Here is a 135,397-nt window from a genome sequence, read left to right on the forward strand (position 1 = left end):
AGTGAGCTGTGGTGAACTCCCAGCTGAGACACCCATGGGAATCTCTGGACCAGGATGGTGTAGTTCTGTGCCTCACTTGCTGGTTTCCCTCAGCAGTTTAGGCCTGGACCTAACTAGTGTGGACACACACAACTCTCCCTAGTCTTGAATCACCCAGATGATGTGCCGTTCAAGAATCAGGCATGTTTCTGCTCCACAGCTACACACTGGAGGTGAAAGGAGGGGACTACTAGCACTGAGCTTCACACTGCTGTTTTTTTCATGGACATTGAATGAAAAAAAACAAAGCAAGTTGTTGCCTGTTAGACCTTGCAACAGACACAATTTATCCCAAAGGCAGACTGACACCTCCCCTTGCCCAGATCTTTCTATTTTCTGATGCATGATGCTTCTACAGGGAGAGGTCTTTCCTGCTGAAATTTTCTTTCCACATGGATTCTATTGAGGTATAAGGTGCAACACAAAGGCACTTCTGAACATCCCATGAGAGTCACTTTATTGTGAAATTAATATCATAAGGTAATTTACATTTCACATAGTTCAGCTCTTGAAAGAAATGTACAAACCATGTTTCATTAGTATAAGGGACCACATGAGCTACAAACTGAGGGCAAGACTGGCCAACTGGTTGAGGGGTGCTCAGCTTGTAAAATGTGAGTGAAGAGTCTTTCAGTATTCATGTTATCCTGAGTACTGTTTCAGTTCAAGAACCACAACACATAAAACACTTCATTACTTTTATCTAGTGTATTGTACACCTGTAGGGGTTTTTTGTTTACCTGAGGTTTCTGTTATTTAGGTTGTAAAAGGATCAGCATCTTGTAAACAACAAGGTTGGATTATGGGATTGATAGATGACAGTAGTCTGACCTTCCTCCCAAACAGGCTGTTAAAATCTATATATAAGGGGGCTAGGTTCTGATAGGCAGAGATCTCATAGCTTCAAAGTTTTGGGAAATTAATAATCTTTTCAACTTAGAATTGTTTCAAAGCAACTGGAATACAGAGAGGAAACTCCATGGAGGCATCTTTTGCTTTGAGCTTTTTATACCATTTGCTTATGTACTTTGGATGTGTTCACTTCAAAATCACAGAGTACTTACTCCCAGTTATTGCATTTAACATATGATGGGCAAAAATCTTTTCTTATGCTCCAAGTGCTGTGTAAGTGCAGGGTTTATTTCACCTATTTCCACATGTCGTCTTGTCTGATCATCCCTGTGAATCTTCTACATAGCACATTTAAAAGGTAACTCACTCAGGTGTCAACAAAGGGCTGGGAAAATTCCTGTTATCAAATGGCAAGGCTGCAGATGACCATAAAAAGTCAGAATCTTTCCACTAAAAGCAGCAGCATCAATCTTCCTTATACTTTTGGGTGTTAACTTTTGGGGCAAAGAAGCTTTGCATTTAGAAACACGTAACATCAGCTCTGAGAAAGTTCACTGTAATTTGCTAAAATGAAGTATAAAAGAAAAACTTAATTCCATTGTTTCATTTAATTTTAACATTAATTTCTGTGTTTCAGCAAATGGGACTAATTACTTTAATCAGCATTAAACTATGATTTCCAAAACCCTGAGAAGGTGGAAGGAAGGAAGTAATATTGAGGGATGTTTTCATGGATCTTTGTTCCAAAATACAAATATTACATACTAAGCATGGTCACAGTACAAACTGCATCTCTGCCATTGCCTCACTAAATGAGGCAATCTCTCTCTCTCTCTCAACACCCTCATCTGCAAAATTGTAATAATGTTTCCTTACTTCAGAGCAGTGCTGTAAAGATTACTTAGTAAAACATTTGCTCAAGGTTCAGAAAATACTAAGCATTAGGTATTATAAATTATGTGCTAACTTCCCTTAAGCTGCAGTAACACCTGAGTGAAGTGCTTTGTAGGAAATCCTCATTGTGCACTTCTGTAATTAATTTTGAATAAGGTTATCTTCATAGAGCATTGTATAGTAAAAGAATCACTCATAGCTTAGCATTTGCTTTTTAAACTATCATTTATTAGCTGTGCTAAACATGACACTGATTATAAAGAAATCAAACTGCATGTCAAGTAGTAGTCTCTATAGTTAGAAAAAAAATTAGAAGATCTATAAAAATTATTTATTGCTACTTCTTGCTTTCCAAGCTTTGGTTGAGAAAACTCGTGCAGAACATTCCCTGCAGTTAAGGACCATGATAGAAACTGGTGGCAGAAACTGATTGAGGAAATTATTCTTTCCTACAGCTCCAGCTCAGCAAATATTGAGCAGGGGACCATGTCCCTCCTCATTAAGACAGCATTTAAGCATGTGATTAACTTGCAGAATTGTTGCCATAAGCCCATGGATAAATGCTGTCTTGGAAAAGGACCATAAATAGGCCTAATTTGTCAGTGTCTGTTAGACACGTATGTTTAGATTCATGTAACACCTCAACCAAACTACACAGAGTTCTGTGTCTGTTAGGTAGCAATGACTGACCTAATGGCACTGACTGCTCTAGTGGTCCACTCCTTTGCATTATGTGATTATTTTACAGTATATGCAGAAGTATCTAAAAAGCACACTCTTCCTTCTCAAGCCCTCATGAGATGTGGTTGATTAGGCATCACCCCCCCAGTTTTCATTCAGTGATCTTGTGTAAATGCTTTTCTGCATGCTGTCCACAAAGCACACATGCTCTCTTGTGAGACATTTCCAATTTCGTAATGTTAAATATCCCATCGCTTCTGGCTTGCAACATGAAGCTCTTCCTCAGCCAAAGCAGCTACTCCTTAGGTGCTTTGTGAAGAAGTCTGGGCATCATATTTCCTAAAACTGTGGCTTCGAAAAGATTCCCTGCAATGAAATGGATCCATAAATAAAGTTGGCAAATAAAAAAGAATCCAAGAAATACCTGCCTTTTGAAAAGGAGCAGCAGCTGACAAACCATCAGCTGGAGCATGTTATGTGTTGGCAGGTCAGAAGCATATTCTTTCTTCCACTCCTACACCACACTGGACACAGTGGCTTTGTGAAGAAGCATATACTCATTAACAAAGTACCTAAGTTAAGACTTTTCTGTCTCAGTCATGGGACTAAACTTTATTATGTTATCTGGGAGTGAAAGGACCACTCTTACTTAACGCTGGCTAACACCACATGGTGCCATGTGTTCAAAACAAACACATACCTGTTCCGTCTCCTTCCTGGCTTCACTTGTGAAGAAATTGCAAGATATTTCTTGTACCTTTTTTTAAGGCAAGGGGGAAGTCTTCTCTAATGATGTATTTAATTAACATAAATCCTCTACCCCAGGAATGAGCAGCTTGAGAAACACAGTCAATACCATATTCAGCTCCAGTGGAAGTCAGCAGACCTCTTTAATCAAGTATGAAGTTGGCAGTGTATATATTATGGCCTTGTTTTAGCTGCCAGTAAAACTGCCTTTTTTCCTTGCAAAAATGGCATCCTTTTTAATAGCTACAACAGACTACCCTGCCCTAATTGTACCTTGTGCTGTGGACTTTGATTACAGGTTTGTACAGCTGTGGGATCTTCCTCTCAATCATGGGCCTAAGGTTCTCCTTCAGCTTCCCGTAGTTCTTTCTGAGCTCTAGCTGATATTCCCGCTGGTCAGGAGTAATAAGGCGCTTGTTTTTCTCCACTGCTTCACCACACCTAGGCAAAAGGAAAGAAAAAAGGTGTGACGTATCACCTACTTCTGTTAAATGCATTAATTTTGTGTTAGGTAGCCTGAATGGCCAAGGATCCAGCTCCTCTGAGCTGGGCATTCCTCTGATAACTTGTCAAGTCCAAAATGATAATGAACTAATAATAAGGATCCTCTGTCATTTCCAAGTAGGCAAACTGAGATGATATTTGAAAGACATTAGAAATGCATGAAGGAGCTAATAAAAAACAAATTTAATCACTGCAGAATACTGAGCTACCTGCCTACTTACTGTAAACAGATGCAGAGACAATGGCAGGGAGTAGAGGCTGTATCTTCTGCATAAGGCTCATTTTTATTTAACTCAAACTTATTCTTCAGCAATTATGCTTTGTTGGGACTAAGGAAATAAATATCTTGCTATGTGAATATGCTAGTTAAGATTTACAAGCATGTCTAAAAAACCACCCAAATGTGTCTATCATTGCCAATGTGTCTGCTTGACAGATAGGGTCAAGTGTTTTCTTGCTTCCTACATAAAAATGTCATTTTATTAAAACAAGCTGAGAGAGTTGGGCTTGTTCATCCTGGAGAAGAGAAGGCTCTGGGGAGACCTTGTAACAGTCCTCCAACAGCTAAAGGGGTCTACAAGAAATCTGGGGAGGGACTTTTTGGTAAGGGTATGTAGGGATTGGACAAGGGGCAATGGCTTTAAACTAAATAAGGATAGATTTAGATTTGATATTGGAAAAAAATCTTCATTATGAGGGTGGTGAGGCCCTGGCACAGGTTGCCCAGCGAAGTTGTGGATGCCCCATCCCTGGAAGTGTTCAAGGCCAGGTTGGGCTTTGAGCAACCTGGTCTAGAGGGAGGTGTCCCTGCCCATGGCAGGGGGGTTGGAACTAGATGACCTTTTAAGTTCCCTTCCAACTCAAACCATTCTATGATTCTATGATTATAAAAGTAAGGCAATAATCTGAAATGTTTGGTTTCTGTAAAATGTCAAAAGATATAACAAACGTAAGATTGTAATTCCTACATAATTACTTAGAAGTATTAAAATTTTCTTCCTTTTGGGATGCTAAGCCTACTGAAGCATTACCATGCAGCAGAGATAACACGTCTGGACCAAGTGTCTAAACTGTGAAATGCCAGGATTCATGATGCTAACTTGCATAATTAATCACACAGTCATATTATCATTACATTATTGTGATTATTTGCTTTATTGATGCAACTCAGCATTTCAATTTAGTTTTACTAACCTCATTATAAACTCTTTGAAGCACAACCTCAGCTTGTTGTGATGTCGATAAAGTTTGGGGTCTGCTGGAATTTCAGCCAGGAACACTTGTGCTACCTCTAGTGGTCCCTTATAGGAATAACAAAGGAAAATGTCAAAACCACCTGCTTGGAGTGAAAATAGACCACATGTTTGGTTAAGCTGTTTGTTACTTCACGTGCAGAATTATGAAAGAAAACTATGCATAGTCACCATAACAGGATATCCCGTCCACACACCACACCCCCCCCCGACTTTTTCTTTGGCAAGCAGAGGTTTTGCCAATCGTATTTTATTCTCTATTGATTTCTCCTCCAGCCCCACAGAAAAGGGGGCAGATTCTGCACAGCAAAGAAGAGCTGGGATAGCTGTACTGCTAAAGCTGGTTACATGAGAGAAATACAGCTCCTTTGTGTGGCATTACAAGACCCCAAGGGAGTTAAGTAGACCCAGCCCAGAAAAGGACCGTTCTTTCCGAAGTTTGTAACACTCAGGTCTTGACTTCATGTATTTTCTGAGAAACTATGAGTTTGTGGTGGTCCTACAGCTGAATCGTTGTCATTATTCCATTCCTGAAGGATACACCTGGAGTGAACAAAATGGCTGAGATGGCTAGTTTGCTAGAACTGGAAAATCGTTGGATGCATTCCCAAGGCTTCTGTGAGTTTCTGCACCTACAACCAAGACAGCAGTTCCACAAGCATTTTCACCAGAAGCATCCCTAATGAGCAGTATACAGTGACTAAATATCAAGGGATTATGTTTAAATGTGCATTGTGATTAAATGTGTCTTACTGGATTTATTTCATCCAGTGCAAGAGATGAGAGTGAAAAAGCAAGCACAATGAAAAAAGTATGCAGAAACACTCCATCTGGCTTATGTGGATCCCTTACCTGATTTACAGTGGCTCCAACTGAGCCCTGTAAAACCATCTGGAGCATTTTGGCATCTGGTGGCTCTTGGTTGGTGGCTGCAGTTAGTTCCTGTGTTTTTTTCCGCATATCTTCAATAGCAACTTCAATGGGGGTTAAAATAAACTAATGGAAATGGGAAAAAAAATGCTCCATTACCTGAATCATGCATGCAGTTGACCTGTTCCAAATATCCCTATCATTTTCCTCTGCCAAAAATAGTAGTTGTGAAACCCAGGAAGACTATTCAATCTAAATGTCATCTTGGTAGATGCTGCACCTGAGAAAAAGCTCTTTGACATCTTATAATTTGGAAGAATAGAATGTGGATCTGACTCCCTTTTTGCATAAATTTGTTACCATTCTAAGTTATTGACTTCATATCTGAAATGGTTTTGCACTTTCTACCTTTATAAAGCTTCTCTGTCTCTAAACCAGCTCTGAGCCCAACTTAGTTCTGTGACTATCTGTTAGAAGTACAGCCATAAATATTTCTTCACACATCCTCCTACACAGCATTACAACCTGGAGGTCAAAAAGAATAATATAGACTTGCTATCCTCTCTTCTCCATAGTAAATACCCACCCTGCATTTGTCTACTCATTGTATTCCATTCCTACTTATGTATGCCATTCCTACTTCTCAGAGTAACACGTCTGAGAAATTCAGCCTTCTTCTGCTAAGAATGTAATTTAAAAATCTTCCCACCCAGAGACTCCTTCAGCCCCTGAGAAATTAGATCTGTCCTCAAAACACGATTACCTCTTCTTTTTGGATGACATTGATTCTAGTTTTGATGTAGGGGAAAGCATGCATTGTGGTTAGGATGGTGTTCCTCTTGTACTGCTCACTAAGCTCTCCTCTGGGGCGCCCATCCATGGTGAAAGGCGTAGTGTACATGAACCGACAGAGGTTGAAATTCTTCTCAAAATAGGTTACCCTGTCTTTCATCTCGTACTCATCAAAATATGGCTCCACAAAAGTAATTTGTATATATGCCTGAGTAAAGAGGGAAGAACCATTATAGCACTTTATAACCCAAGAAATGTAAAAAGAACAGCATATGTGAAATATCCTGTAGCTCTCATTGGCTAAGCATTGTCTGGAAACGCACAGAGCTACAAATTCTTCAGGGCTCCTTTTCTTCTTCAGAGCTGACAAAACTTACCTCTGGGAAGGGAACAGCTTAACCCTGAGGATCAGAGCCAGAGCAGGGACCAGAGATCAGAACTTCTAATTTCCACACTCTGTGACAAACTACCAAACTAAGCCTTTCACAGAGGCTTTAAGGATATCCCTGGGCATAGAGATACAGCCAAGTTGGGATATTTTTTTTGCTACCTTAATGTTTGAGCATAAAAGCTTCAAGGGGATCCCGCTCTCTTCCTTTCTCATCTGTGACAGGGCACTCAGCACTCTCAGTAGTACTTTCCCTACCTTATTGGGATCCAGCTTTCTTTTGTCTACAGGAGCAGAGTCCTTAATCACTTCCACAGCACCCTCCCCAAAACACTGGCCATAAAATCCCTGGAAAAGAAACAGAATTATCGTGGAGTGGTTTAAGGTTTAAGTCCTTAATACAATGCTAACGATGTGTATGCCTGTAAGAGAAAGGAGTAACCATGATAATTTCTGGGCTCTGTACAGTTGGCTTCATGAACCACAGCTGGCCAGGCTAAGGCATCTTCTGACAAAGATCAGTGTGAGTTGCTCACAAAAAAGCAGAACTAGAGGTAAAGTGATCAGAAGACAACATGCAGTTCCATGAAAAAACTGAAAAAATACCCAAGCAAATATGTAGCATGGTTAAATCAAATAATTCAATGTATTTACAGGCCTGCCCACAAGAGACATGGCCTCAAGAAAATGGATCACTTTCATCATTATGCTGTAAAAGGGTTGCACTGGAAAGGATGCATACAAAGGAAATAATCTTTGGTCCTAATCAGTTTGTTACTGATTTTTACATAGCAATAATACTATTAAAACTGTGTGGGTTCCTTAGAAATTATAAAAGAACGTTGGAGATCATATTAACACAATGTTTTTTTCTCTACCTCTAATCTGTGAGAAATCTCAGGAAGCTTGGTGATTGCAGGCTCCTTGTAAACAAATTCCTGTTCATCCAAGTCTCCGAATTTGGATCCGTAGAAACCAACACGAAAGTAAGTTCCAAACATTCGCTTTTGACCCTAATTGATAAACAGAAAGAGGAAATTTACAATTTATTTTTTTTATATTGACATTGTAGTATTTTGATGCCTTTTTTCCCCAATTTTGTATAACAAAACCCACTAATCCTACATTTTCCCTATTTCAGAGCCAGTTCTATGCATCACCAGTGCTGATGAATTAGAAGTACATATTAATGACGGAAAGCATATAAATTAAGGGGATATTTGACTGAAATCTCGTTTAAAATGTAGGCTAATCATGAAACAGCTTTTGCAAAACAAATAAAGTTATTATTTTTTAATTCCATTGGATACATATGAACAAAATTAAAATTTTGCAGTGAAAGTTGGTAAGAATTTGAAACTGACTAGACTCTTCTGGAGAAAGAGAAGGAAAGGGGCAGTATGAGTGCTGAGAATTTAGCCAGGCTTTTGTATTTCTTCAGTTTTATAACTGAAAACACCAGTTAATTGACAATAAAGGTATTTTTATTAAATAGATGTGGCCAGGTGGCATCCTCCATGCTCTTATTCTAAGTTGGACCTGTTCAGCTATTTTTCTATGACTCTAAACCAGTTTTATACTAACCTATGCTTTTTCCTACACAGAGGATAGAGCCTCTTTTCACTGTAACTACCCTTTGTAGGTAGATCAAAGTAGATGGAAGCTTTTGTTAGAAAAAGGAAATGGATATATTTGATATGAACAGTTTTATTATCACCAGTGTTAAACAAACAGTGCAACCCAGTAATGTGTCTTGCTAGCAGCACCTTGCCTCACGAGTACCTTATTAATAATGCTGTCAAAGGCCTTCTGTAGCTTGCTGTGTGTCAAAGTAAGCTTCCTGAAGTCTCGATGTGCTTCCAGTATGGGGATGACAATTTTGTACACCTCATTCACAGTTTCATACAATCCACCCTTGGAAGAAAAAAAATTAAGGAAAAAATAAAAGAAAAGAAATGAGTCCTCATGCACTCTGAAAAGAAACTAGATTTACATTAACGGCCTGGCTGAAAAAGGGATTTATGCGACTTATCTTTTAATCTGCTATGTTGCTTGATCTAAAAACTAGTAATAGTAAATGGGTAGTTCTGATTGGCAAACCACAAGCCAGATCTAATTTGGAAGTCTGAATTGTTGGGCTCTCAAGCCCAAATTCCTGTGTAAAGCACATGGTAGAAACCATGCATAGGGCTAGAAGAGAAATGCAGGTGAGCAGAAGGAAATGGATTTGTTCAGCATGTGTGGTTCAGGGCAACCAGAGCTGCATCTGGACAGAAAGAACCCAAATGATATCTTTGGAGATGCTAAATCATATATCCTCTTCAGCACTACAGGACTATGATGAGCTACTTGAGTATTAATATCATGACTCTTTATATGGTAAGTGCAGATTATGGTGGTTGGTTGTATGCTGTGTAAAAGCACAGGAGTAACTCTCACACGCTTTCTAAAATCTATAGTTTAAGAAAGATATTTTCCCAAAAATGTACTGTCTCATGAAAATACCATCCAAAAGGCTCGATTCATGCCTGGGACAATCACTTTCTGCTGATGCTGCCTACAGTCTGAACAGTAGAGGTGGTTATATGGCTGAGCTGGGCTGGGTCAGACCTAAAATGTGTCTCTGACTCTTGACTAGTTGTTTTCAGAGGGGTAGATGTGTGGAGCCTGATTTAGCTCCACACATCTGCCAAAAAGTGAGACTTTGTTTCCTCATGTGCCGGCAAATAAGCTGTGGGTCTGGCGCAGATATCTCCATTCCATCTCCCACTGACTCTGGCCCTCACTCACCGTGCTGAAGAGCTCTGCTGCTTGTTCCAGCAGCCCTACCAGGCCACTTTCTGAGAAATACCTCCCAGAACATATACCATCTTCATCTGGAGACAAAACATCATCTGAAACAGCAGATTCCTCCAGCACATTGGATGAAATGTTCTAAAATACATCAGAACAGAGGAATCAGAAACCTAGATCAATAGTCTATCATAAAGATCAGGCAGTTTCAACATATTTACATCAGAGGAAGAAGAATGAGATTACACAAGTGCAACCAGGGGTTACACAGTTAAATTCCATTTAGAAGCAAATGAAACATCATAAATCTCCGCACATGGCAGATCAGGAGTTTCTCTACAAGAATCCTAAACTAACTTTCTTACCTCAGGTTTAACAGGCAGACTCCTGTAGGTTGCAAACTGGCCCCCCTCCGGTGTCTGGGATTTCCATGGAGCTGCAATGAGCTCAATCTCCCACACCGCAGGGGTCACAACCAGTGTGCACTTCCTGCTGTTGGAGTCTGGGTGTGGGAAATTCTGCACCCCAGACCTTCTGCCACCTCCTTGAAGAAGTTGAACTTCCAAATTGTTGATTTGACTTTGAAGCAGAGAAGTAGGACACAGACAATATTGCTGTAAAACCTGCAATAATTGAATGCTGCTTCTTGGCCAGCCTCTGTGATATTACACCTTGATCCTGCAGAGTTTACTTGGTTTCTTGTTAAATTTACTGGCCTTATCATGTGTTTAAATAAATCGAGTTAAAGTACACAGTGTCAGTCACTCTTTGAAATTCTAGACCATGAAATAACATGTATGGAGTTCTTCAGGATCCCTTTGAATAAATGACACTGGGTAAAATCAACATTGAAAATTTTATAATGCATAGAAATACATGTAAATGAACAGTAAAATATGTGTACCTACAGCATGGAACTAGCATATGTAACTTTTAACAGCAGCAGAAATACTAAGCTTCGATTGGCTAATAATTAAAAGGAGTTAAATTAGTGTCATAGTGTTTCACTTCAGCAGAAACTGAATGACAACTGGCAATGACAATCTGTCTGAATGCAGGATAGATGCCAGCTGGCTAGCTAGCCAAGTCCTTAAAGACATCTTTATAAAATGGCAAAGACACTGAGGGCTGTTACTATTGATCAGATTTCAGAGAAAGAATTGGCACCCCACATCACTAGCAACACGGAACTTCCCTCCTTGGGTTTTGTGGATGTACTTATTTCTCCATGGGTGAAATTTACTCCAACCCAGCTACTATCCCAGTGCCTAGTCTGCACATCACATCAGCTCCACTGGAAGGGTGAGCACAAAGCTCAGGACAGCATTCACAGGAGTTAAGGATATGTCTGAATTTCAGCCAGAGGGAAAACTGTAGTGCATTTTAGCACACACATAGCACTTTTTACCTACCAGTCTCACTGAAGATAGTGACTTCAACCAGACCCAACCTCCCTGGCGCTTGCCTAGGGCAACTCATACAACCTATGCTGCAGCTCAGTTTCTGGTTTTCCCTTTCTGTGACAGTAGCCATTAAGAATGGTTTTTGCAGAATCAGAATGGCATGTGGCCTTTTTTTTTTTTTCGGTAACAAAGAGACGAGTGTCCAGAAGAGTGATTTATTTACGAAAGTAATCAAGAAAGTCATGGACACCAATTTCCTCTTCTTTGCCTTTAAATTGTAATAACTAATGTCAGGCATGTATTTCCATGTTTTACAGTCCAAGCACTCTAGCAGGAGAAAGCCTTCATGACACACCTCTGGTATTTCCATGATCTTTTGCAAAGTGGACATACCTCACCCACCTTTTACCTCAATCTGCCTTTCAAAGTGAAGAATTTTGTATGTACCTTGTATACTATAGGCAATACATAAGTTACCATGTATATCATCAGCAAGTACTTTGGACCTCACAAGCCTAGTTTTCTTTAAGGAAAAGAAACACTTGTGTAAATTCAAGGGAATTTACCGTGATCCCCAGCCCTTATTACCGTGTTAGATATCGGTAGGGTAGCCTGCCACCTAGCTCCCCAAAACAGCACAGCTGATTTAGGCTATTGCTAAGCCCAGGCTAATTAACCCTGTGCCTCAGTAAGGCAGTCACACACACTAAGTCCTTGTCTCTGGTAATATAAAGTGACATTAAGGTCAGTCTATACACAATTAATACTCTAAGTCTGCCTTATCACTTGCTAAAGTGATTTAGTGTAAACACAAGTTAAGCTCAAAGGGAATTTCATTGAAAGTGATCCTGTTCTGATTTTGAGGGCTAGTTTTGATTGCACAGGGAGATGCATATACAGTTTAGTCTGGAACAGTAAAACGAAAAGTGTTACTCTACTGACCATCATAGAGAGTAAGCTGCAGAAGACCTAGGTCAAGTGATTTAATCTTTTGCTGCCTCATTTTGCTGATCTGTGAAAAGCAGATAATACTTCTCATCCAAATTAATATTTTAAAATACACATTATTATAACCCTCAATTCCACAATTAAATGTGTATCACCAGTATTAGTTAATTTAATGTCTGACCTGAATGAAGAAATGGACACAGAAAGAGTCAGTGGAGTGGAACTCCAGCTAAAGCTGAGAGTCTGACTAATGTTTCTGTTTTTTAACGAGGTCATCTGAACAAGATTTTCACAGGTGCTACAAAACACAGACCTGTTTCTAAAGAATGGCAGCTTTCCTCTGGGAAAGCTTTGTAACAAATGCAAGGTGTTATTATAGTTAATTATTGTTATTGAGCAAACTGAAATTCAAAATTGTGCTGTCAGATAAAGAGTTGTGTAATTGCATTTCTGGTCATGAAGCTATTTATTACCTTTCTCCTGTGGAGCAACTTTTTCTTTGGCAAACATGCGTTTACGCAAGCATTTTGATGAGAGAAAAATACTTGCTGCTTTTAAACTTATAAGTTTTTGCTTGCTTCATGCCTTGTAGGATAGTTCTTTAAAATAACTGAAAACATACCCGTTCAATCTAGAGCAATGTAAAGAGGAATTGCATTAGGGTCAAATGTGCAAGATTACAACCATTCAAGGCAACCTGGGAGCAGGATGACACTGGAAAGGGAGTGCAGATTTCACCCATAATGATGATAGTATTTAAGAAGTAAGGAGAAAAGAAAATAGAAGTAATGAACAGAAGTTAGACGTTAGGAACGATACAAAACTGATAAGGAATGCAAAATGGCAGAAGTATAAATCCATGGCCAGAAATTTAGCTGTAAAAAGAGTATATATAGCTATTTAAGAGTAAAGGAATTTAATAATAGCACTAGTTCATCGTTTGATTGCTAAGGTGGAACTGCAAATACTAAAGCCCAACATAATAAATTTAATGCAAAATGCCAAGTGGTTCAATCACATTCACACTTACTATTCTGAAGGGGAAAAAAAAACCTCCAGGTGGTATGGTTATTTACAATTTTGAAAGAAAAAAACCCCCAGGTGGTACGGTTATATCAAGGGATGATGAATGTACCAACTATTAGTGTTAGCCCTTTCAAAATCACCTGAACCATAAAATGTGTTCCTCAAGAGTTCAAAAGAGCTAAGCAAAAGGGTATCCAGGGCAGCAAACACTGAGTTGCCATATATTTTATAAAACTGCGGAAGTCCCAGAGGAGGAAATATACTTTGGGGACCAATTTTTTTAAAAAATAATCAAGATGAGCAGATAGTGGTATATTTATCAGCCTGCATCCAGGACAATGGATGCATCCAGAAATACTGATACAAAATTTTGCTAAAGAAAAAGATTAAAAGTATTGTAATTAATCTGAATTAACACCAGATTATAGAAACTTGATACCTTTTAAAAGATTAAAATCTCATAAAGACAATGTGCCCAAACATTATCTACACAACATCTGAGTTGATTCTGCAAAACATTTCCACTAATTATTTGGAATGATTCATAATCATTGCAGCAAACACTCTGTATGGTCTTCACTGGTCTTAGAGAATAATGAGGGATCATCAACACACAGGAATATTTTAAGGGTTCAGACATTTCTGTTTTTAATAATGTGTGGAAAAAAGCAGTAAAATCACTGAATTTGCAGTTGAGGTCAGTTCAGGTAGGGGTAACCAAAACTGCATAATCTGATAAACTACATAAAAATATCTGCAATTTGAAATGTCTAGCAACACTTAGAAAGAGTTAAGCTTTCATCTACGTGATGTAGAAAAGAAGGGTGAAAAAAAACCCATAAGAAAACTCTGGAAAATGATCATTGTGTTACTGAGTGAAGAGCTCAACGACGCCAAAAGAACCAGTGAAGTCTTTGGAGTGATAAACTGAAAGATACTTGCCAGATTGAAAGAATTTAGGGGACGTTTTTACTTGACTTTGATGTAACTGCATATAGATCATTGTGTCATTTATCAATCAAAAGGGTGTTGGTTAGTAATTGAATGACAGTCAAAAGATTGGAGAACATGCCTAAAAGAAGTGAGTAGCTCCAATTACCTAGATTATGAGAAAGAAGCTTGGAAGATGTATCAGCTGTCGCAGCTGATAAGTAACAGACCTAGGAAAAAACATGGATTCTACTTAGCAAACAAGAGATTACAGTAGCCAACTGCTGGAAATAGAAACTATAGACACAGCCAGATACTAAAGTACCAGTTTTCATCAGTACGCATAAATCACTGGGAAAACGTACCAAATGGTGATGGATACTTTGCCTTTGTAACTTTTCCTCTCCAAACATGCACTTCTACTCTGCTTAACACAAGAAGCAATACACACACCAGAAGAGGCCACCTCAGCCTTATGCTGTCAGAGCTTGGGAGCCTTTTCTTACTTGAAAGTTGACACTGCCCACTGGGAGATAGCTTCTATCTTCAAGCATGCTGAGGTACTCTGCTACCAGGGCTGCAGCATGGACCAGACACATGGCTGCTTCTGTGTAGCACTTCCTCTTGGTGTGCTTCTCTGCCATGTTCTGCAGCCAAGTCAGCCTCAAGTCAGGTGATGTCTGGTATCCTTTGGCAATCCTAATAACATAGGGCAGAAAGGAGGTATGAACAGTCGCTTCTTCTCAAATAACACAAAGAACCTTTATAATTCTTGACCTGGCTTGAATAGAAGAAGACATCTCTGTCTTTATTCTGTATGATTCACTAAACAAAGGGCAAAAGAAATGGTTATGCAGCTGTAGGCAGGCCACACAGGGGCCTATAAGGAGAGTAAAACTGCTGAAACCAAGACTCTTCAGTGTTCATCAGTCCCTGACTCCCATTCTTGCCCAAGTCTATGCCCACCTCCCAGTAGCTCCACTGCAATTGTCTCATTACTCCAGCCTGGGCACCCTGTGACGGATCAGCTGCCCTAAAGTGGAATATACACAAACAGAACAGCTAGAGGGTTTGTCCACAGCTTGTTCCTAAAATGCACAGTTCTTGTGCTCACCTCACTGCAGCAGCATTTCTAAATGGATTCACCTGTACATGAGATCCATGAGCATCTCCGGATCTTCCTGAAATTCCCTCATTTTCACTGTATCTGACAGGATGCTGTTCAAATTACACAGCAGCTCCTCTACCTGCAGTAATACAAAGAACAACATGCATTTCTCAGGTGTTTCTTTTTTCCCTTCTAGAAAAATAACAGCATCTGACCAGATGATGTAACTCTTTTTTAGTTCCTCTTACCCAAGAAAATGTCAGGATGCTGAACTGCTACAAGATAAGTTTTTCCAACTCTATTCAATGCAGTGAAGACTGCTGATCTTATACACACATTTTACTTAATCAAAATGAGCTGTAATTCTTTGATCTGTTTATTTTTGAATGAAAAATCAAACCTATGTGCTAATAGAGTGCAGCTTTAGTTGATCTGTGATCTGATAACAAAGCAGATGTTTTTACAAATCTTCAGCATAAGCTGAGTTACCACAAGAATTTTAGCAAAGCATCTGACAGTTGCCTGAAATATTTTTCATTACTGCTGCTGAAACCTTATGAATGGACAAAGGGAGAGAAGTTTCCATGACGCTATTTGTCTTCAAACACAATGAATCAAGTTCCCCCTTGGGAAACTCTTAGAGGCTATAGTTCCTGCTGGGGTCTGTAAGACAGTTGTACACAAAACTAAGAGATGATTCTCCTGTAAAGTGATTTCAGTAGAACTCCTTAGGAGTTTATTTTATGGAATTATGTCCTCCACTTCTTCCCTGCTTATTGTTGTGTTAGAAATAAACTCATGCAATAACCCCTGCATCCTTATTTTCATTGCTTTGGAAAACCAAGAACTAGGACTTGCTCCAAGCACATTCTTATGTGAAAGCTCCTGATAAAAGCCACAGATGTCATAAAAGATTTGACCTGAATGGGAAATGGAGTTGCCTGCATATCTGCATCTTCCTCTGCATAGGCTAGGATGGTTCGTAAGGACCGTCGAAGGAATTCCTCATTAAACTCTGGTGATTTTCCAACCAGAGAGGCTAGTGACATGGTCATCTGCATCTTCACTCTTGCAAAATTCTTTTAGAAGAAAAGACAAAAACACGAAAGAATGATGGCTGCACCATCACATCAGTTCACATATCTCTGTCTACTGCATAAATCATATCTACTTTCTCTTGCCCACACCAAGCATGTTAAAAGTCACCGTTCACACAAGCAGTCTTTGGTGCATCAAAGCCTGTCCTGTTTTACCTGATTAAGCCAAAGTTCCCTAATTCTGACACGTCTGTACTTTGGGGCAAGAATGTTCCTTGGAATACGTATTCTCACTTGAGACAAGGGGAAATCAGAAGCTTTTCTTTCCCCCTCTGCACTGGCCAGTGGGTGTGCAGATCAGGCCACCCACAGAGGAGAAGGAGAGGAACATTCTGGAAACAATTCTGGGAACCAAAAGGCCTCTGAAGGCTTCACCTGGTGATGCACTACGTCTTGCTGATCATGGTGTCTCAAAGGCACATTTTCCTTCTGCAAAGCCAGCACTTTTTACATATTCAAAGCTTTTAAAGTAACAACTAGGGAAGGAAATGCTGTGCAAGATCCGATGCTATCCACAATGCTAATGCATGTCCTTTCATGTTAGGACATTGTGAACCTACATGCCTAACATATGTATTTTGCTCCATATGTATGGTAAGAATCAGAGCCTACTCCAAGGCCACCAAAGAATTCCCATTAACACAGCATACAGTAGTTCTACTGAGGTTGTAATTGCACTGGAATAAAACTAGTCTAAGTTTAAGTGACACAGGAGTAGGAAAAAAAAGTGATAAAATGAAGAGTATTGCTTATGCATCTTATAGCTCTTTTACCAGAGGCCTAATGCTGTTCCATTTGAAGATGCATTTACAGATGTTGCAGAACACATTGTCCTAAACAAAATAATAAACACCAATTAAAACTACTTTCCTCTTACAACTCTAGCACTTCTTCTGGCTCAAATGTGCGAAACAGCATAACGTATGACTATTCATCTGCAGATATGTTCCATTTGCTATCACAACTTCAGGTTCTGTTTCAGTTGATGACAAAAAAAGGTGGCACAAAACATACTGCTGTTCTCAAGATCTTACACTGGTAGAGCTAAAGCTGTATCTCATGAGGAGATAAAGAGTGGCACAGGCTTGAGTCCGTGTGATATCTATGCTGCTACTGCAGTGATGGAGAACTCTTTGACACAGGTCAGCACACTGTTCAACCTCCTCTTCAAATAGGAAATCTCCGAACTAAGTGAGACAGAAAAGAAAACATTCATTACTCTCATTTCTGGCCATTAAAGCTTCATTAGCTTAGTGCACAAAAATCACAGGATTCAGAGAAAGACTAAATTTTACAAAAACTACATTTTACTTTTTTTGTTTTTTTTTACTTCTGATTCCTGTGATGCTATAGGTTCCATTTACAAGCTTTTCTACAGAGAAGAAGAGTTTGAAAATAGTGTTTGTGTTTTGAAACAGAGCGGCAGAAAGAGAGAATAAAAAAATTTCTCAGAGTCCCATGCTCCAGGAGCTTTTGAAAACATAAAATGTTGCAAAATTCTTAGAAGCATGGAGACTTGCTATTTTCAGAATACATAATGATTGATGAAACATGCAAATACTTCTTTAAGCATAAGAAGCAATTACTAGCTTTTTGCATCAATGCCCTACCCTTCCCCAGCCCTCCAGAGTCTTCTTCCTCCTACTGTGTGCCAGAAAACTTCCACTGCCCAGCTTTCATGCCAGACCCTCCTTTGCAGTGTCTCCACAATGCACCTAGCAGACAATAAACCCAGGGAGCAGGATGTCTGTCCTAAGAAACTCTCACTGTAGGCAGCACAGATGCACCAGTAGCATATCATACGTACATACATAGGACTGCTGGAAGTGTGTTAACAGAACACAGGATTTATTTCTGATTTGAGGGCCCACTTCCCTGTTCTCAACCTTTCTTCACTCCATTATCTCACTGTTTTATGTCTAATTTATATTACAAGCCTGCTGGCCCAGGGTTCTCTCATTTTTGTTTGTAAAATAACATCTATATACTTTCAGTGTAATAGAAATAATTGGAATGATTGCTTCATAAAATACAGAAATGACTCAGCTTAACTAGAAGATCTATTTCAATAACAATTGCTTCACAAAATTCATTATTGTAACTGGAAGTTAGCTTTCAAAGATAAAGTACAACGAAAACATAATTATGAGTTTCATAACTACTATCTACCCTGTAATTACACTTTGTCAGCCAACGTGCATTTAACAGCAGACAGGCATTAACTGGACAGGAGTGTCCTGTTTATTATTTGCATTTTATAATATTTAGGGGTAAAAAACATTTCATGGATTTTTCCTTTGTGGAACTGCTTTTCTTTGTAAGAGAGTGAATCTTAAACAGATTTTAGAGAGTCCTCATGAAGCACGTAACCCAATATGATCCATATTACAAAATTTTGGGTCAAATTCTGTCCTAATTTTTATTTTATTTTATTTTATTTTATTTTATTTTATTTTATTTTATTTTATTTTATTTTATTTTATTTTATGATAAAGGAATGAGAGAGAAATTAGGATTTGGTTTAGTTTCCAAGCAGAACGAAGATGAAATCTGCCAACATCTTAGAATATACTTAGAATTTCGGAACTTATCTTAGAAGTAGAAACCTAATGATCTACTTATCATTAGATCATGATATCTGATGAATTAGCCTTAATTTATCTGCTGCCCAACTGGTTGGAAACTAGTCCTATGATACAATTTAGATTTGAAATTATGGAATCTGTGCAATCCCTGGCATTAAGATGCCTAATTAGAATAAGAATGTATTTGAAATATAATGGGTGGATTTTTTTTTTTTACCTTTTCATTAGTAAATCTTCTGTATTTAAGAGTAAACTGCTAAACCCACAAGATTATTCAGATTCAGTTATTCCATCTTGTGTGATCAACAAAATAATCTTACAACAGCTGTAGAAGTCCCTTAACATCCCTACAGACAGGAAGTGTATTTACATATGCAAAACATGCCAAAGGAAAAGTGGTAAGTGAATGCACACAGCTCTGTTCTAGAAATGCTGTTCTAGTAACTTGATTGGAAGCATGAAAACAGAAGTATGTCAACAGCATACCTTAGCAATGAGTGCTCTGAGTGTAGCAAAGCAATGAGTCAGGTAAGTGGTGCTCTGATCACAGCCAAGAGAATTTACCAGGACCTTCAAAACTCCTCCTAAAAGATTGTCTCTGCATTCTGCTGCAAAGCTTGCCTACACATGAGAAAAACAAAAACTGCATGAGGCAATTCAACAATGAACTGGCATATAGGAACTGAAGTTCTGCTGTCTTGTCCATGAGATACATCCAGGAGTTTAGAGATTGCATATTTTTTATTTGTTAACAACTGCTTCAGAGGAATTTGAAAACACTTTTGTAGTGATCAGGAAGATAGAGGGGAAAATGTCCAAAACATTTCCCAATATCCACAGACCCTCCAATGCATTTTTAAGCTCAGCCAGCTTCTGCAGTAACTCTTGCAGCTCTGTCCACCTTCTGGCTAATCTTTCATGTACCCTGGATGAGGAAGTGATCCCGTGGTGGGCAAGCACCATCCTTTCCCTTGCCTCCTCATGCTCTGATTTCCTGGGCATATAGACTAAATCGGCATACTGGTAATACTCTGATCAAACCCACAACCCAAATAGTGGGGAGACTAGGTGCTATGAGTGGTGTCATGCAGAAATCATGCCCAGTACTACAAAAGTCTAGTAGCTAAATGGTTTTCTACTAACAGGTTTTCAGGAACAAACTTTTCTCCTCTCCATCTGTGAGAATATACACAGTGGAAATTTGGAATCTCTCCCCTAAACCAGAAGACCATGTCTAAGCAGAGTCAACTGTCATAGTTCCACTGCTGTCAAAGACCTGTGAAATTTTACTGCATCTGACTCCTGGAAGTCAGTTCTGCATCTTACATTGCTCTATGCGGGTGGAAGATACCTTACTGCACTGTGTGGGAGTCTCTGTGGGAGTCAAGGTTAAATCCTTGTCTCACAGATCCATACATGCAAGTATGACCACAGACCACTCAGTTGTCCAGTTCCAAATTACTAATATCTTCAGATACATTCCTAGCATAAATGAAGGTTTTCTTAGCTCATCCTCTCCAAACTCCAGGATCACATTAATACAGTGGAAATGGCTTTCAACATCTACTGAAGACAAGATGGCAGATTTTCATTCATCATAGCACAACGCCCTGCAGTAGAAGGGGCTTGTGGCAACAGTGTAAGGCAGACAGCAATTTCATTTTTGTATTCATTCTTCTTAATATACTTTTTCCTCTTCAAGATTATAAAAGTTTACAAAAGAGCTTTAATTAAAACATTTTGCACTGCGTAAGAAACAAAAGGAGAAATGAATCCTGCTTCCACTGGCTTCTGAGGCAGCAGGTATTGGTTATAAGCCAGCTCTGCTGTTTCCCACCTGGATGATGTTCTCTTGCATATCGAGAATGATCAGGTTAGCTTCAGTTGCCAGGTTTCCACTGATCAGAGCTTCTTGATCTAGCTCAGCTTTTGTCCTGCAAAAAGGAGTTCTAATTAAAGCATGCAGAGAGATAGATGGCCTGCTGTTTAAACAAAACCAAAATACAAATGATACCATTCTGAACGATTGCGTAAGAGCAAACAATGAAAACAATGTCCAGAGGTGTTTCTTAAGAACTATGGAGTCTATGAGGAGAGCTGATACCATAGAACAGGAGTCCCAAAGGGAACACTTGAAACTTAGGCCTCTGAATAGTTCAAATAAATGCTTCTGCTTCCTTAATAGCAATCTGTGTAATGGCTACTCTGCCCTCACTATCATTCAATTGTTCAATTGTTCAATAAGCTATACAGTAATTTCTGAATGCATTGCCTATGTCAGGACACCAAAACCCCAAATGGAATAGAAAGCAACTGATCTAACACTTCCAGGAAAAAAAGTAAAAATAACAGGCTTGAGAAAAGGGGAAATTTCTTCAACGCCATAGTAGCAGTGTTTGATGTAGGCAATCAAAATGTCGGTTCTTGAGACTGTTGACAACATAAGACAACAGGTCCAACAGCTGCAAGGTCAATACAGCAGTGCCCCAGGCTCATTGAAGAGATGACTGAAACATTTATAAAACACAAAATGTGGCGGTAAAGGCAATGCATGATACCCTCTTAGTTTAGACTTAAGGACGAGGACTGGAACACAGCTCCTCTACAAGTTGAATGATCTAAGCAAAGGTACAACTCCTAACAAAAGTGTATTTTCAGAGATCCCTTCTATGGTAGAAACACAAAGAGGAATCTTTGTTCTTCTTCCCAAACTGGTCGGAAAAGGGCTGTGGCATGGTCAGAAGCTGCTCTCTAGAACTTGAGATTAGAGCTGCTCTGATTTGGGCCAAAGTTCCTAAGATACATTTCTGTGGCTGGAACAACACCCTTACAATCAGATTTCTTAGTGACTCCAAAATCTGTGGCTTTTCTGCTATGTTCACTTACCTTGTCTGCCCAGTGGAGTCTTACCCAAAAAGAAAACCAGAAAAGTAAAAGACATCTTTTGGGCAGAAACAGATAATTCTGAGGAGAGCTAGGAAAGGAAGCTGGGGCAGTCAAATGGTTATTAATTACAGTCAAATGGTTATTAATTACACTGACTCAAAGTAATGAAGAACAGAAGGGCTTGCCAAAATGCTTGTGCTATAATCAAGCCAGGGATCACTAAACATGAGTAAGAACTGAACAAATTAAGCAAACAGTGCAGCCGCTTGAACCATTTCCAGCAGCCACACATTAAACATGGGTTGACTGGGTCCTCTCTGACACCACATGTAGCTTATAACTGCAACTACAATCCCAAAGCATGCTGGACCCAAGGAGAAGCAGGCTGAGTGAGGCTGAGTAGCAACCTGTGCAAACCTGCTGTGCCACGTACTATGTGCAAACGTCTTACTTATGGGACATACACATTAAAGGCATACAAAAAGGAGGGAAGCAAAGATCTCGCATACCACAGTGATGAATGCTGGGTAAAACAGAAAGGCCTGGACAGCATGCTGAGTCTTACTTATGTAACCAGAAGTTTCATTTTAAGTGGTTTAACTGATCTACTGTAAAGCAATATTTGAGCTGCTACTTGAAGACCGTTTTATTCTGATTTTAATGAAACTGGTTGGGTGAAAGCAAGCTGCTTTCAGGGAAAAATAAGGATAACCACACAGAATATGCACCTCTTCCAATACAGTGCAGAAAATGAAAGGATTCTTTCTTTCAAGTTTGGATAAATTCCAAATTAACAATCTTGTGTTCAAAAATGTATGTGATAACTATGGACGAGTGCTAGACTACAACAATGTAGTTGCTGCATAGCACAAGCCAGAGAACTCAGTTCAAATTCACACAAGTTGAATGATATCATGTGAGCTCACAGCAGCTGGACTGGGGAGAGGCTAAGTGTCTCTACATCTGACACACAGTGGCGTGTTTAGATAGTCAAAATTCAAGCAAGTGTCCATGGACAAATGACACATCTCCTTTAGGGGAAAGCAATAAGTTCCATGCTTCTAGAAACTTAGCACATACCATATGAAAATGCTGTTAGTAACACAAACCATTCCCCAAAATACAGTTTTTCATAAACCTAGTCACTGACTTGTCTACTGTCATATAGTGCGGTTAAGGTGAAATGTACTTCACAGTCATAGAATCACAGAATCACAGAATGGTTTGGGTTGGAAAGGACCTTAAGATCATGTAGATCCAACCCCCCTGCCATAAGCAGGGACACCTCACACTAGACCATGTTGCCAAGGCTCTGTCCAGCCTGGCCTTGAACACTGACAGGGATGGAGCATTTACTACTTCTTCGGGCAACCTGTTCCAGTGCCTCACCACCCTCACAGTAAAGAATTTCTTCCTTATACCTAACCTGAACTTCCCCTGTTTAAGTTTAAACCCATTACCCCTTGTTCTATCACTACAGTTCCTGATGAAGAGTCCCACTCCAGTATCCTTGTAGGCCCCTTTCGGATACTGACAGGCTGCTATGAGGTCTCCATCATAACTTATAACTTGCAACACGAAAAATATTCACTACAGAACCATCTTCCCCTACTCCTCTTGATAACTTTTCTCAATCTTAACATAGCATGTCAAACCCAGCTCAACCAATTTAATGTGGTAAACCCATACCACAGTACTCTATACAGTGAGGAGCCATAGCAACACCAAAATAAATGTCATAGCAAGCCTCTGTGGAGTATTTGATACAACTTGTATCAATAACTAGTGTTCACTACACTGATAATAAGAAGGAAAAAATGTGCAGATAACTATTTAAACTTCTCATTCAAGTATTTGTGATCTCTTTGTTGTGTCATAGCAACAGTTGGACACTCCTGCTACATAAACATTTTATATTTCTTTCTCTTTGGCAGAAGAGGGAAAGGATTGAAGCTGCTGATTTTGTAATAAACATTCCTAGAAGAAAGAACAAAACATGAAAAACCCAAACAGCTTTGGATCTAATAAAAGTAATATATATTAATTAAATGGCTTACTTATCTTGTCTCTCATTTGCCTGCCGCCAGTGAGTCTGCTCCTTTCTCCAGCGCAGGTTTTCACTTAGCCCCACTGATCTGTCATTCCCTAACAGTGCAACATATATCAGTGAGATTAAAGCAAAAGGGGACACCTGAAGCCTGATAGCTCACCGAAAGGAGGAGATACATGTCTGTAGCAGTCTGTCAGAACTAAACCATTCACCTTTACAGCCTTAGGGCTTTAGTAAAGGACAGGACCCCATCATTTTTTTAATCTAGATTTTTAGCATATTACCTTGTTTAATGTCTTCAAGGACAAGAACACAAATTATTCCATTTATTAAATGAAACAACCTTTTTTGCTACAAACAATTTGTTCTTACTGATAGTTTAGACACCATTTCTTGGCTTTTGATTAGACAGTAACACAGTTTCTCAGAATGTCTTAATACTTAGTTGGCCTCATATTCTTCAATGGAGAAGATCTCAGCCCTAGCTACACCTTGGATAGTTGAAAGCTAATGATATTTTTCTCCACAGCAAAACCAAGAAAGATCTGCAAGGGAAAGGTCTGTGGGTGAAAAACACAAGGATGAAAATGGGGGCTATGAATAAAACCCAACAAACTCATTTATGTCTACAACCTCTTGAGATCCTCTCAAAAGACAAGGAGGGACATGGGTGTGAAGTACCAGCTGGTATTCTGCAGCGCTTCATCATTTCTCCTCTGGCTCCTTCACCTCTCAGTAAAGCCTCTTCTAATCGGGCCTTAACATCTTGTGACTTCTGGAGTGCTTGGGTGCTAACTTTATCTGAGCTTTGTTTGCCCTGAAAGTAAAGTCAAAGCAATCAACACCAATGCCTCCATCATTGGGCAGGAGTCAAAATTACATCTCCAAAAGAAGACACAATAGGAGAGACACGTAGAGGGAGCAGAAATCAATGAATATGACTGACTACTATATAAAGGCTAAATAAATGTTGCAGATGAGGAAAGAGGCAGTGTATGTACTGCTAATAAACACAAATATGTAGCTTAGTGCTACAGAGAGAGAAATTGAAGTTCAGAGAGAAGGTCATTTGATGCATTTCAGACAGACCCTGTAGAGATGGAAGTCCTGATGTCCAGTACTAGATCTTAATTAAGGGGTCATCCTTAGTGTCCTTTCTGGTACTTATAGGAACTGTAATATATTGTCCACCAAAAATAGCCCTCAAATCCCCAAGGAAAGGAAAATAATAAAACAATTTAAGCCAACTTCATGGGACTTTCTCTAAGGTTTTGGCTGCATTTTGCTTGAAGGCTAGTGTAGGTTATTAATCTGGATTAATTTGTCCATTTGTAGAGTAGATTAAGCAAGAGCTAGTATAACAATCGTCAATAATTAATTTCTCCTGGACAGCCAGAAGTTAAGGAAAAAAACCCAACCCAAAACATCAAAACATAGCAGGACAACAAAATCAGGCCATGTATCACTTACCTTGTACTCAAAGCATGACACACAAATGAAAAGCAAATCTAAAATCCTGTTCAACTGCATGGACGGAAGATCTGCAATCCATTTCTGTATTAGATTCTGATCAGCATTTTTCATGATCCAGAGGAAACATATCAAAAGGTTGCGAGTAGTATCAGGACTTAATGTGGCACTCTGTCTGTAGGGCTAGGGCAGATAAAGTAAATGTCAGTTGAAAGAAGAAAAAGAAAAGGGAGGTAATTCAGGTGAAATAATGTTATTTAAACTTAAGTGAAATAAAATCTCAGAACTGGACTTCAGTAAATATAACCTCTATCAGGTTACACTGATTGTATTTTTTGAATGTGTGTGACTAGTAGCAGGACCAGTTGTACGCATGTGAAACACACAAAGAAGCATAAGAGCATTGTTTGCCAGATGCATGTATTTTAATTTCCTTAGAATAATGTGGAAAAAGATTCTATAACTGTTTGGTCGCTTCTTGCAAGGCAGTTGTGTCAGCCAAATTGTATAGGAGATAAAAAAAAAAACATGAAGAAAAAGATATACAGAGAAAAACAAGGATCTGAGTCCTAGATCCATGGATTCAGGTGAGACTGGGACTGGAAAACATTGGGGGAGTCACAGTGGCATTAGCTGATCTGGAAATAAGACTAGGTTGGGTGCGGAAACGGAAAGAGATGTGGGAGAAAAAGAGGAACTACTTATGGTAAAGGAGTAATTAAATGTCTAGGAGAGAAGAGTGGGATAAGACAGGAAGAATATGAGGCATTCTTTGGGGCTGGACAAAACAAGAACACAGTTTCTCATGACTGTAGTTATTAGTGGCAAGAAAGGATAAAAGGAGAAAACAAAGAGGAACATAGATACAAGAAAGGAGTCTGGCAGAGCACTGGCCATACCAAGGACACTAGAGGTATTCCAAAGCTCCTGAGGTTGAGTTGATTCCCTGCAATGGCAAGGGCCACGTTCTGATTGATTGCACCTGCAGACTCTTGCTCTTCTTCTGTGTTTCCTGTGCGTCCTTTTCCGCTGCGAGGATCTGAAACTAGATTTGAAATATCCTATTGGAAATTCAAGAACAATCCAGTTGTTGCTGCTCACATATCACAGTCTTCCATTGGACTGTAACCTAACAAAACAGTTGGAACCTCCATCCCTAAGACTGTTGGTCTGGCTGATGCATAAAGCAGTGAAAGAGGTCCAGCATTAGCAATACAGATTGCACCCATCTGCAAAGGCTGCCAAACTGTTCAAATAAACACAGGGAAAGGAGATGTGTCCAACAAGCTCCAGGTATTCAGAGAAGCTAGATTAAAAGCAAAGGCAGTAGCAAACATGAGGTTGTCTCTGAGGTTCAAAGCTGAGCCAGCACTTCATAAGACTGGGAACCATCCAGTTCCTGTCCATTTCAGGCAAGAGGATCAGCTCAAAAGCCATACATGGGTTTGGTGATATTCAGCAAAGTACATTAGTCTGCTAACAGCTGACAGAGCCGGTATTGCCTGCTGGCTACAAAACAAGTTTAATTTCAGGCACTTAACTGCTTCTATTCCTGGCTAGTTCTTGACATCACTTTCAATAAACAAGGTTATTTATACTTAAGTTTTGTAAAAATCTCCATTTCTTCTGAGTGTCCATTTTGTGTTTTGCAAGTCCTGTTTTCCAGAGAAGCAGAGTGACCAGCCAGACCCAGTGTGTTTGGAATGAGGTCAACAGCATCTTGTGACAGATATTAAAAAAGACAGACACTTGGAAACCTAGCCATACTGGTACATCTGGGTTTCCTTATAACATCTTCTTTTCATCTCTGGTATAAGAATAATACTTAGATTAGAGGAATGGGGTGAAAGCTGATTAGCCAAAGTATCTATCTTTAGACCAAAAGTGCTAAACAATACTTTCATAGTATTAAGTTTTTTTGTCCAGATATCTTCATGCAAAATATTTTCAGAAACAGTGACAAAAGTATGTTCTTCAAAGATTATACCTTTTTTCTTTACAGCCTTTATTTTATTTATGGAAGTGAAATGTAGTTTTCCAGGCAGCAGAGATCTACAGTATTACAAAAAAAAGTGAAATAGCTACTTTCAGCAGTATCATATAAACACACGTAGCAAAATGCAAGGAAATAGCTTAGTTATCTAAGCTATTGTTGTTTTAAAAGGCTTGATAATGCTGATTTAAAAGGTCCATAATGTAGAGCAAAGTTTATAGTTGTAACAGATGACAAAAATATATTTTCTGTGTGACAATTACATTAGCCAGAGATAAATTCTGGTATCATGTTAACAGCACTAAAGAGCAATAGAAAAAGATAGAAATAATACAATCCAATCTCTTTAATTGTGATGTAAGTCAGTATCATTCTTGTTTTCTGTTAAACCTATCTGTATCTTAATATTTCTTGCACATCTTGCAGGCTTTATTTACAGGATCATAATATTTACACTAAGAGATAGGCAGGAGTACTTACAGATACATCCCTGGTCTATCATTTGCTTGTGAAGTGAGGACACTGAAGATTTTCCTGTCTATAAAAACCCAGCTTACTTCTGAGTAAAGGAATAGTCAACTTTACTAGACTAGAATTTCTGCACTTAATATGGTCTCTTTTATGTTTGATAGACTGTTTAATAAAGTCACTCTAAGAAGCTGAAAAATACAAAGGGAAAAAGGTCTTACTTGTGAAATCATAGAGTTGTGGCAGAGAATCCAAAATTATACCAACCAAAGGGAGGTAGAGAGCTGCAATTTTAATCTTCACCTCTTTTTTGGAGCAACGTGGGTCTAGGTCATGGGAACTCAGCAGGCTAAGGATAGCACTGACAGCTTTTCTTTGCACCTTGCTAATCCTGATAATACAAAAACCACCCATGAGCTCCATTAGTGAGTCATGCAAAAATTATTTATAATTCAAAGATTTAAGAAACACACTGGAGGTGAAACAAATTAATAAACCCATACTCATTAGATAATCTCTTCCATTCTGAGCAGAGACTCATGTTCCTTGCAAAAGATAGCAGTATTACATCTCCAAGCCACTTCACCACAGCCAAAAGCACCCAAGCCTTTCAAAGTACCCGTAAAAATTCAATATTGTGAAGAGAGGTGCTTAAAGAAAAGCATCAGACTCTGGCCAAAGTTTAGCTAAACTCTTAAGTTCAAATGCAGAGGTGTTTTAAGAGACAAGAGCAGCTAGAATTTTGTTCTCAATTTAGGTGTTTCGCCAACACTCCTACAACAAATAGTATATTTTTATTCACTGGGACCAACATATTGCAGATAAAACAATGACTGGGTTATTTCTATGGTACAAAGTGACTTACTGAAAAGAGTGGGGAAACAGGACTGCCCTGGAATCAAACTATGACCTTGCCAAGAGTAATACTGTAACTTGGTTCCATTCTAAAATCTGCAAATTCGGATACCCACCCCTCAATGTCTGCATCCAGCGCTGCTGCCAATTCAGTGAAAAGCAAGCCGGTTAGAAAGTGCTGCTGACGGTATTCAGCTGAGAGGTCAAACACAGTGATTTTCTGGTCCTGGAAACTAGAGCAGGAGCTAGAGTTCTGCAGAAGTATATTAGAAGTGTTAAAGAACGATCACTGAAATCAAAGCTTCTTTAAGGGGTTGTAGTCACAGTACATGTAGCTAATGGAAAATCTCTACCAGACAAAAAGCACAGACTTTGAAAGAGGGTTGGACATTCTGGAGGAAAACATCTGAGTGTGATGTAAAATACACCTAGTTTCAAATAAGTCGCTTTCTAGGATGCAATCTCATCCTTTCTGTGCAAGAAACTCCTTCGACATTTTTCCTACCCTCTATTCATTAGTTTGGACAGCCCACAGTCAGAATTTCCTGCGAGTTTACAACTCCTTACATTGCTGTTACTGTTGCAGAGCAGCCATTGGGCATTGTACAACAAGAGGCTGCCTCTACATTAAGAGTGACCTTGGTGTCAGAAGCTCTGCACTGTGCCTTCTTCAGCATCCATGATGTCTAGCATAGAAGTAAGGTCAGGAAAGACATGCAAACAGTGTTTCCTTTCACCCTGGAAATCCTTAGCTGAGCTTGCTGTCAGCTGGCACAATTTAGAGCAGCCTTCAAACTGCTGTAATTTATGGCTTTGACTGATATACAGCCAGCCCAGGAATGGAAAGTTGCTGCTATATGTGTGTTGTGAACTTCTGAGCTTCTCCAATCACAGCTGTGTGCCACAGGTCACCTGGAATGTTTTTGTCCCCTGATGGGGTGAGCATAAGTCTGAGACTCTACTTCCCAGTGCAGTTACTGGGGTTTATGAGTCCAAATGTTGCTTTTAATTTATGTTCTTCAATATTCTCTCCTAATATTTCTGCCAGTCACCTGGAAATAATCCCAGAAAACAAACACAAGAAGTAGCAGTATACCACACTGTGGCAGCTGTCTTTCAGCATATTGGCTCAAATGAAACTCATGTCTCTGAGCATCCCCATACTTTGGATCCACCTATGTAAGTCCACTCCAATTTCAACCTCAAGCAGACAGGCATTGGCTGTACTATGTTTGTGTGGAATAATGTTAAAGCGTAGAGCACCAAGTTAAGTGAATTTGGCTTCTCTCCAAGAATTCCAAAAGATTTATTCACAAGGCCATATTTCTTACTGAAAATCTAACTCTAGCTGGGCAGCACTCCTGCAGACAGATCAAAATTAGTGCAACGGTGGTCAGCTAATGTAGTAAATCATCCAAAGAACACAAAAGCTGTATTGATTTGCACAGGTTGCACTTCACAGGTTACTCCTGAAGGAGAAAAAGAGTTGTTGATGTTTCTTGAAGGAAAGAAGGATTAAACTGGTGCGTGCCCAGCTCTGACTTGCTAGAACTAGTTGCAGGAGCTATGCTCAGTTCTTTTTCCCCATAAGCGGGAGAGTCCCATTTCTTGTTCTTTGCCATACAGGATTAGCATTAAGCAAAACTATTGGGAAATCCTGACTCTAAGACCTTACTGCTTTTCTTCTGAGACCAAGAAAAAAATTCAAGAAAATATTATTTACTCTTACTGACCTGTCAAAACCCTTAAGGTATCATCTTAGCATCCAACTAATTCTTTGGCAATGACACTTGAAAAAGAAACCACGAATCTGAACTCTGTCGTTACTAGGAGTGTTTTTGAGTCTCCCACCATTCTTAGCTTCAGTTCCATTCCCCTGCATCCAAGGGCTGTGGCAATTATGGGGCAATGCACTGAAATGCTTCATCCCAGTCCTGACCTCTGCAAGATCACTAAGGTGGAAAACAGGGAGGCTAGCACCCTTTGTTAGGGGGTCTGCCCCATGGTAAAAGTAGAATGTAGAGGAGAAGGGCACAAGACTGGCAAAATAGTGTGTGGCATGCCAGACAACAACTTCTTCATTCAATATGTTTGTGAATTCCATGCCCAGGATGATGGATGGGAGGTCCTAACATTCAGAGCTGTGTCAGTATCAGTCTGGAAAAATGTGCATGTAGTGGAAATGACATTCTGGGAGAAGTGAGAAGTGATGAGGAGAGGCATTCACAAAAATTGTGTGAAGAGGTCTACTCAGGATAGCTGAGTGTTTCCACACAGAAAAAAATCATAAAGCTCAAATAAAAGTGAAAACACTGTCCAGAAAGCACAGAGAAATTGTTGGCAAAGTCATAGCATCATCTGTATCACTGGGGCAGGAAGAAACCCAGAATAAAGTACGTGGCTGTTTGAAAAGGAAAGCACGATAATCCTGCTCTGAACAACACTAATGCTCAACAGAAATCCATGATTGCAGGATATTGAAAACTGCAATGATTTAGTTGCTAATTTGCATAGTGGTAGCATCTACATCCACTTAGGGAACAAGAAGTTCAGCTAGCAGGAAAATGCACAGAAAGTTTGCTTGCCATAATTCTCCAAAACAGATATTGAAATACGTATCTGTGGTTGGGTATGGATGGGATATAGGTGCACCTGTAAATTAGCATTCAGAGCCGCATTCCTTTTAGACCCAGTATGTCTACCTTAACCATCATTTTCTGTTTACATGTTTCTAGAGGGGCACACACCTAGATATGTCATGTTAAGCTTTAATTTCTGTAGATGCAGTCTTGCAATAGTACTCTCTTAATCTTTGTTCTTCTGCCCCTCTTCTTTCAAGAGGGAAGTTGTTCTCCCTGATCAGGGAGTTGTTCTCCCTGATACTTTAACCTAAGTATCTGACTATAGAGCAACATAAGTCTTTCTGTACATGTGTGTTTTATGTGATGTTGATGCAATACCATCTAATGGATGCCTACCTGGGAAGATAACGAGGGAGAGGGGGATACTGGAGCATATGCAGAAGTCATGAAGAAGAGGTTCAGATTGAGGTAATGCTCATGGCTGCAGAGAATTCTCAAGAACTCCAGTCTCATTGAAATCAGGGTGGAGAGTGAATTCAGCTTGTTTGAGAGCTAGAAAAGCAAAACAAAAAAGTGTCTGTGATGGGCATGCACTATTTAAATTACCATGCAGTGAAATATCCTGTTTCCTGAAACAGAAATAGACAAATAGCCCAGCATGCATTAAAATGCTAACTGGTTCCCTGTACCTAACTAGTTTCCATCCATTAGCTGCTCTTTGCTTGGCAGCGGTGGTGTCTCTCTTCCCCTGCCCCTGCTTGACTTACCAGCTTCCTAAGATACAATGAATTGTGGGTTGGTTTTTTCCTCCCAAAAGAAAATAATACGGTAATTTTTCACTTCTGCATAACACATAGATTAAAATCAAACAAAACTTTGCTGGGTCTGTGGCAAACTCATAAAAAGTCATAAAAAGTCATAACAAGTTTCTAGGCAACACAAAGTGAGAGTGGTCTTGTCATTTTCCGTCATATGAACAATGACATCAGTGGAGTATTGCACATACATTAGGAAACAGGGGTGGTAGCCACCTTGAGTTCTCCTACCTACCATCAGCTGTCAGAGGTTCTTCCTTTGGCAAAAAAGCCACAGCAGGTATATCAGGTCACAAAACAGATGGAAAACTTTTCCCTTAAAATACAACAAATCATTTCATAACAACATGCTGCATCTTTTTTTTTTTTTTTGGGAGCGGGAGATGCTTGTATAGAGAAAAGTCAGAGATAGATCATTTTGACTGAATCTCCCAAATTTAAATAACGTCCAAAAGCTGCTCTGTATGGTCTGCGGACCCTGCTGCTAGGGGGTGTAAAAAAGTAAGAGAAGAAATGTGGTTCCATGGATGCTCTGCAGTAGTGCAAGGTATGACACTTCTAAAAGGATCTTAACCTCCACCCAACTTTTTTCTGAGACCACAAATCAAGAGAGTGTTAAAGTCTCTGCGTATGCATTAAGAAATAGGAAACTTACCTAGCTCTTTAACACAACTCGAAGGATCTTGATGGATAAATGAATCGAACAGAACACTGGACTGTCCATAAACCACATGCAATCCCAATCATGCATGGTGCCTACCTGATTACAGTAATGTTTGATGAGATTAAACACAAATCCTCGGTCCATTAAAGAAAGAAGATCATACAAAAAAAACGCCAGGCTGATATTAATTTTTTCTGCTTGCTCACTTTCCTTTAAAAAAAAGGCGAAAAAATGCAGTTATAGTGTATAAAACATATATAAAGGAAGAAGACCTTTTAGAATCATTAAAAAGCAGTATAGGAGACAGCTCCCAGAACCATCACATGGAACATACTGGTCAAGATTGTTTCAGTACTCCAGTTTACATAATCTTGTTAAAATTATACAGAATCATTCCTGTAAATTATTTCAACTGTTGTAACTTTCACAGGGAATATCAAAGGATGAATGAACAAGTTTATCAACACAAACCTTTGGGCTGACAACAATGAAACACAATTTGAGACCTGTTCTGAATTACCTATGGGCTGCAATCCTGCACATGCTTTTTACTTATTTTTTTTTCAATAGAATCTTTAACATTAGAGGATGCTGGTTTACATACTTAAAACATAAGATGCTGTTTTAAATTATTAATAAAAATCTGTCTTTGCTGATGGAATGCCAAGTATTTTGTTTAGAAATTTTAACTATAAAACTGACAGTAAAAAAATACTAGTAGGTTAAATCTGTGGGTTTTACCATCCAGCAGCTAAGCTCTTGCATTGGCCTGATTACCAGAGATACGCGGACCCAAGCAAAAACCACAAAGAACTTCATGTGCCCCCTAAACTAAGGCTACAGTTACTTCAAACATACCAATTTAAATAATAAAATCTCTGTAGCATATATAGCTCACCAAGAAAAATTGGTGGAGGTGCCTGAGGGATCTGTACACATTTAATGCTCAGAGCCCTCAGGTGTGTTCAGTCAAGACTGACAGAGATGACTGAGAAAAATGTTGCCCGTACTCGTGTCTCTGACTGCTGAGAACAGGTGTGCAGCACCTCAGGGTGGTTACAATTTAACTTTTAATTTCTTAACCTTTTTGTGGCTGTTCAGGAATAATACACATCTATCTCCCATGATCTGTAATTTACACAGCAAGACATTTTTCTGCTGTGAAGAAAAAATTAGTTTTCTACTACCTTGCTTGGCAGGTTAAAATATACCAGACATATCACTGCAGAATCCCAGGGCAATCTGACATGCTCAATCATGTATTGAAACAGAGACTGTTACTGTTTGGATTCATAATCAGACACATATTGCCTACCGCTGCTCTGTACAACTAACCAACGGCCCTCATTCTGCAAATGCTGCAGACGGATTTTCAAACATAATCAGGTTCTATACACTCAGTCTATCAAAACTGAATTGAATTAACAGCCCATAACAACTTGTGTATTTTTTGTGAGGAAGTCATAAAATACTAATCCCTTGGCAAAACCTACAGTTCTATTAAAATATTTTTCATGTAACAAATTTTTATTACATAACATACTTAAAAGAAAAGTGTCACTGACTCCTTAAGTAAAGATTTCTGTGAAAACACTTTCTCTGCTTGTGGCTATCACAGAAGTACACCAAAGGATCGAGCAAAGAGTAAAGCTTCAGTAACAACTTTTTGGTGGACAGTGACAATAACTTCCACCATTCTCTGCCCTCAGTTGTCTGGCCTTGGCCTTTTCCCTGTTTCTGCTCCTCAACAGTGGGGCACACATGGAGAAGTGTATCAGTAAACAGAGCTGGTTGAAAAGGGACGTGGCAGGCGAGCTCTCCAGTCTGGTCTGCCCTGTGGCAGAGCTCACCGCTGGGCTGGCATAGTGCATTTGGCAGCTCTGAAGCATGAAAAAAGTCAGTTGCAACAAATGAGCAAACAGCAGACACCCAGTGCCTATCTGTGGCCTTAACTTTTGTCTGTTGGCTAATGTGAAGTGACATCAGTGATATAAGCTGACAATATTACTGTTAAAATACAAATTACATTTTGTGATCCTTTCAACTTTACAATCTATCAGTGCAGCCTGTTAAAACATATCAGGAAAAAGAATTTAATGGGATTTAGGGCTTACTTCTTGTCTTTAATTTTCATGTGGCCAGTGCCTCTTTAAAGAGACCTGGGGTTAGATCACTCATGTTTGGATTTTGCAGCCCTCAGGAGGAATACAGCCTTCATATTGCACAGCCCACTGCCACCAAAAAAGTCAAATGTGAAGTAACTACTGTGCCTTATAAATGAGGGTAGCAGGCATAAACCCTGCTTGGGCTGCAGTTTGATGTCCTGGCTAACCTGGCATAAAGCATCACTACCACTAAAAATACATGTCCAACCTTTCCTGTTGATGGGAAAGAGGATTCCCTCCCTGCATCCTGAAGTCATACTGAGAAGCAGACTGGAGAGCTGAGCTGAATAAAAACAAACTGTCTACCAGGAAAGCACAAGGTTCCCTCTTGCACAGCCACAACTCTAAGTTAAGGTTTACGTGAGAATACTGCCTCAGTTTTGGCCTAAGTCAAGTGACACTGATAAAGGTGAAATGAGATTAAATATAGCTCTGTGTAACACCATGTGAGTAGCAAGGATCCACAATGGTTATTTTGTGCATTTACCTTTTGTGGCTTGACTAAAAGTGCAGCAATCTCTGAAGTAACCACACTAACTATAGTAGTAATATCATCTTTGAAGCGATCGGAGAACCGGCTTCTTCGTGGGTTGTCTTGTTTCTCTATGCTGTGAACATACTGAGCCATACTCTTTATCTGCAAAGCAGAAAAAAAAAATATACAAAAATGCCCAAACTGGAGGTAAAACTACTGTTTTAAGTTTGTGCCTGGGAGTAAGATTCCCTACTTCTTTTTCCCTGAATGTAATCAGTCTCATCTTCTCAGAGCTGCTGTGATAAATGCTGTGATAAATCCTACATGTACTGGCAATGACAGTAGAGAGCCTAAACCTCACACAGACAGACATTGACTTCTGTTCAGGTTCATGCAGTTGGCTACTCTCAGCACCTGAATTCAGAATGACCCTCCCAAGACCCTTCCATCTGCAGCTCTGAAATGCTGCTGTTTGCAACGTTTGCCCTTCATGATGACAGAGAGTGACACTTCTGGAATTAATTCTTATTTCCTCATCTGATGTTGGGTTGTTTATATGCTGCCAGTGAAAATCAGTATGTTTTTTCCACTGACATCCATCACTTCAGGGTTCTGTGACACTGTGAGCTTGGGGAGCCTTGTCACTGCTCTCATGCTGTTAAATAAGCAGAAAAGATAGGAACAGGTATTTACAGAAAAGGAAGGGCTCGGTTTGATGTCTGTCTGTCAGCCTTCTGCAAGCTGTGTACCACTGTGCATGTAGTTTGCACAGGACTTTGCCATCACGAGCTGTCAGTGGGGAATCAAGTGAATATGGAGGATTCTTTACTTGTACTTTCTCCTTTTCACACTGGGGCTGAATAACTGATGAGGTTACCACCCAACTAAACCTGTGCCTGGAGTACCCACTACATTTCTCCATCAACCTACTGTAAAATACCACTGTCAAAGCTTACCAGGAGCTCAAAGAAGAACCAGGCATACTTGAAGACAGATTCTCTCACCATACCCGTGCTGACCACCATCTGCAGTGCCAGCTCCTCATGGAAATGCTAGATAATAAACACACAGTGTTGGGAAATGTTTTTTCAATCAACTCATCTTTCAGTTTCAACACTCCCCTCTTCTCTGTGGGAAACTTCCCCAAAGGGGAAAGTCAGCAGCTGGATGGGGATGTGTTGACATCCCTGCAGGATCAGAAGGCAGATTTGACCAAAATGACATACAAGTAGCATTGGTGGCAAACAGACTTTTTGGGACCTAATTTCCTGTGGATCCAGAGTCCTGGATAACTAAAATGGAAAATGCCTTTGGTCTATCGTCAGGCCACTGGCTGTGTGCATGACAGGGAGCAGTCACATTCCCTACTCTCCACTAAGCACTTCCACTTAGCACATTCATGTTTTTTGAGAGAAGGTATAAGTAACATTGTTTTTGTGGTGGGAAAGAAGCACACAGTGATAACCACAACAGAGCTTGTACAGAGATTTGTAGTTGGAGACAATACTCTTTGCAGTGAGATCTGACCATAAGATACCCAATCCCAATGATCTAAACTTTTAGGAAATGCAAATATGGAGTAAAATTTTATTACAATGACTGTTTTCTATTCTGACTCAGACAATAAAGTTAATGGGATTCTTAAGCATATTTAAATTGAATAGGACATACTAATTCATCCAAAAGTTAGATTGGGTATAAATCTCTATGCTTTTTGGCAGAAATCAAACCAATAAACAGGAGTAAGGAAGGAGAGTTTCTGAACTGTAATTCAGATTCTGAACTGCTCATTTCAGGGTTTTTCCCCTCCTTCTTCATCCAAAGCCACTGCTGCTGACCAATGCCAAACACAGGGCACAGCTCTGGAAAAATTATCTATGTGACATGGTATCTTCTATGTTGTTAAAAAGCTATTTGGGAATGCACAGTCAAGATAGGAAGGAATTTAGTGGTTATAAAAGCTACAAAAAGGAGAAAAGAAAACATTCGTTACAGAAGAAAGAAATGGCAAACATTTCTGAATGGGGTTTACTGTAACATGTAAAGGCAGGTATACATGGGTAAACAGCAGTGGAGAAAGACAGAAGCCCTAACATCTTGAGAAAGAGAGCAAAGGGAGGATCCAGGCAGGCTGCTACTTGCCTAAATGAGTCCCGGTAAAAGCAGAAAAGAAGAAAAAAGTCTAAAGACTCAGGAGCAGAAGGAGAAAAGTTTGGGCAATATTTACCCACTGATTCAATATTCCATCACAAACTCTTTGTTCAATAAAACTGGTTGTTATTTTGTTCTCTCTTTCTCCTTTCCTCATTTTGAACCTCTAATTATCAGCACAGCCTCAGGAGGTTCCAGGCTGTGTTAGTGTGCTCCCTCACGCTTAGTGGTAGGCTACCTTTTTATTGGGTGGTCTTGGGCTTGCACAAATGCTTGGCATGTCATTTGTTCCTTCAACGCAGAAAGACATCCGACTGGAGCTGTGATCCATAGGCTGGAGGGCATAGCCAGAAGAAATACATAATAGGAAGTTCATACATACATTAATTAAGAAAAAAGAAATCAACAGCGGGTTTTTTTGTTTGTTTGTTTTGTTTTGTTTTGTTTTTGTGGTTTTTTTGGGTTTTTTTGACGATGTTTATAGACGTTCACCTAAACAGCTCATCTCTTTCCTTCTCCACATCCCACTCTCCTCTGGAGGCCAAAGACCACCCGAATGCCGCAGCCGCAGGAGAGTGCAAATGCCAACACTGCCATCGCGTGTCCAATTTCAGCACTGCAAATGTATTTTGGAAGCGCTATAAGTCACCTTTTCCAAGGGTGAATTTCAAAGGGTCCTTTAAGTTTCTCCGGTGGCTCTACATCCCAAATTAAATAGCATCCGTGAGTCTTTTCTTCATTAAAAGTAATGCCAAATCAAAATGAGATGAAATGGCAGTAGCCAATTGTGAATTGCTACATTTATCAATGTGATGAAGCTGTAATATCAAACATTTTACTTCTGGATTAATATATAAAAAAATTGCCTGCCTTGAGCTCTCTTTTTTAGTGCACTGTACATTACAGAAAAATTCATAAAGCCATTAAGTTCAAATCTACATTATTAAAAATTGCTATGGATGAATATGTATGTCCATATAAACAAATCAAGTAGACTGGCAAAGCCTGTGTGTCTTACTAGCTGTGGTTTAATTTGCTGAAGACAAGCAGCCATTCACTTTAACTGGAGAGGCATGTGATCATTCAGTGGAGAAAAGACTTCAAAATGTTTCTGAAAATAACTTGCTTGAGAAGCAGTATTTTACATAGGTAACACTCCAAGAGACGGGAGGGGGGATATGGTTCAGAGCTCAGCAGACATGCTGCTGTGGAGCCTTGCCAGGGCTGCAGCTAGGAGCGGGCTCCTTAAACAGGCAAAAAGTCCTGCTTTTGTCAGCAGCACAGCTTCCCAGCTCCTGCTGAATGAGGAACTCTAGATTCTGGTTTCCTCAGACAGCTAAGCACAACCACCCTCATCAAGCTCTGAGATGAGTCTGTGACGCTGTAGACTGGCAAGCATCAGGTGCCAATGAGGGAAGAAAAATTCAGCTTCTTGGCTATCATCACCCTTTCTATCCTGCAAGCTGTTGGTAGTGTATGTAGTTGTGGATAAGAAAGACAGAGGAAGTTTGTGTTTCACTCCGTGGTTAAGTACTTGGAAAGACCCAGTTACAAAATCTGCAAAATATCATCTGTACTATAGGTGATATAAAATCATGGGGCTGCTGTCATACAAATTGCTCTGTGATTTGAAAAAAAAAAAAACCCGAAAAAAAAACCCACCCAGAAAACCAAAAAAACACCAAACCAAACCAACAAACAAACTTAAGACTTAAAAAGAGCAAGAATAAATTATCAGTGCATTTCAGGAAAACCATTTCTCTTCTGAGGAGTCTTTCACTCCTTTTAGAAAGTGAATTTGTTCCCAGTGTAATCGGTAGTAGTCTTTTATCATACTGACTCTGTGCACCTGGACAAGACCATGTCACCAGATGTGAACAGAACCTAAATGTCAAGAAGAACAGGAGATTGAGGCATGACAAAAAAGAAAATACCTCTGAGGAGTGTCTGTGCGTCAAGTAAGAGACAGGGTTCTTACCTGTTGCTCTCTTCACTGACGAGAGATCAGAATTTTGCAATAGGATTTACCATGTGCCTATGTCAAATCAGCTAAACAGCAAATGCTTCTGGTGATATATACAGTGCATTTATACAAAGCAAACCCTACCCTCACAGAACAAATCTAGACTATTAGGTTTGGGTCCATACAATTCCCCAGATATTTGACTTTTTTCTCTTACCTTGGATGCCATGATATTTTTGACTTCCTCATCAGCAGCAGTTTGTGTGACAGCAATGTCAGGATTACTGCAGCTTATCACTCGGCTCTGCAGGAGTTTACTCCCAACAGACATTGCGGAAGTGCGTCCAAATGTGTAATAACGAGACTCTGTCAAAATGCCACTGCTGCCTGCACCTGCCCATACGAAGATGTTTAAACTAAGACTAAAGGACATACACATGAGACAGATATGAGATTCAAGCCAGCTTTGCTCAGTGCTGATACAGTATCAACATTTCAAAAAGCATAAAGCTCCTGAAAGTCTCGCTACCAACTGCTTCATTAACAAATTACATAGGCATAGAATGACAAAGTGCATGGGTGATTGTAACAAAAGCAGTAACAAAATCTTAACAGGGCTACCTGAGCAGCAGCTTTATTACAATAGCTCTTTCTTCCTCCCATCAACTCTTCTTAATTTCCTGTAGATTAAGACAGGCCTAAACACAAAATGCCACCTTCAACACATTAAGATTTAACATATTCAAAGTATCCTGGAAAGCAGGGATCAATGCCAGCAGGAATTTCACTAAATGATTACCTAGTTCTCAGCCTCTCCATGGACCTTATTTTTCCAGGATAAATAATTTCCATGTGTAGGTAAACTCAGAGATTTTAGCTCATGCTAACATCAGTCTAAATGTCCCTCATGAGGGATTTAAATGAACATCTGAAAGAGAAAAGAGCCTACATTTCTTTAGGTCCTACAGCACAGCTACTTGGTGGTAAGTCAGTTAATATATAGCAATCCCTCAAGTGAATCCTTTAGGACTTTAGGCTTTAGGACAGTGGACTGCGGCAGAATAACATAATAGTTGAGGTTGGAAGGGACCTCTGGAGGTCATCTGATCCAACTTCATGCTCAAGCAGGGTCACCTAGAGCCAGTTGCCCAGGATTATGTCCAGATGCCTTTCTAATAACGCCAAGGTGAAAAATTTCACCACCTCTCTGGGCAACCTGTGCCAGCACCAGTCACCCTCACAGAAATAAAGTGTTTCCAGACAAAGGGTACCTCGCACATTTCAGTCTCTGCTCATTGTCTCTGGTCCTGTCACTGGGCACCACTGGAACCAGCCTGGCTCTGTCTTCTTTGCACTCTCCATTCAGGTCTTTGTATACATTGAAGATCCTCCCTGAGCCTTCTCTTCTCCAGGCTGAAGAGTCCCAGGTCTCTCAGCCTTTCCTTATTGGAGAGATGCCCCAGTGCCCTCATCACCTTTGTCACCCTTGGCTGGTCTCTTTCCAGCATGTTCGCATCTCTTTTGTACTGAGGAGCCCAGAACTGGACACAGTACTGCAGGTGTGGCTTCCCCAGTGCTGAGTAGAGGACAAAGGTCACCTCCCTCAACCTGCTAGCCAATATACAGGGTTTTATCCTCTGATGACATCCCTAATGCAATGGACAAATTGGCAAAGCTTGACCCTATGCCAATTGGCAGTAAATAAGTTTGCATGGAAAGCAGTTTACTGATGTATAGGCCAGTAAGAAATCAGCATCTTAACGCCATTTCAGTTTCTGGAGAAAATTCCTCTAAAGAAAGCCTCAGTATAGGAGATGCCTCTCACTTTTACCTTCATGAAACTACAGCATTGCACATAGCTGTGAAGTCCTTTCACCTCAACCTTGCATCTTAAATGAATGACTGAGAGATAGAGATTATGGAGGGCAACTCCATAGTAGTGCTGAGATCCCTGACCTTCCTCTGAGAAAAATTATATACCTGAACAGAGATGTGCTTAAACAGTAGGCAGTCTGGGTCTGAGAAGTTCTGTTTGCTATTTTATAGGCCAATTCCCTAAGTTCTCATCAGAAGCACCATGCTGAATAGCATGTATCAAGAGAAAAGAATATTTTTGCAACCCTTGCACCAACATTACCTGACTTGACTACTTCTTTTTGAGGGTCTGGCAGACGAAATACATAGTAGATGTAAGAAGCCAGGAGGCAGTTTCTCCCATGCTGGTCTTTGCTCAGGTCTTTGCTGTTGTGGAGACTGTTCACTATTGCAACCACAGATTCAAAGGCAAACTGTGAGAAGTTGGCTGTGAAACAAAGGCAAGAATTAGTCTCAGCACTATATTATACAATATAATTAGGTGAGGGCATTCTTTGTACCAACAACAACTAATCCTACACGCTTTACTTCAATCCTTAACAAATACAGATCTCTAGACAGCAACCTGACCAGATTCAAGGTCTACATAGGCAAATAACCACTCTTCAGTAGACAAGCGGACCTTCAGCTCAATCATTGCTACTCCACTTTGTGCCACATAAAAGTAGACCCTAACTGATAATTACCATTTCTAGTCTTCATGCATTTTGCATTTTGCATAAAATACCTACTCAAAGAACACCAAGACTCACTAGTCTCCAGCTGACAGCTAAATACAAGCTAGCAGGCTTTTTCACAAATCATAGGATTGCAGAATGGTTTGGGTTGCAAGGAATGTTAAAGATCATCTAGTTCCAGCCCCCCTGCCAGGGGGCAGATGGCAGGGACATCTTTCACTTGACCAGGTTGGTCAAAGCCCCTGTTATAGCAGATGACAAGTGTTGTTTACCAATATGAGATAGGAAATAAACTACATCACTCCAAGTGTGCCTTCCCTCCCAAGTTAATACTTGTGATGGGCAACTGGCAGCCTCAGTAACAGAAAAATCCATGTGCATTAATATGCCCTCTCCATTCTTGTGTTCGCCCAATTCTGTCTAAAGATATTTGTACAGAGGATACAGCGCAGTCAGCAATCTCAGTTGCAGGATAAGAGATTTGCTGGTGTTTTCATTGCTAAACAACTAAATTCCAAACAAAGTTAAACCACAGCCCGCTTTTTGACCTGTATTTCCGTACAAGTAAACTACTACAATTTAACATACCTCCCAACCAGAGTCTGAGAATCTTATATGTGTGGGGGGAAAGGAGAGGAGACATGAACTCAGTTAAATCTAACTAAACTGTGTAGTGAAACTGTGTCTTGAGAAGCACAACTCCTTCTGAAGTGGGCTACTCCAAATACCAAACCTGAGCCTGGATATTTAGCAACTCCCCCTCCCTCATTTCTAGGTTGCTCGCACTACCACTTCACGGCCATGCACCAGTAAGCACCTGTCTGGCCAGCTATGACCATGGGTTGAACAGCCAGCTGAAATAGTTTATCTAGTACCAAATGTAAAAACAAGACAAGAGGTTCAAGGCGTGAAGAATTCAAACAGATAATGCTGAGTTTCAATTCCTGTTCCAGTGTAGTCTCTGTAATCTTCTGGTCCATCAGGCGAATGGGGAATGACACCTGACTTTCCAAACAATGGCACAGGGTGAAGAACTTCTCCAGGTGATTGTCCTGCAAATACAGTGCACTTGCAGTTAACAAAGTTCATATAGCTCAGGCTGCTGCTAGCTACGCAAACTTGATTGTCTCACTTGATGGGATGAGAGGAAATGTTTTCACCCTTCTAGCTTGCAGTAGTGGCTAGCCCTAGAGATCAATTTGTAAAGCAGCTGTCACAGCTTTTTGTTTGTTCCTTTTCACCTGGCTGAAATTCAGACTCTGGTTAGATCAGATTAAAAGCAGAAAGGTTAAAGCTCTCACTAGAGTGGTTGCTTCATTTAATGAACAGACTGTTTCTTCTCTCTAATAAAATTCTGTCACATTATAGGTCTATAGTCCCTCTGTCATCACACCTAAATTCCAGCTACATAGAAGTTATGTGCTTTATGACTATATCCTACTTACATTTAAACAGCATGCTGCAAAGGGGTCATAGACCTACTTCAGACACAGGGCTTCTAGTTGTTAGGACATCACTGCCAGGGTTAGCTAGAATGGGTTGATCAGGGGAGGCACTGTAAAGCAGCAGAAACAAAACAAAGCTGCTCTGCCTCAAACCAGTATGCCAATAAGATGGCAAAACTCCAATTTCCTATTACATTTAAATGACCAGAATCATAGAGTTCTCATTCAGTACTAAGCTTGTGTCTCCAAAATACCTGGCAGTGACAGCTAAGCTGCCTAAAGAGTTCTGACAGTGTAACCTGTCCCTAGAGGTAGGGAGGTGCAGTGTTTCTGCAGATGTGGACACATTGTATAAATCAGCCTTGCAGAAATGAAGATGCAGGCTGCAGAAACCAGAACTGTGCCCTGCCAGTGTCTTTCAAGCACAGCTTAAATGGACATTTGCTGATCTGAGAGGACACCAGGCTGCTGTGACTTGCTGCTGAGAGTGCTCATTTTTTCACTTGTACCAATAAATTTAATTTCACCAAAGGACTTAATTCACTGAGGATATCAGGTTATTTGCATAGCCATTAGTTGTTTTTAAACGTATGCGGGCTTAAACATCTCCATTTCATAAACCTCCTAAGTTGGCTTGGATATCTGAATTCTCTTTGAAATGAAACTACAGCTGTATATTGCTTCTGATACACTACCTGAGCGTGAACAGATGAAACAGCTTGCACTGCAACACTGAAAACACCCTTGTGTCCTTCAACCCACTTAATAGGTGGTGTCTGAGATGGAACTTTCTGTAATGGAAAAGAAATATGGGAATCATCATCTTCCTTTTAATGAACAAACTGAAAGTCTGTTTATGTGGAAGTCTATGGGATATTCATGCTATTAATTTCCTTTTAGATATCTGAATTCAGTGCCATACAGAGGAACACAGCTGGGCATCTTCTTGTTCTCATAGACTAGACAAAGAGAAGTTGACACATTGAACAGGGATTTATCTTCTGAGGGGATATATTTAAGGTTAGAAGTTTCCCAGTTAAGGCACTGCCAAAGGCACTCCATGGTGATGTGATGCAGTTTTAACCCTGTGGACAGTTTCCTACTTGCCATATTTACTCAGAGGGCACAGTTTTCTGCTCCAGTAGAAGCACCTGATTCAATTTCTCCTCCCTCTCCCACACAGCCACAAAAAAATGAGCAAATCATCATATGGAAGAAAGCAAATTATTGACTTGACACCCTCTAAACAAATGTATCCCTGATTAGACAATTTACAAGGATTTGCTTGGATAATTAAATTTAAAAAACACAATATAACAACATAAAATAATAATACCACCAGTGACAATAATAACAACACATTTTTCTCCAGAGCTTTCCCCTTTTAAAATACAAAAGGGAGGCACTGTCTACAAACAGACAGCAATATTAGTTTGTAAAACACTTGTGCTGTTCTTCTGCATTAGGCAAATACTATCTATTTTTCTTTGTTACCTCAGGAGAGTGGATCGAATAGTGGAAAGGCAGCTTATCCAATGCAACAGGAAGACAGTAATGTCCAGTTTGAAGACGATCATTTAACAGAACTGGCAGCCACTGAAACAAATGAAGAGAAAACACAGCAATATTCATGACTATATATGATTAGAGCTATTTATCTAATTTGTTATGTACAGTGAACAAAACAACAAATGAGATATTGACCCAAGCTTCTCTGCTCTGATTCAACAGTAATTTCTTTGCATTTTTAATTCACTGATGGCTACTGTAGAAAAATATCCAAGCCTGCTCTACAAACCATCTCGTTTGAAGAAAACAAACCCAGGGCTTTTCATGTGTGACATATATTTTTCTAATAAGTCTTACCAGAAGAATGTAGTAGAGTCCATTCTTTCATTTTAAAAATCAAATATTTTGAATAGACTGAGCCTTGACTTTGAAAAAAGTCAAAAGAATTAAAGTTTTGCTAAGGATAAACTGAACATCTTGGTCATGGTCACCATGAGAATTAAGGACAGAATGATTCACCATAACTCTGTGTTGATAGTTGGACACAATTTTTCTCCTATTCAAGTCTGAAAGAGGCTGTGCATTTGAGTATCACAGGGCAGCAATATTTTGTATTTAGGTGAAGAGAAGCTTGAAAATTAAGTCCTCGTCTATGTCAAGTCTCGCTCCTGAGCTACAAACTAATGTACTTCCTACCAATCCCATTGACATTGGTGGGACTACATCTGTTTACAAAAGGAAGCCCATTTGAAAGGATTCACCGTAAAAAAAATAAAAAAAATACAAACTTCACATCAGGAACACATGGAAAGCACTTGTCTGTCCCTTCTGCTCAATTACTGACCACTGCACTAGGGTGTTTTCAAATCTGAAGTATTATCATCATCTATGCTTTCCTTTTATTTTAAAATCTCTCCAGTTAAAAATATTGATTGATAAATAAAAAGGCCTAAGGGACTACGCTACAATATGTATTTCTAAAGCTAACACATGCTAGTCTCAACAAGAAGATCATGACTGCAAGAGAATTATATTTTACTTTCTAGATTCTTCCTTGGTTTCAATTTTGATGTGGGTAAAAGACACTTTAGAACATAAACAATATGCCATGTAAAACCTAACTGAAAATATTATATGAGTATATACCTCATGTATGAATGTGTTAGATAACAGTAAATAATTGTAATTGCATATGTTTTAGGCTTTGGGTTTTTTCTGCAATAGAATCTAACAAAATTAGGCGATATGCTATAAAGCATCTTTGTTGCAAATATTCAGGTGCATACTTCAGTTTTGTCAGATGAATTCATCAACTTCAAAGACACTTAATGCAAAATTATAGGGCAAGGATGCAACAGGTGCATCTTGTTTCTGTGACCTACTTGTTTTGATGTATTACCATAACCAGAAACGGAATATGTGATGAAATGCTTGACAAGGAAAGAGTCTGTTTGCATAGGATGTAGTTACACACACACACACATATATATACACACACACACTTATATATTGCATGGAACTTACTGAATACCCAAGGAGGGTTTCCACAGATGCTCCTTGCTTTGGCTGGCAGCTGATGTGATAGAACGTGAACAATAGGTGGTGTTTCTCTGTGAGTTTTGCTGGCAGCTTAATTTTCACTTCTTCATAGAAGTCAGGTGACCTGTTTAAAAAAAATGCAAAGCACATTTCCAGTGTGAGACTGAGCAGAAGGCAAGTTTGCCAGTAGGCTTTTATATGCCATGATTCTAAAACTGTATAAATCCTGAATATATATATATACATAGCTGTATTTATGAACTAGCTACAGCTTTGAATCAGCTGGAATCTTTCACCTTTATACTTTCAAAAACATTCAATCTTAATTTTGGGTTCCCACGTATCTATTCTGTAAATCCTAAATCCCAAGTCCACATTCATAAGAATGAGGTCCCTTCAGCTCTTTTGGATCTATGAATTCATCAAAGTGAATGCTGTTACAAGGTTGTCCTGCTGCTTCCTGCTCCTTAATCTTCAGATTAGGAACATTTTCAACTAAGCTCTGAAAAGCTCCAAACACGAAAAGCAATGGTTTCTTATGCAATGGTCACTTACACAAATGCATGTAGCAGTATGAATTAGATACTAGACAGACTGTAAATGTTTAAAATGGATTAGTACCAGCATTGCTTGATGAATTTTATAGGCTAAGAATTAGGTAAAGAGGTCATGACTAATACTTCTCAAGTCATACAAATAGTAGCAATACTTACTTATTATGATATGTGATAGCCGTGTATGTTTCTTGCACAAATTCTGGACCTGAAGATTTCCCAAAAATTACCTACATTAAGAATAAAATAAAGTAACAACAGTCATGTCTAAAGCATCTAATTATCATAATCTTGTATAGATTTTAACGCAGTATCTGAAGGCTAAAAATTAATTTTCAATTTTATCTCAGCACATGGGCACATATGTCTTATTACCAAACACCTTCCCCATACACCATTCAGGATAAAACACCAGGAAAATGGAGCAGACATCATTTCCAGAGCCACTGACTACTTCACATCACATTCTCCTGTCATGCATTAAAAAGTTGTGAATTGCTGGAATAAAGTTATGTTAAGCCTCTTACACGTTATCACATTGCCTTTAACTAAATGCTAAAAAGTTAAATTAAAAGTATTTTTTAGAAGTTTGTTTTTCAGTTGTAGCCTGCTCATTTAGGGTGAGATCCATCTCACTTTACCTTGAAGGGCCAAAGTTCCTTTATAATCAGTGAAGAGAAATAGGCATTTTAAAGGAAGCCCTGGCAGATGAGCTTAGACAAGGATATCTGTGCGGCACAAGTCCATATGCATAGAGATGAAGATTTCTCAAAGCAGAGAGCAGTGCCAGATGAACTGTGACTGTCTTAAGCATTTGTCAAAACCTGATCATAATATGGGCAGAGTTTAAGGAAACCAACAATGCAGTATTGTGTAAAAGATGGTACTACATTTGCATGGCACAGCTCCAGCCCTGGAAGAAACGTGGCTTGGGAAAGTACTGTGCTGATGCTCTGATTTCAGTTCCAGAGGTCATGTGGAGTAAGGCTGTGAAGTATGCACTGTGCAGTATGATAAAGGCTGGTCAGGTGCCAGTCCTTGCTCCAACATATTGTTGGATCAAAGTTCCTCAAAATAGTATTTCCACTCATTTTTTCCCCTTCTAACACAAAAAACCACAAAAGATTTTATCATTCTCAAACAGCTAATTGCACTGTCTGAAAAGTTCCAAAAAAATTCAGGCCGAAGCAGACATCTGGGATAGAACACTTCAAATTGAACACTTGAAGCTTGGTAAAGCTGAAGAGAGGATTTTATAATGAGAAATGTTGAATAACCTGAACACAGGCAGTGGTACCTGCTCTGCTAGCACCAGTAACAGACATTATGTTTCAAACACAGAAAACTCTACCTACACTGCATGATAGTGCACCTGTTCAGATTCAGGCAATGAAGATCCCAACTTCTACCTCCCAGTGTTACACTTGAGTATTTGTGTATACATAGTGCATATGGAGGAGTTACACTGGAAGATAGACTACATCATTCTTGAAAGGTCTCTAAGAATTTACCATTAGGTTTTCCAACACAGCACTGACTTAAGGTGTCACTCTTCTGAAAATAAGGTAGGAAGACTTAGATAAGAGGGATTAAGTCTGCCCCTGTTCCACTTGAGTGCCAAGTCTTCCCTGTTGTGGGTAAGGCCTTGCTTTCTGATGAGAATGACAAGCTTCACAAGCTCTCTAACGTTAGGCTTCCCAAGACCCCACTAGAAACTGGTGTTGGAAAGCACACAGTGAGTTATCTCTTCAGAGGTTCCTCAGGAATGCATGTAAGGAAAAGTCTGCTAAGAAATCTCAGCATTTATTACCGGCATTGCACAGGACGGGTCTTCACCACACATAAACTGGACCTTGATAGTAAGGTTTCTTGCAGAAGCCGGTCGGTTAGCAAAATTCAACCTCTGGGGGTAAACATACAGGAGATTTCTGGAAGAAAGAAAAGGAAGAATAGAATGGGTAAATGGCAAGTATTTGCATTTCAAAATGAAGTGCACAAACTAGCATTTTGCTGATTCCTCTCCCTGTCCTTTAATTCCACCTAGATCATGAAAGATTTGCCAGAACTTCATTTCAAAAGTTAAGTTCTTGCTGTGACACAAAGAACATTCCGTGTTTAAGGTTTCTCACACAAAAGCTATGAAGGCAGTCTTCCTATCTCTTTTTTTCTTTTTTTTTAATATGTAATTCCCAGTTACAAATGAATGAGTATCTCTGCTAGATGTAATGAAAAGAGGAATCTATGAAGAAAGCAGCTCCCTCCTCAGCTGTAAAAAATCAGATTTTGGAAGGGGTAAGGAATTACTCAGACGTGATAAAACAAGTAAACCAGCAAATAAAACCAGCAATTGAAGTTCATACATTCCTGGTTTATAGCAACAAAATGGCATATATTTCCACATTGTGCAAATCAAAAAGTGGTACCAATAACCCGAATAAATACAAAGAAATTTTTAACTATAATTCTAGAAGCTGAAATATTTTTTTAGTAATGAATATGATTAATGCTTTAAAATACAGCATTCTTTGCTGTTTACTAGCTTCTGTACATTGATAGATCACTAAACTTAAAAAGCACCTTTAATTTTTGTGGGGAATTCAGCAGCATAGCTGGTCTTCCAAGTTCAAACCCCAGCAGTTCTGGCAGAAAAGTCAAAATGCTAATGGAAAGCTTTTTCTCCAGTGAAGTGTATGGCAAATCTGAGAGTTCAGCTACATCTGGATTACAGACATTCTGGCATCACAATTATGTCTATTTAATATCTAATTTTCCTAGACTTGTAGAGGATTCTCACTGTCTGTCCTCTGAGTATAAGGAATAAGACTAGTGCTGGTGGAGGCATGCTGGCTTCCAATTAGAAACAAGAGAACTACTCATTGACTTTCACTCTTTCTTTTTGTTTGTGACAGTCAGAAGCTACACACAAAATCTCCCTGTCCTTATCATAGATACCCCCTCAGCACCATTGTCAGCTGAAAATGTCAGGCAGCTTTGGAACATGTTGTCATTAAGCCAGACAGTCCATCTTCCATTTGCTACATCCCAAGACCTGGAAATCTGTGGTTGATTCTCCTTATCGCCATGTCTCACAATGTGACAACAGTCTTCAACTATACCGTCCGAGCTACTCTGGTAAGCAACACACGCTACACGGGCCATGACATGCCTTAGCAAAGAAACTAGCATGTAACTTGCTTTTCCCTTTGTCTGGAATAGTATTCCTGCCTGTCACACTAATGCACTTTCTTCCCTACCTTCTTAAATGCAGTTTCTGCTCAGCCAAATTCTTTCCAAGATGGTATTAGGAAAAGCTAAGTGAAAGAGAGAAATATATTGATAACCTCCACTGAATTATGCTTGGGGAAAAGACATATTAAATGAAGGATATTATCAATATTACATCTGCCAGAGGTGAAGAAATACATGTAAGGGAGGCTGCATAATCCAGTCATTGCTTCATTAATCTGCACCCCAGCAGAAGATGTCACAAATTCATATAATGTCCTTGAGCACTGGGTTTTACATTTAGATGTGACTTGAGATGTAAGATATGTAAAACCACAAACATAGAGCTCTTTGCTGACTACACAACCAAGAAAGTATTATTCCAGCAAGTACTGTACCGAAGAGCGAAAGCTTGCGCCATTTATGCTCAAGCAGTTTTAGGGATCTTGCTTACATGTGTTTTAAACCCATCAGCACTGCAGAACAGAGGCAGATGCTGACTCTGAATATCCTGCAGAGATGAAAGTGATGACTGATTTTTTTAAAGCAGGGAGGTGTGGAGATGATCAAAAGAGGTTCCTTCACACAGGCATGAATGGTAGACCCATTGCTGACCGCTGCACAAACGCTACCACCTGCCAGCATCCATACCCTCCAAAGACTGAGAGGGAGCAATGACAAGGAGCATTTCCACATGTCAGTTAGCAGGGGCGCCAGGGCAGCACATAGTGTTGACTTTTAAATAATAGGACATCTAGCATGCCCATAGGACATGATGAGCTCCAGAAGGCATTGTGTCTCCCTTGAGGCTCTGTGCTGAGCAGAAACCTTCGAACAACATGTCACAGCACTTACTTTTGGTTAGTGTGATTAAACTTCTCCCCTCCCTCCCCTCACAGAAAGTGCAGAGCTCTACCTCCAGAAATAGTCAGATGTGCTTACAAAATGCAAAAAGGCTATTCAGAAGCAATAGTGGTACCCTTTACAAGACGGAAAAAGAAGTGGGAAAAGAATGGCCTCAAGTTTGGGGAATTAAACCATACCAAAAATGCCCAGCATTGTTTGAACATACAGTATAAAAGTAAGTCTAAATCTTCTAACATTCTTGCATGGTAGGTATCTTGCTGTGGATGTGAATATGCCTTGGAAATAATTCCTACAGGTCTCTGGAAAACTCAACTTAGCTTCTTGTAAAAAGAAAAAAAAATAGCACTAGCTTACTCAGTGTACATTATAAATAAATTGTAAATACTTTCAGTTGTTTTAAAAGCTTTCCTTAACAAAATTTTCTTGCTGGTAGTCTCTTTTACTTCCACAGAGCAGACGAAAGAACAAAACTAACATTAAAGCTGAAGACCTGAAGAACAATGGCATAAAACCTACATCATCAGGGTTTTTTTGGAAGGCAAAACACAATATTTATCAGTATATGACAGATTTTAAATTGTATAAAAGTGCTCAGAATGTGAAAGCAGATATTAAGCTAATGATTTTCATAGAGAACTACCAGCTATTCAAGACACAAATTTGGCAAGATTTTTTTTTAAACGCTTTTGTTGCATTTTGAATCATACTTGCTTAAAAGTCTGCTGAAAATAGTTTTCAAGAATTTACTTTATGATGTCAAATTAAAATTAACTGAACCAAAAAAACCCCCTAATTAAACTATTTGCATTTGATCCTTTTTCTAAAGAATAATTACATGTTTCTTTAAAGACTTTGCTTCATCTAGAAGTTTAGACAAAGCCATATTTTATCTAGAGTCTCTGCTCAGTTAACTATACAGAGATCACCATGCCATGGTGGCATGTTTTCCCTTCTGCCTGTATTACATAATTAATGAAGTTTGTTATGAGGATTCAGATGTAATACCTTGTCTGAAAGCATTGTGACAAACAAGCTGCCCATCGAAGAGAGACATGCACTCCCAGAATCCTATTTGTGAAGTTTTTGGTTTCCTTGTTTCTGCTTTGTTGTGCAGTACTTGGCAAAGTAATTTTTATTTCAGTAAAAAACAAAGAAAAATCAGAAAACCTTCCATGAAATCTCTTACTGCTGAGATAGGACAGTAGATGCCCACAGAAGATTATAGGGCTTGGAAAAGAGGAGGCAGCTATTTGCACTGGGATGAAATAATGTACTGAGGCGCAGAATAAATCAAGACACACTCACACCTGTCTGTAGTATCTAGCTTAAGCTGTTTCCTTCACCTGTGCACAACAGTGTAATACTAGTATCCACTTTGTTTACTCTGAAAAAGAAGTTAGAATGCTAGCATCTCCAACCGGCACAAAGCTAGAGCAATGGTCCTGCAGAAGATGCCAGGGAAGTGGTTGTCCCTGTGTAGTTGGCACTGGTGAGGCCACATATCAAATACTGTGTTCAGTTCAAAGAAAGACATTGAGATGCTAGAGAGTGTCCAAAGAAGGGCAACAAAGCTGGTGAAGAGTCTAGAGGTACCAGTCTGATGAGGAAGGGCTGAGGGAACTGGGGTTGATTAGTCTGGAGAAGAGAAGGCTTAGGGGAGACTTTATTGCTCTCTACCACTACCTGGAAGGAGGTTGTAAGGAGGTGGATGTTCATCTCTTACCCCAGGTAACAAGTGATAGAACAAGAGGAAATTGCCTCAAGTTGTGCCAGGGGAGGTTTAGATTGGGTATTAGGGAAAATGTCTTCACCTAAAAGGTTGTCAAGTACTGGAACAGGCTGCCCAGGGAAGTGGTTGAGTCACCATCGCTGGAGGTATTTAAAAGATGTGTAGATGTGGCGCTTAAGGACATGGTTTAATGGTGGACTTGGTAGTGTTAGGTTTATGGTTGGACTCACTGACCTTGAAGGTCTTTTCCACCCTAAATGATTCTGTGATTCTGACAACATTAGCCTACATTGCCTAACTACATTGCTTTTGCTTATCAAATGGAGCATTGGCATGAGCGTGTGGCAAAAAAGCGCCTGACGTGGCTAGGTGATTCTGGCTTGTGGAAAAGGGAGGTGCTTTCAACCACACCATGCAAATACAAGTATTACTTCCTGGACTGGACCAAGTTCCAGACTCTGCTGCTTCATAATATTTGCAAAGCTGCCTCGTCTGACTTTCTGGGGAACCATTGCTGGAGCTCATTAACAGTTACAGTTGGCAACTCCCCTTTCTCACTCCAACCCTGTTTGTTGTCGCAAGGCAACATTTCTGCACTTCTTCCACCTTTTTCCCAATGTATCTAACTAACTGGCGTTAGATTTTATTTGGGTATTAACTGACTGAGTTGGCAGTTTACAGCCTAACACCATTTATGGCATGTCAGTTGTGTCATCACCATGATTCACTAATTAAGATAAAGATTAAGGAAGGCAACTATTCTTCATAGATATTCTCTTCATTATTACAAGCTAGGCTGGACAGATCCTACTTTTGTTTTATTACCAAGACTTTTATTTAGGGTGAAAATCAAAACAGAGCCCAAGAAGCCTGAAGAGATGAAGTATGCTGGGTGTAAACTCTTGCTCAAAGAGTGTAACTGTACAGCAAGCATTTTGCCTAAGGTGGGTGTATGTATTCAACACAGGCACCCCTAGCAACTGAAGGATAGTGTGGAGACACCCAAACTTGCTTTGGGAAATGTACTCATTAATTTTCAGCATGGTGGCTTTGATATTCATGATGTCTGGCTGCAGAAGTTTACCTTGGTGAGAACTATAGGGAGGACATTCTGCGCAGACTCAACCCTCTAGTTCAGCAACACAGGGGTTGCTAATCTTTTCATTTTCAAAAGCAGACCTTTAGACACTATGAGTCTGCACACTGGAGTTGACAAAAGTCACTCCTTATTGTGGCCAGACAATGAATAGGAAAGTTAAAATTCTGTCTCATTTTTTCATTAAAAAAAAGGCATCATTACTGAAGTTCATTTCCATTTCAATTATATAAAAACTAATTCCCCTGTAGAAATGTCTTCATAAATCCCCTAAAAACTGGAGAAACAAAAAAATGCAGGTGTCACCTGTGATACACCCATTTTGAATTATTGTTAGCTAGTTATTACCAATATCACTGCTCACTAGCACTGCTATGCTGCACAAACATGTTGAAGCGCATTCTTTTGATATTCATTTCTTCTTGGAGACTCAGCTGTGACAGACCACTAAGAAGTTACAGGAATTGATCAGCTGCACGCTACTGAACACTATGGTCTCCTTGAAACAACCAGAAAAAAACAAATCTAACAAAAAAAAAAGTGACATAGCCGAGAGTTCATCGTGAAAAAGTACTCAGAGCAACACACTACTGCCTCAGATTCTCAGATGACTCAAATTAACGGTAGAAAGCACCCAGCATAAACATTTACCAAAACTGTTAATCTACTAGGAAAAAAACCCACAGAACAGGAAAGTCAGTGAAAGCTGCTGGGGTTTTGTTGGTTTGGGTTTTTTTTTGGACATTTTAGAAAAATTTTCAAAGTAAATTACATTATATAATTTACATTAGTAAATACATTATAGAACTCTCTGTAGGTTTTTTATCTTGTAATGGCTAGTAAGATTAAATCATCATCTTAACACATAGTCTTTAACATTTAAAAAAATACTCTTAGTTTCTATTTCTGAGAAAAAACACCACAAACTAAATCACAATTATTTTTGGAAATGGATCTGAAGAAATTAAAAAAATATGTTATTTCTTACCTATAAATGGTATGGGGAACGTACACTTCTCTAATTGGGAATTCCAAAATCTCTTTGTGAGGACGATTACGGTTTTCTAGAAATGGCTTCACTGGTAGTAATTCTGGTGTCAGACAGTAACCAAGGTTTTCCGGAGCTGGGGAAATCTCCAGTTTAAGTGTTCCTTTAAAAAAAAAAAAAAATCTCAGCAAAAATATAAAAAATAATCAATATATACTAAAAGAAAAATGAAAACAATACGTGAGATTACATAGTAACAGTGCAAAAATAAGAACTGGCTCTTCCGCTTGAAGATGGCATGAGAAGGAAAGCACAGAAATACACACAGGAAGTAGCCTACACACAGCCCTACAATCAGGTCAATATATAGCTCTTTATGTGTACCCTGTATTGTTTCAGAGAAACAGTAAAGAAAGAAGGAATACTATAGGCTGGGTTGATGTTCTAGTATCTTTCACACAAGGTAATACAAAATTTGTTTGGGAGACAAATAAAAGATACAAGGGCTGACGTCTAATACAGTTCTCTCTCACTACCCCCACTCAGATTCTGCTCTGATTAATCTCTGCCAAAATAGACACCACCCACCAGGAAAGTCAGGCTTGCTGTGGTGAGCAGTTAAACTGTTAATGCCGATAACATTTACACAAGTAAAACTAGACTTTCAATTTACATTTTCTGTTGTGACTTCTGGCAATCAGCAAAAAAGGCAAACCAGCTTAGCACTAAGTTTGTATTTTTTAAGATTCCTCTACAACAGCTGAAGGAGAGTTTCAGCTGTACGTTATGTAAAAAGAAAAAATAAGCTAGTCAGGCTTTTGACAGCGGCCAAACACTATCTCTGCTTCTCTATTTTATTAACTAACACTGACCCAAATACCCAAATAAGATGAAATGTCTACACATTTTCATCTCCCTCTGTAAAATAAGACCCATTTAAAAATATTGCAGGAAAATAGCAAGGACGTCTGAAATTTGCTTCAAGCACTGTCTTCAAACAGTTTGAATAATAACAAAAAATATCCAATAGATACACCGTAAATTAGGGAGGAAAGCAAATAATTTGAGAGTATCAAGCTTATATAAATCTCTATGCTCAGTCATACAGAAAAAACTTTAAAAGCATCTCTGCTCAGGTAGACACTGAGAACCCAGGAAATTCCACACTAGCACATACTACAGACTTAAACCCCAAGTTAATTGTATTTTGGGGTTGGAATTTACAGAACAATTTAGGGAAGAAAAGTACATATATCCTTTTCCATCTGAAAATAATTCTGTACCTGGTAAAGTCTTTATTCTTCTCTGCAAGGAAGATGATCTTTTGAAATCAGCTAAAAATTTTAACAGATCTTCATCACTGAGCCTGTCTCCTTCCTACCAGGAGAAAGTGAAAAATCAGTAACTTTATAATACTACTCCATAACACTGAGAAAGCTTCAGACATAAAGAGTATCCAGTACCTGCTTATACAAGGTGTTGAGGGTCAGAGAGACTGTTTTGAAGTTTGAAACTGGAGAGCTGTCCTCCAAGCTGAGACTTCTCTCGGAAAATCTTCTTCCCTGTAGCAGCACTGCCCTCTTGTCACTAGTGGATCCCTTCCCTTCAAACAGAAATTAAATGAAACATCAACTTGCTTTGTGTTGCTTTGGTACAAAGACCATCAGAATACACTAGAAACCTACAATTTCCTAACAACATCAGAAGATAGAGAGAATACCTAAACCATTCCACTACTTTTATAGTGGAATAGTGGAATAGCAGGACACACCCAGTGAAGTGACATTATTTCTGCTGTAGCAGAAGATTATTCAAAGTTTTAGTTCATAGCTTATAAACCACATTGGTCAATGTTGTTGTCCAATGGTCCTGTGTGCTCTACAAACCAAGACGTTACGTGTTTTGATTGCCCCATACTGCAAACAAATTTTGTAAGTCAAGGGGAGTTTTACTCCTACAAAGCCAGTGCTCAACATGGTCTAAAACATGCAAGAGTGTTTAGCATGCATAAAAATAAATATGCAGAGATGAAACAGCGAGCATATTAATTTATAAGTGTTTGTAGCACAGAAAAGGAAGGCTGAGAAGACGTGACTTTGAATCTGTTGTTCGCTTTTGGTACCAGAGTGAATGACTTTATCTGCTATGCACAGGCCTCCTAAAGAGTGGCTTTGTCCTAGTTAGAAAAGTTAGACAAGTACCATTTAAACCTTCGGTTTCAAGTATTTCTCGTTCAAGTGTTGAAAGGTTGAAGACATTAGTTAGGCTTATGGGAATCCAGGCGAATGGCATTCTGTATTTCCCCAACCGCTGACAAAAGGATTCAGCTTGGGCTTTCAGTTTTTCAATCTTTTCTTTTGTCTAAGACAAACAAAATAATGACCGTTTAAAAAGCAATCAGTTATATTAACGTGACTGTAGATAAAAAATGGAAATAACATATCTGCAGTTCAGTAAATAATTTGAATTCCTATCTCTTACATTTTCTTTCTGTATCACTCAGTTTTTATTTGTACATTCACTTCTTTTTTCAATGATTTCATTTTCATTACAGAAAAGGAGAATGCAGATCTTTTCGCGGTGACCCCCAAGCGTAGATTGAACAATCACCATCAAACATTTGCAGGTTCTGCTTCCTTTGTCAGATACAGAAACAATATTCTGCTGAAAGCAATATTCTAAAGGTAAGAGATGTGTGGAAGTCCTGCAAATGTGTCTGTCTACTCCAGGCAGGTAAATGACCATAAATTCCTTGAACAGAGCTCATATTATCTATGGATGACAGCACTGAACTGGCCAGTACACGTTACAACAAGTTGTTTGCCCATCCAAATCAATTACATGTCTCTGAGGTACAAATATTTCTGCTAACTCCACACTGCATTGTCATCTCCTTTGCTCTCCCTTACCTGCTTTGTGACTCAAGACTTCGTCAGTATTGATTTCTAAAGGGTCAATAATGCAAGTGCACCATACCTTCTCATGACCTCTTCCCATCAGTCACAGACACCAGACTGCTTGCACCATGGATGCATCAATTGGCTCTCTCCCCACTGTTCTTGTGATTCTGTCCTATTCCAAAAGGTCTGCTCTTCCTGTTTCCGTTTGTTTGTTTGGTTGGTTGGTTTTGGTTTTGGTTTTGTTGTGCATGAATTTTTTGATCTAAACACTCTATAATTATTTACTTACCTTGCCAGCCTCACTTTCTTTAAGAACCACGTAGGGTTCTGCACAGTCTCCAATTTCTCCCTGCTGAAGCACTTTTTCTATCTACAAAAAGCAGTAAAATAAGACACTCACAAAGAAAAAATATCACCCAACCAGTAATATGTTGCTTCCTCAGCAATATGGAAGAGCCTGCCTAAATGAGCAATATAGAATCATTAAAACTATCTTTGTGGAGTAACTGGTACTAAACCAGTTACTCCATACTAAAACTCCTAGTTTTCTATTTGGCCTGTTAGAAAGAAGGAAATACGTATGTGATCACACTGTTAATCAGGTATGCATTTTCACGAAAGTCAGGAAAGTAAATACATTCCAAATGAAGTGGTTCAGGCTAAGTGAGTTTCAGAATTAAATAAACAAAATGATGCAAAGTTCACTAAAACAAAGCCAAAGAAACTCCAGAGAACACAATTAAAATTTAAAAAAATGGCTTATTTCACTTTATTTTAAATTTCCCTTAGGCAGAGATAGGAAATTCTAAATATGTAGCAGAACTAGAACACAAGATATCAAAATAACACGTTAGCTTGGGAGTGAGATACACCAGTGGACTCCTGCACACATACCATTAAAACCAATCAAAATTCACCTCAGCTACAGGAAACTCATATGTCAGCTTTAAGAACTCAGACAACAGGCACAGTCAGGAACAGAAAGAATGGTGTTGAAGTAGCACTGTAACATACCTTTATGACTAGGTATATATCCGATGAGGGATAAGTGACAGAAAATACTGCCGATCTTGCCTGACTAGATAAGTCAATGGAGGGTGTATAAGAACGCAAGAATCCTCTCAATGAATCAGGGTTAAGGTCACAATGAAAATTTTCTGAGATCTTGGAAAGGAAAGAATTAAAATGTATTACAAACCAAAAATGCATCAAATTTTATTTTAAAGTAAGTCAAAAGCACTAACTAGAACTACAAAGCAAATAATTGTAAGCATATGACTTTGTCAGAATAAAAAGAATCCCAAATCTGACTGCATGTGTGAAAAGTTGCATGTTTTTGTAAGTTTTCCTAAATTATTACTCCAGAGATAAAAACTCAAGCCAGCTAAACAAAAATACTTTATGCACACTTACCTTTTTTCTTTCTTTTATATCATAGAGAGCCATGCATGCAAATAAAGGTTCAATCTCTATCTCAAACCTATTAAGGAAAGACACACAGAACACTGATTAATACTGCACTCTTATGACTCTGTATTAAAAATAAATAAATAAATAAAAGGGCTATATTTTGACTGGCACTTCCATTAGAAAATAAGGAGAAATATTCAGTTCCAGACCTCCGCTCTCTCAAGGTCTCGAGGATTTTTCTATTAGTGCATTTTATTAGATGATTTCTAGAGGAAAAGAAGGGAATTAAACTGTGCACAATGTATTTTCTAAATTTGTCAGAAAGGTGGTCTCAAATATAAATTAAAAATTACCATATTTTTCTATTTTTTTTTTCTGTTTATCAAGTTCAGCAGCGTGCACAGAGATCAATTTAGTTTGCTGGAAAGATATAATTTGGGCTCATTCCCAACTCCTTTTCATCCTGACAAGTTAAAGACTTCTGTAATGATGGGTAGAAATGGTCCTCTGCTACACTAACAAAGAACAAGCAAGCTTGTGAACACCTGCTGAACAGGACTGTGGTGGTGTAGCAGGGTCGGCAGCAGTACCCTGGTATGAACAGAGAAACGGTGAGCGAGGCCTGTGAAGGATACTTACTTCAGAGTCTGCAGCTTCACCAAAATCCTGTTGCCCAGATGTTCCTTTGGGCGATCTGGCACCGGCCGTATCTCCACTGCATCTTCCTATGATTAAAGAGTTACTCTAGTCATAATTTCAAACAACTGCAAATTCACATACTTACATATAATCTTTATGTGATGTTAAATGAGCTGCTGCTATAGACTAGCACCTTCGCCCACTCAGTGGGCATTTCATCTCTTTAGAGATGAAAGAAAACTGGTTTGTGTTTCTGAGTATTTACACTTCTGACCCCTGTCTGGCATTTACACTGAATATTTACACTTCTGCCCCCCAAGCAAGCATTACAGTGAAGGGTAACACCCTGACACAACCATATCACCAGCCTCAGGCAACACCACGAGTCAAAGTGCAACACCCTGAACGCACGTTCATGCTGGCAGGAGCCCATGGTGACGTGCCTTCACCGCGTTATTATCCAAGGGAGACACATACCCAGGCCACAAACCCCATTTTTTGACTACAGTGCAGCTTTAACCCCAAGCATGCCAGGACAGCCAGCCTCCGAGCTCACCTCATCCACAGCGGGGTAGAGGGCGAGGAGCTCGGCATGCCTGTTGGTGCGCCGCGCCTCCTCGTTCTGCCTCTCGAACTCCTCAGCACTGACATGCCGCAGCAGGTTTTCCAGGCGAGGGTCCGGCTGCAGGCTGCGCAGGTCGAAGTCAGACGTGGTGAGGGTCGTCCTCGAGGTCTCCTCAGGGAGCGCCTGTGCCTGTCGGGACCCCACCTGTTGGAAAACAACAGAATGTCAAGCTGTGGCTTGGACACCGGGCTGTTGCCAAACACCTCCTGCTCTGTTGACACCATTACAGAGACCGTAGGATGCTTTCTTTGGGGAAAGCAGCTATATTTAACTGCTTTTCCCAAAGTGAAGGAAATGTACCTGAAGATTTGCATCGCTGGAATCCAACGTTTCCGATTCAAACATTTGTTTTTGAAGCGTCTTGTGCAAATCTTTCCGGGATCCCTTGTTTTTCAGGCTACAAGTATCTGAATTCCCTTGGTTCCTTCCACAGAGAAGCCCGAGCAAGTCAGGACAGCATGAGGAGGAGTTAAGGGGAAAAAAAAACCAAACAGAGAAGACAAATTTTTTTAAAAACCTAAGTAACTGGGGACATTGTTGAGCAAAACATCAGTGTAGCACAGCTTTTATGCAAAAATGTGACATTTCACAACATTTGTTTTATCACACCACTGCAGCTCTGTCATGTATATTAATACTGGTTTTCAAAGGAAGAAATATTCACATCAGTTTTGCATAGACTGTGAGACTCAGAGAGCATCAAAACCTTGTCTAGGCACAAATTCAGCTCTGAGCTCCTCATCAGAAATGGTGATTACTTCAGTAAACTTAAGAACATGGATCAGGATCACTTATCTCTTGTCTTGCTCTTTGCTCCTCTGATTACACATGAAGGAGCTTACTGATCTTGTCCTGAACCTAGCTGGCATCCCAAGTTAATCACATACAACAATCCACACCTTTCAAACACTGCCTGTTTTTGAAGAGGCCTATCACAACGCAACTCTCTCTGCTGGCAAGTTCCCAAAATTTTGCAGCAAGGTACCAATTTCAAGTTACATTTTTGTGGCAGATGGAAAAAATCAGGAGGTACCCTGAAAAAAAATACCAGGCACATCCAGAGCTCTATTTCTTCCATTTCAGTATGCAATTTGCTAAATCCTGTGATGGCCTTTTTGCAATTGGCCTCCTTGGTTAGAGTATTCTGCTTCATTCATTTCCCTTTCCACACTACTCCTAACACCCTAAACATCGGAGTACTTTCACAAAGATGCCATGATAAGCAATTATTGATCAGGGAGACACCTTTTTATTACATTTTGGGAGTAACTGAATTATATGCTCTGATGTGTTTTAGTTTTAATTGTTTGCATTTTAATCACTTACCAGTTCACTGCAAATGAAAACTAAAGTCATAAAAGAGACAATCCCAGCTCTCCTTGGATGTGACCTTCTTTTGGAACTGCCTTAATCATCCAGAATGAATGTCAGAAATTCTGAATGAGTTTACTTTAAGACATTGGAGCATCCAAAAGAGATTTTGTTGATTTTTTCACTACCTCATGTGGCAAAGAAATGATTAATGGGGAGATTTATGTACCTGAGATCACACTTTCCCTGTGGTGTACAATCTATACTCGAGATGCCCTTCCCCTAAAGTAGTCCTGTAAGATTTATTTATATTGTTCATTTATTGGCAAAGCACAGTTGCAATTAAAAATCCCCAAGAGGCAAACTCTGCTTTTAGTACACATGTCAATTTTATGACGACACACTGAATTAAGAAAATGGGACAAGGAAAAGGCAGGAAGGACAACTGAAAGGAGAAACTGACAGGCACAGGAGCAAGCCTCCCATTCAGCCCCTGGCAAAAACACACGGACCCCTCAGCTCTGTCCAGCCCCTCTGCCACATACCTCTCCACCCTAGGACACGAAGAGCACCTCTGCTCATCCCACCCACTGAGGACTCTTCCATCTCCTCTTCTGAACCTTCACATCCACGAATTAAAGAAACTAACACACTCCTCTCATCCATAGATCAGCAGACCATACACTCAGCAATCTCTCCTATCAATCTTTGTCTCCAAGTAGGCAACTACAATTTTTCTAGCCTTTCTCAAAACAATGGAAAGCTTTCTACAACTTTCTACAACTACTTTTTCTCACTTCTCTCTTGATGTCTTTCTTCCTCCCATATTTGTTTCAAGAACAGTGTCCAAGCATAACATGAGACTCCCAATAACAATCTATCACGGGTTTATGTGACACTGCAGCATCTTTTGCACTGTCTTGTTCTTTGCAATTTTTAATAACTTGCTTGCTTTGTTAGTCACAGTCATCAAAGCCCAGCTGTCCAGCAGGGCCCTTCATCATGTTTACTGCAGATTCAACTGCTCAATAAAGTTTTCAAATGCAAATTTTCCTTACCTGAATGAATGAAATAGTAAAACACATGACAAACCTTTTCACACGTGTATTTCTATAGTTCCACTCACGTCTCTACAAGCACACATAAGTTTTGCAAGTGCAAAAATAGCTATGTTCTATTTTTCACCTCATCTACTTTACTGTTCGCTCCCTACTTGTGCACACAAAACTGCATACTGGCTCTTTGCGGCGCACTCACAACAACACTGTGCGGAAGAGCTAGTGTATGTGCTCTGAGCAGCGCAGGTGGAGAGCCTGCAAAACCCGCTAGCTTTTTGCTAGTGACTCATCGTGCAGCAGTTCTGAGAACTCAATCAATTTCATCAGCACCCCCAGAGGAAGTCTCTTAATAATCCTCAGTGGCTACTCCTTCCCTGCACGAGCTGCACAACTAAACAAAGCAATTCCTTTACAATCACTGGGAGTCAACCTGTCATGCACTGACTGCTGATGTTCATCAGGTCAGGAAAACAGAGTAGCAAGGGCGGGCAGAGGGGCACAACAAAAAGCCAGCAAATGTGCCAGCACTCTATCAACAGCTCCTACTACAGCTTCTCGAGAGCAGGGCGTCAGTGTGGGAGGGGGTGAACAGGAAGCAGTGCAGAAAAACAGAGCTCCCAAATCTCCTTCTGAAGAACAGCAGGGGGTGATGGGGAAGGAGGTCAGCTCCACTACCACGGTGCCTTCCTGAGAGTCTGGGCACAGACACCCCTGCACAGAAAGCAATGACTGAGGCTTCCCTTCACATTTGATGCATGAAATGAAATGGAATGAAATTAAATTGGAAGATTAGATTAAATTAAAATAAATTGTCACTTGTAATGACTATAGGTCCAAATCTATGTTGGATTATATTGACCACAAATGCAGAAATCGTTTACTGATGTAAAATTGTGAAGTTGGATGTTACACTAATAATCCCATGAATGTAGTCAATCACTGATGGGAAAGCCCACTCCATTTTGCACTCCATTTTGTTTTCAGACACATTAGAACTCAGATCATGTTGAATTTTCAGGGCATGGCGGGGAAAATAAAGAACATACAAATATAATCTTTATCCTCATTATCTTTTTTTTAATGTGATCAAATGGTAATAGTATTCCTGACTTAGATAAATCATCATTACGGACAGTTGATTTGAGTTTCTGACAGATTAATTCCCAGAGCGCCTGATAATAAAGAAGCAGATGCAACAATATTTAGCTATAGCCCGCCAGCTCAAACAAAACAATATACTGACATATACTACTGAAAAGTCAGTTCTTCTCTTTGGTCACTGATTCAAATCATTATTCTTTAGGATAACTTCTAACAGTATGCATCTCCTTTCTGGCAAGTAAGATCTAAGCTATTTTGGTTTTATTTACTTGTATGTAGCTTACTTTCGATTCACAATCAGCCACTCCCGGGTATATGTCTGAACGCAGTCTCTGACATGTAAGTCCAATTCAACCCTGGGGAAAAAGCAACATACTGTAAATATTTCAGTACCTAGGTCATACCTTAAGGACAAAGAAATTTATCTAACTGTGCTATTCAGATAAAGGCCTCTCTGTTAGTCCTCTCCTCCTGTATATTTATTTTACTGCTAAACTATTGTTTGAGGTTTAAAGAGTTCTATGTATTGTACGAATTCCCTGATGCAGGCTTTTGTTGCTGTGCTTATAAATGTCATGAATATAAGACTGATGTTGCTATAAAATACAGCAAAATAAAAGAAATTATACCAGGTATCCATCTTTGTGATTTTCAGAACTTGGTAATATATAGTATCAACATATAGAGGTATTTTTCCAGAGGCCTCAGCTCCTGGACTCTTCAAATACATAGTGTCCCATGTTTTCTTGGTGTAGTTTTCTCTTTCTCACAGAAATGAAGAAAATTCTAAAAAGGGATCCTATGCTTTTAATCAGTTAGCATAATAAAACTTTAACAGCTAAGAACATGTTATAATTTAATGATTTTCAAATAAATCTCATTTAATGTACGGAGTTATCAGTGCTGCTTGATGGACTGGATACTGATTGGAATCAAAGTACTGTAAGCTACAGTTGAGGTCCATGAATTTGCTGTCATTATGTAGCATGATTCCCCTACCCCCATTCTAAAAAACCTTAGTGTCCTGTACCAAAATCACTGTTACATCCTCTGATCCAGATAAGTAAAAGAATAGGATAAAAATGCAATGAAGGAATGGGTGAACGGTATGATACTCTTTTAGCACCTTCCACCCAGAGCTCTAAAGATTTGCAACTGATTACCAAGAACAGGTAACAACTGATTTGGGTTCATGCACGCACCACACGACAGAGCCTTGGCCGATACTGGGCTGCTGCCCCTGTGTGCCCCTGCCACTGGTGGACTGGCACAGAACATGGTCAGTTCCTGCACCTGATTCAGGTGGGATGTGTGTCTGCAAGCAGGAAGCATGTTAACCCAGTTTGGTCAGTGGTATCCTTCTCTTGGGGCAGGAAGAAACCACAGACTGCATCACCTGTAGGCAAATCTTTGGTGCATGCCACTCCTGTGCTCTCATCTTCCATAACATACTCTGGCATTCTTCACTAGGCTTTTCTGTGAAAGCACTAATATTGATGACGGTGGTGTGAATGGCTAAATGGGAAGCTGCTGTGTAAAAAAGATCTGGTAAAGCATATTTGTTGGTATTGACTATTTGAACTTTGCCACAGACTCCTTACAAAACGCTTAATGTAACTGTAGTACAAATCAGGCCTAAAACTGATGGTACAGCATGAGTCTACACATTATCCTACTGGAAAAACAAGTAAATAACTGCTGTTTTAAACAGCAGGCATGATGAGAAGTAACCATGGAAATAGGGGAGAAATGATCATCTTATCTTTTAAATCTCATTTCAGAGTTGGATATTTTTTCACCATTTTTGTCCACAATTTAAGTAAATGGAAACTCCAAGCACCAAAATATTCATTGTCTCCCACATCCACTCTTTCTTCCCAATCCACAGAAAAAAAAAAAAAATCATGATAAAGCTTGGAACATTTTCTATGAGTAACTTCAAGTGAAAAATCACCTTTTGTGCAAATGTTACAGACACAGCAGCTTGGGGCTAAACTGGTGCTGCCTTCACATTTATCTGGCTGTTACTGCTTGCAAAACTCAATAGGCTTTTGTGGTTCTATCTGAAGATACCATTTACAGTGAAACAGTCCTTAAAGACTATTTTATATACAATAGGACTCTCCTAAACCACATCAAAATTCTCCAGTGCATCCCTTTTTCTCATTCTGAAAAATTCTGTTGCTCACAGTTTTCCTGTTTCTCAAACCAGCTTAAATATTTACAGGATGGTTGAGCACCAGTATCAACACATGCTACACATTCTAATTTAAAAGCTGTTAAAAATAGTGGAATTATTTCATTAATGTCAACCTGAAATCAAAAGTGACTCCTAAACTAGAAATTAACACTTCCCCCTGCCCCCAAACCTTGTGAAGTATGAACTATTTCTCTCCGTTTAAACAAGAAAGGTATTGAGAAAGAGATGCTTAGTGATCTGATCCATGCAACACATAGCTGGGGGGGGGGGGGGTGGGGCAAAGAGGGATGAGAAAAAAAACCTCAGTCCTATGCTTCCTACATAATTAGAATCAACTTCCACCTCTGGGATCACAGATACAAAATTACTTTTCATACTACCCTCCTGCCCTTCTTTACTCTTCTTCCTGGCCTACAACTACTCCACTTCTGCAGCTACCACTTAGCTCAGGAAGTCGTGTAAGGGCTAGCATAATTTTAAGACTGCAAACAGGCCTAACTGCATCAGTGGCAAAATTTAAATGCTTCAAGTTCAGCAAGTGCATAATGGCTGGCTGGATGGCAGAGTAAGGTGTCTGGATAAACATCTTCAAAACTATTTTTAAATCTGCAGCATTTCAGAGGGAGGTAAAGTCTCCTTACCCATCTTCTGGCATAGAGGGTTGCAAAGTCCTGCACTCTTTGGGTGTAAAGACAATGTCCAAGTCATCTTCAGGAAAGTCACCAAGTTCTTGAGCTAGTTCTGACTCCAAGTTATTCAGCTGTGCCATTAGGAAGCTTTCAAAATCTACTGGGTCTACTGCGTCATAAAAGGAAGGCTAATGGAAGAAATAAAGCAACATTTACTTTAGCAATAGAATGTTTTTCTTAATAGTGTTATTTAGTCTTATTTATTTAATTCTTTAATTCTTAATGAAAGAATTCTCATTATTTATTAAACATCAGAAACAGTCTACTAATTTCATTTAATTAGCAAGGAGAAGTTGCTAATGAAACATTCAGCTGAAATAAGAAAGGGAACAAAGGGAGAATAGTTTTAAAACAAAAAGAAATGGAAGATACTACACCTAAATCTAAAATTGCACCTATTTTCTCCTTTGAGCTTTCCTAGATGCTGGTAGAATGGGGGCAGACTGAGGTGCCCTCAGATGTGTTCTGCTAGATCCCTGTGAAGTGCGCTCAGTCCCCCTTGTCCAATCCACAGAATTAATCAGGGTTATGTGCAGCATAATTCCAGCAGCAGTGAGTAGGAATAGCAGAGGATGGGGCAGGTGACCAGAATGATATGGAGAGTCAGGGCCAGCTCTCAGTAACCTGCCAATGGACTCTACAGCACATGTGATGGAAGGCACTAGCAGTAGCAAGACCAAGGCAGCAAGTCCCGGATGTTATACTGAGCTAAAGACCAACTATAAGCACCACGACTGCCATTGTAAAGATGCCATTCATTTGATGTGCTATGCCTGAAAGATACTGGCTACCAGAAACACCGTGCTTTTGACTCCAAACAAAGCTGAGGGCAAGATATACCCAAAATCAGCAGATGTTATTACTTTCTATCTCTGCAAGTTACTGTTTGCACATTATTAGAGTTTTAATTTTATTGGATGTTTCAAGGGTTAGTATGGTAACTACACAAAAGATTACACGGATCTGCTGAAGTTGTTATTGCGAAACCTTAGATACCCACCATTTCTACAGCACGTGGCATTGCATTTTGACAGAGAGCAGTTGTATCTGACTACATTTAATCAGCTGTTCTTACACAGAATGTCCGATCAGAACAAAGTTAAACAAATACACGCTCTGCAACTCATACACAATATGAAGCTGTCTGGCTCTTTCAATCTGCTTAGTGTCAAAAGCAGAGGCAGAAAATCTTGTTTGATATCATACCTAGAAATATTCCACATATACATAAATGTGATGTTGTATGTTAACAGTATATGTTATTCTTTGTACAGATACACTGAAAATTACTTTACTTTTATATAGCCAATAAAAATAGCCTGTATATGTTTAGAGAATAAAACATCTGTCCTGTTGAGTAGAGACCAGTATCTCATAACGTTAATTTTCTTGACAAGTAACAAAGAGATCTAAAATTACAGCTTTAGAAAACCTATAGTTTATTATGTCTGTGAGCTCCAGAAAGGCCGAGAACACCTCAGTGCAGTAAGAACACTAGAAAATAGAGCATTAGAATGATAGCACTGGAATAACTTCTTTACTACGAAGAAAAATTCTAGCAAAAAATAGCTATAAAATTATTCTTGTCTGTAAAGACAAAGGGTTGCATTGTCCAAATACCTTTCCCAAGACTGCCTTCTTACGCTGCCAGCAATAAATAGTCTGAATATAGATCCGATAATCTACCTCTACGGTGCTGTTGACGCAGTGTGGGGAAAATAAAGCACCCAATGTCCCTGATATCAACTACTTTTACATTCAATATTACTGTGGCTCCTGTCTCATCAACATGCATTCTGGAGCTCTCCTGCTTACACTCCAGTGTTCTTCACCAAAAATAAAACCTGTGAGCCAAACTCATGAGGTCTTCACTTACTGAGTCCTACGTGTGCAAGGCAACTCATGGAAGTTGACAGGATTTTCACCTGAGCATGAAGTGACCTCTGCACATAACAGTTACACTCACAGCATCATGAATTTTAGCTCAACAAGCCAATGAGGAATTCCACAATTTATGAAACATGCAAAGGTGCTCAACAATGGCAAAGCTCTGGGTGACTCTGAACTATAATGGCTCACACATATTATGCCACGTTGGTCACTGTAGATTCGAAGATGAGTTAAAGCTGATTAGTGGTGAATTCAAGTTTTGGAGCCTTTTTAGTGTTTTCGAACTGTAAGTGAGAAAGTTACTCAGCTACAGAAACATCTTGCAAAAAGTGAACGATGTTTAGAAGAAATGTTCTAAAACATCTAGGAGAAGCAAACCAATTTAAACTTTTGAGAAAAAAATAGATGTAAATACTCCTGCAAATGATGTAGTTGAGACCTTTGAACACAACCAACCACCACCCCCCACCCTAGGTTCCCCTTTTATAGGGAAACTATTGGTCTCTGCATAAATAAAGTTTCTGAGCTCACCCCATTGCCTGTATATTTAAGGGAGCAATTGAATTCTCTAAAAACACATTTGGAAAAAATTTCTCTTTCTTTGCTCTTTGTATCCAAATGGAAAACTTAAAACCGACAGCAAGTCTGGCAAATCATGAGGCAGCCAGTTGAAGAAATACACTGTGCTGTTAATAAATTTTTAGGTTAAGCACTGTCACTGGTTTGTACCTAGTGTAGTGCTACCCTGGTTTCAGCTGTAACAGCCATTTTTATTCCTTCCTAGCAGCTGGTGCAGTGCTGTGTTTTGGCTTTAGTCTGAGAACAATGCTGATAACACAGCAATGTTTTCATTGTTGCTAGCATACTGGATCAACAGTTTTGAGTAAATAGTGATCTTTATTAGCTATCGATTTTTACTGTCAGCATAATATAATAAGATTAAAGTAAAACACAGCTTAAAGTATACAAAAGCATGTTACATCTTTTCACTTGCTGAAGATTTAACGATTTACATGCATAATATTTTTACTTAATACAATCCGATGTTTGATTACGCGTTGCTCTTCCTTTCAGAAATAACACTTTTCCATTCTGACAAGTTGCATTTTATTATGCCATTTAACTTTTTCTAGCTGAAATTTTAATAATAATCTTTAATCACTAGAAATGTGTGCTTTTGGCTATCATAAATTAGACACAAATGTAAAAAAGATGGTGAAAAAGGTAAATGCAGATGGAGGGTAATGTCTCCCTAGCGACTGGTGCAAAGTATTAAAGGAAACAGAAATACTGTTTCAACTGAGAAGCAAACACTCCTTTTCACACATCAGACAAGTGTGCAAAACAATTATCCTATAGAAAATGTCAAAAATCATTACTGAAAACATACCTTTTTAATGATGACGGGTTAGAGGCATGTAGATTGTGACAGCACACAAAATGGCAGCTATGGCGTAGTACTTGGTAAATGAAATGTTATCAAGTTTCTCAAGAGCAAAAGCAGTTATCTGCATGTAGAAGAAGGGACCTAGCCTCCCCAGGCTGAATAACCGAAAGCAACAAGTTAAAACCACAGCATTTCAGATTAAGGAAGTGAGTAGTGGCAGGAGGCCCTGACACACAGGAAGTAACTGCTTACATTTAGTGGTTTACATTTTTCACAATCATTGGTGCACAAAGACTTTTCCTGCTTCTACTTACTGGGTCTCCAAAAAATAAGAAAAAATTAAAAGGGTAGGAAGGAGAGTATCAAAATCTTAGTTTTATCTATGGCATAGTATGTTCGCAGAATACCCATCCTCCTGAAAGGCTATTAAAAAGATCTGGCATTTTTTCCCTTTGTCATAAGGGCATCACCATATGGTCTGACTTCTTTACAGTAGGATTACATATGGAAATCTGAAGATGATTCGGTGACATGTAAGAGCTGACTCAATTACACCCATGCCAATCAGGGCATACTTTGGCATTTTTCACTTCACATGCTTACTCTACAGCACTGAAAAACATGGTAGTGTGCTGACTCTAGCACTACTCTAGCACTGCTAGCTCTAGAAACTGTACTAAGCCATGCTAGCTTAGCCTCTACTTTCCTTTTTTCTCTTTATTCACTGATCTCCTCTTACAAATTATCTGTAATTACCACACAATGCATTTACTTGACAGAGTTGAATGTTTCCAGCAAGGAAAGGCTGTAATATACTCCAAAACTTACTAATTAACTTTGATTTATAGTAGTATGAAGAAAGTCTGTCTATTTTAGGTTCCAAGGACCTTTCTCAGCTTTTTCAAATGCATAATTTCCTCAGTTTACCAGGGACTATTTTTCAACAGCTTCAGGCAGAAGCTAGTGGAAAGCAAGACAGTTTAAGAAGGTCACTTAATTTATCCTAAAAACATTAAGCAGTGTAGAAGTGAGTAAAGAAGATAAATTCAGAACTTACCAGATGAAGAGTAGAAAAGCCAGGGGTACTTAAGCTTCGTTGACAGAACTGTGCAAAGCCTGGTTGGAGAGTGAATTGCTTTCTTATTTCTGCAGAGGAGTGCCTTTAATTAAGCAGAGAAAAACCTTTATAATTACAATTATCCCCATCCAAATTCCAAGTGCCAGACTTCAGCAAATTTGGTCTCCTGTCCCAGTGTTTAGAAATGTATTTGGATGATGTTCTAGACTCCTCTTGTTTTGTACTTGATGCAAACCTCAAAAAACATCCAAAGTCCTATATAATTAAGAGTCTGACACTCTTCCAACAGATTTCTATCAATCATTATATTGTAGTCCTGGCAACTGGGAAAGGCGATGCAAGAAAGAATAACCTTGCCCTTCATTGAAGTGCGACTACAACCTGTACAGCAATACTTGTAGATTCATTACTGGAAAGCAAAGATACAGGAGAAAGATACAGAGAAAGAAAAATTAATATCCCAGAGGCAAATATTTTAATGAGCTAGTAATTGATCAAGGGATAAAACCAAGACAGGACACTGACCAGTGTAAGCTCAGACTTAGATTAATGCAGTCTGCTGTGAAAAGCACAAGATAAACCAAAAGATGAATTTAAAAATCAGCCTATATTGTATCAATTGAACATTTGAGGACAAGTCATCTTAAATGATAACTAATTGGTTTCCATGGGAACAGAAAAAGGCCAGTACTGAATTCTTCAAAATTCCCCCACTGATAGCACAGTTGCATGTAGCCAATCTAAAAATTCAGTGATCAGAGTAGCTTGGTCATTTTTCATTTAAACAGATTAATTATTATTTAATACAACGTAAGACTAATTTGCCATGAAATGGCAAACAAAAGGTCTACAATATATTCCACAGGTTCAGCACAAGATTTAAAAAAAAAAAAAAGAGACATTTAAACAGATTCCAAGTGAAAAAGAAAAAGAACAAACCCAAACCTGCAGCCCACCAGGGCAGCCAGCTCAGAGACAGGAAAATACAGAGGGAAGGAGACTTTCTCTTCCATATAAGACTCTCTTCCAACTCCAGCAAGCATTAACAGGCACCTTAGAATTACCAGATACCAGAGGACAGTTTGCCTGGTTGGCCTGCACCTTCTCTCCTCTGTGGCCTCTTGACTTCTACGACTACTATACCTACTCTGTGACAATCTTACTACTGCTTTTCTTAACAAGCATGACAAAAATCTAAACTGCTCAGTGCAGTTGTGCTCACGTTAAGAGACAGGCACCTCATAGAAGGTATTAAAGGTATTACAGGTATTAGGCCTGATTTCTAAAATAAAAGATGCATAAATAGGAGTAGTTGCTTCTAGATCAAAAGGCCACGCCAGGTATGAGTGGGACATTGTTCCAGTCTGAAGGCAGCAGCAAATGCACGCAGAGCAAAGCTAGAGTTACAGAGAAAGAAGTGGTCAATTTGGAAGAGAAATTCCTACTCATCTGTGATATGCCAAAAATCAGACAGGATGACATGGGATTTTTTTAAAGGTTATTCAATAAGCAGGAATCCATGCAGGAAAGTAAGGAAGTCTGTGTGTTCCTTAGACTATTTTTTCCTTATTTAAAAAGAAGAGCTGCTTGTATATCAAGGTTATTGCTACTCATCTTCCCACTGCAAATAATCTCTCATCATGTATGTATGTAGCAAGGTATAATACAAAGCTCTTACTAAAAACTATTAATTTCCTTCAAACTGAGTCAGTTTCTATCCTGTGCAGATGTAACTGTTACTAATGTAAATAATAGATGTAGCAGCTGATGTTGGCTTAATGCATGTTAAAAACTGTATTATAGTGTATTGCAGAAGTTGCTGCTGTAAACAACGATATAAGACATCTCTTATTTACACCAGACATGGGGTCATCAGATTCTACGAAGAGGAAATGGTAAGAATTTTCATCTATAAAGGAGGAAGCATGCATGTAGATGAAGGGCAAATTTGCTGTCCGGTAAAATCCTTTGCAAGCCCAGCTAACTGAGAGGAAATTTGTTTCTCAGAAGCACTGCATTAGTTCCAGAGTCTACCCAATATTCAAAGAAAGAACCTGCAAATTAAATTGGTCCAATGACAATTGGCAGGATCTACTAGGAATAGGTAAAGGAAAGACACAGATGCTAAAAAATGCTAAACCAAAAGCATGGGGAAAAGGTGGGTGTTATAGTCAGAAATGAGTGGTCCACATTAACGTAGCACATGTGGAGCTAGGTTCTGTGCCAGCTTCTATTCCAGCTTCTATGGAGGCTGCAGTCTATCTATGCCATGGACATAATTTTACCCTTCCTGCCAGTCCAGCAGCCTTGTCTGATTCTGAGGAGAGCTTTACAGTCACCTCAGCAGCAAGGACGGTCTAGCTGTGTGCTAAAACACCATAAGGAAAGAAGGCAAGTGATGGAAGCATGAACACAAACCAGGCACTGAAAAATGCAAGCAGAAAAAGTAACTGTATCTCCAGAAAGGGGCACTCAAATAGTCATTACCAGTCATCTGGTCTCTGACACCCAGAAAGGTGGTAGGGCAATTTACTGGACAATCAATTTATAAGTAGCTGGAATATCAGGTCCCAAACTGTGGTCTCCAGTTGAAGCAACGTGACCAAAGGGACCATGAAATTGTACCACTTAATATTAAAGTGTATATCACCTTAGTAATGACTGTTTATTAGTAGTCTGATGATGAAGTGTGTGGTGAGCAGCTACAAACTGTGGTCTGTAGTAAGCTATTGTCCAAAAAGTTTGGCAATTATTGGTTTATTATTGGCAATTATGAGGTAATGATGAACACCCAATATGGATTTGTCAAAGAGCAGTCACATAAAACCAATCTAAAACTGTTCTGAGATAATTTAACTGGATTGAGTAAGGCCCTTGATAGTGTCCCTCATGACATTCCTATAAGCAAAGTAAAGAGATAATGGCTAAATGGAATCATCGCAGCTGGTTTCAGAACTGGTTAAAAAACATATTCAAGACACAGCAATCAATAGGTCAAAAGAAGAGAAAAAAAAATCAAGAGGTCATTGTGATATGATTTCAAATGATGTACTACTGTGAGAAGCAAGTTAATTTTTCCTCAGTCTAGTTCCAGTCCATATTTTACTTTACAACACTGATGATGGTATAGGTAACATAGTAATAAAATTTGTGGATCACATCCACAGTTGGAAGGAGTTGCGAGTGCACTGAAAAGCAGGACTAGCACTCAAAATGATCTTGCATTTTAGAAACAGCCTGAAATCAGCACAGTTAGTTTCAATAAAAATAAACGTAAACCCCTAAATTTAGGAAGAAAAGAAAATTCAAATGTAGAAATACAAAAAGGGAAATAAATGGTCTATAGAAATAGCCATGCCACAGAAGAGTCTCTGAGGGAGTATACCAGGACGCTTAACAACACAGTACCATAAATGAGGAAGAAGAGAAGTTATTTCTGTTTATCTAAGCCAATGAGACAGTGCTAAGAGTACCACAGAGTAAAATGCAATCAAATTTACAGTTTCAAAAGACAGCAGTCAGAATGCTAAAAATCTGGGAAGGAAGACTTATGAGGAAAGATTGAAAAACATAGATGTGTTACAAAAGAGATTGCTGTATTGTCCTCGACTGTATAAAAGGTAGCAAGCTGTAAAGAAAACAGTGAGCAGTTGATGTCTATAAAGGGAAAAAGAAGTAATCTGCTTAAAGAGAAGCAAGAAAGATGTAATAAGCTATGAGGAAAAATGTTCCCTCTGCAATGGCAGCAAGACACAGGAAGTGGCCGTTTGGTGATGCCACAGTGACAACAGCACACTTGTTTTATAAATTATGTCTCTGAACTACCTAGAGAACAGCATCTGGGCAACTGCAAGCCTTTCACAGACACACAATGGGACTCAGCATATTGTTAATAGTTCTACAGACCTCCCATGTTTGTACTTGTCCCTTTTTTAGGATAAAGAGTAAACACTAGCTGGAAAGGAAAAGGTACAATTTGGAGGAGTTTTTTTCCACAAAAGTCACTGCTGAATTCACTGAATTCACAGTTAGGCAGTGTTTACATGGCATGGGGCAAGATAGTGTAAACCTGAGGAAAGATGGGAGATGATGGCAGCCTAAAGCTTTTCTGGACTTTTTAAATCCTTGCCTGCTCCATGGTGTTGGAGCAAAATAACGTCAACTGGAATTCAATGTTCCACTCTGTGTTGCCTTGGCCCTACCTGAATGATAATGCCATACTCCTCTGGCATAAATTTCAAAAAAGTAGGAACTCACCAGACTTACTGATCCACCCATATGGGACTGCAGGGTAGCCAAAAACAACCCAACCCCAAAATGAAACCCCCTGGTGCTGCTTGATCAGAATTGCACCAATGTCTGTCCCACTGGTAGATGCAATCCTCCAGCAATCCTCTTGAATTGCTAACAAAAAGTTGACACATAGTCTGTATTTCACAAACTCTCCGATGCAAAATGTACTGTTTGCATAATATATTAAAACAGTGTAACCAAAGTTACGGGGAGGCAGGAAGAGAAATCCTCAACACCCTCACAATCCCTTCCAGCAGACTCTGTGGAACAATGAGTTGTCCTCTGCAAGAGCTGCACACACAATTCGACAGCAATGAAAGATTAAAAAAATTGAAATAAATAGAGACTGTAAGAACTATCCCCAAAGATGGAAAAACAGTCACATTTAAATGTATACAGATGGCAGAATCATAAAGTAAAATAGTGAAAACTTTTGCTTAACAGATAAAATATTCTGTCTTGGCTATCTTGAGGAGTAATCCCTTTCATCCAACACTGACATAGAAAATTCTCAACTAGCTTTTCTTCTTCTTCTTCTTCGCCTAACATGAAACTTCTCTAGTCACAACAAGCAACAAAAAACTCTGGAAGAGAAAAACTTCACAATTACTTAACCCCCTCCTTCACTCCCACACACAAATACACACAAAGTTTTGGGCAACAATCCAGATCTTTAACTAGCAAATATGTGAATCTTTCTTAGAAGTCCTTTTGTATCACCAGTGGAACTGCCTGTTTTTCTTCTAAGTTTCTAATTAGTCCTTAAGGCACCAGAGCTCTACTTTGTTAGTCACTGTTTACAGCAGTGGTCGACCTGAACTAGCTGCTACTTCCTTGATGGCTCAGGTAGGTGATACACCCTCCGGCACAGTCCTTTTTTGGGGTCCACCACATTAAGACTCTCTATCAGCTAAGGCAATAAAGGTCCTATTTGAGACAGCTGAAATTTAATTGCAATCTTCTCAAAAGAGATGGTGCAGGAACAAAGAAAGATGTCTAGAAGAGGAAATTGTGAACTTCGTTATGCTGGCAGCTTGTCACAAAGTAAAATGGGCAAGAAGTCCATTTTTATTTCAGTGACAGGTCATGTATGCCATTCATTCAGTGAAGATTTTTCAGTGCTGCTCTGTTGTGCTGTTTTTCCCTCAGGAAGAGACATAAGCACACATCAAAATGAATTTCCTAATCCTGGCATTGGAGGAAAAGGACAACCATATTTTCACGCACACAAAGGAACTGAAGACCTGGGATTCGATCCTTGTGAATAATGCCTTTAATAACTGTGATACGGGCAATTTCAAAAGCATTAGTGATCATACATGCCATCTTCCTTTTATACTCCGACTTGAAATGTAGTAGAAATATATCAGTTTGCACTTTTAGACTTTCGTGTTCTTTGCACTATCCTACCGGTTCACAACTGGGTGATTACGAAACAAATGCAAGCATTTGTCTTTCAGCTCATATGTATTATCTGAACTTCACAATGACTTCACTGAGAAAGTGCTACCATAATGCTGATAATTTTGCAAAACCCAGCTCAATTTTTAATAGTTTGTGTTTTATTCTTACTTTCTTCCAAACAAACAATTATTAGTAATAAATGTAAAAATATAAAAGTCAGACATAAAGAATAATAATAAAGACCATGTAAATGCTATTCTAGGGATTTTTTTCTTTATGCTCCTAGAGGGTTGTTTTTATATCAAGGTCACAGTTGGTATTTTTATCAACAAGGAAAAAAATGTGTATTTTGTCTCTTTCATGACTGACATCAAAGAAATTTACAATATATTCACAGATGGGTCTTTAATACTGGGAGTATTTCAAAAGCCAGAGGAGGAAATAAGGAAAATGGCACAGAACTGCACAAATAATTTGTGTTAATATTTTGGCCCCTTATTTCCTAAGAACTCAGATTTGTGGAGCTTCGGTGTCACCCTTCTGTAAGAGGAGAACGATGAACTTCTTCTTTTTCCCAGTTACTTCTTAGAATAACATTTTTTCTTTAGAGCTGTAATTTAACTAGAAAATGTATTATCTTTTATTAGGGCAGTATACCTGAAAAAAACATGGCCCAATTTTAAGTACATGAAGAGGTACTGACATTTTTAGAACATGGAATTTTGATTCAACTTCGGTGGGAGATGGAGCAGTAACTAAGATACACTAGAAACCTGGATCTTCCACTCACCCTTTTAAAAATAAGAATGTCCACAGAATCTGCATATATGTTAACAACATGTTAACAACTATGTTGTTAGAAAGAATATATTTTTGTATCTGCTGGCTATCACTACAAATTCCATTCTCTCACAAACATATTTGGATGATGCAAGACATTTTATATCATAAGTTACAAATTAAGTTTCACTTTGAAATTCATTTGGGAAATTTAAAGCTTGGGAAAAAGCTAAATTTTACTCTAATAATGTTCTAAACATGAGGTTTTGTTATTATAATGACTGTAAAGCTCAGATCATGTGACAACTGAAATAAAATATACTCTTACCTAATCTACTTTGCTTGACTTTATGGAAAACTATTACTACCAAGTCCACGTGTGCTGACTCCTTTAAAGAAAGTCTCAAGGTCATTACTACTGAAGCTCAGGAAACTGTGTGATTCACCATATGCAAGTATTATTCCACAAAGATCTTGAGGAAAAATATTGTGGACTTCTTATATGAACTTGGCCCAAAGGCTGATGTAGGCCTGGACCTATTTCTCTGTAACTACATTCATGACAGCAAGCATTTAGTGAGAGTATATTATCAGGTAAGCACTTTTCACAGGCTATCCTTTTTCCTACTGCTACAGACAACACTATAGTCTATTGAGTGGTTTTCAAATCAAACTAAACAAAAAAAAAAAAAATCAAGTCAGAATAGAAAAAAGGACAACTACGCTGAACCCTGCTCATGAACTGTAATTTTTAATGACCATAAAACCTAAAACCAGTAGAGAGTATAAAATACAACATTAAATATTTCCTCCTTGCTGGTTTTCATTTCATGTCTGAATATGAAAACTATTTGGAAAGATAAAAAAAGAATGTTCGTATGTGGGACCTGGTGGACATAAAGATTTTTTTTTCATTTCCAGCTACATTTTTCTTGGGTAAGCTTTGGATTTCCTGTACTATAAAAAAAGACACTCATCCTAAACTGCAGCCTAGACTTCACAATGCATATAGACATCTGAAGTCTACATGGGACATAAGATCTTAAAAAAGGATTTTAAAATGCAGCTTTTCTGCTCAGAGCCTAAAGTTCCATTTCCTGCTCACCAGCCATCTTCCAGAGACAAAGCAAAAAGTTCAGTACTCTAATTATGTAGCAGGGGTTATTATGTCTGATTCCAGTGATTGCACAGATATGTAAATAATGTATAATACCAGTCTTCAACAACTGTAATAAAAAATAGATGGCTATATTTTAAACACAATTTGAGTACACAGTCAGATGAAAAGATTAGCTTCCTGCTAACAACAGCTGTCAATAATATCTATCTCAACAGTAACAACAGTATTCTGCTTGCATGACCAACTGTTCTCTAAAGGCTTTGTTTCTACAGCTGCCTTCTTGCTGGTAAAGAGTACACTTGTATTACGGAGCCTACCTTTCCTTCAGTTGTAATTTTTCATAGAGATTTGGCTGGATGGGCCCGTGTTTTTCACCAACCACCTACTTAAGTGACTACTATCACCTTGATTGTATAGCAGGCAGACCATTTCAGAAAAGGTAATCATAAAGTTTGGGGTAAACAATACAAACCAAAAGTAAATCACTGTGAATAATCGAAGGCATTAGTATTCTCTGAAAATTAGTTAAGAGGGCATTTTCTTACCCTTTCTTTTCTACTTCCTAAAAGTTAGATGTATTTGAGGCAGGAAATGTTGTAATCTTTTGCACAGTGTACACAGGAAAGGTCTGTGAGTGTAGTCTTTGTGATGGATAATAGGATGTCAACTCTAGTAAAAGCTGAATAATCTCATATTTGAAAAATGAACATCTACTTACAGGAATCTATATTAGCACTATGAATTAACACCCTATAGCATAATCTTGATACATTATACTGCTTTCTTCCTCTGCTAGAGGAGGAAACAAAGTTTACAGTTGCCATCAGAATTAGAAACATCTTAAGGACACACACACAGTTTTGCACAGACAAACATGGCTTTGTGCATTGTTTGCTTTTCTTTTTATTAGTTTTGTGCTTATATAAAACATGAGCTTGCAACTTAAGCTGAGTCCATAACACATATTATAGCAGTATTCCTTGTTTCATGCAATTGTCTCTTCTATGGCCTCCAGCTACATTCTAGCTCATACGGTCTACAGCACAGCTTACTCTGAGGTAGAATTAAAAAGGCTGCGTGGATACAGACAGGTTCCAGTATAGTTGGGTTTAAATGCAACAATCATCAAGTTAGAATGTGAGATGCAAATCAGCTGATATTGGCTTGAATTATACATACTTACCTGTCAAACCATATACCGCTTTAATTTGTCCTTTGCTTGCGTGTAGCTGTAAAACATGTCAGGAAACTCTGCACTGACAGATTTGGCCTAATTTGACCACCCACCCTAGCAAAGGCAAATGAATTATCTTTAGGACTGATGAAAAGATAACCTCACAAGCATGAGGAAGTTCCTTCTATTATCATTAGAGCTATTTACAATAGATAGTATTCATCCCTGGCCTACTTCAATATTCTTGACTTTGTGGTAGATTTAGAAGATCGTTATTCCTGCACGTTACATCTCTTCCTTGGAGTGGAGGAGTACCTTTTCTTTTCTGCTCACTCAGATGGCCTTGAATCCAAATAGTGGTGGGACGGAAGGTAAAGCATCTACGTGCAGAGGCTGCGTGGGAACTAATCTTTACGAGTAGCATATGAAGAAGCAGAGCTTCCTCACTTCTCTCCTTCCTATGCACCTGCTTTTAGAGCCATGTACAATCTACTCCTTATGCTGAATACAAATCCAGAAGACACCAAGACAACGATGCCATAGAAAGCTGGGAAAAATTAGCTTACAGCAAGTCAGGAACACAGGAGTGATTTTTTTCCTTGGAAGAAGTAACACATAGGAGATTGGGCTCTTCATACATCTAAAGGAAACTTATGTCTAAAGCCGGTGAAGTACAAGCTGGATGAGCAGACAATGAGTTGGACTAAAATCATAGAAACATAAAATCAACTAGGTTGGAAAAGACCTCTAAGATCGTCAACTCCAACCACTACCTGAGGACTGCCAAGTCCACCAAAACCATCTTCATTAATGACCGGGATGATGGGGCAGGGTGCACCCTCAGTAAATTTGCTAATGACACAGACCTGCAAGGAGTGGATGATGCACCAGAGTGTCATGCTGCCCTCCAGAGGGACCTCAACGGGCTGTAGAAACGGGCTGACTGGAACCTTATGAAGTTCATCAAGGAAAAGTGCAAAGCCCTGCAGCTGGAACATCCTCATGCACCAATATATGCTCGTGGCCACCCAACTGAAAAAAAATTTTACAGAAAAGAACCCAAAAGTCCTAGAGGACCATGACCATGCTAGTCCTAGGACTATGAAGTCCTATGACTTCAACCAAGTTGAACATGAGAGAGCAATATGCCCTGGCAGGAAAGGCTACTGCTATCCTGGGCTGCACTAGGCAGAGTATTGTCAGCGGGTGGAAGAAGATGCTTCTTCCCATCTCCTCAGAACTGGTGAGACATGCCTAGGTTCTGTGCCCAAGTCTGGGCTCCACAATGCATGAATGGCATAGACATACTGGAGAGAGACCAGCCAAGGGTGACAAACCTGATGAAGAGATTGGAGCATCTCTCCAATGAGGAAAGGCTGAGACAGCTGGAACTATTCAGCCTGTAGAAAGGAAGGCTCAGGGATAATCTCATCAATTTGTACAAATATCTGACGGGAAAGCACAAAAAAGATGGAGCCAGGCTCTTTTCAGTAGTGCCCAGTGACAGGACCAGAAGCAACAGGCACAACCTGAAACACAGGATGTTCCCCCTGAAACACATTTTTACTATGAGGGTGACTGATCCCTGGCAGAGGTTGCCCAGAGAGGTTGTTGAGTCTACCTCCTTGGAAGTCTTCAACAGCCATCTGGACACGATCCTAGGGAGCCAGCTCTAAGTGGCCCTGCTTGAGCAGAGGGGTTGGACAAGATGACCTCCAGAGGTCCTTTCTAACCTCAACCGTTCTGTGATTCTGTGACAGAAATGCGCAGATACTTTGGTCAGTTTGTAATCTACCCCTGTAAAATGGAAATGGAAGATACATGCTTTGGCAATTGGGAAAAAACACATCTTGAATCCAGCTGAAAAACTGGAAAAAATTGAACATAAAACTTAATGAGAGTTAAAAAAAGTGTAAAGATATTCCTGAAAGACAACCACCCCACTATTTCCTGAAGCCAAATTAAGACTCCCAAACAAAGGTATGAAGGAACAAGACTAGTCAGCCTTACCTCAGTGCCCCGTAAGATCATGGAACAGATTCTCCTGGAAGTTATGTTGAACATATGGAATGTTGGGAGGTGATTAAAGACAGCCAGTGTGGCTTCACCTAGGGCAAATTGTGCCTGACTAATCTGGTGGCCTCCTAAAATGGAGTGACTACATCAGCGGACAAGAGAAGAGTAACTGATGTCATCTGCTTGGACTTCTGTATGGTTCCCCACAACTTTCTTACCTTTGAATTGGAGAAATATGGATTTGATGCATGGATTGTTAGTTTGATAAGTAGCTAACTGAATAGATGCATCTAAAGACTTACAGTGAACAGCTCAATGTCCAAACGGAAAACAGTAATGAGTGGTGCTCCTCAAGGGTTAGTTAGTACAAGGACCAATACAATTTAATATCTTCACTAATGACATAGATGGTGGGACTGAGTGCACCCTCACTTAGTTTGCAGATGACATCAAGCTGAGCATTGCAGTTGACTCACTGTAGGGAAGGGATGCCATCCAGAGGGACTCTGACAGGCTGGGGAGGTGGGCCCATGTGAACCTTGTGAAGTTCAGCCAGGCCAAGTGCAAGGTCCTGCATGACGGTCAGGGCAACTCCCAAGATCAGTACATGCTCAGGGATGAATGGATTGAGAGCAGCCCTGAGGAGAAGGACTTGCAGATATTGGTGGGTGAAAAATTGGATGTGAGCCAACAATGTGTGTTTGCAGCCCAGAAAGCCAACCACATCCTGGGCTGCAGAAAACGAAGCATGATCAGCAGATTGAGGGATGTGATTATCCCTCTATTCTGCTCTGTGAGACCTCACCTGGAGTACTGTGTTCAGCTCTGGGGCCCCCAGTACAAGAAAGACATGGACCTGTTAGGGCAGGTCCAGAGGAAGGCCACAGCAATGATCAGAGGTCTGGAGCACCTCCTCTATGAAGAAAGGCTGAAAGAGCTGGGATTGTTCAGCCTGGGGAAGAGAAGACCCTGCGGAGACTTCTTGTGACTTTTCAGTACTGAAAGGGGGATTATAAGAAAAATGGAGAGAGACTTTTTTAGTAGAACCTGTAGTGACAGGACAAGGAATAATGGTTTGAAACTAAAAGAGGATAGATTGAGACTAGATATAAGGAAAATATTATTTGTGATGAGGACGATGAGGCACTGGAACTGGGCGATGAGAAGCTGTGGCTGCCCCATCCCTTGCAGCGTTCAAGGCCACGTTGGACAGGGCTTTGAGCAACCTGGTCTAGTGGAAGGTGTCCCTGCCCATGGCAGGCGGGTTGGACTATGTGACTCCTGAAGGTCATTTCCAGCTCAAGCCTTTCTATGCTTTTAAGATGCAAACCTGGTCTCCATATTCCCTGCACATGCAACTCCAAGTATTTTCTTCAAAGGATTTAAAAAATCAGCTTATCATTTATTTTATGGAAGACTAAGAAAATTGGCCATTTACTATTAACTGTTTCTAACAGATTGTTATACATAACATATGAAACATACATCCTACTTTTTTACCTTTAATCTTTGATTAGAGTTTAATATTCTCTGTACCAAACGCAAACCCACTACTATTTCATGCATATAGTATGTAAGTAGTCTTTTCCCACAGCAATGTCAAATTGGAATTTTTTAACCTCTCTTAAAAGCCATAGTGCACTGTGCATTTACAGTATGGATTTTAGATTAATTCAAATGGGTTACTATTTGATCGCTTGAAAATAAATCTGCAAAGACTATATTATTATTATTATTATTATTTGATCGCTGTCTTGAATATAAAGCTGCAAAGACTAACTTGAGTTATCCTCACTTAGACAGATTCCCTGGGTGCAACTCATTAGCATAAAGCAGGATTCAATTCCTTCTTCAGTGTGCTCTCCTTTGTGACTCTCTTGAATTAGGTTGACTCAGTAAAAACAAGCACAGGATTTTTAATACTACCACTGTCCTGACATATTATAAGGCTATGGCTCAATGGTCATACTTGATAAGATGGATATATCTACAAGCAGCTTTTAAAAGTTGATCAAGTATGAATGCATGTTTTAGGTATGCAGCAAACACATGGAAAATGTCTTTGCTATTAGCAGACTGGTAATTTTATTCAGGTTTTTATAATGTATTACTTTATGTATCTCTGCCCGTGGCAGGCGGTTGGAACTAGATGATCTTAAGGTTCTTTCCAACCCTAAATGTTCTATGATTCTATGTAAGAAACTGACTATGAAAATTCGCCACAATTTTTAAAAAATGCACTAGATCTTTATACTGACTACATACATTTTACACACAAAGGACTGAGCTTCTCCCTGCAGCTTATTTAAAATATTTTAAGTTTAAAAAGAAAAAAATAATTAAAAGAAATATCTTGGCCTATACACTGGAGTCTGGACAATGCTTTTTAAAAGTAATTACCATTTTATTATATCCATATACCAAGGATTTTATTGAAATTCAATCAAAAGATGCTGGCCTCAGCCTATAAGCACTGAACAGAAATCTGCTATCAGGGTACATAGGAAATGGCCTGTTCTGCCACTGAAACCATTTTGCACTGTACCTGACCCCTCTCCAACAGCCTTTGCCATCTAGGGTAATTTCTTGTGAACCTTCAGAACTGAGACTTTATACAGTGTAAGATCTAAGCTGATCTCTTTATTTTGGGCAGAAATAGTTTAAATGAACTGTTATCATTGATGTAAAGTAGAATTGACGGTACAATTTAAGAATTAGGTAGGGGTTTGACTTTTATCTTAGGCTGTTTAAAAATGGAAATTGTTGCTTCTAAATTAAATTTTAACTTCAATTTAAAGCTAATTGTTTGCTTTAATATTGGTAGTGTCAGTTGTTTGGGTCTGTTTAATATAAATCTATGCACGTAAACTTATCCTTAAGTACACGTTAAAACTAGAACACGAAAAGAAAATTTTGTTTGGCAACTGGACAATTTCAGGGACAAGGACATGCAACGATAGAAGTAAATACTAAAAATTTGTTTCATAACACTTGTAAAGTGCAGACATTGGTTGTCTGTAGAGACAGCTGAGGAGTACATCTACTGGGAGGGTTTTTAATTGCATGAGTCGCATGACTGAAAGCTAACTGATCTGTTAGAGAGCTGTACTGCTGCTCTTCATAGTTTTCTGTTTTGTAATGTATGTGTTAAAATGTTTTGGATGTATAGCACTGGTGGCCAGAGCCCCAGGTAAGTTCCTGAAGCACAACTTTCTTCACTTGAAGTCAAAACGAGTAATTACTACTGCAAGATAGATGTGGAAGATAAAACAGTAAACATCACTACCCAAATAAAAGTAATAAAAATTGAAAATCTGTTCCGTAATGCTGTGTTTATCCTAACACACTGCTGAGGCAAACTGATTAAAATTCAGCTTTTGTGGTCTCTCAGACATACACTGCTCAGCTGGTGCATGTTAGAGCCCACACTTTCAGCAACGATGAGTTGTTTTTTCTCATCAGTCGACAAAATTATTTTTCAGCTTTCTTGGTTTCTGGGTATAAATACTATGACTGGAAAGTACAACGTTTTACACACGCAACTCAGATACCTTCTAATTACTATCTCAGACTTGACTCAACAAGGATGATTTGCTTTTTCATGTCCTATGCTGGCTTCCAAATACCACAGACACCTAACAGTCTCGGAGAGCACCACTAAGGTCTTAGTGTTGCACATTAGTGAGGGTTTTCTTCCCCTTCCTTTGTCCAGTGCAGGAGGTCATTTGGAAAGACAGTTACAACTTTTAAGTCACTTACTTACTTTTAAGTGATACTTTAGGATTCATTTTGAAGAACATATAAAGTTGGACTGGAATTTAATTTATCACATAATAATAAAAAAATGCTATTTGAAGAGGATGTTTTTTGAGTTCCTGCTAAATTTTCAGCAACTTATCTCTGGGTGATAGTGGAAGGAATGCTGCCTAACATGAGGGACACTAAACTAAAATGGGGGCCCCTTCTAGATATGAGATGAACATTGTTATACATAAAAGTTATCCCATTAAAAAAGAAGGAACTACTCACATGCATGCACTAAAAACATATGTGCAATTCTTTGCAGGATTACAAAAGGCAGGAAGCGACAGGTTGGGGCAATAGACACCAGATGGGTGGAAGGAAGAATAAAGTGATAGGAAGACATGGTTATGTGGGCTTGTTGTTGCTATGTAAGTTGCATATGCAGCTTACAAGTTTGAAGGCATTTGAAGGCCTGATTTTAAAGTTTGACCTTGTTTTAAACAAATGTGATGCTTTTCATGTAACAGCTGTTCCTGAAGCACCTGCAGCTCCAGTGCTCATGATCAATGACTCACACTATCTTTAAATCATGGTGAGACCACTTACACAACACTTTGGATCATATCATTGCTCTTTTTTTACAGAACAGTATTCAGCATAGTTCATAACGTGGTCAGGTATCTATCATGCTTCACTGGACACACCAGGGTACACCCTACACAGCTTGTAGGGAGGCAGCTGATGCTGTTGGACTATGAAGCGATACAGAGCCTAATGTTCTGCTGGTCCTCATAAAAACAGTATGTAGCTTAGCCAAGCCACTGGCAAGAGAAAGAGTGAGGAAGAGAAGAGCTTGTATGCAAATTTGTAGTGAATGGAGAGTAATTATACAGGATTAGTAATAATATACAGTAATAACTCCCGTAAATGCCTTGCCAGGAATGTCAAACTTTCACTAAAAGCTGCATTTTGAAGAATTAAACTCAGAAACTCTGAAGAAAGAGGAACAAAATTTTACAGCTGTAAATAAGCCTTTTGTGCATAGGCAAGAAAGTTAACACACTGACCTATTATCTTATTTTGAACATTCCTTCAAAAAAAAAAAAACCCCAAACCACCACATCATTGCTCATGAAGATATATTACTCTACCATCGTAGAGCAAACTGCACCTAAGTCATGTAAACACGAGCTGCTCTTTTTGAAGAAAGGGCAACATAATGTTCTGCTGACAAAAACATGTAATTTCTACCATACTGTGCAGAAGATAATATTTTTACTTGCAAAATAAATATGCAGATTGTTAAACTGAAATCATATTCAGAACATGACGAATAATATATTTAAACATTTTATTTAGTAAAAGAAGTACTGAGTATTTCAGTATTGAGTCAAAAGATTTGTAACACTGGTTTAATTTCACAACAGTTCTTACTAGAAAAACTTCTGTGAGCCTTTGTGAAATGAAGCCAGATTAATTGTTATGATTCCACTACTTTGTAAGGCTCTAGTCATGCAGATGAACAGTGACCATCACCACAGCTGGGAAAAGCTGCCAAAAGACTGACCCTAAAAATAGGAAGAAAGAAAATAACCCAACCCTGTAAATAACAGCCAGTATGCTCTTTATTCAAGCAAGTGTCCAAATGATCAGTTGTGGCAGGATCCTGCAGTGAACTGCTCATCTGATGGCCTCTCAATATGATGTTTCACTCTAGTGAAAATTCTACCATAAATTTGGAATTAATTCCCAAAGGATACAGGAAGGTACATTGATGTGTATTCTGCCATGGGAAAGGCACATCACAGCGGAGCTAATTTTATCCTGTGCAACTGCAAACCCTATGTCTTCCAATAAATTGCTGAGAGGTGGAGTTTCTCTGCATACTTTTCTCTCTGGCACAGAGACTTATCCTCAGTTTATATTACCATTACGCTATTTGTTCCTCTATGTGTCAGCAAACTCAGTTACCTTGTACTTACATCAACACGCTGGAAACACAGTTTTTGTCTCAGATGACACGACTCATGAAAAGGAGGCCTGTGTTTTCCTTTAACCTAACAATATGAAAATAATTTGTCTTGTTTTTTTACTGCCACCACAGAGCACAGACCAGCTGAGAGTCAGCACTTCCCTGGAAAAGGCACCAAAGTCTAGCAGGCAGCAAGCTCAGTAGCAGGAATATGGTGTTCCAACAGCTGAACTCGAATTTATTTGGTGTCGGGAGGGAAGAGGAGAGGTAGATTTATTTTCAAGCATCAGGGGGGTATTTTCTTTTCATAGACGAAAAGGGGGGAAGAAAAAAAATAATCCCAGGCATGTATGTCACTGCAGTATCGATGCGCTACATAAGCCCCTCATTTCCTAGGAGCGCTAATTTGGGCACCAGGTCATTTTGCTGGTTCGTGCGAAGCGGGACCCCCAACCCTCCGCCTGCTGCCACCAACCCTCCAGCCGGCTCGGGGCTTGCTTGGAGAGAGCAGACGGGGAAAAAACTGCCGGGATGAGCCTAGACGTTTTCTCCCTGCCAGAGGACGTGAACCAAGAGCTGCCTTAGTATACGTACGCTTCGTGAGCGCAAACCGTACTGCAGAAGCGCACCCTGGACCGGCACCTCCGGGGCCGGTTGCATACCGGCGGGGCGCGCCGGCGGTAGCCGCTTGCGGCCGCACGAGCCGCCGGGTGGAGCGGGTGTGCCCGCGCCGTGGTGCCCCTCCGAGAGTGACTAGCAGCGGGCGGCGGCAGCCCCGCTATCGGGAGCAGGTCTCCCGGGGAGGAGCCGTCCCGCTCCCGCAGCCCGACCGCCTGCCTTGGCCGGGTCTCAGGTTGAGGCTGGTGAGGAGTAATTGCGAGGTAAGAGGAAAGCCCCTTCCTTACCTGTTGATTTTCAGGGCGAACGCCCTCCTGTCCGCGGCGGGTAAAGTCGCCATGCGGGAGAGCAGCCGCGGCTGCCGGCTGCCGACGAGGACCGATGCCGGCTACACGCACGAAGGGCGGCTTTATTTCATCTATTTATTTTTGTTAACTGCATGCTCCGGGCTAACCCCCCGACGGTCTGCTGACGGTTCTGGGCGACAACTTCCGCATTTCACCTTCCTCACAGAAATCGGCCGGAGTGGGAGGAGGGATCTGCCCCTCTGCACAGCTGGCGTCTCAGCCCTGCCGCTGCCTGCCCCGCCGGCCGGCAGTGGCGGGCCCCGGTACCCCGCGCCTCGCCCCGGTGGCCCCTGCAGGCTGCCCGCCGCGGCGGCGGCGCGCCCGGGCACGGGGACGGGGCAGGAACTTCCCCCCGCTCCAGCTTAACACAGGCGACCCCGAACCGCCGGTGGGTATTTTGGAGGGAAGCAGCGGGGAAGGCAGGCGTCAAAGCAAGCGCAGGGAGGAAGGAGGAGGGAAAAAGCCTTGTACCTGTGAACGCGCACAGCTGCGGAAATCCTTGCGCATCGCCCCGGCCGTTTTAATTTTGGAAAGCGCGCTGTGGCTGTCACACCCTCCACCACTCCCGCCCGGGCCGAGGGCAGCTCTGCCGGGGCGAGCGGAGAAGAAGCGGGCACGGCTGGGCCCCAGACAGGCCCCGCACCGCCCTCGGGCAGCGCCGATCCAGCCCGGCCTCCCCCGTCGGGGCAGGCGCGGCCGCCGGGCAGGGCAGGCTGGGGCAGGGCTGCTAAGGGCAGGGCAGACCGGCGCCCACCGCCCTGCAGGCAGAGGAAATAGCCGGAGTCCTTCCTTCGGCCCGCTAGCAGACGGGTGGAGCTGTTCAGGCAGGTAGAGGCAGCAAGATGTCAGACGTAAATAGATGTCAGCTCCTCACCTGGAGTGATATTTTGCCAATACACATGTGCACCCAGGATACAGGTTTCTCTTACCCCAAAACCATTTGAATGTGTGAGGAAAACTCACACATATCAACACCAGGTACCAGTTCAGCTTAGCACAAAGCAGGCGTGACTGCAGTCCTCTTCACCTGCACTTACAGCTCAACTCTTTAAAAAGGCCATTTTCATTAAGGGTTCTGTGGTTGTGTTACAAAGCGATGTTCCCTGGCTGTAGTTATCTCTCAGCCTTGGTGTGGATTTCACTGCTGCTGCAGTCAAGCAGAACTCAGACTTCATTTGAAAGGGGAAGAAACAGAACCCAAACATGGCTTCCGCAGGTGAATTCTGGGGCAGCAGAGGCAATTCAGTTTCAGCTTGTCCTGTTTTTATTCTTTTCTCTTAGTTCCCTTTCATTGTATGTCCTGTATGAAAGAAGAGAAATGGGAGGGAAAAAATGCTATGCAGTTCTCTACTAGTACAGCAGGTACTGCCACATGCAATTGCTTTCTGGTAGCTTAACTGTGCATTGTAGATAACCTGTCACTAGAAGAGCTGCTCATCCATGGCAGGAGGTCAGGTCTCTTCTGTTTCTCAGAATACTGTTTTTGAGAACCATAACCACCCCTTTCATTGTTTGATTTCAAAAGCTTCCATGAAGTGCTGTGCCTCTGTTCATAGCAAGTTACAAGCTAAGGAGGAGAAATGTAAGCAATGAATAAACAAAGCAGGCAGCTCCATTAACCATTCTGTGCAGTAAGTCAATGGTTTGGGTGTTAGACAGGTTTCAGACATGTCTTTCTGTTCATGGCAGGTCTAACGAAAGGAACTGGACATTCTGCCTTCGCTGAAGTGTCTGGTTACTTGGGTTTGGGTTGTTGGTTTGTTTAAGAGAGGAAGAACTGCTCAATACCTCATTTTTCATTGAAGCTATAAAAAAAGAGTCCAGGCTTCATCTTAACAGCTGATGTGGCATCAAGTAGGACCTTCTTTGACTGCCAAACCTGGCCACACAAACCAAGCTAGCAGCAATGTAAATCCCAACTTACACACACATACCCATTTATCAATGACACAACTATTTATTTCATAGTTTCATACATTCTTTATACATTCTTTGTCTGTACAAGCACGGACAAAGGGATTACTCAAAAAATATTTTGTCACATGCAGGAAAAAATGCCTGAGGAGACACACAAAAGTAAGGTTTCCAAAACTGCTAGTATATTCAGCAGGTACAGACCAAACAGATCGTTTTAAGTTTTCATCTTTTTTAATGAACTGAATTATCAGCAGTCTACTCCAGCATATGAACAGCAAAATTCATCAAACATTCCTTTTCATCTATTATGTCAGCAACTCTGCTACCCTTTTGGGGGGAAATTAAGAAAAACAAAATCAAGAAAGTTTACATCATTTTAACTCACTGGAGTACTACCAGGTAAGATGTACTGCTCTAGCTTATTGCTAAAATACTAGTGTTTGAATTCCTGCAACAAACAAACCCATTATATACAAGGTCATGAAATCTAATCATGCCTGTAGAACAAGATCTTTCCAGTCAGGAGATTAAAAACAATGATATCAAACCAGGTGCCAGTGAAGGCAGCACAAAATCAGAAGTGAAGAAAACAATGTAATTCAGAGCAGACCAAGGTTTTCCAAACCTAGCTTGCTTGGATGGCAGCAGCTGTTGGTGGGTCTTGTATATGATACAGCAGAAAGCATGGTTATATTCACCATTTCCTCATCCCCATCCTCCTGTTGCACACAAACGCATCCCCAACAGTGGTCCTAATTGTTGCTGTGTAACTTCAGTCCTAGAATCAGTCATAAAGCCACACTTTTCTCTAATTCCTGTTGGGCTTCAAATGTTATTACCATGCTTTGGTCTTCCTCCTGCCACGTGAGCGGGAGGTGGTGGGTCCATGGCCCACCCCTGCAGTTGTTTGCTGTAACTGAGCAGGCTGAGGAGCTGCAGGCCCAGCCTCCAAGAGCAGCTGAGCAGCCGTAGGGACAGCACAGGCTGGGTACAAGTGCCTGGGCACAACAGCTACTGCTGCATATGGTTTTGAATGCATTTCAAAATGCCTTCATTTTGAGGCTGGGATTAGGGAAACGCTGTAAGAGTCAATAATCAGCATGTCTACATGCCATCTACCACAGGATTTTTCTTCTGTTAAGTCACACGTTTCCAATATCTTTTTTTCTTAAAAGAGTAAATTAGCAGTCACTTCTTCACTGGCAGTGGTAACCCTGCAAAGAACCCTATTTTGCGTGACAGAGTATTAGAGCATCACACCCATCATTAAACACAACTTTGTACCCCAGGATAGTCATGGACAACAAAGCCTTGCCGAAGCCTTAGGTGTCACCTGCTTATTTGTAGAGGATGTACCTCTGTTGCTTGACCAGCAACTGAGGGAAGTTCACAGGAGTTTTCTCAGTATCTTTTGTAATGGTAAATTTGCATCCTTGGAAAAACACATCAGCGGTATATAACTGTTACCTGATTACATCGTAAGAGTATCTGGAGCTTCACACCAACAGAGAACTGTGATGATCTCAGTACAAGCCAGCAACGCACAATGCCTGTTCATGTTTGCTCATATTCCACCTTCCTACAACATCGCTGGCCAGAGGAATACCATGTAACCAGTGCAACTGGACGCTCTTTCCTTAAAGGAAGCTGACATGCCACCGAGTCCAGTGCTCTTGCTGGCATAGGTCTTGGCTGTATCCAATAAAATCCAAGTGATATATTCAAGACTGTTTTAAACAAAAAATGTTATGTAAAATTTAGAAGGCTAAATCTCAGGAAAATTAAGTGTAATTTTCCATTCCTCCTTCTGATGTATTAAATATGGCAACAAAATACTGAACCTTCCTTCAAAAAAATAAATTAAAAATGTCACTCCTAGGTTTAAGTTTCATTTCTGTGTTGGTGAAGCAGGAGAAGGGGAACTTAAGATCACTTTGCAGCCTCTGTTTTTTCTTAAAAGAGTTGACTAAAAAACCCAAAAAGTTATGTGAAAGTGTATGTTCTTTTCCCATTTGTCTGTGCAAATTATCCTGGAGAAATATAAATGTTACCAACCAGATCAACAGAGAGTTTCTCAAAGAGAAACATTTCTTTGCTCACCTCCACAGTAATCAGAACTTAAACAGAGATAACACTGATTTTTTTTTCCCCTTACTGTCATGATCTTCTTACATACAACTAGGCAACTTGCTAGGTGATGTCTGTTGATATTTAAATCCTGACTTTAAGCCACTCCTTTATTCTAATATACTCAGGTTCACCAAGTTTCACATCATAACAGCATATTGAGCACGTAAGTCATAACAAGCAGCAGTGTTAAAAAGCAGGTGTGCTGGCTGAAGCAAGATCTTCCTTCTCTTACATTACATGTGAATAATCTGCATTCTTCAAAGAAAAATAAAGTCCAGATGTCAGAAGGAGCTGTCAATCCAAGTACAGATAGGAAAATAGAGATAGTTTAATATAGAAACAGTTAAATACAGGTAAGAGGCAAGAAAGAAGTAACTGTACCCACGGCAGTATGCAGACCACAATAAAGTTATGCCTCTGCTTATTACCAGCTTATATTTTGAGATACACATGTGCCAGCTGAACAGCTACAGAGCTGATCACAAAACTGAACTTAAGTTCCGTTTCCACATTGTTTTTTATGTTAAATATAATTCAAAACTTCCGGCATCATTGTGTGAATTTGCAGCAACTCCTTTCTCCATGATGCTGAACTACATTGTGCTGTACAGACCAGCAGTACCATAAAGGAACCTACTTCTCCAGCAGCCATGATGCTTTAAGACTGTTATGCTCCACGTAACATTAAAATGGCAAGGATTTTCTTTTCCTGTTGTTTCAGTCAGATCAGGCTCCCCTTGCTACTGTATATGGAATCAATAAGCTGCAAGGCTCTTCAGTACATCCTCCTCCTTGTTTTCACAGCTCTTAAAAGTCATCTCCCCCAATTCTTCTCAAAGAGACTTAAACATTTTTGTCCATCAACTAAAATGGTCTGAAGCAAAAGGCTCTGCTTGCATCGAGATCTTTAGTATTTAGGAAGGGACTAGCTTATTTCAATTGCAGCCACCTAGATGACTAATTAAATATGACTTCCTGGTACACATCAACAATTTACTGCTTTCTGATGTTGTATGTCTCGTCTACAAATACCTCAGAATAAAACTGGGCCAAATAGATTTAGGTTTGCTATGCTCGTTTTAGCTTCCGCCACAATAAAATATGCAGGTTTTGCATTTATCTTTACAAAGTAGGCTTTATTACATGGGGCAGTAGAAACACAGAGACAGCTAATACAGCAGAATTCTAATGTTTGAATATAAACTTTAAAGAAACCAAAAGGAAACCCATGAACCGCAGTATTTATTTTAGGTGATTTTGTTCAAAAGAATAATAATGAGCGGTGTCACGTGAACTGGTGAAAAGCAGAACAACTTAAAGAACCAGGGCACTGGTTTCGTTACCTTTTTCTTCCCCAATACCAGATGTCTCACTGACACATAACTGAAATGTCAGTATTACAAATCCTCTAATTTTTGAAAGACATCTTACAGCCTCTTACATGCTGTGTGATGCCAAGCTCCTGTTCCCAACACCCTTCTGATTTTTTTCTTCCTTTACCCCACAGGTAAGGGATTTTCTTGCAGTAAAAACCTTAAATTTTTTTCATAATCAATCCCTTAATAACAGAACTATGTAAAGCTGAGCAGACTCAGGATAGCAAAAACTTACACCATCGGTCAGGGTTCTAAGAGACATGCCTTAAAAAAAAAAGCTGATCAGGTGTTTAAATTAGAACAGGATGTGCCATACAAGGGGATGATCCGAGTAGTTGAAACAAGAACACGAGGCATTTTACCACATATTGATCCTAAAACTCTACAAATCAACAAACTATGTACTTACAGCCTATAATGAATGGAGAAGGCTTACTGCCTTCCACAGACAAGGAAACAGAAATTCCACAACTGATTCTTGACAGCTGCCTTTATTTACTGAAGCTGTCACCTTGCTAAACTCCAACGTTTCATGTTTGTGCCACTGAGCTGGCAGATTTACAGTGTTGGTCAACATGAGTTATTTTAACTACAATGAAAGCAAAAAAACGCATTTCCCCCACGAATCTAGATTTTAATAATTTGCTTCTGAACTTACTGTCTGGACAATAGCTATAGGTATTTCTGTTGGAATGAGTTGTATGTCCAAGGACAAGCTGAATTAATGGACTAAGTTATTTTTAGACCAGACTTTTACATGCTTGTTATAATTACTAAAGTAAAAGCAAACTATTTTGAGTGGAATATCTTTAGTATTAAAGGAATATTCTAACCTACACAAGTATAGGAAGATACAAGGATATCTACTAAGTATACTTACTGCCATACAATCCAATAAGGCAAGGCCAACATACTTCATCTGCCTGTACTCAAACCGGTGTTACTGGACCTTATTTTGAGCACAGAGGACCACACCTGGGTTTTGAGGAGTAGGCATATGTAAGCATGCATCAGGCAAATTTCCTCTCCATGCCTCCCCCAATACTATTGTATTTACACCCTTTAACATGAAGACATGGAAAACGTGTTACTGATTTGCTAAGCTTATGCTCCATAAAAGCTAGGAAGTTCACAAGACTGTTAAAATTAACCACAGATACATCTTAATACACGTACGTGCCTCCTCACAGCATCTAACAGGAAAGAGAGCGAGCTAACGTTCAGTTTGTAGCTTAACTTTATTCGACTATAAATAAAAGAAATCACATCCGCCTCGCACAAGGTTTGCTGAGCACACGGGGGACACCCCCAGTGCTTCCCATGGGTGCGAGCTTCCCGAGGCCAGACTGACGAAGAGGTGCGGTTGGGATGACCCCGCCTCTGGAGCCGTGTCAGGCTGGAAGTCCGCCGCCACGACCCACCTCACGCCGCCCGGCTGCCGCGCGTTAACAACGGCGGGACACAGCCCACCCCGCCTCCCGCTGCGGATGTGCGGCACACCGCGGCTCCGCGCCGCCATGAACGGAAAGGGGCATGCGCTGAGGGAGGGCGCTGTGGGCAGCTTGCGTGCTGTGTGCCAGCCCGGGGCGGTGCTGCCGCCATACCAGGCCGGGCTGTGCTATGTGACGTAGGGAGGACGCGCGTGAGAGCCGGTCCGCGCCGAGGCCGGCTCAGGGGAGGGGCGGCAGCGCCTTGCCTCGCCGCCCTTTGTTTCTCTCCCTCGTCCCTGGCCTCGCAGAGCGGCAGGGCCCGCGCCCTCATGGAGGACGAAGACTGCCCCGACCTGGTCCCGATAGACGCCGGCGGCGAGGGGGAGACCGAGTCCAGCCGCAGCAGGAAAATCCCAGTGACCATCATCACGGGATACCTGGGTGAGGAGCGGCCCCGCGCCCCTGTCCGCTGGCGGCGTCCGCGCTTCCTGGCGCCGGGAGGAGCTGCACGGGCGGACCGTGGGGGTCGGGAGACCCGAACGGGAGGCCGCGCTGCGGGGGTTCCGGGATGCCTGGCAGGTCCGGCCGCAGGCCCCGTGCCCGCCGGCTGGGTGGCGGAGCGCGGCCCTGGTGTTGTACAGAAAACGGTCACTGTCGCTGCTCGCGTAGTGAAAGCGCGCTGTCCTCATGCCGCCTATCCGAAGTGCGGCTCCGGCCATGCTTTCACAGCGATTTCGAACAGTGGTGCTTGCTCCTGTTTTGTTTTGGTCCATGTGTGACAAACCGCGTTTTGCCACTTACCGTCAGGGTCGTGTATTTAAATGCAGACTGAATTGCAGTCGTAGAAATGTGAGGTTTGGCTCCCTTCTCTTAAACCAACACGGTTTGGGAGCTTCATACACACCTATGTATGGTGAGGATGAGGTTAAATTTAGGATCACCAACACTGTTCTAAAAGTTATAACTTTCCATTGCATCATACTCAGAAAGCCCTGAGGGCAGGGAAGGAAGGTTGCTCTACGAAATTCCCCTAGTTCCGATCTTGTCCATATGCAGGGTGAAACTGTTAGTAACGTGGTATTACTTCACAGAAGTTGTGAACACCTTGGTTAACAATGCCTCATGTAATGTCAGTTGCACATCATTGATGACTGATGACAAAAGTGCTGGTCGGAAAAGGCAGTGGGAGGGGGAAGAATAAGTGTGTTTTTTGTTAAACATAAAAAATCAGTTTTTTCAGAAAAGGCTGCCCAGCTGGTAGGGGACTTCTAAGTCTGTCAAGCACTGACACTTAGTAAATGGGACACCATTGGCCTTTTAAGGCTGAGATTTAATATCCTGATAGTTGCATGTGGTCAAATATCTCTACAAATGAATTTTTACAGTATTATAATAGAATGCAGGATATAATAATGAAAACTCGTATTTCAGGAGAGATTTGTCTGAGTTTGCATGTGCACAACAGTGCCTTTTATTTGAAAATCTGAGCTTTTTTAAACATTTTAATAGAAATGTGATCTGTGTTATAGGAGCTGGGAAAACAACTCTTCTAAATTACATACTGACAGAACAGCATGATAAAAGAATAGCAGTTATTCTGAATGAGTTTGGAGAAGGTATGTAAATCTGCAGAAACATTGTCTTAGCCATACAATGACAAATATTTACAAATTCTGAAAATTGAGAACATTGTAGTTTTAAATCCATTACTGAAATTACTGACATATGTCACAGTCTTTAGAAGGGCAAAAAGTCTTTTGGATGGTGTTCATAAAATAACGCTGTGCATTAATCTGTTTCTTACATAAATCCAGTTTCTTGGAGTCAAGTTAATGAATATATCACCCTCTTGGAAGTGCAGTACCTCCCATTTGTCCTGCTTAGTTTCAAGCAAATGGAAATTAAAATAATTATTTTAATAATTATCCCCAAGAAAATGGGGGGATGGGTGCTTGATGTCTGTGGTTCTTTGAACTTTTTGCTTTCTTTCTTGGGATTTTTAAGTGTTACAGCTGTGATTTCATATCAGCATTGCTTACAGTTTGCACTGAGTTGGTGGTGGTTTGTTTGTTTTCGTCAACAAAGATGCATACTGCTTTTCTGGTCTTGGAATCTAAAATAAAATATACAGACAAAGGCTTCATTTGATACGGAGGTGAAGGCTGACTTCCCATTCTTTCAGGAAAGTTCATGGCACTTACTCCGTGCTTTCATCCTCTGGGTTTTGGTCGTTGCAGAACCAGCTTGACTTTGGCTTTTAAATTTCTCATAAAATGGAAAATACTAATTTCTGAAGAACATGCCAGAAACATCGTCTTGGAAGAAAAAGATATAATACAAGAGTAATAATGTATACCAACTAAATCTTTCATCTCTTTTCCAGGTATCGTCATGCAAATTTGTAGATTAATATTGTAGTACTACTTATATTTCCAGGAAGTGCCTTGGAGAAATACCTGGCAGTCAGTCAAGGGGGAGAACTCTACGAAGAATGGCTGGAGCTCAGAAATGGCTGCCTGTGCTGTTCAGTAAAGTAAGGACACATTCTTAGAGTGGGTTTTGGGAGAGAACAAGACGTTGAGAATCTGGTTCCTGAAACTGGTGGTAGTACTGGCCGAGACTTCTTTTGTTGGATAAAACAAGAATTTGACTTTGGGAGATACAAATTTTACTTCATTTTGCTGCCTTACTGGATTTGGACTTAGTGTCTTTCAGAAAAATAATCTAAATACCGAGTTATACACCATTGGGGTATTGTAGGGTAAGGAGCTCTCCCTCTTCTGTAAGTTCTACATGCTTTTATACAGAGAGCTAAAGATACAAGGAGACTGGAAGTAGGACTCAAGTTTCCTAATTTCCACGTTAAATACTCTGTTTCTTTATTTGTATTTTGGTTAATACTAGAGTACTGTACACCTCGGGGTGGAGGGAGAACCCTTTGGTAACCTGATGAAATACAGTATTCCAAATTGTAAGATGATGGTCATGTTAAAATGCAGGAGTGTATTTGTTCCTTTGACATATCTTGACCCTGTTTGCTTGAATGCTAGGTTGTTTGTGCTAAGTTTGTAATAAAGGTGAGGGCCTGTTTGTCCTGAAAATTTGGAAGAACTGATTCTATGCCTTAAGTTGGGGTAGTAAATGGAAAACAGAAGACCCTGTTGCATTGTGTTCTATTGGGATGCAAGGAATGCTGCCACTGCTGCCATGTTTTATATACACTGGAGTCTTATAGAAAATGCCATACATTTCTGCTTCAGGCTGACTTCATCAGCTGAGATTTAGCAAATAACATCTTAATTTTGCTGTGGGTGAGGTGGAAAGGCAGAAGAACATGGTTCAGTTCTCCAGCCCCCCTTGCACCCCATCTTTCTTTTTTTAATTTCAGCTGCCAAACCAAATAGTTATGTATTTAGTCAGCCCTACTGTTCTTTACAGGGTTTTCAGTGTTTGAAAAGAAATCTTCATTTAAATCGCCTTTATTGTGCCTGTCAGGAGTAGCAAATACCATTTTCAGACCAAAATGAAACAGAAAAGTACAGTTTGCCTAATATTAGAGCAGCAGCTGAATGACTGAGTTTTCATTGTGGACTGTAAACCCTGACTCAGGTCTTTGCTCTGGTGGTAATGACAGTGTGTTCTGCATCAGAAGATAGATGTTTATACATGTTTTAGCTTGTTTTCTCTGTTCTCAGGTTTAATTGTTTCTTCTTACAGGGACAGTGGTGTGAAGGCAATTGAGAACCTGATGCAAAGGAGAGGAAAATTTGACTATATATTGTTAGAGACAACTGGTTTGGCAGATCCAGGTAGTTCACATTATGGTTTTCATAGCCATGATAATTATTCTGTTTTTATGAAGTGCTTGTTTGCTCACCGGTCTGCTCACTGTGCAGAATGTAATCTAAAGGAGTGAGTTGTCAGGCATATGCTGTAGTTGCTATATAGACTAAAAACTGAACTGGTTAGGTGCAGGAGCAGGGTTGTGGATGGAATTGTTTGGTTGGGTGTTTCGGGGTTGTTTTTTGAATTTACTCTAAACTGACTCCAAAGTTTAACAGAAATCCAGATAAAATGTAGTTCTATAAAGGGAAGACACTGGGCTTGGAGAAGAGGAGCACACTGGAACTAGTGGTTTTCAGAAGGCTTTTGCTGTTCTACGTTGTCCCTTCTCAAGTATAAGTTCTTAGCATCTGATGTATTGTTACATTGGTTGTGACAGAACTTATATTTTGTGAAGTCATAAAATATGCTCCAAAACGGAATCATACATTCTTCTGGTAGGTACAGAAGAATAATCGATCTTAAAAATTTCTTGTGTGCTCTTTAGTGATATTTATTATAAAAAGGTGTTTAAACTTGAGGTCATGTTAGTAATAGCTATCTAAAACAATTTTCACTGAATCATCAATTAAAAATGTGTTGTCGATCGAGAGTGAAGAAAATTCTTATCAGAAATGCAGTTGCTTCCCATTTAGGAGACTGACATTTTCCAGCTCAAAGCTAAATAGTTGTCATGGTAAAGTAATTTCCTTCCGAGGAAAGGACATTGATTTGGACTCTCTTACACACAAATTCTGTGTGAGTCAAATTGGAAAACTATTAAGGTTTTGAGAAAAAAAAAATCAATAGATACCAGGAAACCATTAGATGTTGTGGCCTTTGCTGTATCTTGCATGAGTAGGCACTGTGAACAACTGACAGGTATTTGATGTTGATACAGAGTGATGCTTGGAGGACTGCATCTTGTCGCTTCAGGTGGACAGGTTTAGGTGTTAGAATGAGGTTAGTTACCAAGGTTTTTTGTTGTTTTTTAATTCTGATGTGCTTACTTCACTTAGTTACTGACAGCCTGCCAGTAACAAAGATTCTGATAACTAAAAAAAAAAAAAAAAAGTACTGTTGCTGCTGTCAACTCCTCCTGTCCTGCATATTGTGGCACTGATCTATGTTACATTGGTTTGTTTCATAACAAATTATGATTTATTTTTTCTTTATTTTTTTCTTAATAAATATACAGCACATCGTACAGTTGCTAGAATCTGTTTTACAGGGCCATTTTAGCAGAAAACAGTAGGAGCTTACTCCTAGGCCACGTGTAGTACACAGGTATCAGGTCACAGATTCTGAGTCCGTGATAGAATTTGGTCCCAGTTGTCCAACTACTTGCTGATTCTTTTTGCTCAAGACTCGTCAGTTTAGTGATGTTCCATTTTACATCCTGAGAAAATTACAGATTACTACACAAAGACATGCTCCATTATTCCAGAAGCACCTCATCTGGGTGGAAATTCAGGGGATAATGAGGCCTAGCATGTAAAGAATACTAGAATCATACAGAATAATTCAGTAATTCAGGAAGGCATGTTAGCAGGTCCTCAGTCCAACCTCCTGTCCAAACCAGGATCAGCTATAAGACAAGACCAAGCTCTTTGGGATATCAGGTCATATATCTCCATCCCCTGAGGATAAATTTGACACAATCTCTCTGGGCAGCTTGTTCTGTGCCTGCCTTTTCATGGTGAAAAAACATTTTTCTGGTATATATTGTCTGGACCTTGCTTAGTGCAGCTTACTACAGTTATCTCCCATCCGTCTGCCACAGCCTGGATGGTGACAGTGACTCGCCTGTAGGTACCAGAGAGACTGCTGTTAGGTTCTGCAGACGCTTTCCAGTCTCCCAGGCTGTACAAATGCAGTTCCTTCACATCTCCTCCTGGGGCCTGTGCTCTGGCCTCAACCGTCTTCATGATAGTATGCTTCCGTATGGGGGATCCCCATGGTGGAAGTGCTAGCCAGATATGTACTTGAAAGTGTTAAATAGAGGAAGATAACCTGCCTCAGCCATGCTTTTGTTCGAACAGTCTGGGGTGGTTTTGGCCTTCTCTGATCCCAAGGTACAGTTCTTGCTTGGCTTGCTGCCTACCAGGATGCCCAGGGCCTTCTCTGTAGACCTGCTCCTCAGGCAGTCTGTCACTAGCCTGTGTCATTGCCCAGGGCTCTTTGATTCTAAGAGTATTACTCAGTGTTTTGCCTTGCTGAATTTCATCAGTTTCTTGTTGGCCATTCCCTCCTGTCTGGCCACATCCCTCTGAAAGGTAGCTCTGCGCTTGGATATGTCAGCTGTTCCTCTCCGAATCTCATAGTCTCTGCAGTCTTGACAAGCATGTCTTCCATTCCCTCTTGGGTTCCTGGTGGAGATGTTAAACAGGACAGGTCCCACGCAGAATAGAACTTACTACTTGCTTCCAGGTAGGATATGACCTGTTAACTGCAAGCTTTAGAGCTTAATTATCAACCAGTTTTACCTAGTTGTCTTTCCGTTTAGACTGATAATGTCCCAGCTTGGTTACCAGAATATCTTCGAAGATAGTGTTGAAAAATTTGCTAGAGGTGATGTAAACGGCATGCAGTGCTTTACCCTTGTCCACAAATACAGTAATTTCTTTTTTTTGACAGAAGGCCAGATACAGCCTTCCTAGATTGATCAGGCATGATTTATGTTCATAAATTCCCCTTTCGGTGCAGTATCTATTTGCGAATTGAACATGCATTAGGCATTTCTTAACTCAGTCTATCTTAAGATTATCTAAAGCCAGAAGCTTTCCTGTGCAGACTGGAGATAATTAAGGAAAACATTCTTTATCTGTTTATTCTTGACTTTTTTTTTTTTTTCATCCTGTTGATTTAAGATGTAAGAAACTGTATGGGAGAGTTTATAGAAGCCAGTGAAGAAGAAAAGGTCCCTAGGAGGGAGCAGCTTTCTCAACTGTCCCAATTCCATTTTTCTTCAACTGTTTTGGGTTTTTTTTAATTCCTGCATGTGTTCCATGACCTTAGAAACTAGCTGAAAGGTGAAGAGGGGAGTACAGAACGTTTTAGAAATGAGTGAGCCTTGGAACATAGTAATGCCAGTTAGTTGATACTGCTGGGTAGAGGTAGTTTAGCCATCTTAAATTGCATCTGGATTTGTGAGATTTTTAAAGCTTTTTGTAGTTCTAGCTGATGACGTACACATAAATGTAGTGTTTAGTAGCTGTCATTAGGTCAAATGTGTGGTGGATATTTGAAGGCTATGGTGCTTTCAAAGTTTGGGGTTTGAAGTACAGCACTACAAATAAGAATTTTTTAATGAAATGTCTGCATATTAGTAGTTTACTGGAAAATGTAAATTTTGCAACTAAATTTATTGCACTTCATAGGAGCTGTGGCCTCCATGTTCTGGGTTGATTCTGAGCTGGGAAGTGATATCTATCTTGATGGTAAGAAGTGCAAATTTTCCAACATGCTGGCATTCTGTATTTAGATTTAGTGTAATGTATTCTTATAATTTAAGGCAAGGTTTCAGAAAATGTTTGAAATGTCAGAAAATGTTTGAAATGTCAGAAGATGATCTTTGTTCTCAAATATCAGATTTGACCACAAAGATTCACTTACTGATTCTGGTGCTTATTTATCTACTTGGTGAGCAGTTTCAGTTTGCTAAATCAAACAAAAGTTGTGTAATGCTTTGCTAAGGGATCAGGTATGGAAACATCTTGTGATTGTAATGGGGGGGGAAAAACCCTCATTAGATGTTATAAAACAATATTTAGGAGTAATACTAAAGCTCTCTTTATTTTTCCAATGAAGTGTTTCCTAAATTGTTTCTTTTTTTCTGAACTCTCAGGTTATTGTCATCCGGTCTCCTGCCTTTTATTTTCTGCTTTCTTTGTCTGTTGTACTCTGTTAGCTCCGGTATTTGCTATGTTCCAATAAAAATCTGAGTTTACTGTAATATAAATCATCACTAAATGTAGTTAAAGAGCATGTTGAATGGTGATTTTTTTAATGTAAGCAAAACCACCTTGCTTTTTGGCTTAAAAAAATACCCTGCTAACACTTTGATCAGTCTGTGAAATACCCATCTAGCCAAGCAAACACTCAGTTGAATAGAAAATTGCTTCCTAAGTTTCTGCAAGAGAATTGCAGATTCCCAGTCACTTTCAGTGAGAATAGCTGCATACCTCAGTCAGTCCCCTTAATCTGTTTCAATAACCTGTAGAATTTGCCAGTTTGCTGGCAAAGAAGGGTGAGAGGTATCTACCTTGTAAGAATTTCTCTCACCTGGTTTGGTAGACTTTTTTTTTACTGCAGATACGAGTTACAAATAAGAAAATAATGAGGTGACAAGTCTAATGCTCTGATACACTGGAAGCATTGGAAGTATTATAACAAGTTGTAAATGTGATGATATTTTTATTTTTGTATTTGTACAGGAAATTTTTAAATTGTTAAATTCTCCAGACATTTGTTCCATTTAATATTCTGTTTTAGGTATTGTAGCTGTTGTTGATGCAAAGCATGGATTGCAGGTAAACTACTGGATTTTTCACATGGTTTAAAACTGTGACATTAGAACAGCTATTGCATAGTGTTCATTCAGATGAATTACATTGTGTTACAATAGCTTTAATTCTTACAATGGGTGAGGTTGTATTTCAGTTGCTGTGGTATATTAGTGCTATATTTTGAATGGGAACAAGGAAGTACCGATACTCATAGGAATTCAGATTCTTACCAACACAGCAGCATCTACTAGGAGTTGTCAGGATACTAGATGGCATTTGGATTACTGTAAAAACAGTGGAGAAATGTGTCTTACAGAGTGTCATTGAAATGGCACTTGTTACTTGAAAGGAGACTTCTGAAGAACAGAACTCTGATACCAGTGTGTTAGGGCTCAAACTTGGAAAGCCAGTGTAATGGCAAGTGGTGTGTGTGGTGAGGAGAGATGGGAGATGGTACCAGGTGTCTAGGTACCATTTCAGATTAAAAGGTTAGGTATTCAAAGGCAGGTATTAGGCTAATCTATATGAAGGGTAATGTAAAAACACACCTATAGAACAGATTGTTGGGATGACACTGGAAATAGTGACTAAATCAAACATTTAAACTTTTTTTTTTTAATAGGTAGTAATATAATTATTTGCGACTGAAATTAACTTAGGAAGTGACTACTTCAATTAGGTATTGATTTTTGCAGGATTCAAAACAAAAGTGACCATAAGAAAGGGTAAAATTTCTCCAGGGTAAAAAATCCCATCATACCATGGAATTGTTTTTAATATCTCTGTAATGTCTGCACAAAGCTGGGAAAACTGAAGAATAATGGTTAAAAAATATGGAAGTGATCCCTCCTTTATAAGAATTTATTTTTCTGTGGACTATTTGGGTTTCTTGTTTCAGTTGAGGTGATCTAATAGCTGATTTACTGAAAGATGGCAGTCCTGTTCTCTCATCATTTTGTGTTGAATCAGGACAGATCTAATGTAACCTCATAGCAAGCCAGTTTGGCAAGTTAAGCCACTGTGTTTTGCATGGACTTCTGTTGAGGAGTTGGTAGAAAAATGAGGGGGAGGGACTGAGAGCTGGTTTGTGCTTTTAAGCAGGAGCCAACTTTTAAATCAGCTGAACTATCACAAGAAACCACAGCATGTCTTAAGTCAGCCCCGTTTTTAGCTGAGTGCCCTCATACTACTTCAGATGTGTTTTTTTACTTGCAAAGATGTTGTTCTGTTTACCTTTCTCTTCATGCAATGCTGATTTACTGGTTTGAAGCAAATAAAATCGTGTTCCACACAGCAGCACTAAATTATTAATGTTAAAAAATTGATGTTTAAACTTTCAAGTACCATGTCAGAAACAGCACAATGTTTTGGAACATTCAGCATTTCTATCCATTGTTATTTTTGACAGCTCAATGAAAACACTTATGTTGTTTAATCAGTACAATACTGACATCTGTTCATAATAATAGAAACTTCAGACTTTCTCTGCTAAGTAAACAACTTCTGCTTTGTATAAACAACTTGATAACCTGTGCAATTCCTCTGGTTGCCAAGCTCGACCTCAACAGCTGTTTGTGATTCAAAGATTTTTGAAGCCACACAGGTAATGACGTTGAGATAATATTGAGATAATAGGCAGCAATTTAAGGGTGTCATGCTTCAAAGAACCAACCCATCACAAGAGAAGCTGACAAGTAGTACCCTGTGACCAGTCAGCCGATTGAAACTGAAGTGATAATTGATATCATGGGTTATCACTCCAGTGAATTTGTCACCCAACAATCTGAAATACTCAGTTTTATATTTTTTTTTTTTTTTTTAATCAAGGGCAAACAGTTGAAGTGACAGTTCTCTGCTTTCCGGACTTGAAACCTGGACTACTGACATTGTTCTTTTCAGAGCAGCAAATCTGACAACATTTAATTCAATAGAATCAATACACAGAGGATTACAAATGAAAAGTCAAAGGAGAGGTTTCTTCCAAGACATCCTGTTGTTATGCTCTGCTTAGGTTGTGCACAATCAGGAAATAGTTCAGGGTTTTTGGTGTGGGTTGTTTTTTTTTTTTTTTTTAAGGTGACAGACTGACACTATGCAATAATCAATTTTTTTTTCCCAGTCAAATAGTGTTAGATGCCTGATAATTCCACTTGAAGAAAAATTACTTTTGTCATTTCTTTTTAAATTTATATATCTGCCATGACAGTTAATTTCACTTTCATTTGGTGTTCCTCTGTCTTTAAAACAAAATTTTAAAACAACATTCGTGGTATGTTTAGAGCTCATGAAGGAATGCGCCGGACTCTGATCTTCCCAGATATGTAAGGTGTAAGTGGTGAGCTCTTACTAATATTACAGCATCAATTTAAAGTTTTACTGCCTCCAGGTGCTTGAGATACTTCTCTCCTGGAGATTGCTGCCTCCATGGCAGAATAGGCAGGAAATAACTCATAGAATCAACTAGGTTGGAAACGACCTTTAAGATCATCAAGTCCAACCATTACCCCAGGGCTGCCAAGACCACCACTAAACCATGCCACTGAACATTTCCAGGGACGGTGATTCCACCACTTCCCTGGGCAGCCTGTTCCTGGGTACCTGATCACCCTCTCTGTGAAGAAATTGTTCCTAATCTCCAGTCTAAACCTCCCCTGGTGCAGCTTGAGGCCATTACCTCTTGTCCTATCACTTGTTACGTGGGAGAAGAGACTGACCCCCACCTTGTTCCATCCTCCGTTCAGGTAGTTGTACAGAGCAATAAGGTCCTCCCTGAGCCTTGTCTTCTCCAGACTAAACAACTCCATTTCCCTCAGCTGTTCCTCATCAGACTTGTGCTCCAGACCTTCTGCTGCCCTTCTGAACAGAGCATTCCAGGTGTGGTGTCACCAGTGTGGGTAGAGGGGGATGATCACTGCCCTGGCCCTGCTGGCCACACTATTTCTGATACAGGGCAGGATGCTGTTGCCCTTCTTGGCTGCCTGGACACAAGCTGGCTCATGTTCAGCTCCATCAGTCAACACCCCCAGGTCAGTTTCCACCGAGCAGCTTTCCAGCCACTCTTCCCCAAGCCTGGAGCATTGCATGGGGTTGTTGTGGCCCAAATGCAGGACCCGGCACTTTTCCTTGTTGAACCTCATACCATTTGCCACAGCCCATGGATCCAGCCTGTCGAGATCCCTTTGCAGAGCCTTCCTATCCTCCAGCAGATCAACACTTCCACCCAACTTGGTGTCGTCTGCAAATTTACTGGGGGTGCGCTCGATCCCCTTGTCCATATCATTGATAAAGATATTAAACAACACTGGCCCTGACACTGAGCCCTGAGGGACAGGCACCACTAGTGACTGGTCGCCAGCTAGATGTGATACCGTTTACCGCCACTCTTTGGGCTCAGTCATCCAGAAGCTTCATCCTGGCTTTGTGGTCTATTACAGACTTCTACCGGGATATCAGCTTGTTTGGCCTTCCTGCTGATCTTCACCCACAAGCATTCAGCCTTCTCACTCACAACATTGAGTTCAAGGCAATCAATGCACTCCCTGACATACAACGCAACCCCACCACCTCTTTTTCCTTGCCTGTGCCTCCTGAAGAGCCTGTATCCATCCGCTGCAGCACTCCAGTCATGTGTATTATTCCACTGCTTCTCTGTGATGGCGATTATGTCATGATTTCCCTGCTGCACAATGGCTTCCAGCTCCCCCTGTTTGATGCCCCCATGCTGCGGACATTGGCATAAATGCATTTTAAGTTGCCCTGTGGATCTGGACTCCAGCAGTGGCATGCTACCCTGTGGCTCATAGCTAGTGAGCCTGGTGTTATCTCCTTCAGCCTTCAAACCTAGTTGAAAGCCCTCTCTATAAGCCCTGCTAGCTCCTGGGCTAGAATCGTTTTCCTCCTTTGGGACAGGTGTACCCCATCTGCCACCAGTGTTAACTTGTAGATGAACCTTTGCTGCTTTGGTGTAGTGTGCTGCTCTCCCTAAATTAAGTAAGCTTTATGTTGCTGAACTTCATGCTGCTGCTTGAGATGCAGGTATTTTTTTCCCCCCTTTCACTAGTTCTTCTGTGAGAACATTAGCTTGGGCAGACTGGTGGAGCAGCAGATGACACTTAACTCCTGCAGCATGACTAGAAGCTTCTGCTTTTGTCAGTGCCGATTGACTGTTTTGCCCAGTTGCAGCTTGAATAGACTGCAAACACTGATGTTGGCCAGACATGCCAAGGCATAGTGGTTTATTTGTACAACCCCGGTAAATATCTCGGATTTTTGCTGTGAAGGTGCAGTTTGTCAAATCTTTCAGGGAAAAAGAGTATGCAGTTATGCATATAAAATCCTGCACTGCAAGCCTAACCCATCTTTAACACTTAGTTGACATCACACTCATTAGTGAAGTTACTGTACTTTCATTTTTTCAGGTATGTTTTTCCATGGTTACTGTATGTCATGGTGACTTTTTTTTCACTTCATCGTAAATCTGAAACATTAAAATGAATATAATACAGTTTTCCAACTCTTTTGCGTTGTAATAAAAGTTCAGTAGAAGAGTTTTCATAGAAGAGATTCTAAGCTTTCGTAATGGTGAATGGTAAATGTACTTTTCTGCCATCATTTTACAGAAAAATTCTAGATGCCACCTAAGCTGAATTGGGCTTCCTTTAATTGCAAATGAATTTAAATGTAATTTGAATATGATTAAGCCAATTATTTTAATTTTTGTCTAGCACTTGACAGAGGAAAAACCAGAAGGCCTTGTCAATGAAGCATCTCGGTATGGATGTATAAATTAATTTTACATATCACTGCTAGGAACTGCACTGTATAGAAGTCCGTTATAAATGGCTTCTTTTGTAAGATGTTTTTCTCCACCTTTGCTTTAAACCAAGGTAGATTGGTGTAATGAGGTAGAAAATAGAAAAGAGACTTCATGCTCCATTTGGTCTTTTTTCCAAGATCTGGCTCTTCTAATATATGCTTTAAGAGGGATGGGATTTTATGTAAGTGAAGGGCAACCATCTGTGTTGGGGGAAGAAAGAATTACGTGCTAGAATCTATCAGGTGCTCGAAGTAGAACTGGAGCTGGAGGAATATTTTTTTCCTAGATATGGAGCCACAATGATTAAGGATAATTGTAACAATAGAAGTCTTCATAAAGCAAAGAGACTTTGAGAATGACTTTACAAAGACTACATGGAAGTGAAATAGGGGCTTGTGAAGTTCATAAATCAGCAAGAACTTTGGATTAGATCACATTTAAAAAAACGAAAACCCCCAAAACTAGCAAGCCTTTGTAGGTTAGTAGATTTCTAGCATAGAAGAGCACTTCAAGGAGAAGCCAGTAGTACTTTAGTCATACTCCATGATGTGCTAGTTTGATTAATACTTGCCTTTCTGTGCTAACAATACTCATACTACCTTATTTTATGTTTTTGGTGCTATGGGAGAGATGGTGTTTCTGCCCTACAGGAAAAGTATTCATTTGTTCATGTTGCCTTTTTTTTTTTTTTTTTTTTTTTCCCTTTTTTCCCTTAATGCATAGGCAGGTTGCATTAGCTGATCTTATAATCATCAATAAAACAGATTTGGTTTCAGAAGAAGAGCTGAATAAAGTCAGAACACGTGTCAGGTATGAAAACTTTTGGCATAACTGTAACACTTTACTGGCTCAAAGGTTATTTTTATTTAAACATAATTATTTCCTTATTGCTGTTAATACAGAATTAGATCTCACGATTGATACATATCGTTATCTCAGAAGAGACAAGAATCTGTCCCTTTCTAAAGGCATTTCAATACTTTTATGTGTGTATGTAGTCTTAACAGATTGTCTATCTAACCCGGCTAGCTGACTAGCTAAGTTTTGGTGTTACTTACTAAGGACAGGGGTTTGTATTAAGTGTCCATGCTTTAACATTTCTGGGCAACTGTTCCCATTTTTCAGTATTAGCATCAGGTCAGAAAAAAAATCTTCTAGCAGATAGAGTTCACTAGCAAATATAAAGGTGTATGAAGGAAGTCCCAAGTAATTGTCATGGGTACAGAAAAACCAATGGTCTGAATCAAATTAGGGATCAAACACATGCCCCATGTTTTTCTGTCAATACCATGATAACCAAAATAGAACATTAACACTCTAAAATACATTACAACTTAATTAATAGTTTGAATTCCAAAACTAAAATGCCTAGACCCAACAGAGTGTATCATGAGAAGTGTTGGAGAGGAAAACGCTATTCACTCCAGTAGTATTTTGTCAGAACTTGTAAAGTTCCCCAGCCCTTACTTAGGAAATTAAAAAATCTCAAAACTGAAGTCATTTGGGATGTTTGTTGGTTTGTTCAACAAGTTGATAACAGGAATTATCGTTGTGGTGCTATTTCTCACGCTGCTTTCCATGGTTAATTTTTTCAAACAATGTATTATGGTTGCATTTTCATTTAAAGATTTTTCTATTTTATTTTAGGTCAATAAATGGACTTGGTAAAATTCTAGAGACACAAAGATCAAGGTATTAAATGGCCACTATTACTAGGTACTAAATCCTGCTTCTTTTGTGACAGATTTAAGTATGTGATTAGATCAATTTTCTCAAAGGAAAACTATTAAATTACAAATGTTTAATATTTATTTTACAATAAGCATCTAGATAAAAGATCATTTTTTAAGAAGTAAAGATGTGGGGCTTTTTGTATTTTTCTTTGCTACTGTTCATATTGTATGCTGCAGTTTATAACTATTTAAAGAAAAATCACTACTAAGATGTAGTTGACAGAGCTTATCACTAGTGGGTTTTATTTGACTTTGCAATGTAACTGTAAATATTTCTATATTTCTTAGTTACATGAGAAGTGGATTTTACAAAAGCTTGGGCATTATTTTTTTTCCCCTCAAACCTGCATTTTGTTCTAAGTTTTTTATGAATACGGCTTTTAATTATTAAAATTATATTCTAGTCATATTGCCATTTATAGAGTAATAGCATTTGGAAAGTTCCTGAAAAATGCTAATACAGGTGAAGTTTAATTAGCTTCAGTATATTTCTAAAATGTAGTCGATTTTTAAGGGAGTGTTAAAGGTAGAAATTCGAGGTTTCTTGCAACTTGTTAATGAGATCTTGCAACTAAAGAGCAGCTTGCAAGGCTAAGTTGTCTCTGAGCTGATCGCTGATCACGTGCGCTACAGAGTTTTCTTTCTGTTGTGTCAAATGGAAGGTTTTTCTCACTTATGATGACTCCTGCAAATAAATTGTTACTACAAAATTACCTTGAAAGCAGGGCACAGAAGTTTGTAAGAAGGAAAAGTATTTGTTTTGCTATTTTTCATTGAAACTCTGAATCATATTTTTTATTTATTTATAAAAAATTAAATAGGTATTCCCAAGGACATTAGGAGAGCAGTGTATCTTTCAGACTGCTAGGGCTGATTTGAATACTATTACATGAAATATTTGACTATATTAGCATAAACTTTCCTATAATACAAGTTCCTGGTTTAAGCTATTTTGAAAGGAAAATAGTAGACATAATCTTAATAAAATATACTTGGCTTTTTAAATATAGCTGGAAAGGGTAGAGAAAAATATTTGCTGCTGTTGCCTGATTAGACAGGACCAGCAAGTAACTGTAGAATATGTATTTTGTTTGGTAACCCAGGGTTTTGAAGACAGATGTTTATCTGCTTTCAATCTAAAGATCAGCTCAGTTTACATTACCAAAAATATTAATCTTGTTATTGTATCTGTTGGCTTTAACTTACTTGAAATTCTGATCACTGGAATGTTTATGCTTTGTTGTTGAAAAGATGCACTATGAAAATCATTCTCTTTAGTGACTATCCTGTTAGTTTATAAGGATTATTCTCATACTGTTTTCATTACTTTCTTCAAGGAGCCAGGTGAAATGTTTGAGTAGGTTTGACAACTTCACACTGCTTTCTTGTTAACTTGAAAACTCTGTTGAAGAATGAACAATATTATAAATTCTGTTGCTGAGAAGCGTTTCACATTCATTTATTGTTCTTCTAGAGATCCTCAGTAAATAATTTCTCATAGGTCAGCATGTGTCTCTGTTACATAGAAAGTAATTTTCTTCAATATATTCACTGTTATTTGGGACTTGTGTTCAAAACAGCAAGTGTGGATAAACTTGTGAGCAGTAGTTGAAATCAAGCTTTTAATGTTCACCAGTTTTTTTCATGTTAAGAGTTTTAATGTGTAAATAGTCACTTTAGATTATGCTGCAAAATTTAGACTTTTGATAATTTGCCCTATTACGTAAATTCAGTATTACTAAGTTAGTATTTAATAAAGTTGTTTTATTAGAATAATGTTACTGGCATTTTTCTGTGTCTCTAAAGAGAGGTGAGAATGCTCTGAGCACTCCAGGTTAAATTTAACCAGGATTTTGTTCTTATGGTAAATCTTGGATATTTACTCATAGCTAATTTTACAATATCAAAATTTGTCTATCTTTTATTTTTTAGACTACTATTATTTACAATTTTTGTGACATCTAGACAGTGTGAAGTTTTTGCATCTAATGCGTCTACTTGGAGTGCAGCCTGAATGATTGAAAGACAAAACAACAAATACTGCAGTGGGATGGAGTTGCAGAGATACAATTGTAGCATTTAGAGTTGAAATGCTTAATAGTAGCACTTTCTTTATAGCATATTTCAGTTTTGTTTGCTAATAGCATGTCAGTATAAGCTGCATGTATTCCAGGGGTTTGTGTGTTGAGAGGGTCTGTATTAAAGATGCAGAATAATTGCTGGGAATAACTTCAGGGTTCCTTTTCCTATTCAGGGAAAATCAGTTATTCAGGCATCCATTATGAGGGATTTTATCATCTTTCTTGGAAATACCTTGGGTTTTACTATATTTTTAGGAATAATGTTTCTATGCTTATATATTACTGTGTAAATAAGCGCTGCCATTTCCTTGTAGGAGACAATACCATCCACCAACATTCAAAAATAAGGCTAAGGATTGATGGCATTGGTATGATAAACAGGAAAACTAATATAAGCTTCAGTAAATAATTTTAGAAATAATTAAGTATACACAGTATTTAAATATAGCAAAAGTACAAATCTTGCTTTCTTTCCTCTATTTAGAGTTGATCTCTGCAATGTCTTGGACCTGCATGCTTTTGACAGTTTATCTGGAATAAGGTATGGTGATAATTTCACTGTCCTTTGTTAGAAATAATGTCTGTTGTATAAATACATGCGTGAAATAGACACTCAAATCCTGGCTCAAATTTCCATCTGGGTTTCTTAGAAATTCTAGCTTAGCCACTTGTTTAAAATTCTCACTTTATAAGTGGTAATCTGAGACTGAGTTTTTTTCCCACTTGAAATGTGTGCAAAAAGATTGTTTGACCTTGTAAAGTTAGATGAGCCAGAGTGTGCGTGCATGGTTGGCTTTTTTCTCAGTTAAAGTTTTGCTTTGATACTAGTATTAGAGTAGGTTTGTACACTCTCCACTGTTTCTCTTAAAGTACTTAAAACTATTTTTTTCACTTCACATCATGGTGGACTTGAGGCCTCCTTAGTTTTCACAGAAAACAATGAGGGACTGAGGTACAACAGCAGACAAAGCCACTACATATTCTGGTTACTGCGTTCTACGTTCTTGTTTCTTTTTTAATGCCACATGTGTGTTTCAGCATGCTAGAGGGTTGAAAAGTAAAATTGGAGGCAAGGGCAGAAGGGCTTTCTGTTTACTTTGTGTGCTGAAGTTGTTCAGCAAAGAGAGCAAGGAGTGCTGGAGCAATCAATAAAGGAGAGGAGGGAATATGCAACTGGAGGCATTATCAGCTTCGTTTTTCTTCCTGGATGCACATTGTTCACTTCAGGTGAAGGAATGTAGGCACTTCCTTATTCACAGAAGGAAGAAATTGCAGAAGATGCAAGCTAGTAATCTCTAGTAGGTGGAATACGCTCATGAGATTTCCCAGTGAACTGGTGCAGTACTATCTCACTCTCTGCTGCCCTTTCTTTTTGCTGGCACTGGCTTTTGAATGATTTGTGAAAAGTATTGTTTGAAGAAAGTTAAGGGAGGAGGAAAGCAAATATATTCTCTATGGACAATAGATAACTGTTAGGTCATAAACCAGATCATAAATGTCCTGAGTTCTTGCGATAGATCAGCTAGCTAAACTGACTCATCCTGGAGCCACACAACAGAGAGAAAGCATTAAGAAGATGTGAACCAGAAAAGGATTGTTCTTGATAATGGCAATTCACAGTTAGATGTGATTAGCTCTAATACTAGGTGACATTCTGCAAGGTTTACTAGGAAGTGCTATGCTCTACAAATCTCAGACCTTAAAGAGCTAACCAAAAAAGCCCACAACCTTTCTTGCTTTCCTCAGTCTATTCTCACTTACCTCACTCATAGTTCCTTCAGAGGTTCTCAATATTTGGTGTTAAAACAATGCAGCATTTAAAGACAGATTCTAAGACCACCAAGAAGGTTGTGGACTGTTTAAGTCAAGTTCTATTTCTTTTGTTTTTATTGGACCTCTGTACAGTGAAATTGCTCACCCTGCTACTAGTTCATATACAGAAAACCCTCCCTAAAATGTTAAAGGTGGCTTCTGCCCTATCATATGCAGCAGAAAAATTCTTTGCATCCAGCACCATTTGAGCACAAATAACACACCAGTACACTAATAAAATTGTCCTTTTAACTGCATATTACAGTAAGGATTTCTGTCAGCATAGCGGACATCTTATTGGTGTGACTGTACTGGTAGAACAATTGAGGCTTATTCTGAGTATGTAGTCTATCTTTGCTATTTTAGGTGTTTTTTCAATACTTCAGCATGTTTAAATTTTGAAATAATGACATTTTGTCTATCCCACTCAAACATGACATTTAACTTATTTTCAGTTTGCAGAAAAAGCTGGAGCATCTGAAGACAGCACATGCACATCTAGACAAGGTAATTACCAAAAATACTGCTTCATCTTTTTGTAGCAACAAGGTTGTTCCGGTAGTGGCAAGCATTGCATGCAAATAATATTACCTTTTCAGAAGGTTTCAGTTAGGGAGTAATATGTTTTAAGATCTTTGGAAGATTACATAGAATGCAGATAGGAACATGCTTTGTTGTAGATAGATCCTGAATGGATGTATTAAATCTTACTTTCAGAAATAGCTTATAGGTTTCCAGTGCTCCTGACACTCACATCATTCATTGATTCACTTGGAGTGTGTTACTGAAACAGTAGCACTACTCTTTTTAATATTTGTAGAATCAAGTCCTAAATTTGTAGCCAGTCTTTATCCTGTAGGTTCTGTATCCAGGCGTCATCTGTGTATGTGGGTATCAGGGAGATGTTATTCATGACTTTGCATTCTTTAAAGCTGCACTAAAACTTCACTGAATAGATAAGCATGTGTAGATTTCTGCTTTATGAGTGCTTCCCATTGTTTTCATAAGAAGCGGTAACAGTTTAACTTGTAACAGTGAAATAGTTTCTACCCTATAATATAGATATCAATCCTGTAGACACATGTGTGCTAGAAAGGGAAGAAACAGTTTGGTTGATGTTATTTTTAGTATGTGGAATTAAACTCTAAAATGTATTTTCTCATGCCTGCTCCTCTTCCTCCTTGCCTTCTCAACCCAATGTGTGTTTTTGTTAGGGCAGAATCTTTTCTCTCCCTGTGTGCAACTGCAAATAGCATTTCTGCCTTTGTGGCTTTCATTTGAGCAAATGCAATGTCTTTTGTGATCAGCGTATTTTAAGTTCAAAGATGAATGAAGGAAAAAAAGGTCTCATCCATTATCCCTACAGAATGCTAATTGCTACAGAATGCTAATTACTATTTTTAAGCATCTGTTTTATCCATGATGTACAGGTTTTACTAGGAAAGGCTCCCTTTTAATTGCCTTTTATTTTTTTTCTTCTTTTTGGTGGTGGTTTTGTTTGGGTTTTTTTTGTTTGTTTGTTTTGTTTTCCATATGTTATAGCCAAGGTATTTTTTTCTGCTTACCAGACACTTTTTACCTCATTCAGAATACTTAAGTAGAGGAATGGTTTTATGTATTTGGATGGGGCTTTTATATATTGGATGGATCTTTGAGCAGCCTAGTTCAAGGGTCTTCCTGGCAGTGGGAGGGTGGGTGGAACTAGATGATCTTTAGGGTCTCTTCCAATCCTAAGTATTCTGTGAGTCTGTGATTCTGGGCTTTGCCATGAGGCTGATCTCTCACATCTGCATCTGTCACGATCACCGCAGTATGATACTCTAGGTCACTTGGTGGTCAACAGGATGTCCCACCAGATTATCAGGTGATATCAGAGGGGCCGTGGGAGCAGTAGTGACTGTGCCCATCTTAGAAAAGTGTGCTTCCCTTCTAGAAAGTTGCTATGACAAATTTAATTTTCAGGATAATATACGATGCATTTTTCTTTTTGAACTGCAAGTCTTGACTGTGGAGTTGCTTGAAAACAGCAAAAGGCAATTATAATCTCCTTTTGGAACTACAGATTAAATGTAAAATCAGTTTCATGCTAACTTAGAATCTTAAGTTTGTAGTTTTTTTGTTTAATTAAAATTTGTGTTCATCTTAAATATGTTCAGTTATAGTAATGAAAGTCTGAATAGACCCCTAAAGTAGAAAAAAAAGTTAAGTAGAAGCCTTCCTGAATGTTATGAGAGTTATAGCATGCTTATTTTATTATTAAGGACATTACTGGTTTTGTAGTTGGAGCTGTTTTATCAGTCAGAAAGAGTGAGAATTCATTGTTACTATCCCTGTTTAGTTTGTTTTTAAGATGAGGCATAAATGAGAGCAGAATAACTCTTGCAGTAGACTACAAGTCCTTTTTGCATGATAAAGTGTGCTTAGTATCTTCATGCGGAAGATAAACCGAAGCAATACTGCACTGTGCGTGAAGTGCAGTGAACTTTCGTCTGTTTTGTTTGAAGCTGATCAAAGTGTTAGCTCTTGGTTGTTTTGGTGAGTTTACTTGGGTAATAGGTAAACATTTAGATATGCTGCTTGTTGCCTTTTTTTTTTTAAGTTAGACTAGTCATCTGAAAGCAGTGAACAATTGAAAGAATTTTAGGCTGTACAAGAGGTAATTCTGTGTTCTACACCTTTGAGAGGTCATAGTGACAAAAATAAGTTTAAGACATTATTTCCTTTATTTTGTCAATAAATTGTTAATTTTAAACTACGTATTTATTTTAATCTTCTGTTTTGTTAAACAGTTGGTTAAGAGCAGTAAGCCAGTGGTTGCTGTGAAATAAAACATCGCTTCAGACTTCTTTATTTTTGAAATCTGTTCCTACATATTCTAGTTATAAAAAAATTTCATAATAGGCAGGTATGGATAGGTGAAAAATATGTTGATTAATTTCTGTCTGTTAGAATTGTGATGGAGATCAGAAATTGTGACAAAGATCAGTATGCCAAGAAAATATAATTCTTAAACATGTTTGAAAGGCGGAGCTTATTAGCTTATCAGAATTAAAATTCTTAGGCTTTCTTTGAGAACAAACATCAGCTACAGCAAAGTATTACGTGGTAAAAGCTAAAGGCATTAAACTATGCAAAGTATTGTGTATGCTTCTTGAGTGCACACCCAAACAGAACCAGATAGTATTACCTAATGTAGCAAATTGGGGCAGAATGGAAGTGGATTATTTTGGTTTTTTTAATTTCACATGGATATATAGTTGCTTTTTTATTAAGCCAAGCTATGAAGAACACTTTGAAATTAATGTAATATATATCCAAGTTGGTAATAATAACTGGGCCTTCCCATTTGCAGGGTATAATTACAGTAACATTTGAAGTTCTAGGAAGTATAAAAGAAGAAAACTTAAACCTCTTCATTCAGGTAAGTAATACATCGCTGTCAACATAAAAATCATTGTGGCTGTTTATAAAAAATAATCCCATGTCATTCTCTTTATGAAAACATTTTTCCTTTTCATAGGATCTTCTGTGGGAGAAGAATATGAAAGATAAGACTGGGCACACCATGGACGTCATAAGACTGAAGGTTAGTCAGAAATGGCCAATTTATTTATGCATTTTCTCCATTACACCTAAAATTCTGCGGTATGTTGTCGGTTGCAGACCTGTCAAAGGCACTACTGGATCACTGTAGCAGAGCAGATACAATGGAGAATAGTAGTTGTTTGTTGTTCTGTGTACAAACAGTTTGTTACCTGCTGGCTGGTGGAACAACTCAAAAGGAGACAGCTGACAGAGAAGCAGACGTTGATCCTACTTGTTTTGAACTGAGAGGGAAGATATACAGTCCCAAACATCAGTGGCAGAGTTAATAATCAGGACATAGATCGCTTTTCTTTTTCCACCTCCATTGCTTTGAAAGGTTCCATCCATCTCACATAAATGTCTCCTTATCTAGTGATTAGATACTGTGGATTGGATGCTATAGATTGCTATTCATAATTGTAATTGTTGGCATAATATGCAGAAGTTGAATTTGGCATAACATAGCAGCGCAGTACTAGTTGCAGTCTACTCTTACATCTTCTTATAGTATTGTCAGCCTGTAGTTCTAAAGATGCAGCCTGTAAGAATTCATCTTCATGGGTGCTTCAAATGTTTTTCAGTTGCATGGTTTTGAGAGGAGTGTAGGTGACAATTTAGGATATTTTCATTTTCCTTACACCAAGCAGCCAAGTAAATCATTAAAAAATGAGAATTGAGTCTGTCATTTAGTAGGCTGTAAGAAATACAAGAAAATACACTCTGGTTTGTTTTCTGAGAACACTTGTGCATCATGGATAGTGACATAATTATTTTAATATCATTGGAAGAAAGTTTGTATTCTTGCTCTTTCACTAACGAAGTGAGAATATCTTTGTCTTCTCCTTCCTGATAAATAGAAGAAAATAGCCACTGATGCATCTTAAGCCATCTGGAAACAGTACTGCTATGCATAATAACATTTTTTATTATTTCATTGAGCATTGGAATCACAGTAATTCTTTAGGAGATCTGAGGCCTGTAATAATCAGTGTGCTTGCTCTCAGTCACAGACAAATACACCAAAGCAAATGAACCCCAGCTAATTATGAGTGGGTTCCAAAGTTTGTTGCTTTTGTATATATATCTTACCTGCAGTCATCATCCTTTTGGTAGTAATAGAAAATTCCAACTAATATGTCAAATGCAGACCTTTTTTTATGAAATAGTTTTAACTCCTTCCCCCCCCCTTTTTTTAATTTTATAATCGTATAAGATAAATTTTATAGAATGTGTTCCACTAAAATATTTTATGAGGTTGTACATGAAGTGATGAAAACTTTTTTAATATAGCTTTTGGTATTTGGGTTAATGGGCTGACTCTGACAGTATGCCCTTCTAATTCTGTTGCTAGTTGTTTTGCTTCATAAATATTTGTTCATTCTCCAGTATTCAGGCATTCTGATTCAGTACAGTGAATGTGCTGACTATGACAGCTTATTCAGAATAATCTGAAATCAAACATTTGTGCTCATTTTACATCATCTTTGCTGGCAATCAGTCTTTCATGTACTCATATGTCAAACACCATATATATATTCCAAATGCACAGTAGCTGATGACATTTTATTTTTGCTCAGAAATGTAGGTACTGGCCAAATGGGGAACAGGAGGCAGAGTATGGCAAAGTGTAATGATTAGTCTTTAACAAAATAAGGAGATGTGAGAATGGATGTTACAACTAGACATGATCATACTACATGGTTATTTTGACTAACTGGTGCATAGTTGTCAGAAATATTTTTCCCTACTTGGCCTAGTTTCAAAGCTGGTTTTTTTTTTCCCCCTCTTAAATATTTCATTTTAAAGGTTTGTTTATATATCCTAACAGTTATTTTTCTGATAAGGGACTGGTATCTATTCAAGGCAAATCTCATCAGGTGATAGTCCAAGGTGTCCATGAGCTCTATGATCTAGAAGAGACTGCAGTACCCTGGGAAGAAGGTGAAAAGAGAACAAATAGACTGGTCCTAATAGGTAGGAAGAAATAACGTGTCTCCTCATTTGACTTTAAGAAGCTATTCTCTCAGAGGGCAGTCCTGTAACTTGTCCAGTGAAAAGCAACTGGCCTAAACTGGCCAGAATAATAGCAGTGAATATGTTCAGCACAACCTCCAGTCAAAGTTTTATCTATCAAGACCTCCTGCTGTTTTATGTTGTAGCTGAGAGGAATCTACAGTATTCCTTTATTAAAATAAAAATCCATAATCATATATTTGGTGATGGGAATGGTTTGAATGTTCGATGGAATATTCAGTAACTCTAAGGAAGGTGATTATAGCCATTAAAATGTATAAAATACGGGTTTCTTTTTCTGAAAAGCTTGTAATGCCAAAGCTGTACATTTCTATTTCCTGCTTATTACTCTTTGCTTTGCAAAGTGTTTTTATGACCAGAAAATCATAGGTTTTCCTCCTTTCCCTTACTTGTACAGCTTGAAGTCGGTTGTTGCCTGTAAAAGTTAGTTACCTTGTTACCTGCAGCTTAATTTTAATACTGCTGTTCTCACTCACTGGAATAATAAACATCATCTTTGCTGAGAAGACCGGCAGATTGCTACTTGCATGCATTTTTTTAAATACACCGTAAAATAAAGTTAACTAATTTATTTCTCTTTACAGGCAGGAACTTGGATAAGGAGATCATCAAAGAAGTATTCATAGCCACTGTCATGATTTAAGCCCAGCGGGTAATTCAGCACCATGCAACCATTCACTCACCCTCCCTTCTCTCCCCTGCTCTGGGTGGGATAGGGAGGAGAAATGAAAGAATATAAACCCCACGGGTTGAGATAAGAACAGTAACTAAAGTATAATACAAAACCACTACTACTACTAATAATGATAATAGAAATAACAAAGGGAGAGAATATAAAACTAAAAAGGGAAAGGAAAAAAAAACCAACCAATAAACACAAGTGATGCACAATACAATTGTTTACCATCCACCAACCGATACACAGCTCAACCCGAGCAGCAGTCTGGATCTTCCATGTGACTCCCCCCAGTTTCTATACTGGGCATGATGTGCTGTGGTGTGGAATACCCCTTTCGCTAGTTTGGGTCAGGTGTCCTGTCTCTGCTACCTCCAGGCTTCTCGTGCCCCTCCTCACTGGCAGAGCATGAGGGACTGAAAAGTCTCAGGTAAGATCAGGGCATTACTGAGCATTACTAAGCAATAGCTAAAACATCGATGTGTTATCAACACTGTTCTCAGACTAAACCCAAAACACAGCACCGCACCAGATACTAGGAAGGAGAAAACTGTTACAGCTGAACCCAGGACAACCACTGTGAGAGAAAAACAAGGAAATGGTTGACATCAGACTACAAAAAAGGTGAAATGTCTGTACTTAACCCTGCAAGCTTTTTATGACGAAAAGACTGAATGAAATGCAGTGTAGCAGTTTCTTTTTCCTCTTTTAGTTTACACAACAGTTAAACCCTGAAGTCCTTCTAAGAATCCCGGGTGACCTACTGCCTAAAGTATGACCTCTTACAGTCTACGATCAAACACGCAGAATTCAACATTTTGGATTTGGCTTCATAGAATCATTGAATCACAGAATAGTTTGGGCTGGAAGGGATCTTCAAAAGTCATCTAGTTCAATCCCCAAGTTATGTCAGTAGCATCATGTACCTGTGCAGAAATGCAGATAGGAAAAAAGCCTGTTGTCCATGCTGTGCAATAAGTATTACATAGGAATATGGTGAACATGTTTGAAGCCTAGTGCCTTCTTCCAGCTAACTCTCTTGCTGCTGGAAATGAAGCAAGAGTGATTATTGCAAGTGATGTAATCACAGTAAAAAGCGTTTAGTGTTTACTATTAAACTGTCTTCCATCTCTTTCGACTTGTTTTGTCATTTTTTGAACATGTACATCCATATCAGGTACCGCTAAACCAGAAGAGATACTAAACCTGTTGTATAAATGAAACTAAAAATTCTTAGATAGTGGAGACAACATGGGATATATACTGTCTACATAATAGCTGTGAGTGCAGTGTTCACTCACATAGCCGAAGTGTTGAAAGACGTTGCTGAACTCATAGATCTTCTAGGCCATGACCCTGCCAGTTCAGGATTTTGGGGCCTGGCAGCACTACATTCTCACTGTGTTGTCTAGGCTGCCCTGCGTGATTTGTTAATGGGGTTCTCTGTCACTGCTTTTGGGTGCTGTTTTGAAAACTTAGTTTAAAGCTTTTATCTCTCTGCTTGTTACTTCCACAGTTTAGAGTTGAGCTTCCTGCCCTGTACCTTCTCTGATAGTCATTGTTCACGTCTAAGTTTAAGAGGGATTTGTTGACTACAGCCGACTTAATGCTAAATGAGTGAATGTAAAAGGATAAGATGGAATAAAAAGTGTTTCAAAACAATTCTAGGGCATGCAGCAGGTTTGAAGAATGGACTTTGAGCTGTAGTGCCACATGGATGCTGCTGATGTGTCTGGATAAGCAGGAATTTGTTTCAGTACTAAAGGTGTGTTACTTGTCACATACCTGACATTTGCTTTGGGAAAGAAGGTGTATCAAACTAAAAAAAAAAAAGAGAGAAAGGAGGCCATTCCCTTATCAGCAGTATTAAAAAAGTGCTTTTTGCTCTTGCTGTAATAAATGAGTTTGGAGTTTGTTTCCGAAGAGATGGGGGAGGAGACGTTGCTAATCTTTCACTGCCAGGAGCTGGTGGCTCATTTGATTAAGATGGGTGTATTGTTGAGCGACATTGTGACTGTTACCCTTAGCAATTGCATCTCTTCATTTTGAAAACTAATACATGTTCTAATGACACATGTTTTGGATTGCATAAATGACAGTTCTGTATGAAAATTAGTCAAGTAATTGGCTTCAGTGTTACGGATTGAGTTACAAATGTTATGTAAATGCAGAATCATGGATAATACATTTTTATTTGTTGCTGCTTATATTTCCATTTGTTGTAGAGAAAGCAATTGAATACCTTCTATCTTATAAATGCCTCATATAATTGAAGAACTCTGTTATCTTTAGAAACATTAATCTCTGAAATGCCCAACTGATCATTTTCTGTTTGAAAAAAAAGTTTAGAGATTTAATAAGAAGAGCTTCAACCGTGAGTCATGAGGGAGCAAGCCATGGATGGCTTAAACATTTGCTGTTTGCCGTAGGTTAGGTGCTTATTTTTTATGTTTTCTCACCCACCACATACTCCAAAATTCCCTTGAGAACTGCCAGTAGACTGGAGGGTTTTTATTTCTGTAATGGGGCACCTGCAGCTGGACATCTTCTGTATAGTTCCTGTTGTTATTCTTCCTCTGCAGGACTTTCCCTGCACTGCTCGCAGTAGTAGCACCAGAGAAGCTTCAGTCAGTGTGCACAGCTCTGTTTCTTCTTGTTTCCTGTAAACTGCGTATTTCTAGGGATCCTAGGGACAGAGCACAAGCATCTCTGTCCTTGCTGGCTCTCAGGATGTCTCCTTTGCCTTGTCCTCTTCCATTCTGTTTGCCAAACTGTTTTTAGGTACCTGATGGACAGAAGGGCGGAAAACTGCCAGGAACTATTACAGCAGATACACAACACATTCTGGCTCTTTTTGATAAGAGGAAAAAAAGGTGCTGTGGACTTTGCCTGGGTTAGGCGGGTTTTAGAGTCACACATGCCGGGTGTCTGTATGCCTGTGAGTGCAATTTTTGCTGAAGAAGAACATTGTGTGGAATTGGCAACAAGACCACTGTGAAGCATCCAGTGCTTTAGAAGATGAAATTTTTACTTACCAATCTACAATCCTCTCTACACACCCCTTACAGTACTGGATATCAACAGAGATGATGGCAACTGGAAGGGCAAGGTAAACAGGATTGCCCCACTATTCCTGGCTGTAAATCCGCACGAGGCTCCCTGTGAGAAAGTGCTGCTGGCAGCATGGGCAGGGGTGCTGTGCTGGGGCCATCGTTCAGAGGAGGGCATTCAAGCTCTTCGCTCCCTGCTGACAATTTTAACCGGCAAAACATTATCCCTGAGGCAGCACAAAAAACTACCGTGCAGCTGTATGGGTGGAAATGTGGGGAGGATTTGTGCTACAGTGCAGTCTAGGAACATATCGACAGAATGTGTACATGCCCACAAGGGAAGGGGGTGGGGGGGTGGAATATCTTGGAGGAAAGTGGTATCAGATGATTGGCAGTTCAGCTGAAATAGATGGGGCAGCATTGGTAGGAAGGGGCTACCTGGATGCCAGTCTGCTGCCTCTTCCCCACCCCAAGGAACACTCTCTGTAAACAGGTCATGGTTTAAGAATAAATGCAAGCCTGGTGTGGCTGAGATGGAGTGAATGGATTTTCCACCTGTGGTGGAAAGGGGACAACAGTGGGAGAGGCTCTAGTCTGACCTCCCATTGGGGATCACGCCATGAGGAGTCATACCACCAGCTCAGCCAGTGGCAAATCCCCGTGAGAAGTCCCATACAAGGGCTTCATGTCAACAGGACTACAAAATCCTGTTAAAGCTGAGATAAGCCCCTAACTCTCCGGAGCCCTGGAGCTGAGGTAGTTAAATGCAACTTGGGGCTACCAGCTGATCCTTGTTTCACCGCAGGAAAGCTTAGGATGCTGCCAAAAGCTGTAAGTAGGTCAGCCTTGCATTGGGCTTGCTTTATGCCCAAGATGTCCAAGTCGTACGTCTATCCATGTCAGCCTGCAGTATGGCACTGTCACAGCCAGTCACATGCTGTAAGTTTTGTACTGAGTGTGCAGGGCCTCAGGGCTGAGGTTTGACATGCTTGGTCTGGCTGATCTTTAATTTGTGTTATTTGGTTTACCTGTGGCAGCAGCTTCTCTAACCAACCAGGTGTCTATTGCTATTTTGTTTTACTCTTTTATCCTTGTGTATTACAACCATAGTTTTTTAAAGCTAGCAGCAACAAGCCAGCATTCTGTGTAGAATGAGGTATTTATGGCTGTAATGTAACGATTCATCATAGAGATGCTTGATACAGTGTATGTGGCCTTGAGAAGTGGAGACAACAACGTGGTGTAAAGGAGTACAGGCATGGGGTGACAAGAGATGGGGCACAGGCTTAGCACTGGGATCCCACTGCTATAAACAATTTACCCATGGTCAGTTAAAACAATGCAGACCTGGATAAAACTGGGTTTAAGGGTAAAAAAAGAGAACAAATGCATCATATCTGGGGTTTGTAAACGTATATAGTTCCTTATCTGGAACCTTCAATTATTATATCAGCTGTACATTGAGAAACAGTTAGTTTGGGTGGGAGTATGGTAGATTCCGGCTGTTTAGCTAACATGGTAAGAGCAATGGTGGGGCTGTGTTTAACACCTTGGGACAGGCAGATAAAAGTGTATTATATTGCACCCTGGGTAAAAGCAATCCTTGGTTTGTCTTGCTCTTGTATCAGGAACATATGTCTTATAACTGGCACTCCTGTATACAGAAAAGCATGTCAATTTATCGTGTTGACTATATCTATGATGCAACAGAGGCAGTGGAAAGGCCAGTGTTTTTATATCAACCCTGATAAGCAATGCTTTTTTAAACTATTTTTTAACAGCCATCCTAGGCTGTTATACAGTGAATGTTTCTCTTTTTTCTCCTTCACAAGACCTTGAGGTTTCAAACTTCATTTCACTTACACATTGCTGTATTTTCCTTTATGATATTTTCCAGGAAAGTCACATATGTTATACAGTACTTTTAAAAATTATCTAAATATCAATATGCGTAAGTTCCTTATTTTAGCTGTTGTCAGTCTAAGTAGTTAACAGAGCTGAGGCACGGCTAGCTTCATATATGACAGCAGACTTCGGGGAGGGGGGAAATCTGAGTTTAAAAACTTTAAAAATACACATTTTTACTTTAAGTTTTACTAGGAAACTATTCTTCAGAAATCCAAGTGTGGGGCAAATTTGCTTGGGTTAATTTGTGCTGCTTTCCTAAGAATGAACTTTCCTAGTTTATAAATTGCCTTATGGGCTGGCTTCCTCTGCTAGGAACACCACCTCCTTTTTTTGCAGAAGGCAAGTAGAGAAGGCAGCATCTTTGTGGCTGGTTTTTCTTGTTGCAAGAACTGCCTACCTCACAACAAGCCCTTCCTTACACTGGTATGGCTACCATCAATGTATTGGAGGTTATTGAAACAAAGGCTGTGTTGATATGACATTAAAACTGTATTTTCCAGAAGGACAGTTATAGAATCATAGAATTATAGGATCATAGTTTGGGTTGGAAGAGACCGTTAAAGGTCATCTATAGCCTCCCTTCTCCCACCCCGCCCGCACTGAGCACATATTCAACTACATCAGGCTGCTCATAAATAATAGCCTGAATAAACAAAACTTCTTAATTGTAATATTTTTATTTGCTTCTTTAGAAAAGAAACTCTTACAACTCTGCTGTTGTCTCCAAAGGAACAGAATTGGTTTCCAAGTGGGGATTTATCCCAGCTCCGCCCTTAACGCGGGATTTCTTTGCATGTATCTGTTTTTCAGTAATTGAACCGCTCATAGACGAGCAAATGTCACAAAAAACGAGTATTTGCTGCCTTCTAGTGGTAACATTTATTTTAGCAACTATTAAGCTCTAACAAGGCGATTTTAGTTTTCTCTTGGGAAATTCTGTACCTGATTTTGTTTTCGTGCTCTTTTCTAGGTAGTAAAGGAGAGGATTTATGGATAATAAAAACCCTGTATCCTTTTTCTGATGGCTCAGTCTAAAATCATAGCCAGATTTTTTTCCTGCTAAATGCTTTGCTCTTTATTTTAAAACTAAGAGAATTCTGACTTAATTTTTTTTTTTTTTTTTATGAAGGACTTTGCTGACGAAGGACAATTGCAAGATTGAATGATGATGTCAAAGGGGCCTGAGAAGGTAAACTGTACCTTTGTCTTTCCTTCCCCACCACCATAGGAAGAGGTATAACTTTAATCATCTTCAAACACAGTGGAGAGAGTGTTATCTTTATAGTACATTTCCCCCACTCCTCCACCCCCCAGTATTATTGATGTTACAGGATGGACAGGGATGCATGAAATCATGTCCATGTGAAAACATGCACACCTGTAATATATCATGCACAATGCGTGTGCTGGGTTGCAGCTCCTATTGCTCAGTTTAGTTCTGCAGATATCAGTAAAGCTGTATCAATTCATACTCTTTGAAGAACTGTCAAATAAGGCGTGCCTGCTTTGCATCACTTAAAGGCAGTTACAGTGATGGCCATCAGATGGCACATGGACAGGATGCTCTGGACAGGACTGGCCAGCAGAATAAACGGGAAAACCACAAATATTAAGCCTGGCATGCTGCATTCTGCCCAAGGTCTGGTGTGCAGGAAAAAATGCACACAACGCTGCTGAGAAAGGGTAGGATGGAGGAGAAATGAGGCTATGCCGTAATATACCCTTGATTAAGAGATGACACTAAGAAAAAATGATATGGGGTCCACAAAGACCCACTTCCGAGTTTATGTGAACCTCTTTTTAACTATCTGTGTTATAGCAATGTGCATTATAAAAAGAAAGTTACATTGTCATATGTTTTCCAAGTATGCTTCCATCCCTTTCCACTTGACTGTGATCTTAGGAAAGCTGAAAGACAAGCTTGTAAGCTTTGAACCAAGAACACCCCAGAAGAATTACTCAGCGTTAAGGCAGGCTTAGCTTCCACACTAGAGAAAAGCTAAAAATAAAGGTTCAGAAACGCCAGGAAACCACCACTTTGGTAGGATGTTTGTTGGTTAATCATGTAGTCATGGGAGAGGCTGGAAGGAAAATCGCATCACTGACAAAATCTGATTCAAAGTAAAACCTGACAGGCAAGGACCAACAAGAGCAAGTCGAACCAGCATCCTCAGTGAAAGTGGTAGGTAGAAACAGCCCTCCGCTTCTGTGCCAGGGGAGCCATCTGAGAAAAAGAACTTGTAATTCTACAGTAAAGAAATAAAGCTGCATGTTACTTCTCCAAAAGCATCGTGGTCTAAAAAAGATGGACTGGTTCAAGCCAGTTCCATGACAGACTCATTTTTTAAAGCAAAGACCTCAACCAAGGCATGGTCTTCAGGTATAAAAAGATCCATTAACTCAGTGTTTCTGAGTTGCCCTACTCAGGAAATGCCCTACTTAACGCCTGCAATTGATACTTCATTTTATTTTAGCTAACTTTCTATGGCAACTGCCAAGTACAGCTACACTCGTTTTCCAGAGGGCATCAAATTTTTGTTCCACTTACACTTTCACAGGATCTAAGGAGGAGAATCTGAAATTACTCTAGATTTATCTGAGGCCAGATGGAAGGTCAGGCAACATCACAAGCCGAAGGCACACCAAACCTCAAAGGCTAGTTTGTCTGACTTATAAGTGCCCGAAGACATACATCCAGACGGATATCCCTGATTAAGCGCCCTTCCTGGCTTGCAGGTCGTGAGAACCGAGAGCGAGCTTCTCAGAGATGAGCCAGAGGATATGGTAGGTCACAGAAGGCAAAAATAAATCAGACTTCTGCGGCCGGACGCTCCAAGAGCAGACTTTAACGCAGACCAGACGTGCCCACAGCAGGAGGCGCTGCTCGACAGCTTTCCACATGGCTGGTGGCACTGCAGCTGCCTGGGGCTCTGACCGCAAAGCGGGGCTCACGCACAGATGTTCGGAGGCACCCTGAAATTACACCTTTGACTCATTTTGTATGATGTTTTTCTGGATCTTAAAGTCAGTGGTTCTTTCTGGATTATTTGTATAAATTTAAAATACTGCTTTTATGTCTATCTGACCTCATTGGTGGCCAAAGAAACAACCAGAGCCGCTTGACTATGGAGGGGCTGTTTAGCAGACACAGTATATTTCTGTAAGAATTTTTTCTTCTTTTCATCAGCTATAATCGGAAGATAAAATGAGTTTCCTGGAAAAATCAATTTTTCAGCTAGAATTTGGAGTAAGTATGCTGAAAAATTACTTGAACCTTGACATGAGAGGGGGACTCTTAAAAGTGCTTTGTCCAGTAGTATTCTCCCAAATGGCAGGGCCAGAAACAGCAGGCAGAGAAGTGTGACGTTATCAATGTGGTTTTCGGTGGGTGCAAATATTAACAAAGGAAACCTTTAAGCAACTATGCAAAGTGATCAAAACCATGATATTGACACTTCATAAAGAATCCCTGGAATTCTGTGTGGGACCCTTTCTTAAAACTGGGCTTTTTAATCCCTAGGTCTCAAAATGCTTTCTAAAAGGCCAGTGAACTTCTTCAGTGAACTGGCAGACTTAAATATTTTGTGATTTCCTTAAAAACTCATAAGGAAAACTGCTATTAAAATTCCCCCACCTTTGCCTCTTCCCCTCTCCCCCCACCCCCCTTGAAGGAACTGTTTTTTCATGCTGCTTTCTTCTTCCATTCTATAGTATTCCTGAATAGTTTTAGTCTTGGGTCCTTGTCAGAGACACTGTGACTCAGAGCAGGGGTGATCACATTTTGCTTTTTCCACCATGATATATTATTGTAGAAGCCAATATATATAAGATAAGGAATCCCTGTACCAAACACTCATTATGTTGAGTGTGAATCTTCCTTCAGATGTGTTTATTACCAGAAGGGGCATCAGGGAACATTTCCAGCTCTGTGTTTTTAAACTTTGTGTATGTTTTGACTTAATGTTAAAAATCTCAAACTTAAGTGATTGGACAGTAGATCTGCACTATAAATTCAGTCTCTGCTTCATGTACCAATCTGTCAGTACAGCAAGAAATCCAGAATTCTCTCTGTTACTCTTACTACCTAGCATCTCTGGGGCTTGTAGATAGCCAGGAGACATTTGAGAGTGTATTACTTCTGCATTATCACTGACCAGCTCCCAAGATCAAACCATCGTGCCTCAGCTGAGATTTTCATTTTACTTTATTTCAGTGGTTAATTCTACCACTGAAAAGCATGAACATACATAGAGAATGTGCTAGCCTGTAAGGAGTGGACTTTAGACCATGAGGTAATTTTTATGCCAGGGTTCTGCAGTGCACAAGTGGGTGATCACATATAAAAGGCCATTCAGTTGGCAGTATCTGTCAAAAGCCTTATTTTGTCATGTTTATAGAATATGATGTCACCCGAGTGTTACAGCCTAGAGGGCCTAGTTTTGTGCCTCTCTCATTGGGGGCAGTGGTAGTGCCTATTTCTCCCACCTCTGAAAATCCGACCTGAAATTTGCAGGTCTGTGGAAGTAGGACTGGTTTGTGTTTAATCCATGCATATCATGTGCCAGCATGTCAATCATATGGATGAAGTTTCCACTCTTAACCAGTGATATAACTGGTAAATAGCCATATATGGAAACGTAAGGCTTCCACAGGGTATACGGAGTAAGCTCCTGCTAAATCAGGCCTTGGTGACACAGTGCTTACTTGGCAGTACAAACAGCGTCTTGAACAGAACGTATCTATCTCCATCACACAGTCTAGCAATACTGTGGTGACTGCACACTTAATTTTACATATAGTAAGATAAATTAAATTACCTATTTGCAGTTAGAAAAAAAGTACAAAGCTCTTGACAGTGCGCAAAACTAAGGATGTGAAGCATCCTTCTATGTTCAGCACTTCCACATGGAGCTTGTGCAGGACTCAGAGGATCTGTCACTTCCTGAGCAGGAACTTAAGTAACTAATTACAAAATGTTATTACTTGAGAATGGCAGTATTTTAGATGGCTTAAGTATATTTCCAGATTTTGTGGAGAATTCACATGTGATACATGTCAGACATCTTTGTTTTTTTTGGGGATTGCATCTCTGCTATATTCATTCTGGGCATTAACTAGGTTGAAGCATATTTACGGGGTAGCAGGAGAGAATTGTACTGCAGAGGGTCCTCTCCAACTGCCTTATCCTCTCATGAAAGAGAACTCTGTAGCTCTTTCCTGAACCCAGACTTTCCCTTTCATTCCCATCGTAGCTCATTTCCACCCTTGAATCATGTTACTTCCCCATCTGTACTTAATTAAATGACAGCAACAAACATTGCATGTGCTGAGGGTTCATCATTCTACCCTGAACTTTCTGGTATTAATTTATTTTTAATTCCCACACAGGGAAAAAAAAAAAAACCCACAAAAACACATCCGTATATAAATCCCAACATGAACTCAAGTGAAAAATGCAGACTTTCTCACCAGAAGATGGCCTCTGCAGATATCCTAACTCCTAATACTGGTGTCCAAAGAACTGTACAAATTTTACAGCTGATTTGAATGATTGAATCTAGCAGCTGTTTAACAAAGGTTACTGAACAATACTGGGAAAAACTTGAATCGTGTACTACTTGCTGCATTTTTATCAATGCAGCATTTACTTCCCTCAGTGCCAGTCCAGCAGGCTGCTTAATGAGAAGCTGTAATTTGTGCAAGAAGCATATCCGCTATATGCTGGATTTCAGACATCCAGCAAAAGCTGCTGCACAGCAGTGCCTGTTTCAGCCTACGTGGCCATTTAGCAAATCTAGCATGTAGAGTGAGACTTCAAACATCTGTTATTATTTCCCTTAATCTACAAGTAGTACATAACAGGTGACAGGTCTAAGAAAGCTGTGTGAATAAGTAGAATGGTGCTCTCGCTAGTGAGGCGACATATTCAGAAGAGGAACACTGCATACCCCCTTGCAGGACTGGAGAGAAGGCTGACTTAGGCTCCCGGGAATTACATTTTGTTTCCTCTCCCGTGCTGGTGAGTCACATTCCAAGCTGCTGTTAAGGCGATAGAAGAATTAAAGTGTCAGCTGCTTCCCCTGCTTGTTCCAGTCCTGGCAGCAGAGGCTAAACCAGCAATGGAGCTGCTGAACTAAACGTGGCAGGACTAGAGCGGGGACAAAGACGCTTGTGTCCATGTTCAGATTCTGCTTCTTCATCACATTGGCAAGAACCAGCACATGAGGGACCTGTTGTTCCTACCCTTGCATAACCCCTCATGGCCTCGCATTCAATGCACTTGCCTGAGTATTTCCATGGAATTACTTGTTTAAAACAAGAATGATGGGACTGGTCTGCCAGTAACACTGGGAAATGAAAAACTGCTAGTAATTCTAAGCTATTCAAAGCACTAATTTGAGTAGACATTATTGTCAAGAGTTTTGAGATGGATATTTATCTGGATTTCACTGCTATGCACAGAACTGTTTGAATAAACTTTCTACAACTTTGTCTTTGGCCGTCTTGCGGAATGCTCTTTTTACAAAAGTTGCTTTCTCTGTTAAGTTAATGACTGGCAGTCTTCCTTCCTCTCTTCCTCAGTCCCTTCCTTCCTTGTTTCTTCCTGATTTGATGGATAGTAACAGGCAATTTTGTCAGTCAGACCTGACTTGACTTACACAACATCACGAATTTCTGACACAGCAGTAAATCAGTTGTCAAGTATGAGAATTATGTTTCCGGGAATTTTCCTGTTTGGGCTTTGTAAATCAATTTGCATGTAAATTTGTAGGAAAATGTTCCTTAAAACAATTGCCTTGTTTCACAGTAATTAGAGACATACAGCTGTAGTGAAATAGTATTTTCTGGTGATTAAGTATAATTTCCAGAACCTCACAGAATTGTGGTATCCATCAGACCACATATACTACTTCTCAATAAAGCTCTGCTACAAGGGAATTAATGTTGCTATGAGAGTATAAAATATACCTTCTCTCCCTTTTCTAAACATTCTAGCAAGGCTCACATAGAAAAGCTTTCATTTGTGAACTGAAAGACAAGATAGATCAAGTGAGTCAAAATATCTAAAAAATTTCCATTTTTTTTCTCTTTTTAGTTTTTTTAACTCCTAAGTAATTTACGTTTTGAAACAAAGTCATTGCAAGCCAAAGAAAATGAAATATTCACAAGTAGGAAATACCTCAAGCACCAAGTTTTAAAAATATTTTTGCATTTATTAGCAAAACAATATATTAACTCAAATTAGCCATTTTATTTGAGTGTTTCTGACAGGCCAACATTTTATTTTAGATCTTTTCTGAAAAACACTTTTTTTCAATAGCTCAGGTAAACATTCCTCATCTCATAATAACACTATTGTATGCTGTTCTTCAAACAATAGCTGCACTACAAGAGTAATTGCAAAATGCAGTTCAGTGTCAGAATGAGAATTTGAACTTCAAAGTATGGCACCATGAATAATGGCTGCTGAATTAATTCTGAGTATCCACATTTTTATCACAAACACATATTGACTGAAACAACTGTAAAATGTGTTTCTGTCTAAAATTAGGGTTTTATACTAGTGCTGAACTGTGAACTTGGTAGTGCAACTGAAGGAGCAAAACTTGCTTAGTTAATGGTGCTGGTATAGTACTGCTGCAATGTTTGCAAGACAATACAAAAGATTTTTCCTTAACAGAAAGTACGTTTCAGGTCTACAGCAATTTCTTTTATATTAGCATCACATCAGAACTGGGCTGGACTTCCATAATCTACCTTTTAGAAGATCCGTTAGTAAGTAGTTCCTGCCATCTTGCAGAAGGGACACTCTGGTCACCAGGTCAACTGAATTAGAGTAACTGTGGCTACAGAGGGATTTTGTTGCTGTGGGACTAATTTCTTTCCTTTGAGCCAACACAGACAACAACCCAGTGCCCAGCTCAAAGTATGAAAAAAAATGACATAAAGGGACAAAGAAAGGCACCAGTACAATGCTGGTAGAAAAAAAGCTGAGGAAACATAAAAAATTATAGCTCTTAGAGTAATTCATATTGCCTCAGTCAGTTGCATGAGACGAATTATGGTAAACACCTTAAGGCTCAGGAATTAAAAAGCTTTAAGAATCTAAGTAAGGGTTGAAAATGTTCCTGAACTAGATAGCGTATGTCAAACCCAGCTTGCAAAATTGGCAGTCAGACAGCTAACTGCTTTACTTGACAATGGAATAAATTCAGCATGTATCCTACCACTCCATTAAGTTGTTTTTTATTTTAACAACCTTTCAAGAACTAACAACACACTATGGTAATACTATGAATATATTTAGCTGTTGTTTTCCAAGAAGGCATTCCAGGCTTTTAATATCATCCCATATTGATAATTATTCCTTTGTTAAAGATACATAGCAGTAATCACTTAATGTACTGCAGTACTGGCGATTTACAGAGACCTCCACTTTTCAAAGAGACCTACTGAGAGCAGAACTGCTTGTGGGCCTTGCATTGCTATAAAAAAGAATTTGAAAACCTTCCCCAAGTATAGTTGTATCAACATAATGCTAATCCTAGAAAACTGAAACGTTTATTTAAAAAAGTAAAAAAATGTTCCTTTTCTTCAGCTTTTGCACTAGAATGTTCAGGCTCTCTACATTAACTTGTTCATGCTTTGTGCTGCTACTGTGAAGGCTGGTCTTTTTTGTTTTTTTTATTTGTAACAAAACCTGAGCTTCTTATGAAATAGCATGGCTTTGGGAACATTACTTTTCCAAAGTATTACAGGAATCACAGGAAAAGAGGGGTCACATAAACTTTTGCTTGGACTTACATCAAGCAGAGCCTAGATCGAACTAAAAAATATATAGCGTTTTTTACAACCCATTACACTCTTGGTAGGGTCAGTCAAGGTGATGCTTGAACAGTGAAACACTTTATTCTTCAGCACTGTTTATGTAAATGATATGGGCAAAGAGAAACACTTCCGGAAACTGTAGCTGCTCGTCCCTCTTAAATGTACATTTTGGGAATGTCAGATTTTGCAGAGTTTTTACAACTGATTCAAACTTCTGTATTTTCTTCCAAATGCTGAACATATTTTCCCTACTCAATTCTCTATTTTGAAGACGATTACTTTGCTTCTTACCTTGATCATGACTTTTTCCTTTATTTGGCACTTTTTTTACCATCTGCTCTTTCTAATGCTTTTGACCTTTGTTGCTGTTTGCTTGTTGAGTACTTGCTGTGGTAGATACCAGTTGCCTGATTCCATTTCAGCTTTCACTAATGCAGACTATATGTTGTGGCTTCATTACTGGCAGTGCCCAAAACTACTTAAGGTGTAAGAACCTCATGTGTAGCTGCACTTTGTATACGTTAGAGATGTGAGAACTGTCACATCCAAACTGCAGAATTTTTCCTTTTGCTATTTCAAATGCATTCTGAATGAGTACAGGAAGCCACAAATGTGACTACAGACTAGGAGGTCTAACAAAAGAAGAAGCTGACATTACTGCTTCCCCATATCTGCTCTGGCTCTCTGGCAGAGTATATGGCAGTATATAGAGAATTCCTGTATCTGCTTCAGTGGATTAGTTTAGTTAAATTAAACTGTTGTTCCTTGACTACTACAGCATGTATAGTGTTCTACTGTGAAGGTAGCGGTCACTGTCAAAGGGATGTGTGAGTAGCTAACAGTCATGTTTTAAACTGTCATACTCTATCTGCTATAAACCACTAAAAAGTCTGCAGAGACAGGGCTCAAAACCACGACTGAGTCCTTCTGGTTACCATTCATCAGGTGATTCTCACTGACTCTTAATGAACTCTTAGTCTGTG

General features: G+C 39.5%; 2 protein-coding genes across 12 annotated transcripts; one reads left to right on the forward strand and one right to left on the reverse strand.

Annotated features, from left to right (window-relative positions):
* Positions 1–473: 473 nt before the first annotated feature.
* Positions 474–89,295, reverse strand: DOCK8 (dedicator of cytokinesis 8). Of its 5 annotated transcripts, none has more exons than XM_030511936.1 (48): positions 89,179–89,295; positions 71,219–71,321; positions 66,837–67,012; positions 64,280–64,351; positions 60,826–60,949; positions 60,457–60,669; positions 59,901–59,986; positions 59,265–59,331; positions 58,866–59,015; positions 58,141–58,221; positions 57,153–57,312; positions 56,415–56,554; positions 56,235–56,328; positions 54,952–55,114; positions 48,857–48,974; positions 47,206–47,276; positions 46,478–46,616; positions 44,939–45,040; positions 44,140–44,235; positions 42,817–43,051; positions 41,585–41,749; positions 39,665–39,840; positions 37,723–37,818; positions 36,290–36,385; positions 35,346–35,495; positions 32,790–32,903; positions 31,611–31,766; positions 28,749–28,885; positions 27,999–28,168; positions 26,216–26,361; positions 25,317–25,499; positions 24,480–24,663; positions 23,854–23,941; positions 20,748–20,844; positions 19,397–19,531; positions 17,360–17,512; positions 16,149–16,307; positions 15,267–15,367; positions 14,627–14,819; positions 9,811–9,954; positions 8,803–8,934; positions 7,899–8,033; positions 7,279–7,368; positions 6,604–6,840; positions 5,823–5,966; positions 4,912–5,018; positions 3,487–3,654; positions 474–2,832 (listed from the first exon to the last, which is right to left on the reverse strand). In XM_030511936.1, the coding sequence occupies exons 3-48, from the start codon at positions 66,962–66,964 to the stop codon at positions 2,769–2,771; spliced, it is 6,159 nt and encodes a 2,052-aa protein (XP_030367796.1). In that variant the 5' UTR covers positions 66,965–67,012; positions 71,219–71,321; positions 89,179–89,295; the 3' UTR covers positions 474–2,768. The 5 variants fall into 5 exon arrangements, with proteins under 5 accessions (XP_030367796.1, XP_030367794.1, XP_030367793.1 ...); XM_030511934.1 differs by lacking the exon at positions 89,179–89,295 and adding an exon at positions 88,648–88,930 and having other exon boundaries at positions 24,528–24,663; XM_030511933.1 differs by lacking the exon at positions 89,179–89,295 and adding an exon at positions 88,648–88,930.
* Positions 89,296–95,340: 6,045 nt separating this feature from the next.
* LOC115619529 (COBW domain-containing protein 1-like) lies at positions 95,341–121,765 on the forward strand. Of its 7 annotated transcripts, XR_003995045.1 has the most exons (16): positions 95,761–96,001; positions 97,090–97,176; positions 97,997–98,093; positions 99,278–99,369; positions 102,763–102,822; positions 103,877–103,914; positions 108,615–108,661; positions 109,430–109,516; positions 110,354–110,398; positions 113,005–113,061; positions 114,788–114,839; positions 117,685–117,753; positions 117,853–117,918; positions 119,762–119,891; positions 120,536–121,251; positions 121,340–121,765. XR_003995045.1 is itself a non-coding variant. In XM_030511939.1 (15 exons), exons 1-15 carry the CDS (start codon positions 95,890–95,892, stop codon positions 120,592–120,594), a joined length of 1,098 nt encoding a protein of 365 aa, XP_030367799.1. In that variant the 5' UTR covers positions 95,761–95,889; the 3' UTR covers positions 120,595–121,765. The 7 variants fall into 7 exon arrangements, 5 of the variants coding, with proteins under 5 accessions (XP_030367800.1, XP_030367801.1, XP_030367799.1 ...); XR_003995046.1 differs by having other exon boundaries at positions 119,781–119,891; positions 120,536–121,765; XM_030511939.1 differs by having other exon boundaries at positions 120,536–121,765.
* Positions 121,766–135,397: the final 13,632 nt, after the last annotated feature.

The sequence above is a fragment of the Strigops habroptila genome, chromosome Z (assembly GCF_004027225.2).
Source record: "Strigops habroptila isolate Jane chromosome Z, bStrHab1.2.pri, whole genome shotgun sequence".
In the NCBI taxonomy this organism is placed as follows: domain Eukaryota; kingdom Metazoa; phylum Chordata; class Aves; order Psittaciformes; family Psittacidae; genus Strigops; species Strigops habroptila.

What these genes read in the sequence shown, in the direction of transcription:
- LOC115619529 (XM_030511939.1), top strand. Translation starts at nt 95,890, where the DNA reads ATGGAGGACGAAGACTGCCCCGACCTGGTCCCGATAGACGCCGGCGGC. An exon ending in CATCATCACGGGATACCTGG is followed by an intron (nt 96,002 to 97,089) that starts GTGAGGAGCGGC and finishes TCTGTGTTATAG; the next exon opens with GAGCTGGGAAAACAACTCTT. An exon ending in CTTGTCAATGAAGCATCTCG is followed by an intron (nt 108,662 to 109,429) that starts GTATGGATGTAT and finishes CTTAATGCATAG; the next exon opens with GCAGGTTGCATTAGCTGATC.
- DOCK8 (XM_030511933.1), bottom strand. Translation starts at nt 88,700, where the DNA reads ATGGCGACTTTACCCGCCGCGGACAGGAGGGCGTTCGCCCTGAAAATC. An exon ending in GCTATCACATATCATAATAA is followed by an intron (nt 46,617 to 47,205) that starts GTAAGTATTGCT and finishes TTTTTTAAACAG; the next exon opens with GTCACCTGACTTCTATGAAG. An exon ending in GAAAGCTGGATCCCAATAAG is followed by an intron (nt 6,841 to 7,278) that starts GTAGGGAAAGTA and finishes CTCTTTACTCAG; the next exon opens with GCATATATACAAATTACTTT.